Source organism: Myodes glareolus, chromosome 6, assembly GCF_982192425.1.
Source record: "Myodes glareolus chromosome 6, mMyoGla1.1, whole genome shotgun sequence".
Taxonomy (NCBI): domain Eukaryota; kingdom Metazoa; phylum Chordata; class Mammalia; order Rodentia; family Cricetidae; genus Myodes; species Myodes glareolus.
The window spans coordinates 112,240,212-112,384,390 of record NC_142031.1 but is presented as its reverse complement, the minus strand read 5'-3'; the positions used below and the strand labels follow the sequence as shown (position 1 = coordinate 112,384,390).

General features: G+C 41.3%; 1 protein-coding gene across 3 annotated transcripts; it reads right to left on the bottom strand.

Moving 5' to 3' along the window:
• Positions 1-29,337: 29,337 nt before the first annotated feature.
• On the bottom strand, positions 29,338-101,359 carry Hycc1 (hyccin PI4KA lipid kinase complex subunit 1). Of its 3 annotated transcripts, none has more exons than XM_085691169.2 (12): positions 101,148-101,355; positions 90,822-90,893; positions 72,062-72,140; positions 64,602-64,703; positions 57,106-57,285; positions 55,811-55,891; positions 55,229-55,344; positions 54,838-54,933; positions 52,797-52,913; positions 48,975-49,062; positions 48,319-48,478; positions 29,338-33,816 (listed from the first exon to the last, which is right to left on the bottom strand). In XM_085691169.2, exons 3-12 carry the CDS (start codon positions 72,110-72,112, stop codon positions 33,242-33,244), a joined length of 1,566 nt encoding a protein of 521 aa, XP_085547295.1. In that variant the 5' UTR covers positions 72,113-72,140; positions 90,822-90,893; positions 101,148-101,355; the 3' UTR covers positions 29,338-33,241. The 3 variants fall into 3 exon arrangements, with proteins under 3 accessions (XP_085547295.1, XP_085547294.1, XP_085547296.1); XM_085691170.2 differs by lacking the exon at positions 90,822-90,893 and adding an exon at positions 34,593-34,887 and having other exon boundaries at positions 33,675-33,816; positions 101,148-101,359; XM_085691168.2 differs by lacking the exon at positions 90,822-90,893.
• Between the last annotated feature and the right edge of the window lie 42,820 nt (positions 101,360-144,179).

Here is a 144,179-nt window from a genome sequence, read left to right as displayed (position 1 = left end):
ATCAGCCACCCAAGTACCCAGAGAACCCTGCAGACACTGCCCAAAGGAGCCCAACAACTGCTCGTGCGGATGGCAGAACTTGGCATCCAAGTGCTGCTGGTTTTATACTCATGGAGGCTTCTCTCAGATTTAAAAAGGAAGTCCCTAGAGGGGGTGTGTGACTGGGTCCGGAGCTCTTGAGGGAGCCCTTGAGAAGTGACACATGAAAGAGAAGCCACAGTGTCAACCTTAGAGGCCTGGAAAGTGGGATATCTGCCAGGCAATGAACAAATGTGAGGCTCGCTGGGGAACTGCCCGCCCTGCCCCTCACACTCATGTCATGCCACTGAGGTCAATGTCAGACACCTGTCCTGCCCAGTCCACCCTAGCCTTGGTCCAGTCTCAACTTCCTATGCCCCCACCTCTCCATTTTAGAATGGGGATGCTTACTTTGAGACACGGTATGTTAGAAGTATGTAACTTTCTTATTTCATAGGTGTCAAGGGTAAGCATTTGCCTTGAGCCTCAGAGGACACTTTGAACTTGAACTTTTGAAGTGTTGGAACTGTTAAGTTACGGGGCCTCTTGGAGTCAGACAGAATGTATTTTGCATTACAAGACAGACACGAATCTTTGAGGTGTCAGGGTACAACGTTATGGTTTAAAGAGATGGTTTGTGCATCATGTTGACACAAGACAGGTGTGATGATTTACCTTGATAGTCACCTTGATTGGGCTGAAAAGGGCCTGGGGGTCAGAAATGCACAACTTTGGGTGCTTCTGAGTTTCAAGAGAGAATAAATTCATGTGAGATTCACCTTAAATGTGAGCAAAACCATCTCCTTGGTAAGGGCCCAGATGGAGTGAGAAGGAGAAGATGGAGTGAGAAGGAGAAGACCTTCCAGCTCAGGAGTCTCTCTGCTTCCTGGCCACTGTGATGTGGGTCACTGGGCTCTGCCATACAGGGGTCTCTCTGCTTCCTGGCCACTGTGATGCAGGTCGCTTGGCTCTGCCATACTCTCCCCAACATGTTAGACTGAGACCCCTGAAGCCATGAACTAATTATTTCTCCAGGAAGTGGTTTCTGTCAGGTATTTTGTTACAATAACAAGTGTACACAGTGGCCAAGACCGTTCTTAGAAATGGCAGAGAGATGGACCAAGGAAGGTGTAATTTTCTTTCTTCCTAATTTTCAGGCAGGATCAGGCTTTCTTAATATTTAGTTCTGTTTCAGGCACTTATATACAAATGTTATCCCTGTCCCCCCCCAATATGTCCACATGGATAAGCGGAAGTTCCAGAGCTGAGACTATTACACACCAGTCCTGGGGAGGGACCAACATGTACTGAGAACTTGGACGGCCCTACAGATTTCACAGCAGGATTCCAAGCCACTACGTGCTAAAAGCTTAGTGATCTGCGATTCTTACACCCTACATGGCTGTCAGCTTCTCCTGATTTTTTTCCCTTACATAAACCTTACTTTGCCCCAGGAGTGAGCAAACAGCCTTGAGGTTTTAGAAGCATGGTTTTCAGACAAAATCTCATTCTTCCAGCTACTGAAGCCCTCATGGCTGCCTGGCTATTTGTCATAACTTAATTTCTCCTCTTTAGAACTCTCACGGATCATGCCCACAACATGCAAAACCTAGTATAGGTTACACACAGCACTAAACACTGGCGAGGTGGGGAAGCCATTTTTATTACCATTTCCTTCTGTCATGCACACTGTGAGATCCAGCTAGATGAGCCCCAAGGTTTATATTAATGCAAAATGAAGATATTCCAAGTTCTTCAAATTTGGCATTCTCAGAGCTGTCATCTTGCCTTTCTATATTTTAGAAACAGACTTCTGGATGCTATGCTCATATTTAAATCGGCTTTGCAAATTCCAGCAGGAGATTGTGTCCGAATCGATGTTGGCTCGACTCTGCCGACTTCCCTTGCTTCCTCCTAGTCAAAAGATAAGTCATTTTTTTTTATAATCATAACTTTCCTTGTAAAGCATACAGCTAGCTAGGTTCCTTGGGAACCACAGCACAGAAGGGAAAAGGACAGACAATATGATGTCAGGCAGAGTTCAAGAGAGACTAGTAAGACTCTAAAGCAATGGAGCAAAGCATGCTTTAACGGGTGGGCCGGGACTCTGGCTACTCTAGTGGCTTTGGTTCTTTCTCAGCTAACCTTGGGTGGTTAGGCTGTTGAACATCACAGGGCTATGGAAGTCAGCAGGGCACACCTGGCGGCACGAAGCCCTTTCCTGCGGCATCGGGCAGCAAGGTCTGCCCTGCAGAGCTGGTTGGCAACTACAAAGCCCTGGAGAGAAGCAGACTCTAGACCCCATTTCCTCACAGTCTCCCACCCTATCCAGGCTTCTGTGTCGTAGAGTCTTCTACAAACAACCATCTGTGGGAATATTGTACAGAACAGCAGGAACCCAATGGGAGTAGGGAGGGAAGGGGAGAGTGAGAAGAAGAGGGGAACGGGGGGGAAAGGAGGTCTACTGGACATTTCCCAGCACAGAAAAAGGGCCTTAGCCTTTTCTTATGTTTTCTTTCTGTTTTTTAATTTTTCTTTTCCTAAAGGGGAGCCTTCTCTATCAGGCTGGGAGCTCCGAGTATAATTCACGCCTCGTTAGCTCTGAACTCTGGGCAGAAGTCCCACTCCTCTAAGCCACGTGTGTTCAGTCAATACTTATCAAGCTTGTGTCTGCCAAGCAGTTTGCCCAGCTCCTCTATGCGCTGACTTCTCGCCAGAGAGAAACAAAATGCAGCGTGGTGAAATGGCCCCTGTTACAGTGGGCGGCACCAAGGGCTGTGGCAGGGAAGAGGATGGGGAGGAAGGCTTCCGCTTCGTTTGGTGGGAAAGGCTGATCTCTCTAGGAGAATAGGTTCAGTCAGACACCAGATGAAGAGAGAGAGCTGTGTCTGAGGGAGGGGCAGCAACTGCAGTCTTCCAGGTGAGAGCAAGCTTGGCTTGTCCCCATGAAGACACGGGACAGCGTGGCTGGTGTGACACGCACAGGCACAGTTGATGAGGTCAGATGTGTCTACAGGTCCATGACCTACTGTGCCGTGGGCCTACAGAGTATATTTAAGGAGAGGGAGCAATGAGAGAGTGTTACATTTGTTTGTTTGTTTGTTTACATTTAGCGTGTGTGACCCATGTGCCAATGTCTGAGGAGGCCAAAAGGTGTGGGATCCCCTGGAGCTGGAGTCACAGGTGGTTGTGAGCTGCCAACTATGGGTGCTGGGAAATTAACTCAGGTCTTCTGGAAGAGGACATGTAATAGTAAATACTGAGTCCTCGCTCCAGGCCCGGACAACGGGAGAATTTTTTTTTTAAAGATTTATTTATTTAAATGGACACAGACACTGGTGTTTTGCCTGTATATATCCTGTGTGAGGGTACCAAATCCTCTGGACATGTGGGTGCTAGGAATTGAGCCCGAGTCCCCTGGAAGAACAGTCGGTGCTCTTAACTGTTGAGCCACCTCTGACAACAGTAGAATTTTAGTGGAGGAAGGGCATGGTGCCTTTGTGGAGCTGGATACAATGACAGAGAGGCCTGTTCTGTCTAGCAAGGACTCTGGGACGTTTTCACCCTCAGGGTCATTATTTGAAGACGATTCTTTTGCCCTGGTCTTTGCCATTCCCATTGTCCAGAGTGACATGCAGCAGCAGAGGCTCATTATGGGAACACTCGCCAAGAAGATGAAATTTCTGACCTTGGTGGAGACCTAAGTAAACAGAATAAATCCAGCTGGGTGGGCCAGTCACCTGGCCAAGGGACCACTCATCAGGAAGGCTGTCTCACCTTGAGCCTCGGTAGAGACAGGCAGGATAACTATCCCTCCAGTGAGATTCTGTACTCTTCCTGCCCAGCATTCCCATCCCAGTGCAGTCCCTACAAGCTGCCAAGAGAGTCTCTGGGCTCTGCCCACCTTTCTAAGTCTTGGCTCAGAAAAGCACAACTGTTTCTCTGTTTCTTTCACATGATGATGGGCAGAAGCTAAGTGCGCTTTTCCTGGTACTTTGGGCTTCTTCATTCTTCCCTACAGGTCCCCTCTACTTCATGTGGGTGCAGCTCTGCCATGTGGCTGGCCTCCATGCCAGCATAACTCAAAAAGCATGTCTGTCTGTTTTTGGTTTTTTGTTCTCTTCTCCATCCTTCTCCTTCAGGCAGCTGCTGGGATTGACAGCTTGGCTTGCCTGGAGTGTTCAATAAAACTGTCACCTTTGAGTAAACTTAGGCCTGGCTTGACTTTCAAACTTTTCCTGCCTTTTAATTCTCTAATGGGTAGAAAAAAGGAGCCTGTCCCTGCCTGCACTCCACATGTGTCAACAGGATTCCAAAAGCTCCTCCCTGACCTCCAAACATTTCCTCAAGGGCCTCAGAGCACCCTTACATAAGGGAGGTTGTTTGGTCAAGAATGCAGAGAATACGCTGAGCAACAGCATAGGGATGCACAGCTGTAATCCTAATACTTGGGAGACGGAGACAGGAGGATTGGGAGTTGGAGGCCTTCTTGGACTATGTCGGTCAATTCCAATCCAGGCCAGCTTGGAACCACATGGGGAAACCTCATCCTAAGCAATCAAAAAGCAAAGCAGCACAATGTCCCAAGCACATCGTGAAGACTGTCGTCCTGAAGCTGTAAATCCTGCCTTCGAGAACACGGAAGCAGCGTGGTGGCACGGTTTCAGCCCCGCCTCCAGGGGGCGTCTGACAACAGAAAGGGGAATATCTGGACCACGTGCAGGATGGGGATCCTGCTGGTACTCAGTGGTTGAGAGCTGGAGTTGCTCAATGAGATAGCCCTGAGCAGTGTAGAAACTGAGGGCGTGGCTGCTCCGTGGCGTGGTTAAGGAGAAGGTTTTTAACTATAGATGTGAGGGGAGTACAGCTGGAGGCACCTGGGGGAATTCTGAGCAGAGTGAGAAAGCAATAAAGTAATAGACTGGATATGGCCAGCAGAAAGAGGGGGCAAAGGTGGGGATGGAGGGACAGGAACCAAGAAAGGGCAAAAGAGAGAGACCAAGAGAGCTCATAGCCAAAACAGCAGGGTTCTAAGGAGAAAGGAGTCGCTGGGGAACCGGGGTGGGAAGCCCATGAGCTGGAGAAGTTTAGGGGAGGGGAGGGCCAGGATGTCAGCATGTGCTCTGAAATGTGTACTTGGATACTGAGGAAGCCTGGAGGCCAGTGCGCACTTGGGTACTTAATAGGCATTGCAGGTAGCCATTTCTCCCTTCTGCCAGCGATAAAGAGAAATGGCTTCTTTGATAGAGGAACACTGACTTCACTAATTCCCAAGAAATGCTGACTTTTGTGTAACTGTTGGGATTTGGGGAACGGGAGTCTCCCTTGGAACTGACACAAAATAAATGATTTTCCTACCCCAGCTTCCCATATCTTCCCTCTGAGAAATACACAGGCGGTAGGAAGTCCTGCATGAGGAAGTCTACATGTTGTCCAGCTCTAGAGAATCCACGAAGCCTGGGCCCCGGGGAAACAGCACGGAGTCCCAGACTCAACCGTAACAGTAACAGTATTGGGGACCTGAGCTATTTCACTGTAGCTATTATTTTGTCTTCTTTACCCATAAAACAGGAAACCCTTTCTCTCACCAGCTCCTTGGAAAGCTAGAGAAATAGATTAAGATGTGGACTGTGTATGCTTTTATTACGTTGTAAATCATCGGGCTAAACAGCTTACCCCTCTGCACACACAAGCTGTTAACAAGATAAAAATGCAGCCTATGCCCCAGAGAATTTGTAATTCAATCAGCAGAATTAAAGAGCTACAAGCCTTTATTAGATGACAGCGTAGGAAATATGCTTTCAAAATTACAGGACTGTTTTCGCAGACCAAACATCTTATATTTAATTAAATTTACTAATGTCAATTCTATTTTTTTTTCTGGCAACGGATATTTTCCAAAGCATATCCATTCTAGACTAACACGCATTAGCTCAAAGATGCCTAAGATACTACTTGGTTTTTAGGTATTATTGTTCATGTCGCTTACTTCCCTTTATGTCTCTGCTTTTGTTGAGAACACTACTATTTCTTCTACAGCAAATTAGTTTCATTGAGAAAAATTCTGATCTGTTGAAACAAAACTGAACCGATTCCTAACAAAATATCATGGGAAAACATTTTTAGGCTTATTTATTTTATTTTATGGAAATGATTGTTTTGCCAGCATGCATGCATGTATGTATGTGTACCACATGCTGCCTGAGGGGAGACAGGAGGAGGTGTTAGAGCCCCTCAACCTGGAGTTACAGATGGTTGTAGGCTGCCATGTGGGTGCTGGGAACCAAACCTAGGTCTTCTGCAAGAACAGCAAGCCCTCTGGTCCCCAAAATTCATTTGTTTACAGAAAATAATGGCGTCTGGGTAGATGTCTCGGGCAGTAAAGGCTGTGTGGGGACTGTGCTCAATATCCCCCACTCTCACGCCACCCCACCCCCACACTCGTGAAAAAGGTTAACATGATAGCACATGTCAGTAACCCCAGTGCTGGGAGGCTGAGACAGGGAGGGCCCCAGGGCTTGCTGGATAGCCTGTCTGGTTGAAATGGTGAGCTAGGAGTCCAGTAAGAAACTGTCTCAGCTTCCGGTGTGGGTGTGCATGGGGAAAGACTCAGTTTTCCTTAAGGGGCTGGCCACTGGGCGTTTAACCATGCTGCAGTGAGAACATGGGCAACATAAATTGGATTCTCTTTGGGTTTTTTTTTGTGCAGGGAGGTCATAGTTGTTGGGGGTGGGGGACCTGGGAAGGAAATGCGATCAGAGTTCATCATCTGAAATTCCCAAATAAACAACAAAAATATTACATAAAAAAAGCAAGAAAAAAAAGAGAGAAATGGTGGCTCCCACCTTTAATCCCAGCGCTGGGGTGGGGGGGCGGGCAAAGGCAAGGAGATCTCTGAGAGTTCAAGGTCATTGACACACGGACACATGGATTTCCTGTCTCAACAATAACACTCCTCCAGAAAAAAAATAAGGTGGAGTAAGATTAAGAAAGATACCCAACATTGCTCTCTGACCTCCACACACATGGGACACTACACGTACACATACACACAAAGCCTCTCTCTCTCTCTCTCTCTCTCTCTCTCTCTCTCTCACACACACACACACACACACACACACACACACACACTCCTTGTCCCTCATATATACACACACAATCTCTCCCACAATCACATACATATACAAGTACACACACATGTGGGCAGGCACACATAAATTTTAAAAATTTAAAATGATACTCTACCACAAATAAAAAATGATGTAATTTGGGAGCATCTGAGCAAAATATACTAAAGTCTGGACTCTAATTCTTCGAGGAAGATAGTACTCTTAGTTAATAAAACAAATAATAAAAGTGAAATATAGACGCGGTGGTGGAGCGTCTGACAAAGTCATTGCCCACGCGGGCCACAGCACCTGCAGCAGTCTGGACACGGCCAGGTCAGTCGGCACAGCAGCATAAATACAGGAGGGGCTTGTGAGGCAGAAAGCTCTCAGGAAAGATGGAGGACTTGAATAATACTAAAAACTACACTAAGATAATCAATAGTTAGTATTACATCCAGCACATTCAGCAACCACATAGGCAAAAATTTAAATTAAAAATCAATTTTTAAAATGCTATCCAGAAAATCTCAAATATTTAGAAATTAAGGAGAAATCAGAAGAAGCTGAAAAACAGTGAATCATCTGACACATAAGCATATATCGATGCTGACCAGGCAATGTTTGGAGAGCACTGGAAAGTGTCCCAGTCAGGGTCACTACTGCTGGGATGGAGTACCATGACCAAAAGCAACTTGGGGGAGGAATGGGCTTATTTCCCTCACCGTTCCACAATTCATCATCAAAGGGCGGGAACTCAAACAGGTCAGGAACCAGGGGGCAGGAATTGATGAAAAACTCATGGGAGGGAGCTGCTTATTGGTTTGCTCCTCATGACTTGCTCAGCCTGCTTTCTTATAGAACTCCAGGAGCACCAGCCCAGGAATGGTACCACCCACACTGGGCTAGGCCCTCCCCTGTCAATCACAAGTCAAGAAAATGCACTATCCATGCCTGCCTACAGCCCAATCTGATGGGGGCATTTTCTCAACTGAGGAGCCCTTCTCTCAGATGATCCTAGCTTGGGTCAAGTTGACATAAAGCTAGCCAGGGCAGAGAGTTTCAGATGCTCACAATAGGGAAGCTCTAAGGTCAAGCATTCTACTGTAAGCTTAAAAAGTATCAGGAAAGTAAATCCAAAGCAAGCAGAAGGAAGCGGATAAAATCAACTAGAACAGAGGTCAGCAAAACAGCAAAGAGACAGAATGAGACAAAACCAACACAGCAATCACCAAGGATTACTGGAGCCAAAACTTTAAATAGAGCCAAAGCTGAGACTCCCTGAGCATCAGTAACAAAGACAGGTTAGTATTGGCAAAAGATCGATCCACAGACCACTAGAGCAAAGAGCCCAGAAACAGGCCATACATACAGTCAATTAAAAACGTTTTATTCCCAAGCCACTTAAAAGTCAGGAGATAAAGTAACCTTTTTGTTTGTTTGTTCTTTTGAGACAGGGTTTCTCTGTGTAACAGTCCTGGAACTTGTTCTGTAGACCATGATGGCCTCAAACTCACAGATCTGCCTGCCTCTGCCTTCAGAGGGCTGGGATTAAAATAACCTTTCTAACAGACAGTTCTGGTTATTTATGGGGGAAAGGAATCATTGATTTCTCAAGTCATCTACAAAACTAAGTTGAATTTTATACAACAGACAACTGTAGAACCTTAACTATAAATCCCCAGGGGACAATACAGTTGCCGCAGAATAAACATGTTTTGAGATAAGAACACAAAAATATGTAAAATGAATGGGAAAAATACAATGTTGGGTTTTTCAGCCAAAGGACGGTCAGTATGTAAGGACTGAAAGATGTTCGGGGCAATGGCCATGAGGCACAGATACAAACCACAGTAAGATCCCACTCCCAATATGCTGGGGCAGCAGGGGCAGAAAGGTCAGGGTTGGCAAGTTAGCAAGCAGGTGGAGGGACAGCCATGATGACACTGGGGCCAGAGCGGAGTTCATGGACTCTAGAGAGCGGCCTGCAGCTCCTGGCAGGAAAAGCACAGTCTTACCACAGACACCGGCAGTCCACTCCCAGGCGTGTGCTAAGGATGAATGAAATGCATATCCATGTTTTAAAAAACGGCGCAGAAATGCCCGTAGCATTTGTAGCTGCCCCCAACTGGAAACAACTCAGAATGGACAAACTCATGGCAGGGTAATTAAGAAAATGTGATTTCTTGATATCAGATATGATAGGGCAAGAAAACATGAATAACTGATACTGAGAGTAAAAAAGACCCGGGTTAAAGCTACATGCAACAAAAATTATGGAGAACTTTATGAAAATGCCAGAAAAAAAGGCAAAAGGAAACTGGACAGTTGAGATGAACTGACCAAATTCCTGGAAAACCCACAATTTACCGAAACTCATAGAAGAATCAGAATATCCAAGTGCCTGCAAGAGAGTTCACAGAACTGACTGTTCTATCTTATCTGCTGTCCTGCAGAATGAACTCAAGGCCACATGGTTTCAGCCCTGAGTTCGCCAATCAAGGGACAAAGAACACTGATTGCTTGTCAGATTTTTCAGAAAGTAAACGTGGAAATTCCAATCCTTAGTACTTGAGAGCCTGTAACTCCAGCGGGTTCTTACAAGGCAGCCATAGTGACATCCTCCACGAACTTCCACCTCCACCGCCACCACAGAGGAGGATGCTTTGCGGTGTGGGAAGGGATTTTTATTATCATGACTGGACAGGGAGGGAACCAGACTGAGTGAAGGTACAGCCACTAGGGACCACATTTCTGCAGTGTTTTAAAGGTTTTACTTTATTATAAAATGCTGAAGGAAAACAAGTAGAGGATTACACTTTTCTTAGATTCTAATAGATTTATCTATCTATCTATCTATCTATCTATCTATCTATCTATCTATCTATTCATTTAGTTAGTTAGTTATCTTTTTGCTTTTTGGAGCCAGGGTTCTTCTGTTTAACAGCCCTGGATATCGTGGAACTCACGCTGTAAACCAGGCTGGCCTCGAACTCACAGAGATCCACCTGCATCTGCCTCCCGAGCGCTAGGATTAAAGGTGTGTACCACCATCACTCAGTCCTAACAATTTTTTAAAAAAATATTAATCTATTTTTATTTAATTTGCATTGGTGTTTTGCCTGCATATATGTCTGAGGCATTGGATCCCCTGGAACTAGAATTACAGACAGTTGTGAGCTGCCATGTGGGTGCTGGGAGCTGAATCTGAGCCCTTGGGAAGAGCAGTCGATGCTCTTAATCTCTGAGCCATCTCTCTAGCCACTAGATTTTTAATCTTGATGTAGACAGCTATAAAAACACCATGAGCATAATATTAAAGCTGACAAAATGAATAAGGCCAGGAAGATAGGATGTATAGAAACTGTCACATCTAGTGGAAAGGTAGTGGTTACCACCTTAAAGTTCTCCTTCAAGAGCCTATGTCTGAAAAGCAAAGGGGAAGCGCACACTGCAGTTTCAGGTGGAAAAGGCCTCATTTTAAAAAGCATTTTTTGTCACCATCATTACCGTGTTCTCCTCTTCATTTACTTGTCATTTGCTTGCTTATGTTGAAGCAAGGTTTCATCCGTAGCCTACCCTGACCCTGAATTCATGCTCTTCCTTCTGCAGGCTCCACAGTGGGAAATCACAGGTCTGTGTTGTCCTAGAGTTCCATTGCTGGGAAGACACCATGACCACAGCATCCCTTCTAAAGGGAACATTTAGCTGGGGCTGGCTTACAGTCAGAGGTTTAGTCCACTGTCATCCTGGTGGGAAACATGGTGGCACTCAGGCAGACATGGCGGTGGAGAAGAGCTGAGAGTTCTACATCTGGGTCTTTAATCCCCAGGCAGCAGGAAGACAGAGAAGAGACACTGGGCCCAGCTTGAGCATTTGAAAACTCAAAGCCCACTCCCAGGGGCACACTTCCTCCAACAAAACCACACTCACTCCAACAAGAACACAACCCCAATTGTGCCATTCCCTACAAGCCTATGAGGCCATTTTCTTTCAAGCCACCACATTCCACTCCCTGGCTCCTATGGGCTTGTAGCCATATCATAATGCAGAACTGCATTTAGTTCAGCTTCCAACGTAACCACAGCCCGTCAAAGTCTCAATGATGTTTAAAGTTCAAGGTCTCTTTGGAAACTCACGGCAGTCTCTTAACTGTAACCCTCTGTAAAACAAGATAAAAAAGCAGATCACATACTTCTAAAATACAATGGCACAGGATTTACATTACCATTCCACAAGGGAGGAAAGGGAGCACAGTGAGGAAATACTGGACCAAAGCAGGACCAAAACCCAGCTGGGCGAACTCCAAACTCTGCACCTCTACGTTTGATGTCAAAGCGCTCTTCAGATCTCCAGTTCCTTTCAACTTTTTTGACTGCATCACACTTCCTTCTCTTGTGCTGGGGCCTCCATGGCAATCCAGAGTTCACCTTCACAGCTTCGCACAGTGGCCTCTCTGGGTCTCCATTCAGGGACACCCCTGGCACATTCTTGGTCTCAGTGGCTTTCCTTAGTTACAGAGGGATTTGTATCTTTGTCTTGTATACTTGACTCTAAAGCCAGAACCATGAGGCTAAAGCTCTCAAGTTCCACTGCTTGCTGAGGCTGGTACATACCTCCTTGTTCAAATACATTGTGACCAGCTTGCTATTTTTGATGGTGTCCTTCACTGCCTAAGCTTGGCTGTCCTGGAACAGGCAGTATAGACAAGGCTGGCTCAGATTCAGAGATCCACTTGCCTTTGCCTCCAGAGTGCGGAGTGCTGGAATTAAGGGTGTGAGCCACCATATCTGGCCCTAAATGTTTCATTAATTCCTTTTCACAAGTTGGAAGCTTAGTTGGGTGGGGTCTTGACCTGCGGTCACTTTTCCTTTTATTCCATTTAGCAGCAGGTTTTTCTTTAAACTTTTTATCTCCTTGAGCACTGAACTTGACTCCATTAAACCCCCAGGGCTCTTTTTCTCCTCTTCTGTACGTTTTCATGTTTCCTGTTCAGTTTGCACCTTTTCATTACAGATCTGCATAGGACTGGCCACTGTTAGCCACAGAACACAGTCAACACCAGACTGCTCAGAAATCTCCTCTGCCAAAGATGTTAATCTCTAATTCTTCAATTCAGCCTCAGGCAGGTTTTTTGACAAGGACAGAAGTAGCTACATTCTTCACCAACCTATCACAAGAATGTTTTTTTAGGTCACAAACTAATATGCGTCTCCTCGGAAACATCCTAGCCAGGCCTCCACAGTTTAAATCACCCTCAGCACCGCCGTCTTCCATATTCTGACTAGTATGGCCCATAAGCCCTGCTTAAAGCATTCAACTTTAATCCCAAATCCCAAAGTCCACATTCTTATAAAAAAAAAGATCATATGGTCAGGCCTGTCACATCACCACCTCAGTCCTGGCACCAACTTCAGTCATTGCTAGGGTTTCTACTGATGGACAGACACTATGCGCACAGTAACTCCTACAAAGGGAAACATTTAAATAGTCTATTTTCATTTTATGTGCGTCGGTGCTTTGCTGGCATTACATCTGTCTGTGTGAGGGTGACTGTGTGAGGTGACTGTGTGAGGGTGTCTGTGTGAGGGTGTCTGTGTGAGGGTGACTGTGTGAGGGTGTCTGTGTGAGGGTGTCTGTGTGAGGGTGTCTGTGTGAGGGTGTCTGTGTGAGGGTGTCTGTGTGAGGGTGACTGTGTGAGGGTGTCTGTGTGAGGGTGTCTGTGTGAGGGTGACTGTGTGAGGGTGTCTGTGTGAGGGTGTCTGTGTGAGGGTGTCTGTGTGAGGGTGACTGTGTGAGGGTGACTGTGTGAGGGTGACTGTGTGAGGGTGTCTGTGTGAGGGTGTCTGTGTGAGGGTGTCTGTGTGAGGTGACTGTGTGAGGTGACTGTGTGAGGTGACTGTGTGAGGGTGTCTGTGTGAGGGTGACTGTGTGAGGGTGTCTGTGTGAGGGTGTCTGTGTGAGGGTGTCTGTGTGAGGGTGTCTGTGTGAGGGTGTCTGTGTGAGGGTGTCTGTGTGAGGGTGTCTGTGTGAGGGTGTCTGTGTGAGGGTGTCTGTGTGAGGGTGACTGTGTGAGGGTGTCTGTGTGAGGTGACTGTGTGAGGTGACTGTGTGAGGGTGTCTGTGTGAGGGTGACTGTGTGAGGGTGTCTGTGTGAGGGTGTCTGTGTGAGGGTGTCTGTGTGAGGGTGTCTGTGTGAGGGTGACTGTGTGAGGGTGACTGTGTGAGGGTGTCTGTGTGAGGTGACTGTGTGAGGTGACTGTGTGAGGTGACTGTGTGAGGGTGTCTGTGTGAGGGTGACTGTGTGAGGTAACTGTGTGATGGTGACTGTGTGAGGGTGTCTGTGTGAGGGTGACTGTGTGAGGTAACTGTGTGAGGGTGTCTGTGTGAGGGTGTCTGTGTGAGGGTGACTGTGTGAGGGTGTCAAATCTTGGAGTTACAGGCAGTTGTGAGCTGCCATGTTGGAGATACGAACTGAACCCAGGTCTTCTGGAAGAGCAGTCAGTGCTCTTAACCTCTAAGCCATCTCTCCAGCCCAAGGAAAACATTTAATTGAGGCTGACTTACAGGTTCAAAGTTTAGTCCGTTATCATCATGACTGGAAACATGGCAACATGCAGGCAGACATGATGTTGAAGAATAGCTGAGAGTTCTACATCTGGATTGACAGGAGAGAGAGAGAGAGAGAGAGAGAGAGAGAGAGAGAGAACAGTGGCCTGGCTTGAGCATTTGAAACCTCAAAGTGACACACTTTCTCCAACAAAGTCACACCTACTCCAACAAGGCCACACTTTCTAACAGTGCCACTCCTATGGGCCTATGGGGATCATTTTCATTCAAATCACCACATACGCCTTTATATGGGGTTCATTTCTTAAAATATTATCTTTGGTCCTGGGGACTGAGTCTTCCACATGTGAGGCAAGTGCGCCACCACTGAGCTACATTTCCACCCCAAGGTTAACAACATCAGTGAAATCATCAGAAAGTGGGTGGCTAGTTTTTTTTTTTTTTTGTCAGCTTGACACACACTAGACACCTGGGAAGAGGAAACCTCGACTCAGGGATTGGATTGCCCTGTGGGTATGTCTGTGGGAGGGCCCAGCCCACTGTGCAGGGTACTACTCCTGGGCAAGTCGTCCAGGGTTGTATAGGAGAGAAGGCTGAGCAAGCCGGGAAAGCAAGCAGTAAGTGGCATTCCTCCATGGCCTCCGCTTTGGTTGTTGCCGCAAAGTGCTGCCTGCCTTTGCTTCCCTTGCTGGTGAGGAGAAAGCAGGATGTGTTCAAGAGGAAGGATGGAGTATGTGCTAATGAATCAAAATCCGGTGGGTTAAGCCAGGCACGCGGTTCACGCCTGCAGTCTTGGTTCTTGGGAGGTTGGGGAGGAAAGATTGCTGAAAACTTAAGGTCAACTTGAGCTACATAGTGAAGGTCCAGGCCAGTCTGGACTACCCTATGAGATACTGCTCAAAAAAAGAAAAAGAAAGAAAGAAAGAAAGAAAGAAAGAAAGAAAGAAAGAAAGAAAGAAAGAAAGAAAGAGACAGAAAGAAAAGAAAGAGAGAGAGAGAGAAATCAAAATCAAGGAAGGAAAGAAGGAAGAAAGATTCTCAAAGAGCCTTAAACATTAAAATTATTCTTATAAAACTAGGGAAAATAGAGTGGTATGTATTTATTTCAGCTATGGAACAATGATACATTGTTGTTGGTAGCAGTTTTGCTATGTATCCTATAGCCTATGGTCTCAAACCTGGAATCCTCCTGTCTTAGTCTCCTGAGTGCTAGGATTACAGGAATGTACCACAACTCTTGGCTCTGTAGGTTTATTGAGACCCCCACTTCCTTTATTTCTTCAACTTAAGAAATATTCCTTGGTTAGCTTCTCTGGCCCGGCACCGGTGTGACACGCTCAGCCTCCCGTTCCCCACACAGTACAGCTAGGTTGAGCCTTTCTGCTCCTCCTTCAGCCCCACCAACTCTTAGGATTCTAGTTGAAGGAACAGCATAGAGAGAGAACCTCAAGACCAGCTTGTGTTGTCGGTTACAACTGTGAAAACAACATGGCCCCCATCCACCTGCTAATTCCATGCATGCCTTTGAGAATGTCTTCTCTAGGTGGCATTTATCCGCTTCTCATTTGCCCTCCCATGAGTGTTTCCATCCGGCCCTCCCCACTTCCCTACCCCCTCCCCAGCCTCTACTACACTACACTCCCGCTAGTGAGAGCCTCTGGATACAGGTGTGCTCTGGACACAGGTGTGGACAGTTCATTAGTCACCCCCAAAGAGAGGTCAGGGCCTTGTCTTTAGCCCCTGAAAGGTGACCCCTAAGCCATAGACTGTGTGGTTTATAGTGGGGCCTTAGACCACACAGTGACAGCTTACCCTCCAGACATGCCAGGGGCACGCTATCTAGGGTCAGCTAGGCAGGCAGTCAACTATAGTCATGCAACTGACTTGGATGGAAACTGTATACACCGTTGGGTGAGCTGCTAGACAATTCCTCATCTTGTTTTACGTCATTGCCAGGAGAGGTCAGCAGTGTGCTGAGTCCACCAGAAGAGAGGAGGCTACACAAGGACTCCTGGACTCTGTACTCTGCACCCCTCCTGCCTTCTGCAGGAATAACCCACAACTGCGAGTGTGACCCGCTTCCTGTGAGTACCGTGTCTCCTAGCGAATTACTGAACCTGAAGCTGGTCTTGAGGCTCTCTCCCCGTGCACCGAGACACTAATGTCAAGGTCTTCCTTCACTCCTACAGCTCCTCCATCCCCAGTGGCTCCGTGATGCTCCTGTCTCTTACCCCAGGTCTTTTTTATCACTACTCAAGGCCGGCCTGATCTACATAGCAAGTTCAAGGCTCGCCAAAACAATATAGAGAGGGGCTGGAGAGATGGCTCAGAGGTTAAGAGCATTGCCTGCTCTACCAAAGGTCCTGAGTTCAATTCCTGGCAACCACATGGTGGCTCACAACCATCTGTAATGAGGTCTGGTGCCCTCTTCTGGCCTGCAGACATACACACAGACAGAATATTGTATACATAATAAATAAATATATTTAAAAAAAGAAAAAGAAAAAAATTATATAAAAAACAATATAGAGAGATGCTGTCTCAAAACAGCAACAAAAACAAAACCCACCAACAAAAAAATACCCAGTTAGTGTTGCTTTCTGAAAAAGTAAGCTTTCTTTTTATATGAAATATCTGAACAGACACGTACTAAAAATTAATTACCAGAGAGTCACATTTGTAACTGCAAGGTTAGGAATTTAAACACGTGATGTGAAAAGTGTAACTGAAATGAGTTAAATTTCCATATTTAAATTCATATGCAGATTTCTTGGAGCAATCTAATTTTAGCAAGAAAATATACCATTACAGTTTCCCTTTTCTTCTCAGCCAATTAATTTTAGTTAACTTCTAGTTATGAGTTATTGTAAAACATACTTCATGACTAGGCTTCTCTCTCTTTCCCTTTTTTCCTTCTGAGACAATCGCACACTGTAGCCTAGGCTGGCCTGGAACTTACCATGTAGCACAGGCTGGCCTCAGACTCATGTCGCCACTCCTTACCCAGCATTTTTTTTTAACCCAGCATTTTAAATGTTGAAGTTACACATAAGAATGTCCCTTGACTGACTTAAATGTCCTTTTTTCTTTCTAAAGCACTGGCCACCAACCAACAGACAAAATTTACAGAAATGATGATGCTTTTGTTCTTTTCATGCAAATGTGTATGTTTATTGTGTTGATGTAGCTACATAGCTGGGGTTTGTCTTTTTGGACGTTTATTCTAATGATGCCCACAGCCGACAACATTTCATGACAGGGGTAAAGTGACTAGTTAGAAAGTGTCTATTTATTTGATCTCGAGAGCAGAGAAGACATCCATGACACACTCCTAGATAACAGCCTTCATAAGCAATTACAGAGCCAGATCTTAGTGATCACTAACAAACTGCCGGCTGCTCAGAGGCCTTAGCCCTAGAAGGCATCTAGAGATCTCATAATAGGAAGCATTGCTAAGTGAGCAGGGTTTTATTTATGTTACGGCTCAATTGTTTACTGTTAGTTATGAGTCGTTATGCTGGGACTAGTTTTGTTTTGTTTTTATTCTAAGGTCTCTGCACTTTAGACATAAACTTTAGCAGTGTCTTTGGCAGCAAGACAGTTCACCATAAAAACCATTCACGAGCCCATGTACTGCTGTTCTTATGTCTGCCTTCAAGTCCATGTTCCTGTAATGTTTCTGGTTTCAACTCTGTACCCCTAAGTCTATCCTAACTAATGTTTCTGGCTCCACAGCCCCATCTCAGCAGAGCAGTCACATCTCCGTCATTTTTGTTTTGTTTGTTTTTTCCAAAAAGGATGTTCAGATGCTCAACATTTGAGAACTGGCCAGTGACAGTGTCACAAAAGTGTGTCCATTGGTCTCATGGGAGGCCACCAGCCACCGGCCACTTTCAAACCCAAGAGATGATGCCAGTTCTTCTTCTAAACTCAAACAAATGACGCTTCTTCTTCTAGGGTGACAGCATGGAGAACTCTGAGGTTCCCTCCTCAGAAAACAAGCGCAACTAATAAAAATGCAAAGCACACCATTTAGACCAATGGTTCTCAACATGTGGGTCGTGACCCACAGGGCCACATATCAGATATTTACATTATGATTTAGACCAATGGTTCTCAACATGTGGGTCATTACCCACAGGATCACATATCAGATGTTTACATTATGATTCATAACTAACAAAAGTAGCAATAATTTTGTGGTTGGGGTCACCACAACATGAGGGATTATATTAAAGGGTTGCAGCACTAGGAGGGTTGAGAGCCACTGATTTGGACGCTCTGTGAGCTGTCCCGAGCATTCAGCAAATGGGTGGCTATTGCGAGCATCTACAAGAGTCAGAAAGAACAGTGGCAGGCTTTCACCGCTCTGTGTAGCTGTCTTTGCTTGAAACATAGTGTAAGGGAGCACAAGCCTATAAGAGCAGCGGCAGACCAGTGACTAGGTGGCTCACCAAGAGAATCAAGCAAAGTGAGAGTTAAAAACTGCCCCCTGGTTGGGACTTGAGAGACGGCTCAGCAGTTAAGAGCCCATACTGCTTTCGCAGAGACACAGAGTTTGGTTCCCATAACCCACACTGGACAGCTCACAACAGCCTATAACTCCAGCTCCGGGGGATCCAACACCTCTGGCTTTCACGAGCTACACATGCTCACACACTGTGGTGGTTTGAATGAAAGTGACCCCTATCAGCTCATAGGAAGTGACATTATTTGAAAGGATTAGGAAGTATGGCCTTATTGGAGAAAGCGTGTCATTGGGGGTGAAGTTTTTGGTTTCAAATGCTCAATCCAGGCCCTGTCTTTCTCTCTTCCTGCTGTCCGCTGATCTGGATGTAGAACTCTTGGCTTTGGCTACCTCTCCGGCACCATGACTACCTGCCTGCTGCCTTGCTTCCCACCATGATGATTAATGGACTCTACCTCTGAACCTGTAAGCCAGACCCTATTAAATGCTCTTATAAATCCTCTTTATAAGAGTTGCTGTGGTCATGGGTCTCTTCACAGCCAAAAAGCTCTTACTAAGATACACAAAATGAAAAATAAAATAAATGGTTTTTAAAAAGCACTCTCACTATTGGGGCAGAGGGTGTAGCGAGGGTGGATCTTGGGGGAGTTAAAGGAAGGAATAGAGGATGAGTATGATCAAAATATGTTGTGTTGTTATATGGAATTCTCAAAGAATTAAGAGAGAGCAAGCAGAAAAATATTAAATAGACATCATCAGGCTCAAATAAAATAAACTCAGATTAAATTTGAATGTATCTGAAAGCAAATAAAGTGTGGGTAAAATTAGAACTATCTTCCTGTGTAGATATAGAACTCTCCTTTGTTCTTTCATCTGACTTACCAAGGGTACAAAGCTTTCTACAGGTACGGATGTACATGTTTCTGAGCCTGTAACATTGAGCAATGCAATGTGCACAAAGAGGACATCTTGGGCTAGAGTATGGCCACAAAGAAGTGACACAGTGAGCCGGGCAGTGGTGGCACACACTTTTAACCTCAGCACTCGGGAGGCAGAGGCAGGTGGATCTCTGTGAGTTCTGGGCTACAATTGCAAGGCCCAAGACAGGTACGATTACTACACAGAGAAACTCTGTCTCAAAAAACAAAACAAAAAAAAGAAAGTAAAAAGAAAAAGAAACTCAAACTCATGAGAACAAGCAAAAAGCTCAAAACTGAAAAACAGGAGAGCTAAATATAAGACGCATAAGTGTAAATACCTACCTTATAGACATTATTTTTTTATCAGTAACACATATACAGCTACATAACTAACAATTATGACAATGTTTTTGTGACCTTGTAGAGCATAAAAGGCATAGTATATATAACAGCAACAGCATGGAGAAGACAAAATAAGGGAGCAGTTTTCCCTTCCCATGGGGTTAGGCTGGTACATATCTGATGGTGGCTCTGACAGGTTAAAATGTTTAAGATGAACCATAAGGCAGCCATTGAGACAAAGACAGAAGCCACAGTGGAAACAATCATTAAGTTTAGACACAATAATAGGCTATGTTTTTTTTCTTTCCCCTTTTTTTGAGATTTATTATTTTTCTGTTATGTGTATGGGTGTTTTGCTGGCATGTGTGTCTGTGTGCCATGTGGTTGTAGTGCCCACAGAGGCTAGAAGAGAACACTGGATCTCCTGGAACTAGAATTACACAGTTGTGAGCTTCCATGTGGGTGCTGGGAATTGAACTCAGGTCCTCTGGAAGAGCAAGGCCCTCTCTCCAGTCATAGAGAACGTTCATTTGAACATAGACGTAGTAAGAGACAAATAAAACAAAAAGACAGAGGCAGAGACTCAGCCTGGCAATGGTAAGTCTAACTATTAATATAACATTAAATATGAATTATTAATTCACCCAGAGGCAGAGACTGGCAGTCTAGAATTGTAGCAACATCCAACTACATAATCTCGATGTGTTGTGCATTTCAGATTGAAAGACAAAAAAAAAATCAAGTTGAAAGCAGAGGGATAGGAAAAGAAATGTCACATAGACAGCAAGCAAGGGAACCTGCAGCGCTACACCAACGGCAAACCAAACAGCCTTTAAAACAAAGGAGCACTAGAGGCAGCAACAGTTGGCCACGAGAAGCAACAAGCTGGGTGGTGGTGGCGCACGCCTTTAATCCCAGTACTCGGGAGGCAGAGGCAGGTGGATCTCTGTGAGTTCGAGGCCAGCCTGGTCTACAATAGCTAGTTCCAGGATAGGCTGCAAAGCTACAGAGAGACACTATCTCAACAAGCAAACAAACAAACAAGAGCACCATGCCAATGCCACTAGATATCAAGAATTAAGAAAGGATTTTAGAGCCTTCCTCAGACACACGGTGCTCATCACACTCAGATTTCAGGCTGCAGGACCTGTGAGAACACACCAGCTTGTTTTAAGTCAAAGAGTTGTGAGGCTTGCTACAAGCGCTCCAGGGAACTAAAGCCCCACTTTCTGGACTCGGAGGGAACGTTTGTCTCCTGCGGAACCTCTTGACGTCTGTTACTGTTACTACAGAGTTGTCACATCCTCCCTTCAGCGCCATCAGCCTTTCCTCATATACTCTGAGACTTTTCTGCTAGGTCACCTGTTTTATAATTGTCCTTTCTTCAGAACAGATTCACCTTGATCTTTATCATTATAAAATGCCTTTCTCTGTAATAAAATTTCACGTTGCAGTGTGTGTGTGTGTGTGTGTGTGTGTGTGCGCGCGCATGTGTCTGTGCGCGTATGCACACACCATGGTGTATGTGGAGAGCAGAGGACAGTCTGGCAGTCGGTTCTCTCCTTCTGTCATGTGGGGCTCAGGAATCAGAATCAAGATTGGCTGGCAACAGGAGCTTTTAGCTTCTGTGCCATCTCACTGGCCCCTACAGTAACACTCTTGCTTGCTTTAAAGTACCATAGTCAGTATAACTCACTGACTCCTTTATGATTTCTATTTGCATAGTGTATTTCCTGGCAGATATAGTGTGGGGTATGGGTGGTAGGATAAAGGGAGACTGGAGGCTGCTGGCCAGTTAGTCTAGCCAATTCGTGAGCTCTAGGTTCAGTGAGAGACTCTGCTTCAAAACATAAGTTGGAGAGTAACAAAAGACTCCAGAAACACCTGATGCTAACCTCTGGTCTCCATAGTACACATGCATACACGTGAATATGCATGCATGCATAACACACATGTATGATTCTGAGTCTCATGACTCACTAATCAAACCCAGTTTTAAGTCTATCTCTGATAGCACTAACGATTGGCTTATCTGTGGATCCAATTTTTTGTTTTTATATTTGCAATAAATGTATAAAATAGTATGTTTCTGTATGGCTTCCCCACATATTCTTTTTTTTCCTTCCAAGGTAGGCTTTCTCTGTATAACAGTCCTGGCTGCCCTGGAATTCACTCTGTAGATCAGGCTGGCCTCAGACTCACAGGGATCCTCCTGCCTCTGCCTCCCGAGTGCTGAAATTAAAGGCGTGCACTACCACTGCCTTTCCACATAGTCTTAGTTAGTTACCATTCCGTCCTTCCTGTCCTCCCTCTCCTTCCCTACTTAGACCCTTCTGCCTGAAGCGTTCTACCCCATCTCATGTCTTATGCACTCTACGATATCCCTCCCCCTCTACTGGCTCCATCTATCTTTCTGGTGTTATTCAGTGTTATTCACTACTCTAAAACCTGCAGCTAGGCTCTGCCTGTGAAGGAGAACAGGCAGCATTTGTCTTTCTGGAGCTGGGTTACTACATTCAGTATAATGTTTTCCAGACCCATCTATTTTCCTTCAAATTTCAGTTTTATTCTTGTTTATTGAAAACAATTCCACGGTACATATTTCAATATCAGTTGATGGACAACTAGGCTAACTCCACTTCCTAGGCTGTGAACAGAGCCGCAGGGAACATGTATACGCAGGCATCTCTGAAGTAGGGCGATGGAAATCTGCCCAGGAGTGGAAGCCCATGTGGCTGTTTTAGCGTTTTAAGGAGCCATCGAACTGATCTCCATTGTGGTTTTACCAGTTTTGTTTTGATTTTGTGACAGAGTCCCCACATATAATCCAGGCTGAAATGGAGCTAGGCCAGCCTCAGCCCTATATCCACCAAGTGCTGGGGTTACAGCTGTGCGCCAGCACACCAGCTCCAAATGGCTTATTTCCTTAAGGTGTGTGCACGCCCATGCATTCGCCGGTCTAGAATTCTTGATTCTCCTGCCTCAACTTCCCTAATCCTAGGATTACAGGCATGTATCATCATGCCCGGCTTTGTGAATCTGTTTTAGTTCCGTTTTCCCCTCAACAATTCTCAGAATTTGTAATTCTCACGTAAGTTATTCTCATGTAATTCTAGAATTGCGTGCGACACATTTTACACCAGTTTTCTACATAGAGGGATCATGGTATTTCCTAATGGGAGGAGAGTGAGGATGTAGATCACATTCACCTAATCAATAATTCAGTTGACTTGATCCAGGTTGTGACTTTATAAGGCTTAATTTACTCTGACCCATCTGTTTCTAGGGTAAAGCTCTTTGGTGTTCTATGGGCTTTTCTGTTGTTTTGTTGTGTTCTCTTGGTGCTGGGCATCAAACCTAGGGCTGTACACATGCAGAACCTATGCCTAAGCACCATGCTACATCCCCAGGTCCAATCATGAGTCAGCTTCTGAGATGTAACTTGCATTTTCCTCTTAAATACTTTTCTTTTCTGCTTGTTCAATATTACAATGAAAATATCAAAACCACAACTTGGCTCTGGTTTTCAGCCTCTCTTCCTCTGTATCTCCCTGTATGTCTCTCATCAGTCTTTCTGCTCTGAGCAGTTGATGAATACAGCAACCCGTCCCCTCAAGCGGCCAGCCATCAGGGCCAGACTTGCTTCTCTGAGGCTCCCTCTTACCGGGCTCTGCTCTCTCGAATGCTGGCTGGTCTGACGGCCTTCCATTGGTTTCTAGTTCTGTGTGCTGATGCCATAGTATGTTTGCTTCTCTGATACCTAGTAGTGACTTTTTCAGGGGTCTGTTGCCCTAATTTGTGTCAAAAATTAGCAAATTCCAAATGGAAGTAATAGCTGTGGAATATAGTCCCTTTCTCAGACTACACAGGGTGACCCCACATCTCACCCCTGCTCCCCAGTCAGTGACTCACAGAAGGATTCCAAGGGCTCACCGTACAATTGTGTTCATGGCTACGGTTTATTACAGCAAAACACTGGGAAGCCAAGTCAATAAAGGGAAGAAAACTGCACAGGATGAGATCTGGAGGAAACAAGGTCTGAGCTTCCTTACTCCAGGGGGTGACACCTGCTGTGCTTGATTCAGCCAGGTCTCAACTGTGCCCAGTTACGGGTGCTCATTAGATACTTACTGACCAAAGTTTGTGTTACGGAATTGTGCACATATCACAATTCCATACTCCCCAAAGAAGGCATTCAGCATAAACCGCATTGCTGAGAATAAGCAGTTTCCAGAGTAAGGAAGGTGGAGCGTTTTAGAAAGTTAAGTTCCCAGACCAGCGCCAAAGCCCAACTTAAAGTTCTTCAATAGCTTCAGACTTGGCTTCCAAGCAATTTTATCCAGTGTTGTTTATATTTCTAAGGGTTGCATTGTTACAAAATTTCAGGTTGTTTATGCATTGACTTTGAAATATCGTAAAGCTGTAAGTTCAAGATGATGGGCTGTTTGTTCCTCTGGAGTAGATGCTTTTTGTCAGGTAGACAGACGAGTACTTGAACATGGATGGCTTCAGGAATTGACATGCTCTGGGGAGGGGGTTGAGACAGTCCTGCTATGCGGACATGGCTGATTCTGAGCTCACCATTCCCCTGCCTCAGCCTCTCAAGTGCTGAGCTCTCTGCCCATGTGTCTGTGGGAGAGCTATTCCTTCACTTCACTTCCTCTCCTGTGGTAGAGATTTAACCCAAGGCATGGACGCTGTCGCAGCCCTCTCTCATGACTTGGCAGTCGCTGACATTTTTAGCTTCCTGAAGCAGTAAGATGAGCAGAAAGTAAGCTCATGTCTTAAGTGTTTCTTCTTGTTTCTTCTATAGTCAGCCAGCACCCCCAGGAAATGAGCTGTTTTTAAAAGTTTTTGTTGGGCCAGTGGGATGTTAGTGGGACAAGGCACCTGCTGCCAGGTCTTAACTGGATTTGATCCTCAGGACTCACATGGTAGAAGAGAAGCAACTCCTGAATGCTGTCCTCTGACCTCCACAGGAATGTGCAACACGCATGGGTGTGCATGCACACACACACACACACACACACACACACACACACGCACACACACATACTCACTAAATTAATAAATAAATGTAGGAAGCTTTTCCTGAGTTCTTTTTTTATTATATAATGGGGGATTTGATGTTAATTATTCTGATTTCCACTGTCAACTTGATGGGATTAAGGATCACCATGGAAACACATTTCTGAGTGTGTCTGTGAAGGTGTTTCTATAAAGATGTAATGGATGAGGAAAGGCCCACCCTGCATGTGTGTAGCACCGTGCCTTTGGCTGGGGTGCCAGACTGAATAAAAGAGAGAAGTGAGCGGAGCACCAGCACTCCCCTTTCTCCTTCCTGACTGCAGATGCTGCCGTGTGACCGCACATTCGGGCTGCACAGCTTCTCTGCCTTGATGGCTGCCTAGGCTTTCACTCTGGAGCCAACACAAGCCCTGCTTCCCTCATGTTGCTTTGGCCGGGCATTTTGTCCAGCACTGAGAGTGTAAATCCTGTTGTGCTGTTGCTAGAAAGAGAACTCCAATGCTCTCTTTGGACGTTTTAAGGTGAGGCTCTTCAGGAACCTTGGAGAGAATTAAGATGGTAAACAGGGCATCTAGTATTGTACATAGAATCCATGGTACTTGGGGAAGGCAAAGCTGAATCCAGACTCAGGTACTTGGGTTCTGGGAAGACAGACAGCTAGCTGCCTTTCCTTGAGAGTGTGGTATTGAGGTCCAGCTTGCTGACATCTCTGCACAGCCTTGATCCAGTATAGCCAGTAGCCTTCCTCACAGTCACCTGCTGACTGAACAGGGACCCCCCCACACACACACCCTCATCTTGATTATGTGCTTATTAAGGGCCTCCTTCACAGTGGAGCCTGTGACTAGCATTTATGTGGCAAACAACTACTCTTATAATATGAGCCCATTTTAAGAAGTCCAATCATACCTGTAGCTCTAAAATTTACATCACTGTTATATCCATGTCCCCAAGCACCTGGATGGGTGTAAAGGGTGCCGAGCTGCACCTCGGGATGGCTTCCTGAGCAGAGAAGAGCACAGCCTGTATTCTTCATCCAGCCCTGCTGGCCTCTAGCGCCACCTCTACAGAGGATTCAATACCACAGCTCCAACCTACTCCGGCACATCCTGCAGTATTGCTTGAGTGGTTTTTCCTCTTCGGTGAACTCAAAGTGTATTATTTCCCATTGCAGGTGGTTCGTGGCTTTCTTTCTGGCTGATTTTCTCCTTTTGAAGGTCTTATAAATTTCAGCTTGATTGATGTAAATAAATTAAAAGGCTTAGGGAAAGAAGTAATTATTGAGCCAGGTGTTGGTGGTGCACACCTATAATCCTACCACTTGGGAGGCAGAGATTCCAAAACTACACAGAGAAATCTGTCTCTAAAACAAATAAACAAACACCAAAAAAGAAATAATTATTGCAAGAGGATTCTGAACCAGCGAGGAATTGCAATAAAAGAGGGGAGGGTAGTTTTAAAGGAGAGAAGAAACTGTAACTGGCAATCATGTGGAGGTCAGGAGTAGAAAGGTGCAGGTTAAACAATGAGCAAGGGTTCAGATGAGCACCCGATGGCTCGGCATTCCACAGCAGTGCACCCAGCCCAGCCACAGCTAGTGCGACAAGGACAATGTGAAATACAAAAGACAGGTCTTGTCTATTTTGTCATGGTTTGAGTCTCATCATCACTCAAGTGCAGCAGCAGATACACAGGAGAGAATCATGTGGCAGAAAATGACAACAACAAAGTTAATGTCAAACACTAGCATAGAAATATCGTTCCGTTCCATTATTGCTCTGAGGAAAAGAAAACATGATGTCTATATTTGCAACATATTTATGTAGATCCATGCCTAAGAATCACAGTAATCACACTTTACTCTCTGCTCCATGCAGGGGAATGGGAGGGAACAGGCTTCCCAACCTCCCTTGAGTGCATGAGAAAGCAATACAGTCTGCTGTGGTTTTGCTGCCTTCCTGGACTAGAGTCAGAGTCCATCTAGTAGAACACATCTTACTCTATCGTGCAGAACGTACTAAAGCCTCACTAGGGAAAACACAAACACAGCACAATGTAGTGACTGTCCTAGAGCACACAGTTAGGCCCAAGGGCTGTCAGGGTCAAGGTGCTTCAGAAGAAACTGTGGGAATCTTCAGTGTAGCCCTGAGAAGTCAGTAAACACACCTGGATACACTCTGCCTACACACTGACTTCCTACCCTTGTAAAAGGGCAATAATTCAAGCCCATGAAACCCAGCTAATGGGCAATGTCAGAATGACTTAGAGAGGACAGGCCTGCCCATATCAGGCTGGCTCAGTTACCGATTCCACGAACTCTGTGTCCAGAAGAGAGTAAAATGTAAACGAATGAAATGAACGCACGAAGCATCTCCATTTCTCTTTCTTTGCACTAAACAAATTGAAAATAATAATCTGCAATCCTAGCAGTTGCTTCTCAGTGGTTGACTTAGCAAGGCTCTTTATGACCCCCTTCCTGCCTCTCCCTCCCACTGCCACCATGAATCCTAACTATTAACTCTTCCAAACCCAATCCCTCCCTCATGACAGAGATGCTCATTTGCACATAGATCACAAGTTCTCCAAGTACCTTACTCCTTGCTGCAGCCAGATATGCCAAGGTGACCCTTCACGAAGTGAGTTCTATTTAATTTTGCTTTGTTGACAAGTCATCTGAAGTTAAATAGTAGCAAAGATGTTTTAAAAGAGACTGTTGACGTAATGGGTATGTACTTGCATACAGGAAATAGTCTATTTTTTTTTAATGTCAGAACAGTTTGTCTTTCATTACAGGTCTCTGTCAGGAACGCCACTGACAACCGAGAAGCCCCACTGAAAATACCAGATCTCTTTGAGAAGTCTTTTCTAACAACAACCCACCACGGAATACCTAATCCACTGCTGGTAGTTACTGGGCCAAACTTTATGTTAAATTGAGGAACTTACTAGAAATACAGGTTTCCAAGTTTCACACACAGTGATTTTGATTCTTGGGAATTAGCACAAACCCAAGAATCTCCATTTTCAAAGCACTGGTTTTTCGCAACATAGGTTGTTGTTAAGACTTATTTATTTATATGTGGTGTATGTATGTGTGTGTGCGTGCGTGCATGTTTGTATGTGTGGTCTTCTGTATAAGTCTATGCTGTATGTGTCTGGGTGTCCACCGAGGCCAGAAGAGGGCACTGGGTCCTCTGGAACTGGAGTTGGCTAGGCCACTGGATGTAGGCGCTGGCAACCGAACTCAAGTCTCTTGAAGACCAGCAAGCACTCTTAGCTGCTGGTCCATTTCTTGAATCCCAAGCCTGTCTTTAGACCACATTTTGAGAAAGTGTTCTTCCTTGGTATCAAAAACCACACATGAATGTTGTGTGTATGTGTATATTATATATAATATACATAATATGTAATATTTTCACAGACATTCAACATAAAATGAAATGGGCTCACACTATATACCAACATATACAGATTCACCTTTTTTAATGGCTATATCATAACCCACTATATGTACTAACTGAGACATTTAAAGTCCTGACTTTTTTTCCTATTACAAACAACAAAATTTAATGCAAAACAGAGTAGAACAGTTATAGAGTAGGATTACCAAGTCAAAGGGCATGGGTAAAGAGTCTGCTGAATTAATTAATCCATTTGTAGCAACTTACATTACCACCAATTGTCTCAGGCACTAAGGATAAATTTTTCTCCAGATAAATACAAATACCAGTTCCAATCTTTACCAATCTAAAAACCTAAGGAACCATTTACTTTAATTTGAATTAGTATATTTTAAATACAGCAATAACTACCATTCTAATTACCAATAAAGCACAATTATCTCACATGCTACAAAATATGGCATCCCTTAGTTTCATTAAAATTTTACTTTAAGATGGACTAAATGAGTTTAAATACATGTCCATTTGACAGGACTTAGGATCCTTTTACTGAACAACAACAAAGAACAACTGAACAAAGAGCTGTAAGGCCAGCCTATGTTCAAGGTTGGGTGTGGCCACCCAGCACTTGGTGACCTTGAGCAAGGTACCTGCTCCCTGAAAACTTCAGTTTCCTCTTTTGTAAAATGGGGTGCTGCTCATTTTTAAAGGCAGTTTTGAGTAAGTACTTAAATGATGAATCAGCTATTACAGCCACAATCACCCAAGAGAAATTATGGAATGATTTCAGTCCTTACGAATGACTATAGAGTAGGCATGCAGGTATTAACAAAGTCCGACTCTACTAGGGGAGCCGGCTGCGTGCCAGGGACTCTGCGGTCATTAGAAGACTGTTCATGTCACAAGATCCAGTTACAAGTCTTTAAACTATCAGGCCATCTCCTAAGAGTAGCTAAGGAAGTATTTGCTTAGGTTAGCAGGAATTAGTCACATACATAAGCAACTGCTCACTAGAATGGTTTCTTTTTAATGGGGTTTGTTTCAATATACACAATGCAGATCAGGAATGCCACTGGGATCTCCTGCCACCAACAAATGAAATACTGTGATGTATCTTACCATCCAGAAGCCAGCAGCAGCCCAATTCTGTTCTGCCCACCACACCTAAAGGCCTGTGCTCAGGTCTCGAGGCAACCCTCTGCACTCAGAGATAAACTCATTGAAGTTAAAGGCAATCTTATTCACTTCGGCCATGCTTCAAGACCCCACTCCCCCATCACACATACACAGCTCCTCCTTAGATGGACACTAATAAGGTTCCCTGGTTCCTCATCCTGAGCTATAAAGCCAGGAGTGGAAGTCATTGGTGGGCTAACGGCAGCAGCTCCCAGCAGCTGGGCTCCCCCATGTTGACTTCTGTCCCTCCCACTGCGAAGCTCACAAACTCTTATGGCAGCTTTTAATTAATAAAATGATCTGGAAAATTACTTTTCAGTTTTATTTCAATGAAACAAGAGGAAACACAATGTATAAAGTACTGCATATGGAGAACATGTATACAAACGTACAAAACTTCAAAAAAACTCAACTCCAGTTTATTTCAACACCTTAAAATTGTAGAGAGCACATAAAAATATCCAAAGTCACGTTTATTCTTAGGAATGTAAACTCTAGAAAAACAATGACAAGTTTATCTGTGAGAAGAGTTTAGCATTACCACATGATCAGAAGTGAAGGTCAGAGGCACACAGGCAGCTCCAACAAGAGACAGTATGGGGGACAGGAGAGGAAAAAAAAACCCACAATTGAGACCCGTGTCTGCTAGCACTCCACTGTAAGTCACAAAACCATCTTCAAAGTCTTTTTGGATATGTGCAAGTTACAGCATATGGAAGCTAGCACACTGGAGCACTCTGGTACCAAGCACACATCTCAGCGACCCACTGTGTCAGCACTCAGCAGCAAGCCTACGAGTGTAAACATATGCTCACTAGAGGACAAGGGTGTTAGTCTTCACTCAGGGACTGGGAAGACACTATTGTACATTAGTTTCTATCTCCAACGTCTTAGTACCCAACATCGTGTTTTTCTATTTTTCTGCTATAATACTTAACATATGCTTCCTTAATGTGCTTTCCTTATATGTTTAATGTGCCTTTAGACCTAGACATTAAGCTACCTAACTTCAGCTCTTGCTTAAAATCATGTTTCAGAGTAAATATTTACTCCGTAATTTACTGTTCAACATTTTAGTTATGATTTTCCAAAATGGGCAAAAATCCCTTTAACCTGGGATCCTTTTCATCTGTTCTGTTTTAAAGAAATACTTCCCTTTAATTCAACTTTTAACAACTGAGTATTATTTGCAGAGTGGTTGCTTTACAATTGAATGGGCAATGAAACATTGCTTTTTCCAAAAACAAATAAGTTGTTAGGGAACCCTTGCTCTCGGTGTTACAGAGATGGACAGTTCAGGAAGCCTCCCAGGGACCCCAAGGTGCTCTCTGGATCAAGGCTCCAGGGAGGAAGGGACCACCCAGACAGAGGGACCCCTGGAAAGTCTGCTTTGTTTCTTTCCTGACCTGCACTTCAGAGGTTAGTGCTGGGCACAGCTTCACAGGGGTGCCCAGGCAGCGTGGCTCTAAGAATGCAAGGCTCAGGTCATGGCTGAACTATGGAGTGCCAGACCGCAGTTCTGTGTGGAATCCTCTGGATCCACGAGGTGTCTACACTTAACAACTTTATAGAAAAGTGACCCACAAATCCACCCAACCTTTCACATTTGAAAGATGAGTAGGGAAAGAGTTTTAAGTATAATAACAATTGTTACCGCAGTTAATATCATCCGACTTTTACAACTGTTATAAAAAGCCTTCAATGTACACAATCCGTGTTTAAAATAGTATCAAAAGTAGTATAAAAGAATCTATTGTTAATGTAATTCCACATTCCAGAGAATCAATTGTTGTAAATCATTTGGAGCCCAAATTCAGACTCACTCCATGGTGTAAGCTGTTACAGATGCCGTAAAAGAGCATGAACACATGCAAACAAGCTGTGCATCATGGAACAGTTCAAAAAACAAAGGCAGCGCCTTTCCTTTTAAAAGCTGCAGCATCCGAGGCTCTGGTTTCATTCACAATCAACAAGAGAAGCAGACAATGCCTCATTTTTACTACAGAAATAAGTGAGAACTAGGAACCTAAAATGAGAGGGTGTAACAAGTCATGTGTCTATGTTATTAAAAAGTTAATGAGCTGTCAAAACCAATGATGGAATGATGATCTAGTATCTAATATCTGTGCTTGCAGGCTGTGAGACCACTGAGACTCCTACATATTAGACAAGTAATTAGCACTCTGAAACTGCCTGCACAAAGATGAATGCACACGAGCATCATTGGGGACCTTGTTAAAATGCCAGTTTTGATTTACTAGGTCTGCCCCTAAAACTGTGAAGTTCTATTAAGATAACTGGCCACACCAATGGTCTTTGAACCACATGAGTAGCAAATGTCTTGAACAATATCAAAGTGATATAGTAGTTGAACATTATCCTGATCTCTCATTTATGCCAGATAATGTTGCTTTAAACTTATTCTATGCTTAAGCAAGCACCTTAACTTGCCTAATGACAATCTTTTCTATTTCTTCTTAATATTTATCAATACTGTTAGTGACTACCTGAAGAAAAGCTCTTTGTTAAAGAATTACAAAAAGACAACAGGAAATTCACAGTGACATTTTACAAACATTTTCAATGGTACACAAGATTACTATTAAATCATTCCAATATCAATCTTACTCTCTAGTTACCTTATAACTTTTGAGGACAATTTAAGCCAACAGTTCATTCATTACTGAAACTAAAATGTTAAACTCATTGATGCTGAGACGCACAGGTAAGCATTTAGGACTAGATCTCAGCTGTCAATGTTTTGCACTCTACCATATATGCAGTTTTGTCATCAATATGAGCTGGACCCACGTGGGTTCAAAACAGAAATACAAGCATGTTCTTGGGACCACAGCTAGGGACCATGAATAAGGAGACCTTGGGGTACTAAGAGTCAAGGAAACCAGGAAGTGGTCAGCTTCCTAGTTCTTCCCCACTGAGCTTGCTTCCTCACTCCAATCACTACTAGAACACACCGGCTTCCTCGGTGCTTCAGCCAACTGAGCAGATCAGCAAAGGCACCGAGCCTGTGAGTCCACCAAGAAGTTACAGAGTTCCCCAGAGCTACAGACACAGCTGTTTAGCTTCTGCCTTACCACCTTTCTTAGTTTAAGTGTTTGATTGGCAGGGGTGAGTGTGTAACTGAATTATTCTTTCTACATCATAACAAGAACACTTAAAGCTCACAAACGAGAAGTACATTCTTCTTTTCCTATATTAAATTGAAGAAGACAAACACAAGCAGTCCTAAGATAATGTGCAGTGTCCTTTGTCCATAGTCACTGGTTTCATTTTCTTTTATCACATTTTATAGATGAAAAATTATCTATTTCCTTCATTTGCAGACAGTTCACTATTAAATGCTTGATACTGGTATCTTGGGAGCTACATTGCAAGATTTACAGTGGTTTCCAGGAAGTCTTCTGTGATGCGAGCTCTGAACTCTAAAATATAATCTAACTAGGATTTCCAGAGTTGAGCAGCAGAGTCATTCAGCTTTATGGCTGGTTACACTTTAGAAACCGAAAGGGACTTTCGCCTGTGGAATCCAGATCAAACACTTGAAAATGTTATCTACCAGAAATCTCAGTTTTGCAATTTAATATTCCAAGGACACCAACAGAAATCCTCCCGCCTTCCCTTTGCAACTGTCCTGCCAGGCAACTTGCAGTGTGTGAGCAAACTGTCCTCATCTTAAGGATGACGCGGTCACAGAGCTTTGACGGCACTTGGCATCCTCACTGCTCTCTTCTTTTTCACAGGCCTGTTTGGCGTCATGGCTTCACGGACTCGCTCCTCTGTCCAGGTCCACAGCCAAGTCCTCTCATACAGAGACTCTCTTTGACTTCTCAGGGGAAACACATAGACACTACGAGGTATTAAAGACAACCTCACTGAGGATGTAACCAACTCAGACAACTGCAAAACTTTATTGTCATGTTGACAATCTTAGAGCAACAATAACAAGGGAGGGGAAGGAGGAAGAAAAGAGTGAAGAACTCAAGCCAAGGGGAGAAGGATACCCAAGAAATTACAAGCTCATATCTCACTTTTCTGCGAACTACTCATTCTTCCCTTCATAGTCAAAGGAGCCTTCCAAATTCAAGACATAGGCCTCCTGCCAGGACCAGGCATGAAGGACTTGGTACTTTCATATAGGAGCAAAGTCATCTTTCCAGCCTCACTGATTATAAGAGAAAAATAAGTTACAAGTTAATCTGCGGACAAAGTGATGCTAATACTGGGAGGTCCCTGTGGACTTGCTTGATACTTCATGGCAAGCTCAGTCCTTTCTGACACATAAGCAAGCTTCTCTTCTTGGAGACTACAAGCAGAAAACCTATGGGCATCTGCCCCAGCAACACAGCCAACGGCAGGAGAGGGGCTGCGTGGGACTGGGACACCACTGACCTGTTCAAAGGATTTACTAAACACAGTGGCCGCAGTCTTAGCCAAGCCTTGGCTGCTGGGCTTGGGCAGGGACTGGCTGGAGGTCAAGGTCAGTCTCTTCAGAGAGAGAAGCTCAAGGTTCTCACTCTGGGCTCTCTGGGTCTGTTTGCGAGCAAAGTGATCTCTGCAAGATTCCCCTGCAGGTTCTCTCTCTTTTGCCCCAGCTCTGCTTCCTCCTGACCGTCTCTGGCTCTTTCCTACACCTGTCTTGTTACTACAATTGTGACTACTGTTTGAGAGGCCCGACTGGCTGGTGCTAGACGCAGCCCTGGAATAAAATCCCTCGTCAACTTCAGTTATCTCCATCAGTTCTTCTTGACCTGTTAATTCTGTATCTCCTAAACAAAGAAATGACAAAGATTAATTAACATTAAGTATCTGAAGCAACATTTAAAAGAGTAATACCAAATCAATTATATTCAAATCAATACCTTAGCAGAATTTCTTAAAGCAATAGATTATAAAATGAAATCAGAGGATAAATTGAAACATTTTATAAATGTCAAAAAAGTTCATTGTAATTAAATGACAGTGATTTAGAGTATATTAATCCAACAGCATGCTGTAAACTATCCCCCACTACGTTTTTAGAAAGAGTTCTCCTATTATGCATGCAAAGAGCAGAAGCAATTAGAAAAACCAACAGACATTATACACTGGGGGGTGACCTCTCTATCATAGCTCCTACCAAGGAACTTAAAACAGAAGAGTATTTAAAGAGTTTTCTTTTTAAAAGAAGGTTGTATTCTCTATTCCAAATATACAAAGAATTATATATATATACACATATATATATATATATATACATACATATGCTGTAAATATTACAAGTTCAAAACTTGTTAAATTCTATATACATTACCCTTTATATATAAGATGGGAAAATCATTTTAGTTCCAAAACTTAAGCAGAAAATTACTTCAGAAGCAGTTTTCTGCCTCAGTTTCTCTAACAGGTTCCTCAAAGACCATCTAAGGGTGATCATTCCAAAGGGCATTAAAAGTCATTGAGAAATTACGATGCATAATTCATGCACTTTATTAGATGACATGCAAATTATCTGTGGTTGTGCAACTGTGGCATAGCATGCACCAGTGCCCTTGCCTCAGGATACCTTGGGTGCGGCTATAAAGTGCTCTGCTAAAACTGCACTCTGCCAGCTGTGGCCAATCCATCCTCCATCATTTTTCTTACAGATTTCTGCCTCCTGAGCTCAGGCAAGCCTTTGCTCTCACTCCTAGGGTCTGTGGCTGTCTCCTGCACGCCCTGCATATGCTGGGCATCAATGTCTCCTAGTGCTCTGCCTTTTTCCCCATTCCCGGTTCTCTCTCCGGACACACTTGTGACACTAATCTCAGGAATGACAAGGATGCCCACTTCAGTAGCATCATTATTGCTGTCAGGTTGCTCTAGAATTGAAGATGATAAGACAAAATGATGGCTGAAGACAGAACAAAAGAAAATGCAAAACAAAACCCACAAAACAGGATGATTGAATGCTATGACGTAAGCCAAACACTGACACTGTGATTCCATGATTTACAATCCCGTGACAGCACAGAAGACAACAGGTTCAGGCTCTTTAAAAGTCTGCAGAGCATCAGTTCATTGCCTGTATTTTTCGCACATATGTCACATAAATTACAAAACACGGTTTTTAATAAACAAAAATAGAATTCCTTGAAAAGGAAACATTGTGACCAACTGAACATATGCAAATTTTAGGTAAATGTCCCAAATTATACAGGCAATAACTCTGACTCTTGTCACCAATGGTAACCAAAGCACACAGAAAGTCCCCTTTGTACATGTCACATCTTATTTTTTAATTAGACTACATTAAGCGTGACTTAACCATGGTACTTAGTGAAATGCTTATTCAATCACAACATCATGATCAGTAATCCTACAGCTCTAGCTGTTGTCTCCCGCACTCAGTATCTTATACATCAGCAAACATTCATGTGCATAAGGTAGAATTAAACAGTCTATTTCTTCCGGTTCAAACTGAGTCCACGCATTTTGATCAGCTTGTAACAGTCCACTACTACAATGGAGAAAAATGAAAATAGATAGGGAAAAACAAATTGGTTCTCAATACTTTATTCTGAAAATAGCCCTGTAATTCAAACAAATGATCAAAACTCACACCTATAAAGATGACTTTATTTTGTGCCTTAAATCCAAAAGGTTTAAAGCTCAAGGAAATATCTGCGATAAGTGGTAAAAATAATGTGTAAAACATTGGACAAGTGGTGAAATTTAAACTCCATAGAAACAAAAGACAACACAATCAAAACCAAAAACAGAAACAGTTTATACTCTTAAAAAAATGTAGCACACAAATCTGTTTGAGAAAAATGACTTTGTGCTTTCAAAATGTTTTCAGAGACAGACTTATCAACCCCTTACTACTGTGTAAAGTCTGAAGCAGAATAGATAGTAAAGGAACAGAGGCCACAGCTGCACATGCCTGAGGCCTAGCTTTGCTGTGTCAAGAACACCCGGGCATCTTTGAGCATTCCCAGTGCCCGTTTCCACACCGAGTGGCCTGATTCACAGTAGGATGAGGAAGGACGGGCACTACACGTCTCCAGCTCTGAGGGGATAAATGTGCAGCTGAGTTTGGAAATCAATGCTCTGTTTCCTTTGTATTTGGAAAAGGATTTTGACTACCACATCTCACACAGGGAACACTTCTGCACGTCTCCTCAAAGCGCCTGCTGTCCTGCGGCCAAGAGCATGAGTTGATACAATTATTTCTCCTCACTGTTGCTTACACACCTGTAGCCACAGCTTCTCCACACTAAGTTTCTCATTCTCGGGCAGGCTGAAGGATGTGACGCTCTAGGGCCCTGCTGCTCCTGTGTGTAAATTCTCTAACCAAGCCTGTCCCCAGTTGCTAATAGCTATAATCAAAAGTAAGGGCAAATCAATTCCTATTGAAGTACATGCCAGAGGTCATGGCAACACAGAGTAAAATCACCATGGCACTGCTGGGTGGCAGCCAAGACTTGTTCTTTTGCGTTTGTAGAACCCACTTCAAAAGGAAACATTACAGACACTTCCACTCCAAAAAGTAAAGCAAAAATGTTGGCAGTTACCCAGTTATAAAAAAACAACAACAAGTAGTATTTAAGTTTTATAAAACTTTAAAAGTTATACATAGACATTCTTATAGAATAAGGGACACTCAATGGTACTATTTTTTTTAGCACATTCTCAGATATTACTCTATATTTTCAAAACAATATGGCACTGAGACTCTGAAGTAGGCCTTCTAATCCCCATTTGCATAAGAGGAAACTGAAGTTTAGAAAGTTTAAACAACTGTTTAAAGAGAGAGGCTAAGAAATGAGACTTCCGTTTTCAATCGTCTGTTCACACATATGGTGAATTCTAACTCAATTTGTTAGATGAACTTGATTGAATGTTCTCTGCCATCTCCCAACAATGTTTAATTTATTTGTTTAGAATCTTGGTCATTTCAAAGAAGGCAAATAATTTACTTTGGCTGAACAAAGAGCCACAGCAAATACACTCTAGATGAATACACAAGGAATTAATAAACTCAAGGTCAGTTTACTTTTGTTTTTAATTGGTTTTACTTGTGAAAATATGCTGATGGAAGTTAAAGTTTAATAATGGCGATTCACTGGTGGGAGTCTACAGGGAAACTGAGCGTGGTGAGAAGAGCGTGTATAAAGTAGCACTGGCAACTGAGCCATTAGTCACTATCAGGACAGCAGTCAGGGGCTGAGCAGATGTAAAATCATGAAATTAAATGGCACTGAAAAGGGGGTCAAGCGCTTTCCTGTAATGACAAACTCTGGTTGCTCTAAAGGTAACCAGAATGTCTTAACTACTCATTAAATCCATAAAAAGAAGAGCCTGTTATTCTGGAAGAAGCAAGAAAGGCAAGATTATTTTTAGGGAAATTAGATAGAAAAGAAAGATGATGAAAGGCCCAAGCATTTATTACATGGTCCCTTCCTTAATGTCTTTGGCATTTTCCGCTGTACAACTCTGTGACTGAGTCCCTCGTTCCCCAGAGCTGTTGGACTGGCCCTGGATTTCCCCAACAGTTGAGGGGCACACCTTACTTCTTCAGAAGACTTTCAAATGCAGACTTCCCTGTCTCATCATCCCCATATTCCGTAAGGGATTCTGTTTCTTTTAGAAAACTACTTATAACAAGCTACAATCACCTTGTCTACCTAGTTGTATATTCCACAGTGACACTGATTTTTGTCTGGCCACTGCTAAATTCCTAATACTGGGAAAGTAACTTGTATATAGTAGACAATAAATCTTTTTGGTTATTTTTTTCTTTAATTTTTTTTAAAAAATGCTTTTCTATATGTGTAGTTATTTTGCCTGCATGTGTGCATATGCACTACTTTTTTGCATAGTGCTCTGTGGACTAGAAGAAGGCTTCCAGTTCACTGAAACTGGAGTTAGGAAAGGTTGTGAGCATCCATGTGGATGCTGGGAATTGAACCTGGGTCTTCTGGAAGAGCAGCCAGTGCTCCCAACCACTGATTCATCTCCCGAGAGCCTGAAAATTTATTTTTTAAATGAACTGAATAAGTCTCTATTACAAGATAAAATTATTATTTAAATACGTAAAGATGAAAATGCAGAAGATATGAAAAAGGTAAGCTTGGAAAATGTTATTTTTTCTTTTATTCAGTCAAGTAATACACAGCTTAAGATAATAACATTTTTTAGATGGCAAAAGAGCAAAAGTTCTTTGTTTGAGAAAAATGAAGTAGGAATTTCTAAATGTAGGTTTATTATAATGCTTAATAACACCAAAAATATTTTACAAGCCAGCTCATTTTTATTGTTATCCAAAAAATGACATATATAACTAAAGAGATGTAATTAAATCTTTCTGTAAGAAAATTATATAGAAGATGTTTAAGGGAATAATAATTAGATAACAAAAGAGTTGCTTTTCTTTGGAATTTAAAAATGTACGCAAAAGGAATTACAATTAATTTAAACCCTTGTTGGGTATAAATTTTTGAAATATTTAATTTGACTTCAAATAATTAAAAAAATTGAAATAACCAAAAAGAAAATTCTCTGGGACTATTTCATAACTTTTAGGTACATAGCACTTCTCACCTACGGAGATGAAGAGTTAAAGAGTACTTACTCAGGGTTACAAGATGCAGCGGGTAAAGGTACTCACCATGTAAACGTGACAACCTGAATTTGAAACTCCAAACCCATGTGAGGGTGGAAGGGAGAGCTAAATCCACAAAGTTGTTCTCAGATCCCCTCATGTGCATGCAAGTCTCTACTTCCCTCCACACACGTGTATATGCATACACACACACACACACACACACACACACACACACACACATTTACATCCACACAAACATACACGCTTTATAATCATTTAAAATTTAAGAATATCTAGGCTGTCGTTAGTCAGTGTCTACTGTAATATAGATTCTTGTTGGATAACCCAGTCTGGGCTCAAACTTCTGATTCTCCCACCTCAGCCTCTTGAGCAGCTGGAGCTACAGACCATGCCTGGCCATGTACACTTTTAATAGACAATTCCAATTTTCTCCTCAAATGTAACTCAAATAATTTCACCCTAAATATTTCTTCTGATTTTGAGGGGGGGAAGGTGAAGTGAATTACGAACATTACTAAATGATTTCTCACAAACATAATTTCGTAAATCCAAATATCTATTCTATCTGCACTCATGAAATCATCTAGGTTCTGTTCTTACTTGCCTTCTCATTGTTTTGTTTACTAAAGGTGACAATTTTAAGAAAAACAATTTAACTATTAAGAGAATTTACATATCTTTGTACTCAAACTACCTTATCAGCTAAAGTACGGTATGAAGCTCCTGAAACCTCTCTGTGAAATACCAGACTACAGCTGAAAACAGCTGACGGGCTGCACCACACAGCTCTGGCAGTCACTGTGGAAAGAGCTTTACACTCCAAAGACAGTCACACGCATCCTCTACAAGTTACCACAGTGCAGCTCCTTCTGCCTATGTATACAGAAATGGTAAAAGGTGCCTGAGCACCTTTAATACTGCCCTTTCATGATCATATTTTATTCTATCAAATGAGAAACATCCTCTGTGTATTTACTAGGTTGTACCTTAAAGGATTATTTATAACAGGGGAAATAAGAAGCAGCTTATTCAATATATGGACACAGGTGAGTAAATGACAAGTGAACAACTCAATGCGGAATATATATTATGTAGCCATTAAAATAACTGTAATAAAGTTACCAGGAGAATTTGGACAAACATTTGAAATGTTAATTAAACAAAACCAAAATGCTAAACATTTAAGTAAGGTAAATTATGAAAACTATATGCACATGTGAGAAAATACAGTGAAAACTCTAACAACTGACAGCATTACAGATGAACAAACACCACCCCACACATCAGCTTTCATACAGCAATAAAACAATTAAAAAAAAGGACAAATTGCTCGCCCTAAAACTTTTCAAGTCATCCGTTCATTCACCCATGAAAGTAACCACAATGTATCTAGAACCTATAATGTGCAAGCCATCATTTTAGGCACTGAGAGATCAATGGCAAACATAATAGATACTGGTCCTTCCTTCTACGTAGAAAAGTAAATTTGAAATAGCAGGAAAATGCAAATAAAAATAGTGGAGCCAGTAAGCAGGCTAAAGTGTGGGGGGGGCAAGGCTACTTCAGAGTGCTTTGGGAGACTTCTTTGTAGAATCACTTGAGATCTGAATGATGAAAAGGTACCAGCTACAAAACAATCTGGAAGAAGAAGGGTGCAAATGGCTACCTTCTTGCTAGTCAAATTTCAGCCAAACATCCCAAAGAACTAGTCAAAAGTCCTAAGGCAGAAATGACTCTCGAATGTTTGAGGGTTAGGAGGAAAGACCCTAGGGAGTCAGAGTGGAAATGCTCTAAAGTGAGGTGGAAGCAGTAGGGAACTTATACTTCCGACTGCAAAGGCAGCCACCAACAGGCACATGGACCAACCAGCTGCATACTTTACTAGCATTTTAATGCAACAGAAGTTACACTGCTTAATATAAAACATTGAACTTACAAGTATATCCCAAGTTACAAAGAGGAAGTTCTGTGGCAAGGTTTAGCCTGGGCCAGTAATCTTAGGAAGAGATCAAAGCTTCACTGAAGCACCAAACCAGGACTGAGACTGAAAGGGCTGCTCCCTGAGCAAGGCAAGATTGAAGATGGACAAGAGCAGAAAGCCACACCTGAAAGTCAGAAGCAGACTCTGTGTAGCAAGGGAGCTTCTGAATTTACTGTGCAGAGCAGGCTGGTCCTGACCACCATGATGCTCCATCTCAGTTCGTGGTGCTTAGGTTACAGCTGAAAGTTCCAGGCCTGGCTTAGAATTGTGAAATTCTAATTGGAGATGTAGAAGGGATTCTCATAACCAATTACTAAAGTTTGCCATCAAAGTTTAGAATTATCACTATTTCTCAAAATGTTTTAAAAACTCTTACCAACTTTCATTCCCTCAGTTTAAGCCCTTTTCTCATTAAATCATAAAATCAGACTCAAAATAAATATTCCATCTCAAGATTTATGAGTTTCTCTTCTTCACTATCTAGAAAGACAGTCTTAAGTGATCTGAGATGCTTATAAACAATTATTTTAAAGACATTTTTCTAGAAATGCATTTATGACTTTTTATCTTTTCAACAGTTACAAAGTAACTACTGTCTTGCTTCGTCAATGATATACACAACAGAAACTTACCTGTCTACAGCACTAGCCAGTTTAAACTAAATGATTTTATATACAAATTATATCTTTGCATTTGTGTGTCTGTGTGTTTATGTGTGTGCACATGTACATGTGTGTGGAAGCCAGAGTTTAGGAATGTATCTCCTCCAGTTGCTTCTTCACCTTGTTTTTTAAGGGGTCTCTCAATGAACCTGCAACTCACTGACACAGTTAGATGGGCTGATCAGCGAGTGCCAAGAAGCCTACCATTTTCAATACCCAGCTCCCAGGGCTGGAATTATGGACCTGCAACACCACACCTTGCGCCTGTATGGGTGCTGGGATCTAAACTCTGATCCTAAGACTTGTCTGGCAAGTATTTTATCTACTGAACTATATCCCAGCCTCTGAATCCTTTTATCATTTCTTTTTTTATTCATCTAGTAAGAGAATACTTAATCACTGAGCAAATTATGACACAGACTACTTTTCTGGTATTTTATAACATTAGAAGTCTCTTTGAACTATATTATCTCACTTAGTTTTAAGTGCCATGGTATCCATTAAATAGAAACAATTTTATAAACCAAAACTGCAATCAAATTGCTTTACATAGTAACTTTCAACAGCTCTTTTTGGGGGCTTAATATATTTAAATTGTATTAATCTGATTTTTTTCTTTCTTTTTTAAAAAATCCTTCTCATTCTAACTGTTTGGATAGGAATGTATTATATATTTTCCCCACTCTCCTTCCACCCTCTACCCTTCCCTTCCACACTCTGATTCTTCCATATAGTAAAATAATCTAAAATTCTCAAGGTACTTGCTTTTGATCACCATGTCAGAAAATATAAAAATACATATTACCTCTTATTTAAAATTCTTTTTCACCACTTAAAAGGTTGTATTCTTGGAAATTCTAAGTCAAAATACTTAAAAAGTAGCCCTAATTAAAATATCTACTAATTAAAAGGTACATGAGAGGCTAAAGGATGGGGCCTCTGTGTTTAAGGCCAACCTGGGCTACATACTGAGATCCTACCTCAAAAACTCAAAGGTTAGGGATAGAGCACACGGGAGTCCTGGATTCAATCCCTACCACCACTAAAAAAAAACTGAAAATGTTTTTAAATTAAGCACTTAGCATATGCTAGGACCAAAAGTAGGGTGAAGTTCAAAGGATCTAGTTTAGAAATATTATTTTCATTATTCTTTATTATTGACACTTTTCTGTTGCAGACAGTTCTGTGTTAACTGAGAAATCCAAGTGAGATCTAGTTCCTATTTGGACATTAACAAGATGAAGTAAGAGACTAGGTATGAAACAACATTTTAAAAATACTGGTTCTAATAACAATATGTCAGGTACTAGAGGGCACGTCCACAACAATACTGGACACACTGTTGGTGTTATATAACATGCATGCTTTGTGCTTGATAGCACTCGCAAACTGAGCACATTTATTTCAAATTAAGAAAACTCAGAATTTAAGTTTTAAAAGGAGAATATATCATTTGAATGTCAAATTAGTTAGTAAAAACTTATCAAGAACACAATTACTGGATAGCTAACAAAACAATTCTTAAAGAACTTGTCAGCCTTTGGCTGGTTAAAGCCAGCCTTTATGTGGCACTTCAAAGAACACAAATGCTTTGTACTTGCTGCTCCCATCACTCGGCAAATACACAAGGAAAGGGTACAGAGATGAAGACTGGGGAGTTCAGTGGATTACTAGGTACTAGTTGGCAGAGATGAAGACTGGGGAGTTCCGTGGATTACTAGGTACTAGTTGGCAGAGATGAAGACTGGGGAGTTCCGTGGATTACTAGGTACTAGTTGGCAGAGATGAAGACTGGGGAGTTCCGTGGATTACTAGGTACTAGTTGGCAGAGATGAAGACTGGGGAGTTCCGTGGATTACTAGGTACTAGTTGGCAGAGATGAAGACTGGGGAGTTCCGTGGATTACTAGGTACTAGTTGGCAAAGTTGCCCGTGCTCATTATTTACAGCCATATGTCAGTCCCTAACTTAATCAGGGGACTTATATAAAATGGCAATGTTATTTCAGTAACCATTCTGAGAAAAGGGAAAATAGCTTATGTTGTTCCCATGTAGGTATTTTTTTTTTTAAGTGAAGAAGAATGAGTCATAATATTGGTAGTTGTGGGAAACAAACAAAAAAGAGCAGCTAAATTTTCTCTGGAAGAGGGATAAGAAGGGAAAGTCTGGGGTGGCACTACAGGGCCAGAAACTCTGGGAGGACAGGGTCCCACAGTTGCAAAGGCAGAAGCAGCTGGTGCTTTACAGAAACTCTCAAGACCACAGAATAAAGCACAAAGAAATGCTTTGTCTTCCTTTTCTCTCTATCTTACTTAACTTTTTACAGAAAATATTTAGGTAAAATCGCCCTTTTTTGGTTTTAAAAATAATGCTATTGCTTTATCAAAATTTAGCTTGTTTTTCTTACCAGAATTTTCATTTTTAGCTCTTTTTATCATTACAACCTATTTATCCTTAACTTTTTAAAGTGTAATCTCATCTTTCTTCCTCTACTTGCCTTTTACTTTCTATATAGCCTCAACATATAAGTGACTTTAAAATCTTTATTTGAAAAATATACCTTTGCCTTGAATTATTTACCACCACAGAACAAATGAAATACAACAGTGTTGAAAATTAAATTACTGCCATGTAAATAAAGACATTAACCATGAAAACATGAAAAGTCAAAGCAACAACTGTGCACTATCACTTCCATTTTCAAACCTAAGCACAGACATAGGCTGAATCATTAAAACTTGCTCAAGACTTAAATACAAAACTTGAGGAATTTGAAAGACACAATACTGAATGAAGCCACTATAATATTCAAACAGTCAAGAGAAAAAATGTGGGGATCAGGTCAACATACAGTGAATTGTCGAATAGCTTTCTCTAAAATAATACCTACCTCTGGGAATTAGCCTTCTGTTGTTACTCTATGGAGTTGAAATAGGATGTAAACCCAGAGCTTCCAAGCACACAATGGCGCTGCTGATTAACAGCAGGACAGTGGTGCCAGTGAGTAAGAACAGACAAGAAAATTTACATCCTATAAACGCACTTTTGCTGTAAACTTAAACTTGCCCTGAAAAAACTATTCTGTTAATTAAAAAGTAAAACACAGGGCCAAGCAAAAGACAAAACTGGTCACAATACAACCAGATACATAGGCTTGTGATGGCTAGTGTCAACTGTCAATCTCCCAGGACCTTGGTTCTGACTTCCTCATAGGGATTATCTTCATTAAGCTAACCAAGGTAGGGGAAACCCACACACTCTGGGTAGCAGCATTCCCTGGACTGGGATTCCAGACTATAAAAAAAGGGAAAAACAAGCGAGCATGCTTCACCTGACTTCTTCCTGACTGGGGAACACAGTGTGAGCAGCTGCCTCACATCCTGCTGCCTTGACTACCACAATAGTCTGCACCCTCAGACTGTGAGCCAAACAAACCATTTCCCCTTAAGTTTCTTTTTTTTCAGGGTATTTTGCCACAGCAACTGTTGTGTTCTGAATAAGAATGGCCCCAATAGGTTCATATATTTGAATGCTTGGTCCCTAGTTGGCGAACAGTTTGGGATTAGGAGGTGTGGCCTTGTTGGAGGAGATGAGTCACTAGAGGAAGGCTTTGAAGTTTTAAAAACCCTGCACCATTCCCAGTTAGAGTTCTTTCTTTCTATCTTCCTCCCCGCTGCTAGTGAAGCAGATGTGAGCTCTCAGCTACTGTTCCTGCATCATGCCTGCCTACATGATGCAATGTTTGTCTTTGTTTAGAGTGTTGGTTATAAATTGGTATGGATAATGGTCAGGAAAAAAGCTAAACAAAAGAGACTAGATTCAGAGTTCTTGTTTTGAAAAGAAAAAAAGGGGAAGTGCTGTGGGATAATGCACTTGTACCTTATAAAGATTTGTCACTTGTATTAGTTTAATAAAACACTGATAGGTCAGAAGCTAGGCAGGAAATATAGGCGGGACAACCAGACTAAAATTCTGGGGAGAAAAAAGGCTCTGTCTGCAGTCACCAGTCAGATGCAGAGGAAGCAAGATGAGAATGCCTCACTGAGTAAGGTACCAAGCCATGTGGCTAAACATGGATAAGAATTATGGGTTAATTTAAGTTGTAAAAGCTAGTTAATAATAAGCCTGAGCTAATAGGTCAACCAGTTTATAATTAATATAAGCCTCTGTGTGTTTTGTTGAGACTGAACGGCTGTGAGATTGGGCAGGACAGAAACTTCTGTCAACATTACCTTAATCATAGTGTTTCTTCACAGCAAAACAAAAAAGCAATTAAGACAAAGTTCAACAGAAAATAAGTGCCATAGTCTTTCTCACAAGTGGAAAAACAGAGGACTCAAGAAGAAAAAAGAGAATACTCCTTAAAATTGATTTTGTTTTTCTTGCCTTCTTCCCCAGGCTCCATTGCCACTTGTGTGGGGTTACAGTTGTGTGTCTGAGGATGGCTGTGGTAAGAATGGGGAGAGGAGCTGAATAGAAGGCATATCTAGGGTTCCATCAAACACAGGAACTCTCAATGTCTTCACAGTCATATCCTGCAGTGACTCCACAGTACCATGCTTCAGAAACATGGGCATATAGGAAGGCCACTGGAGGCCACCCTGGAGTCTTCAGGTCCATATTATGTCCCCTTTGTACTATTTCTAAAGAAATGTTTTACTTATACATTGTTGCAATTTTTACCTAAATATAATAATATAATCATATAAAGAAAATTTTAAATCTATTTTCAATTTGAAAATTGTCTACATATTTAGAAGTATACAATGATAACCATCCTTTCCATGAGAATCCAGTGCTGGTTAGAGAGCCAGAACAAGAGTATGTCCAGGCAGAAATCACAGGAAAGGGCTGAACAGAGCAGAATGTGGTAACTCCATGAACAGTGCTTTGCCAGGAGGGTGTGGTTCCTATGTGGTTCAGGGCTGGATGCTAGGCTAGCATGAAGGTGTGAGAGGTAGTGCAGACTTTCAGCACGGGGCCTGGAGGAGGCGTTTAGAACTTTTTGTTATAATGACAGAAACTCACTAAGGAGAACCAAGACTAACTACCCTTAGAAAGGACACTGCTGCCCCCCTGCAGAAACACATCAGACTAAACAAGTGTTATTTCACTGTAGGCCAGTAGGTAACTGAAACTCACACTGTGTAAAGTGACAAATAAAGCTAATCCATATTCAGTGTCTGCTCATGGCTGTGTCTTCTTCTCTTTCTATAGTTCATTCTCTTCTATTTCCTCATCTATGACATTTGTGCTATCATAAACAAGAGGTGCTCAAGTGACGTGAAGGCTAACATAAAAACAGGCAATAAAAAGGCTACTTTAATAAGGTCGTAGCCTGAGACAGAGCACAAACCCTTCAAGGAGCAGTCAAAATTGAACCCAGATCCATAAGAGCATATCAGAAACAATATACGCAAGAAGTCTTTGATCTTGTTTTGGCATTTTTTTCCTAGAAAATGTTTCTAAAAATTAACTTCCATCTTATTGCAGGATATGTATCTCTTTCTTTTAAATCCATATCTGGTCATGTTCACACATATATGCACGTGTGTGAACACACACACACACACACACACACACACACACACACACGAGCGCGCACACAAACTAGGGAGCATCAATATTTCTCTCATGTTTGAACTGTATGATTCCCCCTTCCCAATATGTCCATCTAAACAGTAAGAAGGGAAAGTAGAAATTAGAATTCATTCTTGCATTTTTTGGAAGCAGTAGTTCGATAGTGATTATGTCCACAGAGGCCAATACAATCCAGTTTGTTCTATCTGCACCTACTTTCATACAACGAAGCTGGACAGAATTACTAATCTTTAGTGTATCACATATCCATTAGATTACTTTCTGTAATGTATTGTATTCTCATTTAACAATATAGCTTTGCTGAAGTACACTTGGGGTTCACAAGTTTAAATGAATTTTGTATGCCTATTTGCCTAATAGCAAACACCACCACCTCTTTTATGCCTCCCTGTTGGACCTTTAGGACTGCTGCCATTACTTTAAAAGGGAGTAGGACCAAAAGTGATCATTGGTTAAATCGTGTAACTTCACTCTTGTTCTTTTCTGACATATTCTCTCTTAGCATGTCTGAGGGGGAAATGGCAAGCCTGCTCAGTCAGGATTAGCTTTCTGCATTATGATCTATTCTTTTTAAATGTCTTCTTCCTCTTTTATCCATCCTCTCTCCAAGGAACACTGATATGAGTTATAGTCTACCAAGCTGAGCCGCCATTTTCATCAGTGCAGAGGAGGAGGAAGACAGAGTAGAGTCCCCCCCTTACCACACATCCCCCATGCTCTCTCGAGGTAAGGACACAGTTTCCTGCCTCCCATTGCAAAGGTGAGGAGGGTGACAGTGATCCTCTGGTTCTTGCTACCATGACTGCCAGATAGGAGAGAAGTCATGAAAGGAAGAAGGAGTTAAACAAGGAGTAGATTAAGAGAAGAGACGGAAGTGGGAAAGCATGGAGGTGGCATGGTGAATGAAATTAACTTCCAGCAACATTTTACAATAGTAAAATGAAATGATAAAAAGGAATACTGAAATGTCCTGAATGAAAATAAATTTGTAAAATAGAAACACCTGGTGTTGTATTGACAGTATGGCATTCTTTACCCGGGAGTCCAGACAGAACGTAAGATCACTGGTCATTTTACTCCAATGTGAAAAAACTCGCATGGTAAATGCCTGACTGAGGCGTAAGAACATTCATTAAGGAATATGCACAACTACTCAAGAATAGAAACTTAAAGTATATGAGTAGCTAAAATGCATTTTCCTATTCTCCTACACTGCTGCAGCTAGTACAATTTTACATAATTCTTCATTCATATATTTAACATAAGAACGTCCACTCCCCTCATTGTCTATTGCCCTGGATAAAAGTCAAAGGTGATGAGCTAGCACTTCCTTTCCCAGGCTACAATGGTGCTGTTTCCTAAAGTTACAAGTTCTAGTACCACAACTGCAGAGAGAATTGTGAAAGAGCCGCTAATACTCAAATGTGAAGAGTTCTTACCATGCCTTTTCCACCTGTGACCTCTTATTGACATGCTGGTAACTGCATTTCTTGATATTCTAGAGGATGTTGGTGTGATTTCAACTTGAATACATCTTGTACCTTCCTTACTAGATTTCATGGCACCATGAGGCAATGAAGCCTTTATTGCATTAGCAACCTAAAAGGAAAAATAAAGTCTAAGATCAATAAATAGATGTAGTATTTACTTTTAGATAAAATATAAGACTAAGTGTTAATAGATTTATAAAAAAGAATACTTTCTTCAAGGTATTACATGGTGATCAACATACCCACCAATAAGGAGTGGGAGGATCAGAGGGATACTTGTATTTTAAAACAGTATAAATGGAATGAAGTTTGTGATTGTTAAATAATAAATTAGGCTTCTTTCTCAATATCAAATGCTAATTGACAAATGAATCTAGATGTTGAAATTCTTATAAGCAGAAGAGAATGCTATCAGTGAAATATCTTAAACCAGTCTAACTAAATCTCCAAATTTATGCAAGTAATTTAAATGTAACATTTCCCAGTACAACAAAGCATGAAGCACTGAGTAATAATGACATTTTAATATGCTATGTATCACTTCTCAATGCATAGTTCTGAAAAATTGTAAGGTAAGAATTTGCATAATTAAGCAAAGAACCTACCAGCAGTGGCTCTGGATATAATTCTAGCTGGGCTCTGTATATAATATCATCCAATGCTCTCTGAGCTAGATCCCATTCTCCATTGTATCTATAAAATCATGGGAGTTAAACAAAAAGAGTATTATTTTTAATTTATCCTATATAACAGAAAAAAAGCATAATTAGGTACTATTTATCTCTACTAAAGAAAGCAACAGACCACATCAGCACACCACTTCCCCATCCTATTCTCCTTAAGAATGTACTTAAAGTCATTGAGTTCCTATTATCGGAAAGCTATTAATAACAAAAGAATATTTTATACATGTACATTTTTTTCTCTAAGGAACATGACTATTTATAGAACAGAAATCAAAGAGCTAAGGCAATTTCAAAGCATCTTACCCTGTCAAAGTAACTCAGAACATAATAAATTATAGACTTTAGAATAATGTTCCGAACAATTTATGGCCAAATTACTCTGTAGTTTCCATGGTTTTAGTGAGAACCCAACCCTACGCACTTTCCTAAGTAGCTATTCCTTTGCATTCTGATGGCCATTTAGAAGAGAACATAATACATGTTGTGAACATAAGAGAGAAGTAAAGAAAATCAGCATGTGTGTATTATATATGTGTAACTTTCAACAATATAGCAAATTCTTCCTACAAATCAATCAAGTGATAAAAGTCAACAGAGACATACTGGTTTGGTCATCTGAGTTACAACAAAAGCACAAGTGAGGCCTGATAGGCAAGGCCTTTAAAATCGTAATTCTAACAAATCCATCAAAGAGAGCTAAGGGCACTGGGCAACCAACTAGCCCGAACCCGAAAGAGGGAGGGTCACAAGGCATCAACTAGGGAGAATTCAACTAAGTTTTCTAACGAGTTCAAGAACACTACAAAGCTGGGAATGGAGATACAACACATATAAAAATTCTGGAGCATATACACGGACAGTGTACATCACCACACAGGCTTCCCACAAACCTCCTGTAGGTATGCACAGGAAACACAAGAAGCAGGACTGGAGACCAGAAAAGGTGGCTTGAAGAAACTAAGTGGTCACTGCCATGGAAAAAGCACAAGAACCCTGCCAGACATTTTTCCCTTTTCCTTTTCTTTTTTCATTTTTTAATACATGGCTGATCTGGAACTCAATCTGTAGACCAGGCTGGCCTCAAACTCATAGAGATCCGCCTGCCTCTGCCTCCCAAGTGCTGGGATTCAAGGTGTGCACCACCGCCGCCGCCGCCACCACCACTACTGGGCCAGACACGTTTTTCATATGAACAAAAGTTCTACAGCTTTTGAGGATAGAATAGCCAATCCTATTACCCTATAAATACCCCCAGGGCATAACTGGTGAGGAACTGTGGCTCTGAGAGGGAGAAAAGGAATACAATCCCCCTTCCATGCTGAGATAACTAAGGGTTTTCTACTTCTGAAGGGGAAGCAAGAGCACTGAGGACCACTCTGACACACCCCTGCATACACATCATTCAGGAACAGGGAGTCTTCCTAGAACACTGGTTGACATTCCAGCCCCATCACTGCCTGGCTAGTATACACTGAGAAAAAGGAATAACAATCTATTGCTGAAGGGGGGCTAGAAAACAGAGGGTGAAACCCTCTTTGAAGTGCAGGCATACAGAGAGAGCTGAAGGAGGGAAACTCTTCAGCAATCCAGCTCCCACTGAAATACTAGGTAAGAGTAGGGGGATTTGTAGTATGGATGTAAGTGTGGCAGCAGTAACACAATACCTGCAGAAACCATCCTGGCAGGAGCAAAGAGAGACACTTGTGCCCTTTCCTTTGACTATCAGCCCATTGAAACTGGAGACCCCAAGGAACTGGAGTTTCCCCAAGAGTCTCATGCTGGGATAAGAAAAAGACTGGGGCTATAGTACCTGCTGGAGAGAGAGCGAATCTCCCAGGAATATGAGTCAACAGTCTGATAACTTGTCACCACATCTTGCAAGCGAGACTGGAGCAGACGATGGATCCACAGGGGTGGATGGCAATTATGTATTCCTCTGTCTTCTATAATTTGCTTCTCTCCCTATTGGCTACATTGAGTAGAACTCCTTTTTCTGCTTTTCACTGTTTTTTGTTAAGGCTGCCAAGGCCCTGGGTTCTGACTCTAACCACTTCATAGCACTACCTACAAAATTTCATTAGTATCCTCCAAGAAGAATCATTCCTATTTTCAGGCATAAATCATATTTCCATCAGTTTCTACTGACCTACTACTAATTGAAATCATGAACAAGCAAAAATTACAAGGCATATTATAAGCAAGAGAAAAGAACCCTATCAATAAATGAGGTAATTAATTAATTTAAATTCATGGCCAGAGAATCAGGTAAGCTGTAGAGTACTTATATGAGACAATAGGTTCAATCCCCATCACCACTAAGTAAATAAACAAACAAGCAAAATAAATAAATAAATGAACTAAATCCAGAGGTGACCCAAATGTTGAGGCTATCAGGGTAACTTGGGTAACTTAAATTGCTATGATCATTATTTTAAATACTCTTGTGGAAAAGATTGGCAACATTCACAAATAAGTTGAGATTTCAGAAGAGATATGCTTCATAAGGAAGAGTAGAACAAAAAGAGTAGAAGCAAAACACAGTAAAAAATAAAAAACCTTCAATGGCCTTGGAGTAGACTACAGATCAAGTCTACTAAGTTATGGAAAAGTTAAACATGGAGACAGATCAACAGAAGACACTCAAAATAAAATGAGAAGAAAAACAGAGTATCCAGGCCCTGTGGGGGCAATCCTAATGATCTAGCATAAAGTTTAGAAAATCTCTTTTAAGGGCCAGTAAACAAGTATTTCAGAGCTAGGTATGGACATCTATAATCCCCAGGACTTGGGAGGAGGAAATAGCAGCATCAGGAGTTCAAGTCCATGCTGTCTCTAACAACAAAAACAACAATGAAAGCACCCAAATTCAATGTTCTAAATTGTGGAATGCTTTCTCTATCAAAACAACCCAACTCTGCCATTGTAAAGGTCAGTGTGCAAACACATGAACACAGATATGCCTCAGTAAAACTTTACAAGGTGCAAGCCAGATTTGGCCTCTAAGTCATAAAGTCTTCCCTGAGTCAAGAAGCTTATTTAATTTACCACAGTAAATTAAAGTATCAAGCGAATACAAAGCAAAGTGCCTTATCATCTGTGTAACAGAGAATCACAAAGTACGAGACAGAACTCAGTCTAGTAACTGGTGCCTACGTTACTACCTAAGGCTAAGCACCAATGATAGTTATTTCTGATTGAAGATTCTCTAAAGTGCTTTTGAAGAGCTAAAAGTTCAAGAAACAGAAAAAAAATTCATTGGGAGTCTAAAAATCCAATTTGAAAATCATAGCAAAAAAAGTCATATACAGAAGAACTGAGCATATTCACATTTTAACCATTGCATTCTGACCCTGTTTTTAAAAAATGAAGTGTTTTAGTCTGTTTGAAATTCTGCACAACTTTAAAATAAGTGTTTTAAATGATAAACTATTAAGAACTTGATTCCTATTCTTTCTAAAAATATGATGATTGGCCAGGTGGTGGTGACACATACCTTTATCCCCAGCACTCAGAAGGCAGAGGTAGTCAGATTTCTATGAGTTCGAAGGCCAACCTGGTCTACAAATCGAGTTTCCAGGACAGCCAGGACTGTTACACAGAAAAACTTTGTCTCAAAATAAAAGAAGAGAAAAAAGATGATTTTTTTTTTACTTAATGAGATTACACTGCTATAGAAACAGACTGGCAAGTTATAATATGCCAAAGAACCAACAGTATGCTTTGTATATGAGACACACTTACAAGGCAAAATAGACTCCTGTTAGCATCTGCACCATGAATCCGGATGAAATTGGTATTCTGTTACTTACACCTTTGTATTTTCTTACATGTTGTCGAGGATATCCACAGACACAGATTCTGGAAAGACCAAAATAAACATATTTTTACTATGATTTTCTAATATTTATGAGCCAATAATAAAATTAACAAATCTAGTATCTAGATAATCTCCCAAACAGAACATTTTCCTATAACATTTCCCTGACTATGTTAGACTGGGAAAAGCTTGTAAAGACAAGGGTAGGTGATATATAAAGCTGGCGAATCACACTCTCGTTGGTTTACTAACTTTGATTAATTCAATTATCAAAAATTGTGGGAACATTACATGGATATTATCACTAATATCTTTAGAATAATCTTTAATTCCTAATTAAGCTATTGGTGCAAACTGCAGGATCAGAAAAATTACTACAATCCAGATTCTACTTTCATGAAATATCCATAATATATTTCAGACAGATAAAAAAATTTTAGTGCTCCTGCTAGACATAGTGACGCACACCTTTAATCCCAGCAAGTGGAAGGCGAAGGCAGGTGGATCTCTAGACTCCAGTGAGTGTGGTCCATCCTATCTCTGCTCTCTCTCTCACTTCTCACACTAAGTGCCCAAAGTTGGGGGTAGGGAGCAAAGGGACTCTGGGAAGCTTGACCCTCCCTTCAGAGGAATTCGATTCCCAGCATCCTCTTTTATTCTTCTGACATCTGTTACTAAATTAAGAAGTAATGAACTGACTCCTTTGCCCAAGGTGGAAGCAGTGTAAGGTCAGAGAGCTCCTGACTTTACACTGTGCTTGAGGATTTAAAGTCACCCAGGAAACGGTGTTCTGGGTGCTTCTGTGAGGGTGCTTTCAGAGAGATTTAACTCTGGGAGGGAACACCAGCCCCCAACGTGGGCAGTACTCTCCCATGGGCAGGGCTCCGCAGTGAAAAGGAGTCAGTACACAAGAAGCAGCCTTCACCTCTCTATGCTTCCTCATTTGGCAGCCAGCCCACAGCAATTCTCTCAATGCCAGGCCTTTGGTCATGAGGGAGTGTATTCTGAGAGTGCGAGGAGTATATTCTGAGTGTGTGTGTGAGCCAAAACACCAGGCCTTCAGTCAGGAGGGAGTGTATTGTGAGTGTGAGCCGAAATAAACTCTTCTCTGCTTCGTTGCTTTTGTCAGTATTTTGTCAGGGCGATGAGAAAAGGTATATCCTTCTGGCTAGGGTTTTTTTTTTTTTTTTTAACTAAACACATTACTCAAATATGAATCTCCATCTAACTTCCTTAACTATATAATTTGTCTTATTTACTTGACCTTTAAAAGGTTAAAAAAAAACTCAGTCTTTTCTGTTTTGTTTATTGTTTTAAAATGTTAATCATAGAAAACTAGAAAATTGTGGAATATCACAAAGGAAAATAAAAATTATTTCATAATGCTCCCAATAAAGTGAAGTATTATTATCATTCAAATCATATTTAGCAAATATAAGAGCTGTAACATACCATACAACATATGCTATTTAATGTTCAAATGCTTAAAAAGCTCTTAAATTAAGATTTTTAATGTTTGTATAATATACCCCAAATTTTATAATTTATTCAACAAAAAATTAGCTCTATTTTTTAAAGGAAGAGAAAGATAATGCCATGTTTCTTATTTTTTGAACCAAACTAGAACACAACAAACAACAACAAAAAATAAGATGAAAAGGATTACCCAATGACATTCCATAAATTAAAAGGTTATGACCATGCCATCATTTTAAATGTAATGTAAGTAATATAACCCCTCTGATTTAATATTCCATCCAAACATTACTCAGTTGGATATTCATCATTGTGATTTTTTGGTAGCTAAGCCACCTTCTATGTGTTGAATGGACTGAACTGTGTATTGAATTATATAATGTTTTAAACAAACAATTACACAAAACAAAAATAACTTAGGCTTGCAACAAACCTAAGAAGTCTTACATTCATATACTCTAGTATTAGAAAAATAGGAATTTAAATTACCTTGAACAAATCTGACACAGTGATTGAAGAGAAACACTGGGCATGTAGGTTAAGGCAGCATTGTAACACAACAAAAGGAATGTCAACACTTCGAACCTGAAGACAAGCCAAAAGAATGTTAACAGATATTATGCAACAGAACCAGACTTACATATCACTAGCATAGTAAAGAAAACTCAAAGGAAAAAGAAATCTTTGCAAGTAACAATTATACACCATAAAAACTTTAGTGTTCCAGATAATCTGGAGCAAAGTACAAGGACAAATCTAGATATGTGTGGTTCTTTTATAAAATGATTCAATATCCACATAATAGTTACATATAACTCATTAAACACTATAAATGTATTTAATTTATACAAGTAAGTGTGGCAGAATAGCTGGCTCTTACCTGTTCTGTGCTGTCAGCATCTCCCTCTGAGGATGGGGCCCACTGTACACGACTTTTGACAAGCCATGCTGGGACAGCGCACTCTCAGTCAGGGCCATAGACCCAATGCTGGAAGGCTAAAGAAAAGATGCTGTTCTGTTAAATGTGACATTCAGAATACCCAAAGCATGGAGAGTGCCTACTAGGGGCACTATATAGTTTAGGAATATTCAGACTGCCATCACATTTCCACCCCAAGATTTAATAAAAATTAAAAACACTTTGACATTTTCATTTATTAAAAATAAAATTAAAAACAGGAGCACACACAACTGTCTACCCACCTCCACATGCACACAAACTAAGATGAGTCTTTCACGTCACACGAAGATAAAATAGTATTTTCAGTAAGACTCTCATGATCCGATCTTAGTTCACCACTTAGTAATTTTGACTGTTATTTTTGGGACAGTATACATCCTGTGTGGTGCTAATTAATACCTTCTGAATTACTAACAATTCACCTTTATGCACAGGTAACCCTATCTTATGGGACTGTCAGAGTAGGACCCAATAAATATACTTTGATAAAAAGCTACTTACTTCATGATATACAGATGGTTTGGATAAAGATGGAATTGTAAAACTCAGTACTTTACTATGTCCCTGTTTGTCAACTATTTCCTACAAAAGTAAAAGAAAATATCTTAAAATAGTCACCTTTAACACATAACATCTTAAAAATAAAATTAAGTTATTAGGACTTATTTTTTCAGGTTTATTTTTTTGAGATTATAATATTAATTTGAGATTATAATATTAATTACATTTCCCCCTTCCCTTTCTTCCCTCTAAGACAATTTTTAAAACACCAGAATAAAAGGTATTTTAGAGACAGTTAAATCTTTAACATTGGTGATCCACGTATTAAGTAACCACTAGCATCAGCAACTACATGTTCACTGCTGCAGTTTAAAAACAAAAACAGAGCAGAGCCTTGTAGTTCAGCATAGACAAAACCCAAATAAATTAAAGCTCTGTTGTTTTCAGAATGGCTGTGGCATGGATAGCATAGTGATTGTTCTTTACCAGCAAGTTCTATTCTCTAAGCTAATTAAACATGAGGTGTACCTCCAGAAGGACCTCACCCTTCTTAAAGAACACAAACAGTAAAGAACCCAGCATGTCATCTCATAATGAATGCTCAAACTAGGAAACAGTTACAAACGTGTAAACAGAATACATGTGCTCAGGAGACAGTAGAGACTTACAGAGTGTGACCAGCGAGTCTCAGGTCTTGCTACTCACTTTTTTGTGAAGGTAAAAAAACAAACCACTTACAGATAAACTTAAACACGCCATAAATAAGAAACTTAGCTAGGCATGACAACGCAGGCCTTTAATCCCATCTCTGACTTGAAAATCAGAGACAGGTAGATCTCTGTGAGTTTAAGGTCAGTCTGTTCTACGTAGCAAGTTCCAGGTCAGTCAGGGATATACTGTGAGATGATGCCTCAAAACAAAATGAAATAAAACCCCAGTGGTGGTACTGTTGCTGTTGCTGTTGCTATACTATCTCTCTGTAAGAGAACGCAATGTTCTGAGTTTCAGCCTTCATTCAACCCATACAAGTTTATTTAGATATTTATATGGGTGCACCAATACTATTAGGTTCTTTTGTCTTTTCTTTTTCTTTCTTTCTCTCTTTTTTTTCTGTACTGAAACTCACTCTATAGACTAGACTGATCTCGAACTCAGGTAGATCTGTTTCCCAAGAATTAGAACGAAAGGCATGCATCACCATACCCCACTAGTCTTTTTTTTTTTAATGGTTTTACTAAAATGAAAATCAGTTTTTCAAAAAGCATTTTGTTAATTCACCAATCACCAATACAAACCAGGTTGTAAACCCCTAGAAGAAGGGCCTCGATGCAGCCACTGCTGTGCACATTTCTGCTGGCTGACACGGCGAGGTAGCACCAGATCAGCTCTGGGAGGAACTGCAGGGTGAACCGCAGTAGCTGCTCCTCCCCACTGCGGTAGAACTCAAAGAGCTGGTGACACACAGGCTCTAGCAACTGGAAGAGATGACATGTAAGTGTGAATGACAACACTGTATGAATTATAGAAGGTTTCTCAGAATGGTTAATTCTGAAATACACAAATATTTTAATTTTCCTGAAGCAAAGCTAGTCACTGCCCAGCTATTTCAGAAAGCTTTAAATTCTAGTGGAGGGACAGTGGGACACATCAACAAGATGCTCTACAGCTCTCAGCAAGTCCTCTTACTCAAGTCATGGCACTTTACCTCTCAGCTAAGCTCTAGGGAGTCTCTTCCTTGATGCCTTTCTTAGTAAATGGAAAGCCAACCCATAAGGGATTATCTACAGGGCAGAAGAAACAAAGACAGGAATCCTAGACACTGCTTATTCCCATGTGTACAATGGCTGTTGTGTAGAGCAGTTATAGAGCCAGGCCACCCAAATCCCTGTGGAAGTCATGGTTACTGCCCCTGGCTTTTATAAGTAAGTTAGAATCGTCTACAGCTTTTTTCTTTCCCACTATACTCCCAATTACATTATGTTAGCAGAGCTAACTATACCTTTATTAAAGACTCTTAAAAATCAGAAAAGCAAGTTAAGAGACTCATGACTCTCAAGTGTTACTTTAAGTTATACACTCGATCAAGTACAAATCATGATCAAATGTGTCAGAAAATTCACAAGGTACTGTTTTTCAAGGAAACTTGAACAAACTATGTATTTCATTAGCAGACAACAAATTAAAACAAGCTATCAAGGATATTTCTATTACTAATAATTACAACAAAGAGAAACCAATGAACAGTATAAATTTTGATTCCAAATAGACTAAATAAGTAAACGAAGTACTAAGTCAAACACATGACAGCCACTCTTACATAAGGGATATTTTTTTTTCCCATATCACAATGGTGGTTAGAAAGTAAAAGGTAAGATTGCCTAAAACAAAACAAAAGCCCTAAGTGACTCTGCGCTGTGGCCCAACACTCATATTTCCAAATCCCTAAGCAAGTTTTAATTGAATCAATTCATGAAGCTTGGTTAAGTTTAGCAAGTATTTGCAATTATGAACCTTGCTAGAAAATTCATTCAAGATACTCTGTAAGAACACATAATCAATTTTAATCAAAACACACTCAAAGTCTTTTAACTAGTTTCAAATTCCAAATTGAAAGGATTTTTGCTTGATGAAAGTAGAATTAAATGAAGACAGATTTAAAGTGAAGGAAAAAAATCATGCTGCAAAAAGATTAAATAAAATTATGCATTTGAAGCCAATACAGATAAATACCAACATCTGTTTGATGTTTTACAGCTTGCAAAATACTATTCATACAGAAACATCAATTTCCATTACACTGTAAGTAGAATATGATTAGCCACATTGTTCATATAAGGAAATGGAGACAGAAAGGCTATCTACCATGACAGACAGCACATATTCACAAGACCCAGAAAGGAGCCAGATCGTCTGACTCTTACAAATGTTAAAAAATAATAATATATAATGTGAGAAATATAGGAATATCTAACTTGAATATATTTTAGGCATGCAACTGAACATGTTGGATTGCTAATGGCTCAGGTACATTTTGGAAAATATTTCTCCATGGAACTGTCACATATGGTCATTAGGCTATTAAAGAACTGTTAAGATGAGCCTGTAACTCAAGTACATGTATTCAATAACTTGTGCACGTACATGCATGTAGGGCAAAGGCGAACCTCAACTGTTGTTCTTTAGGTGGCATCTACCTTGGGTTTTGAGAAAGGGTTTCTTACTAACCCACAGCTTGCAAATTAGGCTGAGCTGGATGGCCAAATCCCAGGGATCCACCTGTCTCTACCTACCAAGCACTGGGATTACAAGCATGTACCACCATTCCAAGGTTTTCCATAGGTTCTAGGGGGCATGCTCAGGTACTCATGCTTGCATGGGGAGCACTTTACAAACTATCTCCTCAGCCTCCTAAATGACCTAATCATCATATATCCCCTATCTGTTTTAAAATACACCCTGAGTTAGAACTGTATATCTTAGTGGTAATACACTTATCATGAACAAGGACCTGGGTTATTAAGAAAAAAAAGAAAACCTCAACTTTTCCAAATACTAAAAACAGAAGTATGATATAGTCCAGTTCTATCACTTCTGGGTATATATCAGAAGGAATGCGAGTCAGCTTATGATAAAGACACCTGAAGACCCATGTTTACCACAGCACTATTCACAATTATGGACTCAGTCTAGGTGCTGCAGCATCAATAGAAAAGGCTAAAGCAGTGTGATGTGTATAGAAAATGGAGCTTTATTCAAGCACAAAGAACAACATTAAGGAAATAAGCAGATGGACTGTAGATCACTGTCACGGCAAAGTGAGTGTCTCAGAAAGTCAGGCAGGAACTGCTTGCTTCCTTTCACATGTGGGATTTGGGAGAAACAAAGCACTTGAAAGTAAGGGGGATGGGCTTTGGGGCAATAGATGAGGGAAAGAGAGGGGAGAAGAGATTCAAAAAAGCAATAGAAAGGGTGGCTAGGATGAGCATACTTTACACATATATGGAAACGTCATCATAGAACTCATTACTGTGGGAACAATGATGATACAGTAGGAAAAGGACACAGAAAGTTGGAAGCTCATTACTCAGGTGCTGGCAGTCAGCAGTACCTATCTTTCTTGCTCAAGTCAATACTTGAGCAGGGTTAGCCTCTGATTATATACTTGGAACTATAGAATACTTTTAAGCCATTGTATATGTTAAAGTTAATGAAAAGCACCATTTGAGCAAATGGCACTACATGTAAGCTGCTAATTGTAAGTTCTTGAATATAAATGTGTACACGCTTTAGGGCCTTTGCACCTACTGTTCCTGTCCCTGGTTCTCCCCCTGCCCCCGTTTCTCTCTGTGTGTCTCTTTGTACGTGTGTCTTTCTCTGTCTTTGTTTCCAACTCTGTCACTTCCTTAGTCTCACTGTACACTTCCCTCCTCTGCTTTACTAATATCACCAAACATTCAGGTATCCACTTCATTTCTATCTCACCTACTGAAACATAAATTCTGTTCTATAAGATCAGGAATTTGATCTACTTTTTCTTGCCTATCAGTGTGCCCATTCAATAAATAATTGCTAACTAAATAATGAAAAAATTTCATTCATAAAATCCAAACGAAAATCCAAACGATAAACCTGCCAGGCCTCAAATACCAACAGATTCAATGTCTGTCCTGAATTTCAGAATTACCAAAAGACAATATCAACTCCTTGGGAATATTTCCAAATAAAGACAAACTACTCCAAAAAGCAAGCAAGAAGTAACACTATTAAAGTCAATTACTGTTACGTTTCAGAAGCACTTCAAAATGCATTTGAAGGACTAAGTTATAAATGTAAGAATACAAGACACATGCCATCTTCACCCACATTAATGAGAATCAAAGCAAAACAAGCTTATGTGAAGAGTGTCCTACAGAGGTGCTTCTGAGGGCCATGGGCCGAGGAGCAGCCTCATACTGTTTCTAGTGCCCAGCAACATGATCAGAAACCAAGAGGGAACATTTTAAAACTGTCATAGCAAGCAGGGGTGGGGGGTGGTAGGCAGCTGCCCTGAGCAGACTGCAGGCCGGGTTATGTGGCACCTCATAAGCGCCGTGCAATGTACGCCATCCATGAAGCAGACCAGGTGACTATTAATAGCCTGAATGATCTGAAAAGTCCTCGGTCCTCTGACCTGTTGGAGCTGAATCCCTTACAGTTACTTGAATAAAAGGGATGCTCTAGACTAAAACAGCTAAACGGAAACTGGCCCTACAAACTCTTTCCACAGCAGCTGGTCAAAACCCAAGGGGCAGAAACGTATTTCAAGCCTTTTAAAATGTCAAAGAGTAAATGATCAGTAATGTCTAATTGTTCAAAAACATATATAGTTATATTTATTTTATTTGTTGAAATTATTCTAAATCAAAGACAAAGAGAACTTACAAGTTTTCACTTTATTTTTTTTTTTTTAAAGTCTGGCTATGTAGCTCAGGTTTTGAACTCAATACTTCTACCTCAGTCTCCCAAGTGCTGAGCTAACAGCCTAAGTCACCACTCCCAGCTTGTACCCAGACCTCAGTTATGTACGGCTGGGGTTTCCCAGGGTTTCCCCTTCCACCCTAGCACGTCTATCAGTGCCCTTGTTCTGCTCATGTTTGTAGGCAGTTATATTGGTGAGACTCATGGCTGTAGCTTCAACATCACTAGGAGATGCAACCTCACAACAAACACCTATTCCTTGTTCTGCCCCCTCTTCCACAATGTCCCCTAAGCCTTAGTTCAGGAGTGTTTTATAGTTGTAGCCACCAGGACTGTGCTCCACAATTCTGCATTTTGATTGGTTGTGGGTTTCTGACAGTCCTCAGGAAAGAACACACAAATTAGTTATTCAATACCAAACAGTCAGTCCCCAAAACATGCATGCCAGTAACATTATAAAGATCGAGCAGGTTGTACTTATGTATTTAGGGGAAAATACGTGACACACACATACACACACACACACACACACACGTTGTAACAATTAACAAGAAGAGGCTACACGTTTGAAAAGGAGCAAGGAGGTGTATATGGGAAGGTTTAGAGGGAGGATGGGGAAAGGGAAATGATGTAATTGTATTATAATATAAAAATAAAAGAAATATATTTTTTAAAAGCAAAATACTTCAAGAAAATGGGCAATCCAGACATGGTAGCAACCCAGCCTGAGTTCTTTGAAGGCTGAGGACTGTAGTCAAGGATCCCTAGGCAACATGAAACCCCACCTCAGGAAAGAAGAGGAAAGACACTGGGGCAAAGAGAAGACAAGGTGAACGTAGTTGTTGGATTACATTATTCCAGATGAAGTCTGTGGCTTGCAGGAAATCCCTATACCCACTAGCATCTCATTTACAGTGCATTTCACAGCATAATAACTAGAATCTGGGCTATTCTACACTCCCTCCATCCAACATGACTGTATAGTCTTGTTTTAAAGGTCCACGGATCCATGAAGAACTGAACTCTGTAGTATGTTACACAACTCAATATTAAGGTCCCTTTGTGGGAATTTTTTTTGTTTTTTCCAAATAATGGGAATAATTTATACCAAGGTCCCCAAACTTAATTTACATGTCTGACTAAAGGAGGGCATCACATGCCCCCACGACTCTAGTCCTTATTATGTATCATTTGCAATACACAATAATACAAGAGCCTTGTGTGTGCCTGAGGCATCTTGTGACCAAAGTCATGGGATGACTACAGGGCCCCTTCAGTGAAACAAACCTAGAGATCACAGAAAACAATCACTGCTTTCCACAAGGATTCTCAAGGTCAAAGGACTTCTAGAAAACAGCTGTTCACTCTAATGTCTACCCCCAGATACAGTGACTCCGCTAAATTCCTACATTTCCCCCTTTTGTTTAAGCTATATTAATTATGTTAACGATTATGCAGCCACGTAGTGAAGACAGCCTTTCCTCTTTTGTGCTGTCTCATAGTCTTATGTACTATGTCATATGTACATAGTAATATGTATGTATGTATTCAAAAGCCAGTAAAACTATTATAGTAAAAACAAGTATAATAATGACTAGAATAAGAAACTTATTAAAATTATTTACAGGGTTAAATGAAGCTATGGTATCTGCAAGGCTTTCCATAGCATTCATCCCTTTAGAGGAGCTCTCTGAGTTTTTAAAGGCCTTGTGGCTTTTTGACATTCTGTATCTGTACTTTCAAAAGCCAAAGTCTCAACCAAAACCTTCCTAAAATCAGGGTCAGTCACTGCTCTATGCACTGCTGAAGTCAATATTTGTAGAAAATCAGTGTAAGCTTCTCCTTAGTAACCATTTTATTTGATAAGTTAACAACCTGATCTTTCAGGTGTTACATTTTTATAGAATTTAACCAAGCATTTCCAGAAAGCAACTCGAGCAGAGCCAAATTCTCAGTAATGATAAACAGACAAGAGCAAACACAATAATATAGTTTAAAATCATAAATTTTGTTTTTAGTTCATTTATTAGGAATATTAAACATTCAATTAAAGATTAATTAGACAATGAAGAGAAGAGAACATCCTCCAAATGATGAATGACTAATACCTCTGGAAATCCAAACAGCATCGGCTTAGTGATTTATGTCATGACTGTAATTGTTTTCTATTAGAAGTTGGGTTTATTTTAAATTTTTTTTCCCTTGAAGGGACCATTGATGTAAATAGATTAGAAGTAGGCCAGCAATGCCAATGCTCGGGAGGCAAAGGCAGCTGGATCTCCATGAGTTTGAGGCCAGCCTCATCTACATAGTAAGTTCCCAGACAGTCGGAGCTACAAAGTAAGACCCTGCCCAAGGGAGAGGCAGACAGACACAGAGGGAGAGAGAGAGAGACAGAGACACTGAAATTTATTTTCAACCTATTAGAATCTTTCACAAACTTAAAAACAAGAGGTATCACGCAACTCATCCACATCCATGTCCCCCAGTGCTCTGACTCTCTAGCCAGACTTAACTGCCATCCACAGCACTTCCCCAGCCTCCTGATCCTTCACTGCTACTAGGTTTGTTTGATTTGCCACATAGAAAACCTGTATTTGTCCATGGCCTATTTTTTGTTTTGTTTTGTTGTTGTTGCTATGACACCAGGTAATTTATAAAGAATGCACTCCTTCACAGCTCTGCAGACTGGGCAGTCCAAGTCCAAGAGACTCTTTTCTGTATGTGTCACTTCACAACAGAAGACAGAAGGGCAAAAAAGCTAAGAAGGCCCAACTCACCTTAAGAATAGCACCAACCCCAAAACTGTTCCAGTCTTTCCTCCCATCTTTATGCTGAGAACTGAACCCAGAACCTAGTGTATGCTAGGCAAGTCTCTACCATTGAACCATATCCCACGCCCATTTTGTAAATATTTGTTATGACAGCAAGCTTTCAGATGAGTTTTAGAGGGAACCAGCATATAAACCACAGTATCAAGAGACTCAGTTAAGAATGGTTGCTTAGTCTCTTCTGCTTATCTCCCCATCATGGATCTTAGAGTTTTAATATCCAACACGGAAATGGCTCATAGTAGATAAAAAAATACTTGCTGAATAAAAAAAAAATTAATGCAGTGACCTAGACTTCTCAAGACTATGGAGAGTCAGAGACACACAGGGAGAAGGAAGTGCTGAGAAAGATGGATTGGGGGATATAGTAAGGATTCTAGTTTTGGGTATTTTATTCTTGTTTTGAAAACATATACATTTTCTTACTTTACATAATATATGCTATATTTCATAATTAAATAAAATAATCAATTGAATATTAATACAAACTGTAAAGTACTTACCTCACTTTGTGGCTCCTGGATAACTTTGTAGAGAGATGAAACTAAAGAACTCTTGTCTTTCAGATTTGTGGCATAATTTGGCAAAGATGTTTCTGGGAGTGTCTAAACAAATTTAAAAAAACAGCTTTTATTTTTGTAAAGTTCTAAAGCAGACAAATTCATAAAAAGAAAATATTATCTATTGGTTATTACCCAGACTAGAGGTGGGAGAGGGAGACTGAGAAAGAGTGTCTAACAGGCATGGAGTTTCTGGAATCCCATGCTGGTGTTTGGTGCAATCTTATAAATATATCAAAAGAAGAAGATCAAAAATAAATAAATAAATCCAATCCTTCATTCTCATTTAAGATAGTAGATTTTATGTGATATGAATTATAACTCAACAACAACAACAAATTCCAAAAAAATATACTTTATTCTCTTATTACCAACAAGATGAATCACTATCGGAACTTCACCACCGGGACTAGGGTAATGGCTCAATGCACAAATAAAGGGCTGCAAAATGTGAAAAGCAGAAGTAGGATCCCCAGAACCCACTTAAAAGCAAGGGTCATCATGGCAACCCCAGTACTCTGGAGGCAGAGACAGGGCATCACCAGGGAAAGCTGGCTTGCTAGACTAGACAACTGGTGGGCTCTGTGTTCCACTGAGCGACCCTGTGTCAATAGGTTAAGTGCAGAGTAATCAAGGAGGACACTCAATGTCAACTTTGGGCCTACACATGCACGCACACATGTGCAAGTGAACCCACACACATGCAAACACATGAATGCAGCCCACACACTTAAAAACATACAAACAAAAAAAAACTTCACTTTAATTATATTATTTTTAGATTAGAAACAATACTGAAAAACACGTAAAACTAGAGCTCTGTCTTCGAAGCTTCAGGAGTGATGGATCTCCTTAGACCTATGTATGACCTTGCTTCTTGTTACAAGAGGATCTAATGTCACTAACCTGCAAACCATAGGCCACCTAATCCAAATATTCCATGCGACTCTCAGTGGTGAGTCTACACTATGGGTTGGGCAGACGACCTAGACACCAGGAACTGGAGACCACAGAACTGTACCACCACAAATTAGTTTTCCTAATGCCACTGAAAATACAGTCACAGACCGCTAGCATCACTGCTCCAGACGTGGAGCCTACAGAGAAGAGAGAGGACTAGAAAGAGAGACACTCTTAGCAGTAACTCATATAACTGTGGGTGAAAAGCAGCATATATATTCTAACAATACTAAAAACTTATCTTTCATAGCATAGCTCATTAGCAGTATCTGTCTCCCAATCATTGCTTCCATCCAAACTCCTTCCTTCACTCACTCACTCACTCACTCACTCACTCACTCAATCAGTTGGTGCTAATCCCTCAGCAGACTTAACATCAAGATATTCCTAATAGCCATCTTAGACATAAACTATTTCTCACATATCCCATAACCAAATTAAATCATGATTTAATGTGGGCTGTGGCTAGGATACATAGCTTTACTGGGCAACAGTGTACATAGAAAACTAAACTGCACCATTTTTTATAGCAGTGTTATTTGATTCGTTCCTATTTTACTGCGGTCTTCTTGAGGGAAAAAGCTGTCCTATCCTCTCTCTGCCCCCATCACTCAGCACAAGCCTCATACTCAGACCTCTGCTGAGAGAACACAGAGAGACCGAATAAGAAATAAAACTATCACAGCTGCACTCGGACAGAGTCTTTAAAAACAGGTCATATTTTGCCTGAAGACAAATAAGTGAACAGGCTTTTCTAATTTAACAGGAGAGTTCTGTTTACCAGCATGGCACGAAGCGTGAACCATTTGGGAACTTTCCACCATTTCCCAGAACAATAGCAGCCACCACCACAACAAACAGTGTCACCACACTGCTTACATAAGGCAGAGATTAGGGCATTCTTTAATATTTTAAAAGCGAGTAACAAAAGGCCTCCAGGCAACATTCCATTCCTGTCATTTAATCAAAAGCAACCCAGTACTGGAGAAATTTATATAAAAGGGAATGGTAATCAAGTAAGCATCAGATTTCTATTCTCCTAAGTAAAACAAGCCTGAAGATACGCATAAAGCATACTGTGTAGTCTACATGAACACACGTTTTTTTTTTTTCTGTGAAACACTCAGAGGCTTTTAGTGTTAATTATCCTTCCCCTTACTGCCGTCCAATCCCCTCTGCCTCATTTAATCCTAACACTAAAGACTTTTGAAATGTCTTATGGAAACCTACTACGGTAGAGGCTTTCTAAAAGGCATATGTATATATACATATACAAAATGAGCTATCTTATAATGGGGGGCAATGACACTCCTAGAGATATCAACTATCAAATAAAAAGCCCAATATTGGGTATGCCTTACCTCTTTCTGAGTTGTTATTCAGTAAGATTCCCCTCTCAAAATTCCTTCTTCCAAATTATAAGGATTTTGGTTTTTGTTTTGCCATTGCTCTTGGTTACTGTAATGGTTTAAATAAAAATGGTCCCCATAGGCTCAAAGGAAGTGGCACTATTGTGTGTGGCCTTGTTGGAGAAAGTGTACCACTGTGGGGGTGGATTTTGGGATCTCAGAAGCTCATGTTAGGCCTAGTATGGCTTTCACTTTTGGATCGAAACGTAGAACTCTCAGCTCCTTCTCCAGCACCATGTCTGCCTGTGCATCACCATGCTTCCTGCCATGATGATAATGGTCTAAACCTCTGAAATGGAAGGCAACACCAATTAAATGTTTTCTTTTATAGGAATTGCCATGGTCATGGTGTCTCTTCACAGCAAAAGGAACCCTAACTAAGACAGTCACTCTCCAGAACTTGGAGTAAAAACCTACTGCTAAAGATACTACACATCTAGACAACAAGATATGAGAAATCAAGCTGGTACCACCCTGGAAGGTTCTTCTTTGCATCCTAACTTTCACAGGGCTGGAATGTTCTATGCATGCAACTGAGGGAAAGTCATCAATAGTCCTACTTGTGAGCACTGCAAGCTACAATAATGACTATAAGAGCCAGAGGGAGTAGATGTCTGCAGTGAAACAGTATTTGTCAGACACGACAGCTCAGCTGCACACATGAACTCAGAGCAGCTGGGACTGCCCAAGATTTGCCCAAGATCAAGCAGTCTGAATCCCAGCAGAGAGAGGGGAAGGGCTGGTGATGTCCTACCACTGTCTGGGGAGCTATTAGCAATTGATGGCTGCTAGGGTATGGGAAAGCCAGTTTTCTTCAGAAATGCAGCTCCAGTGGATGGTCGGTCCCACATCCATACACATACCGGCAGTACTAAATGGATCCAGCAGGTATTAAAATTTTTAAAGAAAAAGCATATGAAATTAGGAAAGAATGAGGGAGGGATAGGGAAGGAATGGAGGGAAGAGAAAAGAGGATTTGATCAAAATACATATGCATATATGAATATTAAATAAAATATTTTAAAAGAGAAAAAGAAACAGCCAGAGACAAAAGAACATTTCTTTTCTGAAAAGTCAAACTCTGTAAAGCAGGGTGTCCTGGGGCTGCTTCTGACAAAAGAGAAAAGAATGCCTTTAAATTCAGTGAGGCAACTCACACTCGGCTCAAAACTCCATTACTACCTCATGGCATGGAAGGACGAAAACCGCTTTTCTAAGAAGGAAGGGTATAACCACTGTGCTTATGTGTCTGGAGAGATGGCTCAGCACTAAGAGCACTGCCTGCTCTTCCACAGGACCTGGGATGGATTCCCACAGTTGTCTGCACCTCCAGTCCCAGGGATCCCACTTCCTCTTTTGGCCTCTGTGGGTACCAGACACAAACATGATACATGACATACATGCAGATAAAACAAGCATATGCATAAAATAAACACATAAAAATTCAAACAAAACAAATGGTGCTTTGAAAAATGAATTTTAAGGATGAACTTAAGAACTGTTGGCCTTCTCAACTACCAGCTAAGGTTCCTCATGCTTCAGAAGGCAGAAATGGTGATGAAAATTTAAAAAAAAATTATGTTGAAATTATTGTTGGCATTTTTTTAAGAAAACAGATGCCTCACACTAAAGTATTGTTCAGCAGATGGCTTTAAAATGTAAGGAGGGGAGTGGATTGGGTAAAAGAATTAACAAAACTGTGCGGATGGGTGAAGAATCAATAAACAGAACAATCCTCCTCATCGGCTTCACAGATGAAAATGGATTGAGCCACATACTGAGATTCAGTGACTATGAGAAAACTGAAAATAGTAAATAGTCATGAAATTCTAGTTTACTGTGTTGGTCTATCAAGGAAATACTACTAGAGATTACCTACTGCAGACACTGGGATGCTTTTCTACAAGCAAAATATTTCTTTTAAAAACTTTTACATTTACTTATTTTCATTTATTTACTGTGTGTGTATGTGTGGTGCAGTGGACAACTTATGGAAGTTGGTCCTCTCTATGGGTCCCAGGGATCTAACGCAGGTCATCAAATTCCATGGCAAGTTCCTTTACTCCCCACCCCAACCCTACCCCGAACTATCTTCCCAGCTCACTAGAAAAAATTTTACATGTGTTTATTTTGCTTGTAAATTTTTAGCTAAAGCTTTACAGGGGCAAATAGTCTCTGTGGGTTTCAGAGGCTGCTGAGTCAGACCGTGGAAGAATGAGCAGGGCACATCATCGAGCTGAAGTCACCTCTACAGACCACCTACTTTAACTTTTCTGATGCTACTCACTGAACTGTAATGATTTATCCAAGAAAACCACCTACTAGAATTCAACAGGTTGCTGACTCTCAGTCCAGTCAGTCAAGTACAGTAATGTTGCCATAGTTGTGCTACTCAAAAAACAGAGGATTTTCTTTAAAAATGAACAAACAAAAAACAAAAGCAGAGGTTGGAGAGATAGTTCAGTTGTAAAGAGCACTTGCTAATCTTCCAGGGGACCTAAGTTCAATTCCCAGAACGCACCTTGGGAGGCTCACAACCATTTCCAAGGTATCAGAAGCCTTTTACACGTACGTATGTCTTCCAATTCTGGTCTAACTCCACTCCTTGATTTCCTATCAACAAGCCCCATTCCAGGTTTGCAATGCCTTTCTCAGACAGAGCAAAATCTAACCTCCATATTCTTAATACATGTACTTATTTACTCAATGGCACTAATCTACTAACACAGCCTTTCCAGTTAGCTCTTGTAAAAGTCACCTTTGCAACCCTTCTTCCTAATCAGGTAAGTACTCTATTTCCTCAGACACCAGGACACACTGCTGCCAATACTGCTGCCCTGCCCCGTCTGTCCTCCCTACTGCATTTCCTAGGTATCTGAACACTGTGGCAAGAAGGGAAAGAATTAACAGATAGGGGTTGTCCCAGGATTTCTATCGCTGCAATAAAACACCAGGACAAAAACATGTTAGGAAGAAAGGTTTATTTGGCTGACACTTTCACATTGTTCATCACCAAAGTAAGTCAGGGCAGGAACTCAAACAGGGCAGGAACCTGAAGGCAGGCTTGCTCCACATGGCTTGCTCAGCCTCCTTTCTTATAAAACTCAGGACCACCAGCCCAGGGGTGGCACCACCCACAATGAACTGGCCCGTCCCCCAATAGTGACTAATTAAGAAAGTGCTCTACAGGCTTGCCTGCAGCACAGTCTTATGGAGGCATGTTCTCAATGAGGTTTCTTCCTCTCAGATGACTATAGTTTGTGTCAAGTTGGCATAAATCTAGCCAGCTTAAGGATCATGATTTTCAAACTTTTGTTACAATCATTATTCCTCCCCCATGACTGCTACTTAACATGTCTTCTGTGTATAGCTCCCTCTTAAGGAATCAGTAACTGGCTTTCCACATTTGACATAAGAATAATCTACAAGAAATGGTACTCAACAGTTAAATCTGAAAAGTTCCATCAGCTGGCCCTCACTCCAAAATCATAACAGTGTGAGGCAAAATATTATAAAGACTTCTGAAGCAGAAGAAAAGCTTAAAAACTCCTTGGCTGATCATTTACAAAGCTAACATGAGACAAGTACATACAAAATTTAATTCAAACATTAAAATTTGCAAAAAGTGCTGTATAGTGTACTTTCATAGTATCCCACACTGCTCCGTGATGAATTAGGAAATCCAAAGAAGGATACTCAATTTGTGACAATAAAACTAAAAAAGTAGCCAGGTGGTGGTGCACACCTTTAGTTCCAGCACTCAGAGGTAGAGGCAGGCAGATCTCTGTGAGTTCAAAGCCAGTTTGATCTACAAGACCTAGTTCCAGGACAGCCAACGATACACAGAGAAACTGTCTGGGGGCAGGGGGCTAAGAAAGTAACAAAGTCTATCCAGCATTCACGAGAATTGGATAACAGAAGTAGATAAAGCCAGCATAGGGTTAACAGGTCACTTAACAACTGGAGTGTAGTAACACCTTCTTTTTTGAGCAACTATTGTGTTCTTGCTCATAAAAAAGCCCTGTCTAAAATCACAGATAATCCAAACTTTGTCACTTGAACACATATCAGTAAGAATGACACATGTGCTTCTTGCCTGGAGAGTCTAACTCACTGACACGGAGAAGCAGCCTTGGTTTCCATCATAGATAAAAGGCTTCAGACCAGGAAGTTTGAACACGTTACAAATCATAGTTTTCAAGATGACAGGATCCTGAGTTCACTTTAAAGTCTAGACTAGACGGTAACCCCATTACACACAGCCCTACCATTGTCTGAGCCTATTAAAACATGGCTTCCTCTAAATGTCACTCAAAACACCTTCCCTCCAAATGCTCCCTCTGTTTGGTGATGTCACTGTTGAGCCTGCTGTGCAGTCTCCTTCCCTGCAGCGAGCCACAAAATCTGGCACTATGACATTGTAAATTTGTCTCTAATCAGCTGGACAAAATCAAAATGACATTTGCTGCTCAATCTCTTCAAGTCTATTTAGATCACGAAGAGTCCCACAAGGTCAGAAGGAACTAGCTGGTTTAAAGACCACAGTGTTAGCCACCACAGAGAAGAGCTCACGGGGCAGCCCAGACCAAGCTTTATCTTCTTCATCAGTGAATCAAAGATTGCACTCTCCTAACACAGCTCCCAGGTCTCCATCTAGAGACAGAGTCCTTGGTGAAGATTAAGTCAGTATCTTGCTGTCCTCTGCTTTCTGCCAAGCATGCCCAGTTCCACCATTTCCCACCCCATTTCTGACGATGCATCACTGATGAACACTGGAGGTGACATCAACACTCATGACCATGGCAATGTCACACGGAAGGAAGAGAATACAAAAATAATAAGTTCTTTGAGCCACCTGGGGGAAAGGAATTCATTCTTCACAAAAGATCACGGTGCATTAATTGCTCCTATTATGATACAGTAAAGCATTCCTTTTCCACAATGCTTTAGCATGCTAGTCACATAAAATATAAAAAAAAAAACACTAAAATTCTGTCTAGAATAAAACTGCTGTATTAGAAGAGTTACTATTACCTTAAATTCTGACAGCCATTCTTCCACAATCCCTATCTCTGAGGTGAACATCTTTCCACATTTGTTCCAAACCTTCAACCTGAAAATGAATATAGAAAATGTGAAATATTTGAACTAATTTTATTTCATTTTAAATACTATGTATGTATAGAGGTGTTCCTGTAGTAACTCTTACTTGGTAAATTAGTTGCAAATACAAATACTACATTCATTTAAAAATCAATGCCCACAAACAAACCTTAATGCAAAATTCTAACAAAAGCATAAATATCATAAAATAATAAAGCTGCCTCTACAATTTCCACTCATCTTTCAGGAGTGCCAGCTTGAAACAGAGAATTGGAGGGGCTTTGAGGGTGGGACACTCCATTTTCTGGCTTCTTTTGATAGCTTTGTATCAAGAGAATTTTTAGGCAAAAGTGACAATATCCACCATAAAGCAACTTAATAATGGTTACTCCGAAGAATGACTTTACTTAAGTATAAATACAGCAAACACGCCAAAGGAAATGTAAATTTCAATTGCATGCAAAATCAATGCACAATCTCCTTTTTTCTTCACCTATCCATCTAAGTCTGCATATCAGACTTAGACATGTGTTTCCTGAGGGAAAACACTTACTCTAGTTAAACTCCAAGCTGCTTGATTCCAGCATAAATCTGACCTACTGTAGATTCTTCTCAGTGATGTAAATGTAGCAGGAAGTGAGGCCTAATGATCAGAAACAGAATCCCGAGTCCACTGCTTACTTGTAGTATGACTTTGGCAAGACATTTCCCTCACTTTTGTATTCATGAAGAAATGGTAACCACAAATCTTATTCCAAGGGACTGTTCTGAGAACTAAGTTTCATAATGCAAATAAAAGCATTTATCACAGTGCCTGGCAATAAGGATTACTATTCAGTAATAAAGAATACCACAAACTCAAGGAACCTCTACTCCATGTCTACCCAAGTATGCAGGCATACCTAAGTAAAAAACAAAGGTTCTTGCCAGCAAATAAGTTAATTCACGGCGACTTGAGTAGTAAATATCTAATTTTTTATATAAAAAGGAGCCCATTATCCTTGGATCAAGTCAAGACTATCAGAAAAATAAATATACTGTGTGCACTGTGTCACTGATTCAATAGAACTGTCTAGATAAACAGGGTTTTGAAATTATGTTCAAATATTTTCCATAGTACTGTTGGATCAGGTTATCACCCTTAAAATTCAACAGGGGGGAAAAAATCACATTTTCAGCTCTCAGTATTAGGAAAACTCTCCTGTAAAGCAAATGTTGTTTTTATATTGACCGCTGTGAATTATAACTTGTTTGACTCTAAAAAAGTTGAAAGCAACAGTTTCAACCCCAACTCTATCAAAAAGGCAAAGCTCCATGAATTTCATCTATCATTTTAATTTAGGTTCTGTCATATTGCTATTGGCTGCTCTGTTTTGTCTTGTTTGGTTGGCTACTTGGATGGTTTCTGAGACAGGGTCTTACTTTAGCACAGCTGCCCTCAATGCATAGCCCTCCCGGTTCAGCAGTAACCCACATGCTCAGTTACTTCACGTTCTTACTTTCTTTCCACCTCTACCTACTGACATTATATTTCCTTTTGTATATATTTGCAAAGCAAAGCAAATACAGACACATGTGTTGTCTTTTATATTCTATTTCTGAATAAATGATAAAAAGTTATCATGAACAGGCCATAATAAATCATTACAAATAATAGTGGTGGTGAAATTTTCATAAAAATTCAAAACAATTGCTATTAAAATTAAGACTTATTTTTATACTATTAAGATTCAATAGAATGTGCAAAAGGCACAAGATAGTCAAGGCCATCTTGAAAACAACTGAGCTGGAAGACCTGAACTTCCAGATAGCAGAGTTTACTATAAAACTTAACAAACCTTACAGCTAACTCAACATGGTATTCTCAGAGGGACAGAAAAATAAGTCAACAGACCGAACAGTGGTCAGAAGTGGACCTACATGGCCACTGATTTACTGCAATTTTGTGAGGGAAGGACACAATAAATGTGGCTAGGCCAACTGAACAGCTGTGTGGGCAGCAATAAACAAATAGTCATGATGACCTAGATCACATAACATGCAAAACCCATTTCTAGTCAAATTATAGGTCTAATTAAAAAAAAATGAAAGAAAGGACTTTCATAACCTGGGGTAGGGACAGATTTCTTAAAAGGCACAAAAGCACTAATCATAGGAGGGAGAAGTACACTGGATGTCATTAAATGTAAGAATTGTTTATTCATCGAAAGATAACACTTAAAGACTAAGAGGGCAAAGTTACAGAGTAGAAGAATTTTTTTTCAACTCAGCATATATGTACACAACCCAAAGTCTCATATCCAGAATACATAAAGATTATTTAAGAAGGCAGAAGACCCAATAGAAAACCCAAGACCACCACTTAGCCAAGCAGAAACCTAACAAAAGAGAAAGAAGTACTCAACTTCATTAGTTATCAAAGAAGAGTCAGTAAAAATGTACAACAAAACATCCCTTTTCACCTCCCTACTGCCAACACACACACACTAAATATGGCCAAAATGAAAGACAGATGATACCATGTGTGGCATTTTCCAATTGGCGGCTGTGCAGGGAGGAGGAGGACAAGAGGTGTGACTTGTTAAAGGAAGTATATTATTGGGGGAAGGCTTTGAGTTTCAAAAACTCCTGCCATTTAAATTAACTCTCTCTGCTTCCTGTTTGTGGATTAAGATGTGAGCTCTCAGCTGTTGATCCAGCTCCATGTCTGCTGCTTGCTGCCGTGCTTCTCATCATGATGGTGATAGACTTCTGTATCTCTGGAACCATAAGCCCAAATGACTCTTCCATTTATAAATGTTTTTCCCCTTGCTGTTTATTTCCTTGATACAGGGTCTTGATGTAGCTCAGACTAGATTTGAACTCGTTATGTAACCCACACTGGCATCAAACATAGCCATTCTCTTACCTTGGTTTTCCAAGTATTGAAATTACAGGTGTGCACCATAACACTCAGAACCTATAATAGTTTCAAACTATGATCCAGGTCCTGGAGGATACTGTTAAGAAATAAGCCATGTATAGAAAAGCAAATAAGCCAACCTCAAAAGCAGAAACAGAATAGAATGATAATGATCAATGTGTGGGAATGTCAGGGGAGACGTTGGACAGGGTGAATAGAGTCTACCTTTCTAATATGCGTACACAAAAACTATCACGATGGTAGATCTTTTCTGTTTGTTTGTTTTTTGTTTTTTTGGAGTTAGGGTTTCTCTGTAGTTTTGGAACCTGTCCTGGAACTACCTCTTGTAGACCAGGTGGGCCTCGAACTCACAGAGATCCACTGTGAGGCACAGAGATGCCTCTGCCTCCTGAGTGCTGGAATTAAAGGCGTGTACCACCACCTCCCAGCACGATGATAGATCTTAAAGGTTCTCACCACACACAAAAGAAAGTAAGAATAAAGAGGGCTGGGCCTGTTAATCTGTTAATCACAGTGTGAACATATATCAAGACATTATTTTGGCCAGGCCTGTAATACCAGCTCTTGGGGAGGCTAAGACTGGAGAATGGCCATAAAGTCAAGGCCAGCCTGGGTTGCATAGTGAATTCAAAGCAAGCCTGAGCTACAGAAAGACCTTTTCTCAAAAATAAAATAAAATAAAATAAAAAATAAAACAAAAAAATCAGAAACATGGCATATATAATAAACATATATCTATTTTTGAGACAGGGTCTGGCCCAGACTGGCCTCAAACTCATAATCCTGCTGCCTCTGCCTCCTGAGTGTAATGTACATAATTTTTATTTGTCAATTATAATTTAGTAAAGCTTAGAAGAAACCAAATCCATACATGATAAAATAATAATAATAATAATAATCCTTTTAAGGTGATTTTTTTTAACTTTTAAAAAATTTTGACATTATAATTGCAACATTTCTTCTTTTACTTTCTTCCCTCCAAACCTTCCATGTGCCCCTCCCCACTATACCTAAAACTCATGGCCTTTGCTTTCTTTCATCAGTTGCTAGTGCATGCATATCTGTATGTGGATATACAGATATATTCCTAAATATGACCTTAATATTCCTAAATATGCTTAATCTGTCTAATGTTACTTGCATGTATGTCTTCAAGCCTGACCATTCTGCACTGGACAGCCAACTGGTATGCTCTTCCCTGGAAAGATATCTCTCCCGTTTTCAGCTTTCCTTGGTTGCCTATAGTCCTTTGTAAGGTTGAGGTCTCATGGGCTTTTCCTTCTCTACTTCAGCATGTCCATTGGGGTTGTCTTTGTTCAGCTTACATTTGGGCAGTCATGTTGGTGAGACATTATGGGTATAACTTCTGTCATCACTACGAGACACAGTCTCACAGAAAGCCCCCTAATCCTCTGGCTCTTACACTATGTCCACCCCTTTTGCAAGTTCCCTAAACTCTGGGTGTGGGAGTGTTTTGTACTGTATCCATTGGGAATGGGTTCTACAATTCTGTATATTGATTAGTTGTGGTTTTCTTTTTTAAATTGTTTTTATTGAGCTAAACATTTTTTCACTCCCCTTCCTTCTTTCATTGTGGTTTTCTATAATGGTATATCTGTTGCAAAGAGAAATTTCCTTGATGAGGATTTAAGACTACACTTATCTGTGATGATTAAGGACAGATAGATTGTTGGTAGGGATTATGCTGGTTTAGTAAAGTAGTAGTTGTAGATTTTCCTCTAATAGCCGTGATTTACCAGCACTTAGTAGTTAGCCAGGTTTCCAGTACCAGGCATGGGTTCTCTCTTGTTGAGCAGGGCTTAAGTCTAATCAGAGAGCTGTTGGTTACCACCAAGGTATGTGTGCCACCACTGAACTCTTAGAGTTATTGTGCCATGCTGGTTGTTGATGTAGTTCATAGGTGTTATAGCCGAGTAGGGCTGTTGGTTGCCCTCCTCATTTAGAAGCTTGCATGATGCCTATTGGTTCCATGAAAGCTAGGTCTCAGGAAGGAGGTAGCCAGGTTAGTTCCAGCTCAGGGGTCTCTGGGTCCTGTTTCTGAAATGCATGGTATCTGCAGCAACAGGGACTTACCTTTCACCTCTGGGGAGCAATCAAGGGCAACAGCAATAGGCTGTATATTTTGGGAGTGTCTTGGACAGCTCTGGCCAACAACTCAAAAGAGGATTTCTCATGCTTAGTATTTTTTAGGTGGCCTTTGACTCTTTGACCCATATGAGGGAAGTTCATTAAAGTTATAAATGGTATTTATACACAGAATTACATGTATTATTTTTCAGGTAAATAATTAATATGATTCCACATGGCCTTTTCAGACATCCTTATTGCTATTTTACCCACTTCTTCTACATTTACTTCCCTCCCCCCACTTAAAGAGTTCTTCCTCTCCCATGCCCCTATCAGATCACTCATATCCTGGTATTTCACTTTACCCTACCCCACTTCTGTATTTACCCTTCCCTCTCTCTCCCTAAGCAGCTCCCTTTCCCATTTCCCCAATCAGATGACTTGTACCCTGTTATTTTCCTCTCTATTGTACCCAACTCCTTATCCTGGCAATGATTCCATTTTACTTCCCTGGTTATACAGGTTATGTATCACTTCTGAAGATTTAGAGCTAGTAACCTCCAATGAAAGAAGGTGCATATTTCCGGGTTTAAGCTGCCTCATTCAATATGATCTTTTCTAGTTCTATCCATTTATCTAAAAAGCTCATGATTTCATTTTTCTTTCAGCTGAATAATAGTCCATAGAATGTATGTAGCACATTTTCATTATCCATTTGTTAACTGAAGGACATTTAGGCTGGCTGAGCAAGTGTATGTGAAATTGGATGTCTAGTCCTTTGGGTATATCCCAAGAGTGGTGCTGCTGGATCTCAAGGTAGATCTGATCCCAGCTTCCCAAGGCACCACCATGCTGATTTCCATAGTGACTTTACAAGTTTGCAATCCCACCAGCAATAAATAAATGTTTCCCTTTTGCTACATCCTCACCGGCAGGAGCTGTCATTTGTTTTACTGATTATGGTCATTGATTTGGATATTCAATTAAAAGTAGTTTTAATTTGTATTTCCCTAATAAGTAAGGATGTTAAATATTTCTTCATTTCTCAACTACTTGTGTTTCTTCTTTTGAGAACTCTCTCTGCTTAGCTCTGTACCCCATTTTAAAATTGAATTACTTGTTCTCTTGATGTCCAGGGTTTTTTTGTTTTTTGTTTTTTAGTTCTTTATATATTTTATATACTAACTATCTATTGCGGTGGTTCTCAACTTTTCCAAGCTGTGACCCTTTAATATAGTTCCTCATGTTGTGGTGGCCCCCAACCATAAAGTTACTTTGTTGATACCTAATAACTATACTTGATACTGTCATGAACTGTAACATAAATAACTGATATGCAGGATTGTCTTAGGCAAAAGGGTCATTCAACCCCCAAAGGGGTCCCCACAGGTTGAGAACTGCTGCTCTACTGGATGTGTAATTAGTAGAGTTTGTTTCCCATTCTGTAGCTTGCTGCTTTGCCCAAAAGATGGTGCCCTTTACCAAACTGAGTACTTTCACTTTCACGAGGTCCCATTTATTAAATGTTGTTCTAGTGTCTGTGCCATCGGTGTCTTATACAGAAAGTCTTTTCCCATACCAATGAGTTCAGGGTTGTCCTCTGATTTTTCTTCTTATGATAAGGTCCTTAACTCATTTGAAATTGAGATTTGCGAAAGGTGATAAATATGGATCTATTTGCATTCTTCTACAGAAAACATCTAATCCAGTTAGACCAGCACCATTCACTGAAGAGGTTTTTCTTTCCAGTGTGTATTTTTTGCTTATTTGTCAACAAAAAAAAATTAGGTGTCCATAGATGTAAAGCCTTCTGTCTGGGTCTGCAATTTGATTCCATTGATCAACATGTCTGTTTTTGTGCCAATACACGCTGTTTTTATTACTGTAGCTCTGTAGTACAATCTGAGATCAGGAATGGTGACACCTTCAGCAGTTCTTTTATCATTTAGGAGGGTTTTTAGCTATCCTGTATTGTTTGTGTGTGTGCGTGCGTGTGTGTTTCTACATGAAGCTGAAAATTGTCCTTTCAAGTCCTGTGAAGAATTGTGTTAGAATTTTGATGGGGATTGCATTAAATCTGTAGATTGCTTTTGGTGAGGCAGCCATTTTCACCACATTAACCCTACTAATCCACAAATCATGGGAGATTTTTCTATCTCTTAATGTCTTCTTCAATTTCTTTCTTTAATGTCTTAAGCTTTTTATTATACAAGCCTCTTACTTGGTTGGTTAGAGTTATCCCAGGATATTTTTTTTCAGGCTGTTGTGAAAGGTACTGTTTCCCTGATTTCTTTCTCAGTCTGTCTGTCAACAGCATATAAGAAGGTTGATGACTTTTGTGTTAATTTACATCCTGTTACTTTGCTGAAAATGTTTATCAGTTGTAGAATTTTCCCGGTGAATTTTTTAAGGATATTTTACATAAAAATCTTATCTGCAAATAAAGATACTTTGACTTCTTCCTCCCCTATTTGTAACAAGTTCATCTTTTAAAATATCTCATCACAACAGTGATACACACCTTTAACCCCAGCACTGAGGAGGCAGAGGCAGGGGATCTCTGAATTCAAAGCCAGCCTGGTCTACAGAGCAAGTTCCAGGACAGTTAGGGCTACACAGGAAAACCCTGTCTTGAAAAAAAATAAAAGAAAATTTTATTATAACAAGAAGAGGTATATGAATAATAAAAATTAGGTCTGCATAATTAGTGCATTTTACAGGAAAGAGATTAATGTAATTCTATACAGAATAGGATACATAGTTTAAAGAAACAGAGGAAGAAAAGTCACCAGTAATGGCAGGCTGGCTGAAGCTTTTCTTTGTCCTTACCCCACGTTCATAACATGTTTTTAACAGTTCTTTCCAATAGGCCCAAGCTCCAAGATGAGCCACAGTTACAATTAAAGGCATCACTAAAGACTAGGTAGGGCAAAATGGAAAGTGACCACATAATAAAACAGTGACTTAGAGACTTTCTGTCTACCAAGAGACTTTGCAGTTGCTACTCCATCCCTGCATTGCCTGCTGAATATGGAACCTATTAACACCACAGCAAAGCCTTGATTATGCAACAGTCAGCTCTCCACAAAGCTGGATATATCAAGCACTATTCAAAATATACTCTTACATTTTTAAAATGCTTTATTCTTTCCCAAGGTGAAGGGAACAAAATCAAAATGCAAGTTTCCCACTGGGTAACTAACTTCTTATTTTTCTTCAAATAGTTCAGTAAGATTCTAAGCAGCATTTGACAAGTATAGTTTATGAAAGTAATTGCTATATTTCTGACATAATAAAACTTTCCCAAATCTATCACTGTATTCAATTCCCATATTATATTTTTGTTTTAACCCTAATAATGAGCAAAATTCATCATTTAAAAGTATTGTCATCAGGGACATTATAATTGTTTTTTGTTAATCCCAAAGATCCAAGAGACCACTGGCCAATCATCATGGCCAAAATTAATTAAAACAAGCTAATTAATTAAAGCAAGTCTTTTTATTTGTGTACATGGGCTGCCTCCCCCTAAGGCAGGGTTCAAGAGGTCAGCATTGGACATGGGCAAGGTAACAGTTTTTATAGTTCAGGGGTAGGGACTCCAAAATGGGGTATTTGTGAGGGCTATACGAGCAGCATTAACAAGGTGGTCATGACAAGATGGCCATACCAAGACAGCCATAATAAGGTGGTCATGACAAGATAGTTATAACAAAACAGCTATAACAAGGTGGTCCTGACAACCTTTTCAAACAAAGGTATGGTTGCAAGATGGTCCTAAAAACTTTTTTAAACAAATACATAGTTATTGTTTCCTAGAACAGGTAGTAGAGAACCATTTGTAGTTAAGGTTATAGGTGGGGCATGGCCCAATCCTTGAGAAACAGAGGCTTAATAATAAATAGGAATAAACCTAGTTTCTTTTTCTATAAGATGACTTTCAAGCCTAAGATGGAGGTAGGCTAGTTCATCAGTTTTATCATCAGCTTACTCAAGAATATAAAAAACTTGAACTATAAATCTAATATTTTCCTCATTCTTATTATAATTTCATATAATCTCCTTCATCATGAGGCATTCATTATAAAGTACAACAAAATGTTTATATATATTTATTTTATTATTTTAAAAATCAAGTTTCTATTCAAGGAGAGTGATATATCATTTCCTAAATATGTATGTATTTATTTATTTGGGGGTTACATATCAAACTCAGAGGACAACCTGCAGGAATCAGATCTCTCAATCAGCCTTGTAACCAGGTTCCAGGGATTAAACTCAAGTTGTCAGGCTTGGAAACAAGTGCCTTTACCCACTGAGCCATCTTACCAGCTCCCATCATTAAACTTTAAACCTCTCCCCCATGTGAAGAGCCCACCGTGACAGCTAATTAAGTGCTGTCAGAATGTTCTCACAGTTACCAGGTGAAACTCCGGAAAACAGAGTAGAGGTAACTTTTCAAATTATGTCACAGAACAAAAATGACTCCATCTCTGGATTTTACTGTTAAGTCTGATTATGAAGAAGCAGAGGATGAGGTGCTGCTGGCTACCCCATGAAACCACTGCTCAGCACGTAAGGAAGAAAGGGTAGAAGTGTGGGAATCTTTTAAAATACCCATTGTTTAAGCCTGTTTTCCCTATAAATCACAAATCACCTATCTGGTTACTGAAAATTGAGCATTTTTTTTTAACTCAAGGAAGTATTTTTTGAATAAAACATCATTTGCCTAGTCCACAGACAAATAAGAACATGCTGGGGATGTCAGTGTGCTATGGCAACCAGCCCTGAGGGTGCCTGTTGGGAAAGCTAGGACAATAGAAAAAGAGATGACAATCACTCCTCTCATTTCCATCTCCTATTCTTCTCAAATTCTCCAGAACTTCACAAAATACCTTGTGCAGGAAGAGGATGTCTGCCATGAACTCTAAAAGAAGTTAGAAAGCAGTATTTCAACAACCATGTTGATGTGGGAACTAGTCCTACAGCTGCTTTGACCAAACCCACACAACAAACACAATACCCAGAGCCCTGAGGCCAGGCTTGATGACTTCTGTCTCTTCATTCCCTATACAGGGGTCCCTTCTTCTGTAACTCAGGCGGCACAGTTAATGAAGCCCAAGCCATCATGAAGGGGGAGTTTTGCTGGGCTAAGCCATTAAATTTGATAATGGTTTGACAGGGAACAATCAATACACAAAACATTAACCCCTCTCTGTCTCTGTCTCTCTCTGCCACTACCCCTTCCTCTCCAACCCTCACTCCTCTCTTCTTTCCCTCTGTGTCTTACTATGCAACTCATACTGGCCTCAAATTGGCAGTTCTTCTGTTCCTACCTCCCAAAAGCTGAGATCACAGGTGTGAGCCCACCATGTTCAGCCAAAACACTTCGAACATACCATCTCTATGCAAGGTATCATTGCAGAGCCCCCATAACAGACTGTCCATAAAGGTCAATACAATAAGGAATTTAGAGTTGATAAAATAAGAAACAATCATTATTACTGGGTATGTCAGTATGAAATGGGCATTGAGGGGCTGGAGATGGCTCAGCAGTTGAGAGTACTTGCCTTCCAGAGGACCCAAGTTCAGTTCCTAGTTGTGAGACAGCTCACAACTGCCTGTAACTCCAGTTTGCAGGCAACAAGCAAATACATCTCATACACACATACACACACACACACACACACACACACACACACACACACTCCCCACAGAGAGAGATAATAATAAAAATAAATATTTTAAATCATCATTTAGAGAAAAAAGTTTTCAAAGATCTTTAATAATACAGTGATAGATTTGTCATCTGTCTAGGCTTACTAAGTATAACTCATTAAAATAGGAAATAAACTAGAAGGTTCTTAGTATCTTCATAGTCTTATGTAAATCATTAAAATGAGTTGCATAAAATATACAATACAAAAATTCATTACTTTGTTAGACATTCTCAGACAATTTTAACACCTAAACATTTCAGAAAAAAAAAACATGCAAAAGATCATGATCCATATACTCAACCCATAATGCCTAAAAATATGAATACACAGATAGTTTTCAAATGTTAATATTTTTCCAAGGGATAATTTTTTATTTTGATAACAAAATCCAGAACATAATTTTATACACAATACTTTTAAATTAAAACTCTAAATTTTGAGATTTAAAACCTCTTCCAAAATATAGAAAGAGGAGCTAATCACAAAAGATTTGGAAACTATATCATAAAACTACCAAAAAATAGTTTCATACCACCAGGAAACCACAAATCATCAAATCCATAGTATGAAAGAGTTGCTTGGGATTTTGTTGTTGAGACAGGGCTTCATGTGGCTCAAGCTGTCCTCAAACTCCTCTGTACGGAGAATGAACCTCCCATCTCCACCTCCCAAGTGTGCAGGCTACAGATGTGCACCACCACGCCAGCTTCCATGTAGTGCTGGGGATCGGCCCCAGCACATGTAATGCAGGCATTCCAGCGTCAGAACTATGTTCCCAGCCCTAGAATACTTCCTAAAACAAATGCTATACCCAGGAGGCATGTGTTATTCTCATATCAATAAGAAGTGTCATTTCAACATCTATATGTCTCTGACTAAAAGAAATTGGTCAAGAAATTGAAGGTAGTTCCAGAAAGGCTGAATGAATGCTCACTTAGAAGCTGCAAAGAATCTTGCAGCTTCCAAAGAACAGAAATGTAGTATAGACCTCTTGAGAAAACTGGGCATAAAAGTTAGAGATCAAAACATAGGTCTCCATGTTCTAAAGGCCATTCATCACCTTGTTCAGATGGAAGCTGCATCCCAAGTTCCACTCTCTTGGAGTTGCCTCAGTGCAGACTTCACCCCTGAGAAAGCTCACCAAATGATGACCCCTCCCCAGAGATGCTCAAGACCACTCCCACAGGGTATTTAAACTGCCCTGCAGAGAACACTGGTTTTCCAGTCTTCCTTTCCCATCTCCTCTGTAGGGGGCTAGAAAGCCATTCAGGAGTGTTTGTATCCATTAAACCTGGGCTTTTTCTAACTCAGGCCAATTTGGTCTGATTTGGATTAATGCCTCAGCGGAGAGGCTTATGGGGTGCAGAAACTTTTCACATCTACGTCTACTTCATATGCTGTGCTATTTGCTCACTGGCTTCCTAACTAAGGTGCTGTAGTCCACAATGGTTATTGTATCATCACATTTCTGCTCCAGACTCATGAGCATTTTCATGCCATGTGTCTCTGGCTGGGCCCTAATTTCTTTATTTTAGGCCTGAATACAACTGCTTGCCATCCTGGAGGTCAGAGTTGAGGCCAAGGTAAAGACTTGGGTAGATAAGTTTAGAAGGGTTTTTAAAGGACAAATATGGCAAACATACCTAGTAGCTATGTAAATATAACAATCCCAGAGAAATCTAATAGGAATAAACACTTTTATCAGAAAAACCTAAAATTTTATAACTTTCCTTAGCAATGAAGTTCCTCAGAAAGAGTTCATATCAGGTGTTGTAGTTTGAATAAGAATGGCTCCCACAGACTCATGTGTTTAAATGCCTGGCCCATAGGGAGTGGCACTATTGGGGAGTATGGGCTTATTGCAATAGGTGTGGCCTTGTTGAAGGAAGTATGGCACTGTGGAGGCAAGTTTTGAGGTCTCATATGCTCAAGCTGCACCCAGTGTGGTACATAGTCCTCCTGCTGCCGTGTGTGGATCAAGCAGCTCAGCTCCTTCTCTAGCACCATGCCGCCTGCATGCCACCATGATAATGGACTAAACCTCTGAAACTGTAATCCCACCCCAATTAAATATTTTCCTTTATAAGAGTTGTCTTGGTCTTCACAACAATAGAAACCCTAACTAAGACATCAAGCTTGGAATCAGTAAAACCTTGATGTCTTTCAAAAGCAAAACAAAACAGCTTCCAAACAGTTCACTCTTACCTTGTATTTACTTAGTTACACATATGTATTTTATTTGTTTGCTTTTTCAAGACAGGGTTTCTCTGTAGACCAAGCTGGCCTCAAACTCACAGATCTCTGCCTGCCTCTGCTTCCTGAGTGCTGGGTTTAAAGGCATGTGCCACCACTGCCTGGCACTTAGTCGTATTTTTAACATTTAAGTTACAGTATGGCCTTGCTTCATTGGATCACACATAACAGGTACATAAATACTTATTTTATGGATGAATACATGAAAAAACATAAAATTTTGCTAGTTTGGACCTTGGATTCTGTTCTCTAAGTTGATTCTCAGAATCAACTTCTGATCTTTCTGTCTCTACCTCCCAAGTGGTGGAATTACAGGCTTCTGCAACCACACCTGGTTTATGCTGAACTAGGGATCAAGCCCAGGGCTTCATGAATACTAGGCAAACACTCTTCCAACTGAACTCTATTCCAAGCCCCATTCTCCCTTTTTAATAGTACATTCACATCATTAGCTAACCATTCCTAGGTAGGTGACATCGTAGCATGCAATAAGAGTCATCCTAAAGGAAGAAAGTGTGTGTATGTGTGTGTGTGTGTGTGTATACATGCCTGCAATGTAAGTATGTGATAGTCATAGGACAACTTGCTAGCGTCAGTTCTCTCCTTCTAACATGTAGGTTTAGGGGATCTAACAGGTCATTAGGCTTAATGGCAAGTGTTTTTAACCTTACTGAGTCATATCACCAGTACAGGAATTTTATACTAAAGAAAATGTAAGGATCAGAGCCAGAGACATGTAAAGTCATTCTAACAATAACTGTTAAGATTTTACCAAAACTGAGTGTAGTCTGAATATAGGAAGTATCAAACTAAGTAAATATTTGTGTTAAAAATTCATACCTTAATATAGTTAATATAGGAAAGGAACAGGGTTCTATGCTGAGGAGAGATACAAAAAAGACAATAAAATAGAAATCTCTGAATGAAATTGGCAGGAGAAATGCCAAGAGAGAAAACATGAACTATAAGGATCAAAAGAAAGTCTGATAGCCCAAGAGCATAAAACAAAGCAAAAACAATGGAATGAACTCAATGGAAGTCAGGTTTTCACTAAACTCTAATGGAGGGAAAATTTAAAGCAAATATATTGGCAATAAATTTACAGTTAGGAAAGCTAGCTGCTTTTCTATTGCTGTGACAAAACACCATGACTAAAGCAACTTACAGAAGGAAGGCTTTATTTGGGTCTTTCAGTTTCAGAGGGATAGGAGTCCAACACTATCATGACAGGGAACATGGCAGCAAGTAGGCAGTCATGGCACTGGAGCAATAGCTGAATGCTTACATCTTGATCCACAAGCAGGAAGCAGAGGGTGGACACATTGAGAACAGCTCCAGTCTTTTGAAACTCAAAAGCTGGACCCCAGTGACACACCTCCTTCAATAAGGCCACACCTACCAACCCTTCCCAAACAGTTCCGTCAACTAGGGACCAAGTATCCAAACACATGAGCCTATGGGGGCCATTCTCATTCAAACCAGCACAGAAGGTAAGAATGGACTCTATTTGTCTACTGTAAACAAAGACATTCACTATTCACTGTGAAATGCTCATGTTTAACTTGCTTGTCAATAAGCTAACATAAAAATGATTTCTAACATAATGATTTCTAACTCCTTGGTCTCATTCTGCCCTTATTTTTAAATCCCAACATGTCAATGATTAAATATTAATCAACATTTACTTACAGAAAACATTATTTTATAAGAATGGTTAATGCCATTAAGTGGATTCATACATATTTTATACCACTTATTTCTCTAAGAAGAGAAAATGACTTTGAACTTAAAAGGACTTTTCAGTTTCTTTTAAACTATCTAAAAAAAAGGATTGCTTGAGGTAAAAATCAAGTTTATAACATGTTTTTAAAAACAAACAAACAAACAAACCTGTTACACAAAGTGATAGATGCATTGCAAAACTACAAAGAACTTCTCTCTCTCTCTCTCTCTCTCTCTCTCTCTCTCTCTCTCTCTCTCTCTCTCTCTCTCTCTTTTGGTAGCCCTGGCTGTCAGGGAACTCAGAGATCCACCTGCCTCTGCCTCTCAAGTGCCGGGATTAAAGACATGTGCCACTAAAACCGGCCCAAAGAACAACTCTTTGTGTACTAGAATATTCATAACACAAATGTTAAGTTCCCCTTAAAAAGAAATACAAAGCCGCCCAGGTGGCTGGGGTGTAGGTCAGCAGCAGGCACTTATCTACACCACAAGGCCTGAGTCTGGGCAGCAATGTGGGGGCGGAAAGTCAAGCTCTCCAGTCAGAAACTTCCTTCCTTTTTTCTTTTCTTCGTTTTTTGTTCTTGCCAGAAGACATTTTATCTGTGTGATTAAGTAGCTGATGTCCCATTTTCTAATCAAATAAACTATAAAATGTTTGGAGAAAAATGTTTTTCTTTCCTTTTTAATTTTTTATTCCTGTGTATGTTGTGTGTGTACAGCTGGGGGAGCTCTCAGTGCCAGAGAGGACATCAGATCCCTTGAGCTGGAGTTAGAGGTGGCTGTGAGAAACCCAGTGCTGGTGCTGGCTACCAAACTAAGATCCTCCGGAAGAGCAGCAAGCATTCTCAATTTCTGAGTCATTTCTCCAACCACTGCTTTTCATTTTTGAAGGACCTATAGCATTCATCTAAAAGCACAAACCTCCAGAAAAAAAAAAATCGAGAATTCTACTACCAGCACACATTATTGTCATTTTACTTTATTTATTATTTATTTACTTTCAAGCTTTTTGAGATAGGGTCTCATGTAGCCCAGACTGACTGAAGCTCATGGTAATTATGCTGCCTCAGCCTTCCAAGTGCTGGTATTACAGTATTACACATTCAGTTCATAATTTTATTTTTTTTAGAAATATGTCTGGTTGTTGTTGCTTGCTTGTATAGTCTCACTATGTAGCCCCAGGTGCCCTGGAACTTGTTATGGTAGGCCAGGATGGCATCAAACTCACAGACATTAATCTGCCTCTACATCCCAAGTATAGGGATCAAAGACAAGTACCACTACACCTAGCTAATGTAATAGTTTTTCAAATGCAAATATAAACATCTTCGGCTTGAGGTGCAGCTCAGTTTAGGAGACTGCTTGCTTAACATGCACAAGGCCCTGGGTTCTGTCTCCAGCACCACAATAAATTAAAAATTTAAATAAAAGAATAAAATTATGTAACAGTTTTAGAGTTTAAAATTGTGTTAGTAATTATAGGCAAAATTAGGCTCAGATATTATTAGAATAATGCATACAGTATCTAATAACTATTTGCTGAATAAAGGAGTAAATTTCGCCTGTCAAATTTGCCATCTGCTCTCCATCTCGTCAGCAACTCCGAGAGCCTGGCTTCATTGTCTCTGCACAGTGCTCATGCAGCCTTCCTCCTCTGGACTCCTCCCTTCCGCAGTGCGCCAGGCACATTACTGCTATACTCATCCTCCTGAAACACCATGCTTTCCCTGAATATACGCACCATCCTATCTCAGTCTCCCACATCAAACCACCCTACAAACGGGTATAGTTCACTAATATCAACTTCCCTCGTCCTGTCTCAAACACCCCAAACCACTCCGGCCCGTGTGACCACTTCTCTCTGCTCTGTATTCTTCTTGCTTGTCAGCGTTTTACAATCTGCCCAGAAAGAACTCCAGGTTCCTGCTGATGAGGGGTGTGTTTGTCAAGGGAAAATGTTCAGGGAGAGCCATGGCACTGTATCTGTGAGCCACCAAAGTCTCGCCAATTGGCAGAGAGACGGATTAATATATGTAACCACTTAAAAAAAATCTCTTATTAGAAATAAAAATGATGTATTTTATTAAATATAAGAACACCATAAAATGAAATTTTCAAATATACTATTAGGTAGAAACCTGCAAGAGCAATTATTTGCTGAACTAAGATTTTTTTCCCAAAATATTTGTATCATCTTTCACAAAATATAATTTTAGTACATTTTAGGTGATTCAAGTATTGTCTCAGTCAATCAAACTTCATTTTGCTCTGATGACTAAGACAAAATTCTTAAAGTCTTCTGACAGATTTTAAGGTTGCCGTAAAAATTTCGAACTACAAATTATCTGAAGAGTATTCATTGACAGATTGTTATGTAAATGCATAGAAAGTAGCAGAGTGATTAAGAATGCTTCTCATATGTTCACTAGACCAGAACAGCAGACTGACAGTTTAGTCTTTCAAGCCCTGTCAACCTCATACAATTTATACAGACTATAGGCTTGCAGCATCAGAGTGGGAACAAAGAGGCTATGAATAGGCAAAAACAGGCATACGAGGAGATCACGCTAAGGGTTAATGCATTCAACATTTTTGTGTTTGCAAAATCAATATTACTATGTATTCAAATTGTAACATTAATATTTTAACAAGCCCTTGATTGCTTACTGAGTATAATGCAAGGTTTTCCTATTACTTTGCGCTATTGGTGAAAAGACAATAAGGCCTGCCCTCTGTCCTGAAGGGACACACAATGCAGGTGGCTAAGAAAGGGGGTGGGGGAGTGAGAAGAAAAATCAATTGATGCAGTACCAGATATTTTGTGGCTGGTTAATTACAAGTGCTTAGTTAGCATCATGATCGAATTAGCATCCTGGTAAAGTTCATAGTTTAAAACAAGGTTTCTGCTGATTATGCCACCCAAGATAGTTAAGAAGAGCTAAGAAAGGAAATCTCACACACATACTCACACACATACAAATACTGTGAACATTTTAGTCAAGCATCTACTATCTTCACTATTACTTTTCTTAAATGGAAATTATTTTTAATTGCTATCCTTGTCTTTTATAAGTAAACTAAAACTTTACTATTAAAAATTATTGTGCCCGACATGCAGGTACACACTTACAATCTTATCGCTTGGCAAGAGAACCTTATCTAAAACACACAAAAAACTGGCCTTCACCAATTCCTTTCTTAAAGTTTATTGAAGACTCCATAGTGGTTATACTTATTTTTATATTAATTTTTATGATATTTAGAATTTTAACAATATATTTTAAGTGTCCATTTAAAAATAAAATGTTAAGCCTATTTCATGTCAATATAAAAGAAAAATATTAAGATGAGTGTCATTGTTTCATATTTTTGCAAACTTCTTTAATGTCTTGGCTTAACAGAAGACAGGTGGATCCTCATAAACACTTCTGATTGTTGTGTAGCCCAGCTGGCCTCTGATTCTCTATGAAGTTCAGGCTGGCCTCAAACTTACATCAAGCCTCTTGCCTCAGCCTTCCAAGAGCTGAGATTTAGAGGCATAAGCATCTATGCCCAGCTTTATTTTATTTATTTATCCTTTAGTAAGTGTGTTTACATGGGCCAGGCTAAACTAAAATTCACATTTCTCTTGCCTGAGCGTCCCAAGAGCTGAAATTACAGGTATAGTAAACACGCTTATTCTGTTTCTACTGAGGGCAGGGAGGAAGATGAAAGAGAGGGTGGAGAGATGTGCTAATAGCAGCCAAGTTGAAAATAAGAGGGCCACAGAAAGGACACAGTAGAGTACTGGAGGGAAGGTCTTCAGTTAAGACTTAGATCTAGCCGGGTGGTGGTGGCGCTTGCCTTTAATCCCAGCCTAAGTTCAAGGTCAGCCTGGTCTACAGAGAGAATTCCAAGACGACCAGGGAAACAGAGAAACCCTGTCTTAAAAAACAAAACAGAAACATAAAACAAACAAAAAAAACCCCTAAGATTTGCCACTTACCTATCTCCATGATTTGGGGGAAAGTCTTGGTTTCAGTATTTTCTTCAATTGTAACAAAAGAAAGGAAAATGCCTAAAGAAAGTGCATCATCACAGAGTTAGGGTATTGCTCATTGGTAGCACATGTGCTTGCATGTAGTAGGTATGCAGTTGTAGTTTCAATTCTTACCCTCAAAATATAAATAATAAAATAGCTCAATAGTGTTTACCAGTGTGCTCATATATTCATAATAAGGATGCTCCAAAAATGCATGAGTTATGACCCAAGTTTTATGCCAAAATCAAGTGAGACATCTTAACTTTCTCACAAGTCAAAGTCGTCACTTTTTCTTTGCTGGGTGACAAACCAAGTTTGTGGCTCCCCTCAGGGACCAGGGCTTTTATTCCATTCTGTTGTTCATCACATTTACTTTCAGAATTCTAGCAAGCTGCCTCCAAATGATGAAAGAACTCCTTTGTACATATTCAAAACTAGGTTTTCATCATAGAATCTCAAAAACACTATAAAATCTGACTAGCTAGAGCACTACTTGAATACGACTTTACTTCAAAACAATGAGAAAGGGGGCTGGAAAGATGGCTCAGAGGTTAAGAGCATTGCCTGCTCTTCCAAAGGTCCTGAGTTCAATTCCCAGTAACCACATGGTGGCTCACAACCATCTGAAATGGGGTCTGGTGCCCTCTTCAGGCCTGCAGACATACACACAGACAGAATATTGTATAGGTAATAAATAAATAAATATTTTTTAAAAAAAACAATGAGAAATAAATGACAAAAAATTTTACAGACTTATGAAGCATGTAATGAAAAACTGCTGGCAAGTCTGTGGCAACTCAGTAGGGCTGGTGACCAGAGGGCTCGCAAGCAACAAAGAAACAAGCAGGAGCCAAAAGACACTGTGCTACCTCTGCTGGATCTAACAAGGACAGAACAAGGCAGATGATACTGAGCTGCAGCTGTAATGCAATTAGCAGGAACTGACATCATACTAGAAAGCACTGCATCTGGCCTTCCATTTTCTACCTGAAAAGCCCAACCAGGACTGCTGTTAGTGGCTCCTTTATCCTTAAGAACATAAAAGTCGGGGGCTGGTGAGATGGCTCAGTGGTTAAGAGCACTGACTGCTCCTCCAGAGGACCCAGGTTCAATTCCCAGCACCCACATGGCAGCTCACAGTTGTCTGTAGCTCCAGTTCAAGAGAGTCTGACATCATTATACCAATGCGCATGAAATAAAGTTAAATAAAGTTAAAAAAAAAAGAACATAAAAGCCCATAAACACTTTCTCTTGGTCAAACTAAACAAACTCAGTTGAACTAAAAATTCAGTCACTTGCCACAGTAGTACTGGGGAGCTGGCCAAGGAGGCGAATATAGCTATTTCTTTATCCCATTTCTCTCTCATGTTTTGCCTAGAGGAAACATAAAATGTTTGGAGGTTTAGGCATTGAACTTGGAAATCTGTTTCTTGGGAATAGGCAAGTGAAGGGATTTGAGATACTGCTGCATACAAGCATATAATCCACCTGCATTATTTCCTAGGGCTGTAGTAACAAAGTAGCACAGGCTGGGTAAATTAAGCACAGAAATTTAAATTTATATTCTCCAGGTTCACAGGCTAGAGTTTGAGAGCAAGGAGGGTTCCTGCGAGGAGCCGAGAAAGGGGTCTCCCTCAGGCTTGTCTCTTTGGCATGTAGATGACTGCCATCTTTACATCCTCATCCCTCTTTAACTGTCATGTCCAAAGTTCTAGTTCTTTCAAAGACTCTGGTCATATTGGATTAGGATCTGTTGTGGGATAATGCTCTTGTACCTTGTAAAGATTTCTAACTTGTATTGGTTTAATAAAATGCTGACTGGACAGAAGCCAGGCAGGAAGTATAGGTGGGGCGACCAGACAAGAAGAATTCTGGGAAGATGAAAAGCTCAGTCTGCAGTCACTACCCAGAGGAAGTAAAATTAGAATGCTTCTTGAGTAAAGGTACCAAGATACATGGCTAATATAGACAAAAATTATGGGTTAATTTAAATTTTAAGACCTAATTAATAATAAGCCTAAGCTAATAGGCCAACCAGTTTTTAATTAATATAAGTCTCTGTGTGTTTTATTGGGACTGAATGACTGCAGGGCTGGGCAGGAAAGCAGGACAGAAACTTCTGTCTACAAGTATTCACCTTAATGGCCTCATTTTTCACTTAATTACCTCTTAAAGATTCTAGATGCTATCACCAGTTTCAGAGGACTTCCACATATATTTTGGAGGTGGACACATGTCAGCCTATAACAGCACTGAAGCCACAACTGACCTGGCTCTTTCTCTCTTGGACTAATGCCTAAATCCTATCCACTTAGTCATAATCTATTAAATGCCCACACTATGTCCTACTGACCACAAAAATGGATATGACATAGTAGCTGACTTAAGGGATTCACAGTCTGTTAGTGGAGACAAGTAAACCTAAAACAGCAGAATTGAGTGTTCTTTTGTCCATTTTGAAATAAGATAAATCAGGGAATAAGCAATGAAATAAAACAATAAAAATAAATGCTATTTATATAGGTTTAAGAATATAAACGAAAACACAAAGTAATATATTTCAATAATTTTGGTATTGCTCACTTCCCTCTTCTCTTTTCCAAACATAATAGCATACAAAAATACATTCTTCAAAGCACAGTTTTGCTTTAATTTCTTAAAGCTTTTTGCATTTTAAGTGGCAGTTTTCACTGCTAGAGTTAAAGTAAGATAGAAATGTCAAGAGAACCAAATTCCAATTAGCTTGTGGGTTGATGTTTTGGAGTGAGTCACTGCCCTTTAATAAGCTGGAATAGGATTCAACCATTGGAGAAGACAGCCAGTGGAGCCCCAGATGTTTAATGGAAAATGGTGAGCACTGGGGGGATACAAAGAGAAAATTGTAAGGAAACACTGTTAATGGCAGTAATGTTTACTAACAAGACATAATTAGAAAATGTGACAGATCTAGGCTGACAATGTAGTTTAGTGGTACAGCACCTGCCTAGCATGTGTAAGGCCCTGGTCCTAGGATCAGTCTCCACCACAGTCTTAGAAGACAGGACAGGAGACAATGGATCTTCCCAATCAGAAACTTGGTAGTGGGTCTCAGTAATACAGATGTTTGTCTTAAAAGTTATAGTAATCAAAGCATATAGTTTAGTATGACCACATTGGCTGGTAGAACAATCAAATTGGTTTAGTAGAAGCTGAAGTATAAAATAATTTAAAAAATAGTTTCCAAAAATATTAAGTCATATACTAAACATCAAAACGTACCCTAGATATTGCTTTATGGCTGACTAGGAAGTTAAAATTGGCACAACAAACGTTTTTTATCTTGGTTCCAGCCAAGGTACTTGAAAGTCCTAGAACAATTGTTTAATCTCTAAAGTATTTTAAGCATTTCTTTTTCAACTGTGTTGTTTCTGAAGAAAATGTTTTCTTTTCTTTTCTTTTCTTTTTTAAAGAAAGAACCTGGTTGGACTCTTTGTCAATAATTAATTCATGATTGATAGAATTCAAATTTCACAAATCACATTCTATTGTAATCAACTCCTGGAACTTTCTAACATGATGGAGTGAAGAGTATCTGCTCTGACTGCTGACTCACGGCCAGCTCAGTCTCATTTCCATGACAATGCTGGCCTTTCTAAGGAGTGACCTAATACTACAGAACTTATTTTAGCTCTCATAGTGAAAACAACAAATTCTACTCTTATCTTTCTTAGTCTTTGTTGGCAAATCCTTTTTTTTTATAATCTTCCCAACCTAGCATTATTATGGGAACATACATATACATGTACACCACACACAGAAATCCTTAAAATTAATAACAATACTAATAAACTGTAGATGATCAAGATGAGTCTACGAGATAACTAACAAGAATGTGCCTCAGCATTTTATAGTTTCCGAAAGAACAGCTCTTCCCATTCCACTGCCTTCGGGCTCCTACATTCTGTGCTGACTTTCTGATGCAGCAGCCTCATCTACGCCGCTGCCTCCAGCTGCCTGCCATGGGCTTCTCTCTTACCCAACCCCATACTGTCGACTTTGGTTCTCATCATAAACTCTCCACAGCCTTACAGACAGCAAATCAGCCAGCTCTTCCTCCAGTCTCATCCTTTACCTTTGCATCAAGTGTCTTTCTTCCATCCTGAACTTCTATGTCTTGATCTCACAGAAGACAACACTCTGGTTTTTATCGTTCATATGATTGTTCTCTGTATTTCCTAGATATGTCTAACAGTTTGTTAGACTTCCATGGCTTAGGGACTGCTTCTTGTTCCACCCATTTCTTAATCATTGTCACCTTCTTCTCCATTCCCTTAGCAAGACCAACTTCATGCTTCAGAATTTCCCAAAATGGTCTTCCCTCTTCTAATTACTGTGTATGCTTTAAGGACTATGCTGTCACTCTGCCTGCCACTATATCTGTAACATCTATCAACTAACAAATCACTGTGACCTTTGAAATTAGGTCAAAAGAATAAATAGTACATCTAGCAAGTTCAGAGATGTCAGAATGGCAACATTCTATGACCAATGGGAACAGACAGTCTGGATACTGACTGATGTTGGTTAGAACCAACCCTCTCAACTCTTCATTCATATTTCAAAGGGGGAAGTTCAGAAAGCTCATAATTGTTTGACCAATTTAAGCACTTTTAAAACTTACATTCTTCTCTTAAATTTCCTAGCTTACACACCATATCACTCTATTCTTTTTGTTTCAAGACAGGGTCTCAGTATGTTGCCCAGGCTGATCTCATTAGGCTCTGGTACTAGCTGTCTCCTCTGTGTCCAGCTAGGACTGACTACAGACATTTGTCACCATGCCTGGCCCTTACATAGACATAAGCAAAAATGAATACAAATCTTCCAGGAGCTGAAACCCAACATGATTCTCATAGCATAAGCTGAAGAACTCATACACACTGTGTTTATGAAGTCAAATACAAATGACTGAATGAATTCTTAAGCATTAGAACAAGAAACAAATAATGTTCATCAAGTAATCAAAAAACTCATTGTACATTTACTACTGAATGCTACCCTGATACAAAGCTCAAAGAGAACAGACATTCTGACTACAATGGAAAGTACTGTTTTCCAAACTCGTATAACAGTACTTTTACTGTAACAGTCTTTACAACATACAAACAGGACTTGGGAGTACAAATCAAGCTTGGAGACCCAACAAACCTAGGTCTTAAACTTTAATTTACATTTGGGCACAAGTTTTAAACTGTTAAGTATATTGTATATGTTTTATAAAAATTAATTTTAAGTTTCCCATCTTATCTCAACCTACTCCAGAGTCATCTACTAGTATCACCGTATTAAGTAATACTTATTAAAGTAACAGAAGATACAATATCAACATAGAAGAGATCAATAATAATTATGATGGGGCACCAAAATATAATTATGCAAAGAGGGAAAACAATAATACTTCAAATAAATGATTATATTTCTTTTTCAGAAATAAGGAAAGCAAAAAGTAGCAAACCAGAAAGAAGTTAAGGAACTGAAGTAAATACAGGGACTTGGGGAGAAGGCTTAGTTGGTCAAGGGCTTACTACACAAGCATGAGGACCGGAGTGTGTCTCCAGCAACCCAAGTAGAGGCTGGCATGCCTGCTAGCTCAGTGCTGGAGAGTGGAGGCAGGAGGATCTCCTGAACTTTGCTGGTCAGCTAGCTGGCCTAATTGTCTAGCTGAAGATTCAACAGGAGACTCTGATTCAGAAAATAAAGCAGAGAATGACTGAAGAAGCTAACCGATGTTGATGTCTAACCTACTGGAACATATGCAACATGCATGAACAGATAGTGGGAGCTGTGATTTTAGACACGGATTGGGTTTCAACTCCCTATACTTAACCTTAACTGACACTTAACATCTCAGTCTCAGTTTTTAAGTTGTAAAATAGGATTGATAATCTTTATTCACAAAATTGTACAATTAAATTATTTAAATTATAGAAAGGATCTAATCCCAATTTGAGATCTCAACAAATCGCAAGGAAGATATACATAATTTTACAGCTAAACTATTTCAAACCTGCCAAGGGAGAGATTACCAGAGCAGAGAGCGGAAGCCCCTTCACAACCTCTGTCCGGACTCTTTCCTTGTATTCAGAAAACAAAGTACTACAAAGTTTCTAATAGTGGAAAGGGTACACTATGAAGCCATTCTCATCCACTGCAGAAACGAAGCTCATCAAGATGCCTTAATCCCCAGAAGAAAACCCTTCGGTGAATCTACTAAGAAGTCTAAAACAACTCACCAACCAGCAGGTCAAAACGACACACTGTCATCTTAACACATTCCCAGGGCAAGTGATCGGATTTAATACCTCAACTCAAAAAAAGAAAAAGGACAAAAGATTTTTTTAACAGGTCATAATTGAAAATTTTGAATATTTGACTGTAAAACACTAAAGGCATTCTTCTTGGGATTAGCTATCCCTGGGGAAACTGATTCTCTCTCTCTCAAGCACCCATTAATTGCCTGTTTCTCCTCCTTGAGGGAGAAGCCTCATGAGAATTCCCCCAGCCACAGTGACATGCCAATTGGTATGATCAATTTTTGGTTTGACTTAAGAAACCAGATTGTTGCAATTTCCTGGTACACACATGAGATTCCCTTGTCATATACAGAAGACATCCCAGCTGTCCTCTGACTCTTAACAATCTTTCCAACCCCTCTTTCATGATGTTCTGAGCCAAAGGTGTAGAGGTTGTGTTGTAGATGTATTAATTGGGGCTCGGCATCCCATAGGCAGTTTAAACAGGATTTTCAACTGCTAAATGTCCTCTTTCCCCTGTTCAGATAGGCAGCCTAACTCTGAAAGGACCAAAACGATTGTCTGGCAGCACTTGGCTTTCAAACAGCAAGCAACAAACTGTTAATTCCCCACCTTCCTCCCACCTCTCCCCACCAAAAAAACTGACCAAGCATTCCATAGCAATGCTAAGGGTCCCAGGCTCCAGGAAACGTGTTCTGCTGAAGGACATCTGTTTTCACAATATTAGGATGTGCTCTTGCATTATTTTGAGACCCTTTAAAAGGCATTTCAGGAAACCAATCTTGGTACTATTGACAACATCGACAATTATTATTTTTAGATATTTATTTATTTATTATGTATACAGTGTTCTGCTTGCATGCCAGAAGAAGGCATCTGACCTTACTATAGATGGTTGTGAGTCACCATGTGGTTGCTGGGAATTAAACTCAGGACCTCTGAAAGAATAGCCAGTGTTCTTAACCGCTGAGCCATCTCTTTAGCCCATTAACACCAACAATTATAACAAAGAAATATGCTATCTTATTCTCTTGTTCCTTATTAAAGATATTGCTGCCAGAAATAATCTTATTTCTTATTGGTTGGCCTTCTCTTCAGCTCCTTAAGGACTATGTTTGAATAGTTATCTTATTTTTTTCCCCAAATCTCTTACCTTCAGTCTACATTTTTTCTTCATGAACTCATGCAAACAAATATTAAATTATTTCAAGTTATGCTCTTCTGTAGTGGGCTTTTTATAAAAGATTTATTTCTTTTTTTTAATGTGTCTGAATGTTTTACCTATATATATATATATATATATATATATATACATACATGTGTGTGAGAGAGAGAACTGAGTGTCTAGTGACTTTGAAGGTTAGAAGAGGGCATCAGATCTCCTGGAACTGGGGTTATGGATGATTGTGAACAACCAAGTGGGTGCTAGGAACCAAACCGGGGCCTTCTGCAAGAGCAACAAGTGTTCTTAATCAGTGAGCCAATCTCCAGCCCATAAAATGGGTTTTCAACCATGTTCACACAATGAAATTATCTAGGAGACCAATAAATTGTTTAAAGGTTTTAAGCTTTTTTTTCCCCTCATGTTTAAATGTTTATAGGCAAGCACCCTATACCAACAGAAAGTAGATGAGCGATCCCTGGGGATCAGAAGATTACAAAGGACACAAACAAACTCTAGGAGGTAATGTATGGGTTCATTACTTTCACAGTGGTAATGATTTTATAAATATAAACATTAAGCATTAAATGGCACAATTGAAATATGTATAGTTTATTACATGCCAATTATTCTTCAGAAAGCTCTTGTTTAAATAAATGCTGATGCATAGGTCCTATCCTGCCCTCATTGTTAAAAGGGCAGGCATTCCTTCTGAGAGTAAAAAATTTTAAGTTCCACAAAAAGATTATATATGTGTGGCCAAGATAGAGAAGTGCTATTCCACAGCCAGAATTTTCTTCCTTCCTTATTTCAGTTTTCTTGAAATGCCTCACGTACACATCACTGCTTTATTGCCACCAGTAATCTGATGACTGGCTTCTGAGCTACTCTTAAAAATCACCTATGAAGACCTTCTGGACTTGATTACAAAATAAATAACAGGCAACAGGATACTAAATAAGAGTGAACTAGAAGGGGCTGGTGAGATGGCTCAGTGGTTAAGAGCATTGCCTGTTCTTCCAAAGGTTCTGAGTTCAATCCCAGCAACCATATGGTGGCTCACAACCATCTGTAATGAGGTTTGGTGCCCTCTTCTGGCCTGCAGACATACACACAGACAAAATATTGTATACATAATGAATAAATAAATAATTTAAAAAAAAAAGAGTGAACTAGAAGATATATTTAAACGTACTGTCAAAATTGCACCATTCTTTAAAGATGCAAACAAAAGGAATTTTATAAGACAGAAGAATCAAAAACAAACAAAAAAAGCTAGACAGAGGATATGGCTCAGATGGTAAAGGCACTTGCCACCAAGCCTGACGACCGGATAAGATAGGCATCCACAAGGTGGAAGTAGAGAACAAACTGATCTCGGTGCCATTGCAATACCATGCACGCGTATACACACACACACACACACACACACACACACACACACACACTTTTTGAATTTTTCAAAAGGAAAGACAACAGGAATTATTCACTGGCCCAGCCCCTTCTCTACCTGGCGTTCATATCCAGAAGCTGTTAGTTCTGATTACTAACAGATTTGTAATCTCTTTCTGACAATAATGTTAATAAATCAAGTGACTTTAAAATGTGTCAATTGTAAAACCTGTTTCCTAAACGCATGTGGGGCTTCCTCTTGCCACTAAAGTGATAAGATTATCTGAATATTTGACTTCTATGCTACTCCTGACAAAGCATTCTTTTTTTCTTTCTTGTCCTTTCCTGTGCTTCAAAACGTGGCTCAAAGATTCATCCTGTAAATCTTAAAATGTATTCATCCAAAGGGAAAAGGTGTTCACAAATGATGGAGGGCTAGTGCTCTTGGCAGCAGAGCGGTCTTAGGAAAACACATCTCCCAGGACTATCTCTTTGCTTCAAGGTTACACTAATCTTTACGGCTTTATGTAGATAAAAGTTTAAAAACTGAAAACCTCAAACTGCAACGTGTTGCATGAACTATAGGGCTGGCACATCTCCAAAACTACTACTGTGTTACCCGAAGGACACCCACTTTGCAAAAAGCCAGTGTAGCCCTGCAGCCTGCAGCAGTCTTTCTGTAGTAGCAGCACTCCCCCTACCTGAGCTACGCAGCCGCTGCTAGCGTGCTATAGCGTTTTAACCCAGAACCAATTCTGTGCCGTGCAAAACCACTAGGGCCAAATTTAAATCCTTCAGGAACTCTAAAGATACAAAGCACACACAAGCACGCTGCAGGGCAGACACCCAGTTTCGCCGAAGCGTGCAAACTTGTTTTCGTGGCTCGGCGGAAGGTTTAGCGGAAACCCCGACGATTCTCTCGAGCGCGGTCACCGCAGCCTCGGAAAAGGCAGCACTCCAGGGTCCAGGGCCGCGCGGGCACAAGAGGAGCTCTCCGGGTGATGGAGAGACCAGCCTGGCACTCTGAATCCCGCAGCCCCTCGGAACCTGAGACCCGGGAGAGCACGGCTCTGAAGAGCACCGGGTCTGGGGAGCCCGCGTGGGCCGTGGGGCCGGACGCTGGGCGGCGGGGACGAGTGGGCAGCGGCCGTAGGCTACCGTGGGCTCCGCGCTAGGCCGACCCTGGGGCGCCAGGAGGTCGCCGCCCTAACCGGGAACCGAGCCTCGTCGACAGCAGGCAGCCGGAGCGACCAAGTTCTGCTTCCCGGGCCGCCCCGACCGCCCAGCCTCGCGCGGGAGCCGTTAGTCGCAACGGGCCGCCGCCCCAGGACGAAGTCCTCGCCGGCCGCCCCCAGCTGCCTCAACCCCGCTCCTCCCAGACCAAAGAAAGTTCTCGGTCTCCTAGCGCCCCGGGGGCCGGCGTGGGGCTCGCGGCGGACTCACCAGAGCAGCTCCGGGGCCCACCGGGGCCTCGCCTCGCGACCACCGCGACCACGGCGACCCGGCGACTGCGCTCCGTCCGCAGCCGCGCCACCTGCCCCTCTCCTCCTAGCAGCACCGGTCCGGGCGAGCCATCTTCCCTCCTCTCTCTGACTGACAATCCAGCCCCGACAGCCGCCACTGCCGCCAGCCTCTCTGACAGGCACCACCAGGGACCCGTCCCCAGACAGCCAACCACCACCGCCCCACGTCGGGGTAGCCTATCACTAGCCCCCGGGGTGGGACCAGAACAACTTCTCCACCAATGAGAATCTGCAGTTGCTAGAACTAGACTAAGGGGGCGACTTGAGTGGGCGTGGTCGAAAAAATGGGCGTGGTCGGGAACGCCCAGGGGAGACTAATGACTGTAGCGTTTGTGCTGGCCCCCAAGCGACGACCACCAGTCAAGGTCTCAGACTCTCTGAGCCCTTAGAGCTTATGGGCTTCTCAGAAGAAATTAAGCCTTACCACATGCTGTAAAGCAAACGATATTCTATTACTCAAGTAAATCATTTCATGAGAGTGTATCAAAATTTGATCAGATCCTCTGAGGGAGAAAAAGTACGTTTTCAGAAATAGCAATGAAAATTCTTCCCTTTTGTTATATTCATTGTTTTTTTACCTTAGTCCTGAAAATTTCAAATATGGGGTTTAAGAGGTGACTTAAGAGTTAAAAGTACTGACTGCTCTTGCACCCAAGGGGTGGTGGTGTTCACACCCTCTATAACTCCAGTTTCAGGGGATCAGTTGCCTTCTTCTGGCGCCTGCAGTCATCCGTGCACAGGTGCACATAACACACACACACACACACACACACACACACACACAAATTTAAAATTTTTAACAGGCAAAAAGGGAATGGAGAAATGTCTCAGCTTAAGCACACTCGCAGCTCTTCCAGATGAATTGGGTTCAGTTCCTAACACCCACGGCAAGGCTCATGGCACCCGTAACTACAGTTCCAGGGAATATGGCCTCAGAAGGCACCTGCACAGACATGGTACACATACATACACTCAGGCACATACATATATACATTATAAATAAATAAATCTTTTTCTCATGAAAAAGAAATTCAAATATATTTCTCCACTTTTTCCATAAGCCATTTTCCATCTTCCCTGCCCACTTTTCTCCTTAAGATAATATTATGTGTAAGGACCTACACCCTGTTAGCTGGCTGCTGCATGTGTTCCACCATGTCATCTGACCTTATAAACTTCCCCTATTTACAGTCCTCTCAACTCTGATCTGATTAAGTTGAAGAAGAAAAAAAAAGAAGAAGAAAAGAAAGGAAAGAAAGAAAAAGAAAAAAAGAACAAAAAGGCACCCTCCAACCAGGAAGAAAGGAAGTCATTGTAGCTTATGGCTATATATGAAAAAATTTCTTCCAAAGCACTAAGCAACTTTTTTAAACACGCCAAAGAAAACAACCAATCGACCCATTTTAAGTTTCATTAAGCATATTGCTAAAACAGGATTATCCTTCCAAAGACATAGCTGAGTATATAAGATATGGTGTTAAAGTCAATAGAACCATGTTCAGTGGGGGGGGGGGGACAAAACAAGAAAAATCAAAGAACTCCACAGAGAAGATGTTTGAGTTGATTCTGAGAGGATGAGTAGATCCGAGGTGATGACACACACCTATACCCCCCACTACTGAAGAAGGAGTGGCAGAAGGAGCACACATCTGAGGCCATCCTGCACAACTTAGTAAGACCCTCGTCAAGGCAAACGTTTCAAAGGGCAGAGGGCATGGTTCTGCAGTAGGACACCTGCTAGTTTGTGATAGCCACAAGTTCAGTACTTGGTACCAAAGAAAGTTTTGAGCCAAGGGTCTTTTCAAAAAGAGAACAACACACCCCAAGTCCCAGAGTGGGGGAAGAGCACAGAGTGGTCAGGGAACACAACAAAAAGAATGGGGTGAAGAGGCGAGAAGTCACAAACTAGCCTACAGCAAAAAGTTGAGACGGAACTATGAAAAAAACCAAAGGCCTCATCTAAGATATTCACAGCAGCACCGTTCACAGTGGGGTCTGCAAGGCTGGAAGAAGTCTCTGTTGTACTGTCCAAAATGGTGCAACCCACTAAATGTGGCTGTTGACCCCTTGGGATATGGCATGATTGGGGATCATGAGTTTTGTGTTGTTTCTTCAATTTATTGTAAGGACTTTTTGTGTGTGATGCATGTGTGTGTGTGCTGTAGCATGTATGTGAAGATCATTTTTTATAGAATCGTTTCTCTCCTTCCATCTCTATGTGAGTTCCAGGCATTAAGCCCAGGTGGTCAGGCTTGTGTGGTGAGTGCCGTTAACCAGTAAGCCATCGTGTCAATTCAGGAACTCCGGTATTAAACACCTCAGGTTTATAGTTCAGTCTATAGGCAATGAGCAACCCTCAGAAGTGTGAGGTAGGGGTATTTGGGGGGTTTTATGAGACATGATCTCACTGTGTAGCCTTGAGCTTGCCTCCGTCCCTGCTTCCAGGGGTCAACTCCCATGTTCAGCTCAACAGAACTTTTAAATTACATGGTCAATAAAATGTTGTTTCATTTAGAGGGTCAGAATTCAAAAACAGAATAGAGTATCTAGTCCCTTTGGCCATGTGGTGGTTTGAATGTAATTGTCCCCCATAATCTCATAGGGGGTAGCACTATTAGGAGGTGTGGCCTTGTTGGAGTAGGTGTGGTCTTGTTGGAGCAAGTGTGCCACTGTGGATGTGGGTTTTGAAGTCTTACATATCTCAAGATGCTGCCCAGTTTCTCAGACTACTTCCTGTTGCCTGCAATAAATAAGACTCTCAGTTACTTCTCCTGTACCATGTCTACCTGCATGCCTCCATGTTTCACCATAATGATAATGGCCTGAACCTCTGTACTGTAAGCAAGTGAGCCCCATTAAATGTTTTCCTTTATAAGAGCTGCCATGGTCATGGTGTCTCATCACAGCAATAAAAACCCCAAGACAGGCAGGAATCTTAACAGGTCAGCCCAGATCTGTTAATGGCAGAGAACTGACTTGATCATTTCCGTCTCCTGGGATAAGGTGAGTGGGAGTGTGTAGCCCCAAGGCACAGGAACAGGAAGCCCAAAAAGTTAAATTCTGCTTTCAAGCCCTGGGGAATAGGGGAGTGAAGGTCCTGAGAAAGACGGAAATCTGAAGACTCAACTAGGTCATAAACAAGATAATAAGATACGCACGCACGAGAAGACACACCCATACAGTTTCACTGGCTATAGGCCATGCAAGTCACTGATGTGTTAGCCTGGTTTAAAGAGCCAGGGTGTCTAGTGGTGGGAAGGACAGGACCACGGAAGATCCCAAAAGCTGAAGACCTAAGCCACACCAGTGGAATCAGGGCTGGAAGGTGGGAGGAAATACCAGCTTCCTGGATTGTACAGGCTCTTGACTCATCACACATACAATCCAACGGTGGAAAAGCACAGCACAGAGAGCTGCGTAACAAACGTGAAATGGTAACCGTTAATCTTTTGATGCAACCATAAGTGAGATGACTGAGACCGTACACAATTAATGCATCGTTGCAGCAGAGGAACAAGCCCAACAGTCAAGCATGCTGAGGGAGGCTTCGTGGAGGAGGTGACAGCTGAACTGCGTCTTGAATAAATAGGAGGAATTTAAATCAGGAAAAAGGTCTGGGGCGGAAAGTCTTGGCACGCCTGGGAAAACAACAGAAGTGGGCCAGCACACGCAATGTTCAGAGGGCATCGAACGCATCACAGCTGGCCACAGGCTGGCATCTTGGCTGTGAACAGAGTGTCCGGACTACTAGCACAGGAGAGCATGAAGACAATGTTCCTTCTCTGTTCTCTGTTTACTCACTAGAATCACTTAGGTTGTTTTCCAAAATTACTAACACTCAACCTACCCAATCATTCAAAAAATCAGGGGATGACATTGGAACATTTAGAATAATGCTAAATTCAGACTCTGTGGATGGATTGACTGAAGAGACACTGAAGTTGAAGTATACTTTATGTAAATTTGTTTTCTTCCTTCAGGAAGACAGGAAATAGTTTACTGCCAGGCTTCACTTTCTGTTCTACTGTCGTAAGCTAATACAAAATCTACCTAAGTCTTCCTCTAAGTCAAAATCAAACCAACGAACAAATTTCTGGTTGTCAACTACTTTCCATCACAAGTTGTACACATTGATTTCTAATAATAGGAATCTAATAATAAGTTAACTGCTACACAAAACCATTTATATTTTAGTAGCAAAACAATGGTGTGGGAATAAGAGAACATTCTGTTTTAAAGGGGAAATTCTTTTAATCTACTTTATAAAAGTCATTATATTCCAGGCCCTTCCTGTCTGTCTTTGCTGTCTGTGAGCACAAGTTCACATAAACTGTTAAGATGGCTTCACCATCCTGAAAGTAGGTCTACAAGAAGGCCAGTTGGACATTTTCCCTATGATACTAAATCCCAGGAATTTTAAGAAAAGGGGTATCTAAAATGGATTTCTACTGAAGTTGTGTGGAAACAAGAAAATAACATGACTTTTTAGTGAAATGAAAGGATTTTATTTTGAAAAATGTAGGAAAGTCAGGCATGGTGGTATCCACCTGTAACCTCAGCATAGGGGACGCTGAAACAGGAGATGCCGCAGTTCAAAGCCACTGTGAGCACCAGGTCAGCAGGGGCCACAAAGTGAAATAGTGTCTAAAACCACCAAACAAACAAGAAACAGTAAGATTATGTCCAAGTTTTACTTCAATAGTATGCTAGACATATACAATCTAAAATCTTCGTGTGACTAACGGGCCATTGAGAGGTTTTGCAGTACAAGATGCAGTACGAGATGCTGGGCCCGAGTTCCACACAGCCCACTTCATAGAACTGTATAACTTGGGGCAGCAAAGCTTACGAGGTGGCTGAAGGAGTACTACAAAACAACAGGAACGGTGATGGCTGCGTATACCTTTGAAGAACTTGAACTGACCACTGGAAGAAAAAAATCAATCACACAGCATGGGATGAAGCTAAAACATCAGGGAGGCTTCAGAAGCCAGCAGAGGGAGAAGTTAACGAGCAAAGTGAAGCTGGGAGGGAGAGAATGGACATACAGCGCAGAGGGCAGAGAAGACAGTGGCAGAGCAAGTCACCATCCTAAAGTCCTGTCTGGGTCACCTCAGACCTTTCTCCAGGGACAATGACACAGTCTGTTTCTTACAGCTGCACTGGATCACTCTGCACACACACCCCATGTTTGCATGCCACCTCTGCGAGGGCCAGCTGCAGCTGGTCACACAGCCCCGTAGGATTTCCAGCTCCATCATCTACAGCCTCATCTTGTTTTCACTTTTTTCCGTAGAAACCACTAAGAAGACTTGCAGAATTGTGAACTGTGATGTGAGACACATTTGGAGTTTTGTCCTCATTCCTGGCTCGTAGTTCTCACAACCCTAGTTATTCTCTAAATGATCAAGACAAAAAAAAATTAAGGTATATGGCCTGTTGTTTAGTTTCTAACACAACTTTGAAAGGGCGTGAGAGGGATAAAGGAGAATGCCAATCTCCTGCTATACTGTTGGGATACTCTAGGACTCATGCGGGCTTCAGCAAAATCTTTCTTTCTGACCTCTCTCTAGCTTTCTTTCACCTGCTCTCTTTTCTTCAAAAGGCAGGCTATACAAGTTAGAAACTATCACGAATCTCCCCCAGTCTCGGTCTTAGGGGCCATAGGGAAATGCTCTCACATTCCCCAACTGATAGCAGATCCTTCTTAGAACTCCCCCCCCCATTTCAGCAGGCTGCTGCCCTACACCCAGAAGAAAAGAATGCTGCACAGAGAAGCCAAGAAGAATCTGATCAGACAGGCTTTGCTGGGTTTCCCCTCTCAGTCTGTTAGCATTAGGTCATGCCTTCCTGTCTAATCACACTTCTCCATGACTGTCCATGCTTCAACCATGCTTATGCAACAGTTCTCATGAAAAGGGGCAGGCTTCAGAAAAGTCTGGACAGCTAAACATGTGAAGGCTTGCAGAAGTCAGCAAGAACTTATGCACATGCAGAAGGGCAACACACTCAACTGCATGGGGGCAGAGGCACCTGCCTGGAGATTCCTCCATTCCTTGCTCATGCATCTCTTTGTCTATCTGGTTATCTATATGCTTTTAGATATCCTCAGAAAGCTAGTAGGCATAGCGATATTAATGTTTCCCTGAGTTCTGTGAGACGTTTTTAAGCAAATTAATCAAACCTAAAGAAGAGGTTATGAGAGCTCCAAATTTAAGTCCGATAATCAGAAATTTTGGAGGCCTGGATTTTTTTTTACCAGTATCTGAGTCCCACAGCCTTTGGGATCAAATACTATGTTCATATAGAAAAAATAGTCAGAACTGAGGTGTATTAGAAAATACTCAGCTGGTGTTTGCTGCACAGCTGCTTGCTGGCTTGCCGGTAGGGAGAAATCCCCACACACATTTGGGAATCATGGGAATGATGTGTAGTAGGCTTTCTCGGATTGCCAGCCCTCAGGACATGGAGACATTATTAGTAATGAATGCCCGGCCTTATCTTATGCTTGTTCCACTAGCTCTTATAAATTAACTGGGCTCTCATCATCTATGTTTGGCCTCAGGGCTTTTTACCTTTCTTTCTTTCTTTCTTTCTGTATGTCACACTCTCTCTGCTTCTGTGACTGACTGGCTGGCTTCTGCCCGCTGTCCCTCTCTTTCTCCCTCATTCTCTCTCCTCTCCTTCTCTTTGGGAGCCTAGATTCTCTCTGCCCCCAGGCCCACCTATCCCTCTACTTCCTAGCTAACGACCATTCGGCTTTTTATTAGACCAATCAGGTGCCTTAGGTGGCAAAGGAACACACCTTTACATCATTAAACAAATGTAGCATAAACAAATGCAACACTCCTTTACATAGTTAAAGTAATATTCCACAACATGGTCTGTATCGTGGGTGTGGAGGAGAAGAAACTGAGTTGATTCTTGCTATGTCTTCAGATAAAGTGAAAGATGCTAGGAGGATACCATTTTGCAAAGGGAATTTATCCTTCAAGGTTGGTCATACATTTTTCTGGAAATAATGTCTCTGGAAAATAGAGACCATCAGCCCAGTGGTTTGGCATGTGTAAAGCCCTAGGTTAAATGCCCAGAGCATATGCACTCATATGTTAAATCATCATTATGGGAATTGAAGGGAAACGGTGCTTTTCTCTCATCTGTTAGCAGTGGAAACCTGGGTGGCACTAACTGGCAAGCCATAAAGACAAGGCGAAATTCAATGACCAGCTCCTCCTCTTAAGGAACTGAAACCGAAAGTCACAAGTTGTCTCCTAAGATATCATATTAGCCGAGGTCTTCTGAAGGAATTATTACTAGGGAAGAGTTACCATGTCTCTTTCATAAATCATATTTTTGAAAATAATTTGTGATCTGGTAAAAAAGACATTTCCTTCACAATGTTCGACAGCTCGGAAGCTATTTAAAGACGCAGGAGGTTTCACAAGAAGACAAGCCAGCTTTGCAGAATCGTGGAGAAATCAGAACCTTTGTTTTCTTCTGTGTGTGCTTTCATGTGGCTAAACTAAATGTTCTATCATACACTAAGTTTTTCTTAAGGTTTCTTTTATTTTTAATTATATGTATACATGTATGTGTGTGTCTCTGTGTGTGGGTATGTACGTGTGTGTGCAGGTGCCCGTGGGGACATGGGTATCCCTGAAGCTGGAGTTAACAGGTTGCTGTGAGCCATCTATGGGTACAGAAAACAGAACTCAGGTCCTCTGCAAGAGCAGTATGCATTCTTAACCACCGAGCCATCTCTCCAGCCCTCAGTGTTAAGTTTTATTATCAAATAAGAGGAAGTGCAAATTATTTTTTACGATGAGGCAAAATCAGACTGTGCGTGCTGGCTGTTTGTGCTTCCTAAGTGAACTTCCGTGCCACATCCTTCCTTTTACTCCTAGAATGTGTATTTACCCTTCAGACTTCTCTAAAATGTATTCCTGTGTCGTGCAGAGAAGCTCCCATTGGTGCAGACAGGCAAAAGACCTCACTAGAGAATGTTCAGTGTAGAACCATAAAACGGTGTATCAGTTTGCACTGCCAGACAGGAACCCAGAGAACAGAAGTTATGTTGGTAAATGTGATGAACAATGACGGCCCCAGGGGAAGCTGAGCTGTGGTTTGCCATCTTTGGGTCCCCTGCAGTAGCAAGATGGTTGGTCACAGGGGAAGTTCAGACACACAATAAAGGAGTGCATGAAATGATGACAGCTTCCTTTATTTGTCTCAGTTTGGTTTATAGCTTCTGCTCAGGTTCACACACTTACCTCTGCATGCACAGGGGAAGTGCTGGGTCATGGGAGGTACCCCCTCCCCGCTCTGTCCCACCCACTCTGTTCAGGAGACCAGTGCAGTGTAATTATGTTCAATTTCATATCTCACTTGTGTCACTCTCATCTCGGGAAATCATTTCCTATGTGTTGGTCCGTCTGTCGGGAAACGGAGGCAGGAAGGAACCACATCTTTGGTTGCCTCACTGCATGCTGTGCAATTCCCAAAGCAACTGGACGAGCACAGACACCGGAGGAAGCCAATGGCTCTGAGGCCACAAGTCAAGCTGCACAGAAAGGGATGAGCAGGGGAGCAAGGAGAGGCACACCCTCGGCAGCTCCGGCAGCCCACTCTCTCTGACTTCTAAAGGCCCAGGGAGCCCACCAGATGAACAATACTTCCATGTTTTAATGTTGTTCTCATCTGCTTAGTCATCATCACCACACCCTAATATTTATGCCAGAGAATTGTCCAGCACAGAGCAGAACATCGCCACACGTTCAGTTAGAACAAGCCAGCTTCCGTTTCTTCATCCACCTGTAAAGTGACGCAGTTCCTCACGCGGTCCCCCTCAGCCTCCTGTGCTGACAAAGCCAAAGCACTTAATCTTTCGCTTTCTTTTCTTACCCCAGCACAGACACGGTCTGGCCAGCTATGCTGTGTCATTTGCAGGGTGTTGTTCTCAAGACCCCTATAGGCTAGACCATGAATCTAAGCCTTAAAGTGACTCAGGGATTTTTTTTTCAGTGTTGGATTTATCAGCAAGATGAGCTGTCAAAAATTTATCAGAGATTCAGTGGCTCTCCTTAAGAAGGAAAAGGCTATTAGAAAGAAAATGGGGAGGTAGAGAGAAGGAGTGCAGAGATCTACCATGAGGCCAGTCTTAGAGAGCTCTGGAGACCATGGACAAGAAGACGTGGCCTGAGGCTGTGCAGAACCAGGGTGACGGTTGAAGGAACCCAGATGAAAGGAAAGGATCAAGGAGAGGCGGGCCGTACAGAACTGGGTCCGGCCCACCAGTTCTGCTCTTGTGACATTTTAAAATTGAAATGCAAGGCCTGGAGAGATGGCTTAGCGGTCAAGAGCATTGACTGCTCTTTCAGGGGACTCAGGTTAGCTTCTCAGTGCCCACACGGCTGCTCACAACCTTCTGTAACTCAAGTTCTGGGGGATTTGACGCCCTCTTCTGGCCTCTGTGAGCCCTGTATGCATGTGGTACAGAGACAAGCATGCAAGTGAAACAACCATACACATTAAAAAAAAAAAAACTTATAAAAAATTGAAGTACAGTAATCCTTTGCTTCCTGACAGAGGATGTTTTCCAAGACACCCCCACTCCCAGAGGATGCCTGGATATATGAGCATGGTATCAAACCCTATACATACTGTGGGTTTCTTTCTCTCAATACATGTTTACTTATGATAAAGTCTAATTTATAAATTGGGGAAACTAAGAGATGAACAGCAATAATCTAATATTATTAGAATGATTATAACAATTATGCTGCAATAAAATTGCCAACGTCACTATGTTTATACATTGTGGGTTATTATTAAATAAAGTGAAGGTTGCTTGAACACAAGTCTGTGATACTGAGACTGTCCAGGTTTTGACTAACACAGCTACTAAGGGGCAAGTGGGCAGGTGCCATATATGGAGCTGGGCAAAGAGATGTCTCATGTTCTGCGTGGCAACAAGTAGATCAGCCTATGATTCCATTGTGCTGTTCAGAATGGCTCAAAATTTAAAACTTATAGTTACTTATCTCTAGAATTTTCCATTTAATATTTTCAGGCTACCATAGAGTACAGGTAACTGAAAGCTTAGAAAACAAAACCTTGGATGAGGCAGTGGGACTCCTGTACAATATCTACAATAAAAAAGTAAAAAGTCAAAAATACAATTAATTCAATATTGTTGCAGGGGACAGTCGGCAACCAGGTCAGGAAATCAGCACTGGGCATCTAAGATCTCGGCTGGGCCTATTCCCAACCGTTATTCCCATCCTCCTCCCTAACGGGTGGCTTTAGTTTATTTATGCCTGTTAAGTTCCGTGACGTGGAATCACATGGAATTTAGACGTGCAGCTCTAGCTTCGACTCTCAGTGTTGTATTTGGAGAGTCCATGTTTTCGTAGTTCTAGTTTGCTCATCTTCATGACTGCCCGATGTTTTCCTATAGGAATATGCTTTGCCTTAGCAGACCATTTGGGAGCCATCTGAGTGGTTTCTAATCACTGGGGAGGGGACTGTAACAAAGAGCATGTTTGGGAGTGTGCATGCCTCTGGTACACGTGTGCACTCATTTCCTCGGTACACAGCCAAGAGTGGAAACGCTGGGTGTAGGATCAGCACATTCTCTCCTTTTCATGACTCTGCCAAATGGCTTTCCAAAGTACTTATACCCCTTCCACACCCACAGTGGAGCAGGAGAATTCCAGTTGCTCCACATTCTTGCCAATATTTGAATTATCACTCTTTTAAATGCTGGCTGTCTGGGTGGGTGTGTAGTACTATCTCATTGTGGGCTTTACTTGCATTTCCTTGATGACTAATTCATTTTTTCAGGCTATGCTGTTTGAAGGCATCTCCGTATGTCCTCTTTTATTGCAAATTACTGTTCGGCAACATTTAGATTCAGAAGCAAAAATCATTTATTAAGTCCCAATGGTGAGTCACAGTCTACATGCATTTGATAGCTGCCATACTCAACTCCTCCGGGTACTTCTCTTCTGGATTGGGTGGTTCCTCTTCATCAGTCCTAGTTAAGCTTTCCGATCCGTAGCCATGAACATTGCGTAGAAAGCAATTCTGAGTGGAGGGTGCCCTAGTAGGGGTGAAGGCAGCGGGACAGAGATGGGATGGAGTATGAAAAGTGGAAAACAGGTGGATTTTCAAACCTTACAGTTCTAAAAGAGTGGACAACAGTTTGAAAAACTTCAAATATCAGTCATGAAAATAGGATGGTGATTAATAGTGCTACCGATAACATCAGTTCTCATAAGCAAGAGAAAGGTGAGCTGGTTTGGGGTGGTACTGTGAATAAGAGTGGCCCAAGAAGATTTTGAGAACAAGCTCTCTCAAAGTGTGGGTAACCCTCTGGTAACATGACGTACTTTGAGAGTCAAACACAGGTTTACTTGACCTTGACCACCTGATAGCTTTGTGTAGAAGTGATGGGGAAGCCAATGAGAGAAAGGCTTGGGATATTTTTTTAAACATTTATTTATTTATTATGTATACAGTATTCTGTCTACATGCATGCCTAAAGAGGGCACCAGGCCTCATTACAGATGGTTGTGAGCCACCATGTGGTTGCTGGGAATTGAACTCAGGACCTTTGGAAGAGCAGGCAATGCTCTTAACCACTGAGCCATCTCTCCAGCCCCGGCTTGGGATATTTTTAGATGAGGCTCTGAATTTCCTTCCCGTGCATCTCAGCAGAGAGGCAATACTGGCAGGACCTCTCTATGCTGCTTCTGTTACAGGCTGAGTGTAGTGTTTGAATAATCCATCTAAGGTCAACTGGTCAGACAGAGATGAGATCAGTGTGGAAAGGGTAGCTAGGAATGAGAATGGAGGACACCAACCAAAGGTGAACAGTTCTGTGCCTCTGTTTAGTAGATCCACTGCTGAAATCTCATGAAAAGGAAAACCCTAAGACAGAAAGATCTTGACAGAGTAGAGGGTCAAGGACAGACTAAGATGTGGAACCTGTGAAGGGGGAAGGAGAGTGGCTCCACGCGGAGGGAGGATGCACTAAAAGAGAGAAAGAGGACTTGGAAAGAGATGAGCATGAATCACCCACAGAAGTCATCCATTTCCCAGTTCCCCTAAAGCCAGCCTTTCAACCCAAAGATCCTTTATCCTTGGGCGGTCTGAGCCATGACCAGTCCTAATTAAGCTAATATTTTGGCTTTCTTAAGCACCCACTCAAATTGCCACACAGCACGCCTGGGAGCATTTAGATGAATCAAACAGATAGCTAGCTCTTGGTGAGCCAGTTCTTCAGATTCCCTCAAGCAGGACCAAAGAGTGAGATCTACGCTCGTGTTGGTCAGATTTGCAGCACCAAGTTGAATACCTGACAAGGCTACTTCAGAAGTCAGGGTTTGTTTGTTCACAGATGTGGAAACTTGAGATACAAATAGCATTGTGAGAGTTTTCCTGCTGCAGCTGACCCCTGGCTGCACTACCTCGTGGCACAGATAGCGATGACAAGGGCAGATGGGAGGGAGCAAGCACTTCACCAGAACAGGAGCAAAGGCGATGGGCGAGCAGTGGCAGCTGTGTTCCTTTTCAAAGCTGTCTGGTGACAACTGCCAGAACTCCCTCACAGCGTGATGACCTCAGCTCCTCCTGCTAAGCCCCACACCAATGGCCCCAGTCGCTCTTCCTAGGACCACCCTGGAAACCAAGACATTAACACATAAGCATTTGGAGGAACACAACTAGGTCATATCCAGTGAAAGCAGGTACATTGCGATTCCTGTGGAATTTGTGCCCTGTGGCATTTGCAGGAACCGAGGAAGCTGCCTTGCTCAGATGAATCAACCAGTGATGGTGGCGTGTCTGCTTGGAGAGAAAATCTTTGTCTCTTTTTTCCTTCTGTAGGAAACAGGGGATCTAGGGGACTGGACTTAGAGGACAAGAGCATGGGGAGACCTCAAAGGAGTGAAGGCAAAGAAAGGGAGTGGAATAAGCTAAGGTCAAGGCATCACGTTCCCCTGGTAACACGTGCGACCTTGGACACAGCACTCACGCTGCTGATCTCAGCCTTCTCGGCTATACATTGAGGGACTGGACTCTCGTCTAAGAGGGAGATAGTTCCTTAGTTGACACATAGGGGTTTTGCTCAGAATTTCTCCAAGAGGTTATAAGAGCGGCAAAGAGGAGGCCAGTGAAGCTCCATGGCCTCTCAATGCTCCTCCCTCACCCCTGCAAGGCTCTTGGGTTCCATCCGGCTTTGGTCAGTGATTGACCCTTGCGGGAGAACTGACGCCTGCAGCATAGGAAGGAAAAACAGGTAAACTTTGATGTGAATGTTCAAGTCTATTTCCTAATAAGATAGGAATGAGGCAGGTAGACCTTCGGAGGTAATTAAGTCATAAGACACTCTTGCCCCTCAGTCCTTCCACCTCCTGCCGTGTGAAAACACATCATTCTAGGCATTATCTTGGAACCTAAATCACCAATCTGTCTGACCTTGACATTGAACTTCCCAGTCTCCACCAATATGAGCCAATAAATTTCTATCATAAATTACACAATCTGTGGTGTTTTATTATAGGAGAACAGTGAATCATGGTATTTGGCTTCTGCCTTCCTGCATTGGTGCCTTGCATCTCCAAGGCCAGTTTCCATGCCGCAGCCCTCTCCCGTCCTGTCGCCTCTTTCCTCCCCTTGACACGGCAGCCTCCTAGCTTGTCCTCGGGCATCTTACTAGCATTGTAACTATCTCCCTGAACTATGCCCTAACCTACCAGCAGTCAACTAGTGGGATCTACTTAAATGTCTATCCATAGATGAAAGGGTTAAAATTGTGACCAAGAGAGAATAGAGAAACAGTGTGCAGGTCCGCCTTTATAAAGTCTGCAATTCTGTCATTCTCAACAGTACAGACGAACTCAGACCATCATATATGACAGTATATGACATAAATACAACATAGGAAGACAAATACTGTGTGGTTTCCCTTGTGTGTATGATCTAAAGAATTAATTTCACAGACCTTGAGAGCACTCGGGTTGGCTGCTGATTACCAGACAGTGACAAGGAGAAATGTGGAAACCCTGGGGGGAGGGGTGCAACGTTGGGTGGGGATGAGCTCTGATGCTCCAGGATGCAACAGAGTGGCTATAGCACAGAGTCTGTTTATTTCAAAATAATTAGATTTTGAGCATTCAACTGAAAAGAAATGATAAATGTTTAATGATAGATAACTTGATTTAGTCATTATACACTGTGTACATGTGCCGTGGTGTCACCCTGGGCTGGCAATTAATGCAACCAAGTGGGGAACTTTGTTTCCTATCAGGACTCTTATTGATGCAAAAAGTCCCTTTTCAAAAAGAAAACTACAAATTGTTAAGCTCCATAGTCACCCACTGTATACTTGTGTGTGTGTGTATGTGTGTCTGTGTGTGTGTGTGCATGCACGTGTACACATGCGCACACACATATTCGTGCATTTTTGGATTTACAAACAGACACACACACACACACAAAAACTTGATAATGCTTCTTATTTCTAGAGAGCAAGGAGATCTGGACAATTTTAATTACTTGGAAGAAGAAGATGCACAGATTAAAATTTCCTCTTTCTATCCCTTACAGTACTGCTGCCTGCCTTAGATACCCAGGGCAGCAACTGAGGATGGCACAGCTTCACGCTTACACAAAAGAAATCCAGGAAAGGAAATGGCTGAGTTATTTGACTAACATGAATGGCCAAACGACAGGGTGCAGCTTCCAAAGGCCATTCTCTCCCTTCTCACACCTCCTCTGAGCAGAATTATTGGATGTGATTACAAAGTGAAACCAGATTAAGCCAGCCTTTTCCAAGCTCTCCCTCCCCTTTGCATCCCAAGATAGATGAGATCCATTACTTTAATCTAAATACATTTGGGGTTCAGTCAGGAGTTGGCAGGTTTTCAGAAGGGCTGTGCCAAGTTTTCATTTCTCTACTAAAATTTACATTTTCCATTTCTGGCCCTAACCTTCCTCCTCATGCCCTCTACTTCTCCCCACCCCCTCCCAGCTAACCGCTGCAGATGGAGGGCTCTTAATCGTCTGGGAACCGAGGGATTCGAGAAGCTAAGTGTCAATCACCTACATCCCAGATGCGACCAGAAACTCCTGTGATGGTTGCAACTAGAAATGCTGAAGCTGCAGGAGGTTTGTGGAGAGTTTGCAAGTGTGGAAAGTAAAACTGGGAGCTTTCAGGGCATTAACAACCTTAAAAGGAAAAGGAGAAACAGCAAATGAAAAGCTATCAAAGCAGACACCGCGATTCATGCCTGTAATCTCATGACTTCAGATGCTGTGGCAAGAGAATTTTCACAAGTCTGAGCCTAGTTTGGGCTACCTAGAGAGTCCCGGTTGACTTGAGCTACAGGCTAAAACTTTGCCTCAAACATACTTGTCTCTCCCAACTCCATATACCCAAAAATTTTTTGAAGAAAAATAGCTTGTATTAGACTTCTCTAGTGTTTGTGCCTTGGTACCCCAATAGCCTAGAAGCCCCCTGGTGAAAAGAGAAGTTATAGACAAATTTGGGAAATAGCATAAAATGTGACTCCTAGATAGTCCCAAAGTATGGTAAAGACACTGAGAATCCGGTAGAAAGATTCTTTATACTGATTTGATGGCACACAATTGCAATGCCAGCACTCGAGAGGTGAAGGCAAAAATGATTGGAAGTTCAAGGTCAGTTCCTCAGTTACATAGGGATCTCAATGCCAGGCTGAGCTACATGAGGCCTTGCTTTAAGCTGTGGGGTCTGCATGAGACCGAACTAGGCTTTCTGAATGTGGGTGTCAGTTATGTCGCTTGGACAGTTGTGGGGACACTAGCAGTGAAACCAGTATTTATCCCTAGTGCATGAACTGGCTCTTTGGAGCCCATTCCCTTTGAAGGGATACCTTGCTCAGGAAGAGGGCCTTGGTCCTGCCTTGGAATGTGACAAACTCTGTTGACTCCCCATAGGAGGCCTCACCCTCTAAGGAATAGATGGGGGCTGGGGTGGGGAGAAGATGTGGGGAGCAGGAGGATGGGAGGGAGAGGGAACTAGGATTGGTATGTAATAAGATTGTTTTAAAAATAAAATAAAGAAAAACAAACAAACAAACAAACAAATGTGCCCCTCCCCATTTATCTGTTTATCTGTGAGGTGGGGCTTTACCACAGCATTCATGTGGGGGTCAGAGGACAGCATGAAGTAATGGGCGCTCTCATCCCACCATATTAGTCCTGGGAACATCAGGGCTGGCAGCGGGCGTCTTAACTAGCTGAGCCATCTCTTAGACACCCCCAAATCCTCCTTAATGATTGAACTATTGCATTCTTCCATTTTCTAGCCATGAAACTTTGCAAATGGCTCCTGTTTTGTCACTACAGGGTTAACATATGTATCACAGCAGGAGCAGAGACTCAGGACACGTGATTTTTAGCCGCTCCATTGTCTGTCTCTGGCAATGGCACTCTTGCCCTAGAATCCCAAATAGGCAATATTTCTTTCCATCTAGTGGAACATTCTAGCAGATTTCACAAATGCCACGCTAATAAGTGGACTGAATGAATTAATGACCAAACTAAATCAAAAAGCATTGCGAAATACTTAACCCAGTGCCTGAAAATGGAGCAAGGTTTCCATGAATGCTACTATTTCTACCACTTATCGGGGACTATAGTTTAGAATAAATAGGAAGACTTAAAACTTGTTGGGCCCCTTGTAAATAACTTAAAGGCTGCCAATCTAGAGTTTCCAGAAAGATCCAAATGCTTACAACTCAACAAGTGACCTTTCACACAGAGAAATCGTATATGACAATGTACCAGAATCACAGGGAAAAAAATGTTTGCTCACAACCATAAACAATGAACAGCAGGTTTCTACAAGAAAGAAGTAAATATATCCTGATCAGTCTGGTGCTGGTTCCTGGTTAAAAGGCAGAGCTAACATGGTATGTGAGTCTGCCCTGGTTCTTAATAACCTTGCCATAGATGAAGGTATTTACGGTAAACAGTATAAAAATATGAGAAGTGTCTTTTTTTTCACTTCTGATCTTCCTAGGACTTACAAAACAGAAGAGTCGTGCGAATAAACTGGCAATAGTTAGCACAGTGCAAATTGACTTCCTTGGAAGGATAGATCTTGTCTGAGAATTTCAAGTGTTTCCTAATTTAGTAATGTGCTGGGCTAAGTTTCTCACTGACATATAACTAATCACACTGAATCTTTTCAAAGAGAATTGTTTTTCCTGCCCAGCGCATATCACAGCAGCATTAAGAATAGGGTCGTACCTTTACTGAACATCGTTTATAATTTATAGCACAGAAATAGATTGCTCATATACATTAGCTCATTAGTGAGAGGTGGAGTTGCCGGTGATTTCAAGAGCAAAGGCTGTGATCTATTAAAACAATCCTTATTTTCAATACATGCTCCTTCCTCTGGTTGAGTCTTAGAAGTTTACCTGACTCTATGTAGTTACGTTTGGCCGAAATCACAGAAATTCTTGTTTGTACTAGTTAGACAGCAAGGCACATGGCGAGTTGTGCAAGGTAATCAAGTCTTTCTCAGGGGCTACTGCTGTTAAGAACAATGTGGGCTCCATCCATTTTCCTGCTCTGTCATCAATAGCAGCAGTCTCTCTAAGGTGGCTGGCTCTTTCCTCACACCATAAGATGGCCACCAGCAAACCCTAAAACAGTGGTTCTCAACCTTCCTAATGCTGTGACCCTTTAAAACAGTGCCTCATACTGTGGGGACCCCCAACCATAAGATTGTTTCATTGCTACTTCATAACTGTAATTTTGCTACTGTTATGAATCATAATGTAAATATCTGATATTCAGGGTATCTGATATGAGATGCCAAAGGGGTCGTGACCCACGGGTTGAGAACCACTCCTCTAGAACAGTATTGTGCAGTACTTGACCACAGCAGGACAGAGCAGATCCTCCCATCAAGAAATAGGTATCTTGATGGCAGGTTCCCAGCCATGCCTGGACTACATATATCCAGAGTAAGACATTTCTTTAAAATGTAAGTTTTAAAATATAGGTTTATGCATAAACCTAGGGTTCTGTGCATGCTAAGCAGGCAGTCTACCAACTGAGCTCTGTTCCTAGCCTGCTTGCTGTTTTCCTTTGAGCAATGGAGAGCAGTCACTGAATTATGATCTGTTCTGTAGATGGTAATGTGTCCTTCTTAGGAAACTTAGAAGGCGTGGGTCATAGAGAAGAAAATCTTTAAGTGAAAAAACACTGACGCTCAAACCCAGGTCCTAGATCATTCCTGACCAGCACTCTACCACCCCAGCCACATTCCCAGTCTCTGGAACTTATTTTTAAAATTAGAAATTGACTTTCAAGAGGCTCAAAAGTGGTGAAAATCACTGAACATACTTTTCCCAAACAAAAGAAAACACGAAAGAGACTAGTTGGAGCCCGCTAGAGCCAGAAAGACCCGAGGACTTTACCTTCTAACTCAGGCCAGCTAAAGCAGCAACTCCAAAATTATTCTGTTTCTTTTCTTCTTTTATTTAGGGAGCTGAGCTGGACTCTCAGGGTTTATCCTTATATTCTAAAAAGAAAAACATAGACAGCATTTATCACGCAATTATTGTATACGTGAGTCAGCAGGAGTTTGCTTACCACAACACCATTTGATTAGCCTCTAGGAAGTGTGTAAGTCACCCACACTCAGTGAATGAAATTCAGGTGCAGAGCTGTGCTCCACTTTCGCTCAGCTCCTATTAAACTGACTCTTCGCAGTTCTACAATTCATGTAGTTTTAGTTTACTATGTATTTTGGCATGAGGCAGTGTGTTTTAATGAAAAGAATGTAGACTTTGAATTTAGATTGTAACTTGAATCTTGAATTAATCACTGGTGCGTGATTTTGGACACATTAACTAGCTCCTCTGCAAATTTAATTTTTAATCTGTGAACTAACATCTTGCATAGCATCTGTAAGAGTTAAAATATGTAAAAGTTAAAGGAAATGATACACATAAAAGTATTTCCCACAATGCCTTGACGATAACAGATATTCAATTGCTGTTCATTTCCTCCTTGTCTGTTGCCCCGTGGAAAATATTATCTGTTAAATTAAGGTGAAATATTTTGGGACATTTATTTCCTCAAATAAATATTTCTATTCATAAGTGACCTTGTGAAGTACTGTCAGGAATGGAAAGGGGGGAAAGGCCGCTTGTGATCTGTAGGCTGGACATTCTTCAGACCTGAAAACCCAGACAGAAGACTTTATCCAGAAAAAGACAACCCTGGAAACTTCCATTCTTCTCCCCATGTCTGTCTCTCTCACCTGTTTCATCCCACAGTCTTCATATGGGAGCTTAAAGATCCACCTTTAAATCTGGGATGCCATTTTCAAACTTCCAAAGTCTCTCTGGTGTTGATCTGACCTAACACAGTCTCTAAGGGATAAAACACACATACCACACACACACACACACACACACACACACACACACACATACACACACACACCATGCAATGGAGGGGCAACAGCACCCACCCACCGTTTTCAGGAAAAGTATTTTGCTCTTGATGACAATGGCTGTGGTTTCCACAGATGCTGCTCCCACTGAGCCACTCCGTCAAGAAGGAAGGCCCCTGACCTCTGCGCTCAGAAGGGTGTGAGCTGTACTCACCATGATTCACTTCCAGGCTTCTGAAGAACAGTTTAGGACACTTTTCCCCAACTCTCTCATCATCTCACCTTTAATGGTGAGAAATAATAGGTTTAGGAAGCACCCACTTCAAACTCTCGGAAAGGAAGCCATCCCTCTGTTTGCTTTGAGTTTTAATGTTACAGTTGATGGCAGATTGTTGAATTTTGTCATCTTCAAGAATAGCAGACACCTTGAGGAAAGTTTATAGTAAATAGCTTCTGAAGTTATATGATGCTTCCGTTTTTTTAACTTTATTTGAGCACAGTGGATGTTTATGGTTTTATGTTTTAAAAGGTCAAGACTAACAGCCCTTACAGTCAGTTTTTGAAGCAAATATTTGACATCCAACTAGAGAACAACTCTATAAAATGTTCTGTATTGTAATTGAGGTGCTATACCAATCATTATCTCTCTGGTTCATAGAGAAAATGCAAAATAATAACATCAGAGAGGTTTGTTCCCTCTCTAACACAATGTTGGGAACGCCCGTGAAATTTGTATTGTTCTTCAGAAGCAAAGGAAATTGTAAAATTGAGAAAAACATCCCAAAATGTCCTTATTTGTGGTCATTCTTAATCACTCAAATTTGTAATTGGGCTGCTATACATAATTATAATGTATAATTATTGTAATACTAGTGCATGAATAAATTTTTGGTTACTAGAACCGAAGCTGGCTTAATACCCAGGACCTTGAGACTCCGTGGGCTGAAGGCCAAGAACACCAGTGTCTTGTTTTGTTTTGTTTTTTCAAGATTTCCCAGGTGACTACAGTGTACGATATTAGCAACCACAAGTGAATACTATATTTTTAACCTCACTGGGAAGATACGAATACTTCTAGTAACAGAGTGTCAGATTACAGACAAGCTCAAGGGCCTTGCTGGCGGTCCCATGATCTTTCCTTAGCTTTCCCTTGAACACATGTTTGCTCTGTGCATGCATGTGTGTGGATGTGTGTGTCGCAACATTCTTTGTTCTTTTTATTCATAAAATCAATTTCATAAGCTAAGGATATGGAGCAAAGGAGAGATATCAGGGCTGAATCGTGAGGAGAACTCAAGCCTGGCCTAGAACTTGTTTCTTTTCCATCTTCACCCAAACCCAGGGCTTCCCAAAGCACGCTTTAAAAGATGTGATTCTCAGACACCGAAGAGCTTCATTCCATCCCTTGCTGCTAAAAGAAGGCTCATTTCAAAGGCGGCAGGAAACCAGAGCTGTCTGCTGAAGTCATCCAATAATCGGCCCCACCCAGGAAGCCGGGATCCACCCACGACTGGAAATCCAGAAAAATGTTTTTAGCTCTTGTATAGACAGGGCTTTCTGTCGCTGTTGGGTTGGGACTCGATTTGTTCTGCTTATTGTTCTGATTTCTTAGTAATTCTAGGAATTGAGCCTAGGGTCTTCCTCGGGCAGGAAAGTGCTCTTCCACTAAGATTCATTCACAGTTCTGGATAATTTTGTTTTGGTTTGAAACAGGGTCCTGTTATGTATCCCAAGCTGACATTGAACATAGAATCTTCCCACAGTAGCCTCCCAAGTGTTGTGGTTACAGGTGTGTGCCAGCACATTTGGCCTTACTGGTAAGCACAAGCTTTTCTAGTGGGTCAAAGAATGAAGCAAGCTGCCCAGCGTGCTCTGTTCTCTCTCATGTATTGTCCTGCTGCTTCCAAATCAGGTCTCCAAAGCATCCTAAAGGACCTAGAAAAGGAAGCCCAAGGTAGCTCATCATATAGATCGAGGTTGGAGGAGGAAACTGGCTAAAAATGTAGAATGCAGAAATGCACTCATGGCATTCAATAGCTCATAACTATTCAGTAAGTTAATGCCCAGAGAAGTTAAGCAACTTAACTAGGGTCACCCAGTATGCACTTGACACTTGACCCATAATTTTCTGAAAGGATTTCTCACTCCAGAAGCCAACAGCTTCTACTACATTAGTTTGATTTATGGGAAAAGGCTTCAGTTCAGATAATGAGCAAAACATGAACAATTTTGGACAGATGAAATTGGGAACAGACTATGCCTAAATAAATACTAAGGTTATCTAGAAAGACAAAAAGAAACAAGGCCACCACCCACCAATGAGCTAGGAAGGAAGACCTGAGACAGCAGCATCACCAGCTTCAAAACTTTGAACATCTTCACAATCGAGTGTGATATTCAGGCATGTACCTGGCTCTATAGGGAGATGAAATATGTGCAACATTTACATTTCTTATTCTGTAACATTTTAATTATACAGTCTGCATTCAAATTCTGTATTCGTTTGGTTCTTCAACTTGTTTTTTAAGCAATGAGCAAAGGGAACCGAGCAGATCCGATTTGCCGTGGGTGGACTGTGACCTTTGCTGCTGTTTAAAGTTATGCCATTGAGACTGACACTTGCCATGGTGCCCTGGTCTGTCTCAGACACAGACGCAAAGTCACACACTGATTCATTAGTTTATTTGCAGTTTATCACCAAGTGTTCCTAGCTCTGTGGATGTGAGTGTAATTATAGATGTTACCAGTGAAACTTGCCCCTTGTTCTCGTCTTCTCAAAGGAGAGAACTCAGCTAAGAAACACAGTTTAAATGGAGTTTACTTAGCAATGCAGAGGATAATTAGCTCTGGAGAGAGAGACTGGAGCAGGTAGACCCAAAGGGGGCAGTCAGCAACCCTCTGAGTTCTGTGAGATGGATTTTTAAGATGTCATTGTTAATATTCATGAGATGTACAGAGTTATTTATGAGGCAAAATGATCCTTTCCCTTCCCCACATTATGAGGGACCAGATCTCTCTATTAGGATATTTCTTACTATGATTTTCTTAGAAAGCCCAAAAGGGATGAAGCCAAAACATCGATGTAAATATGTAAATTGTATAATTGTATTGTAATTAATCCTGGATCTTTTGCTAGTGTATGTGTGTGCCAATTTCTGAGTTTCTAATACGATGGAAAGAATGTGCCAGGTAGTGGTGGTGCACGCCTTTAATTCCAGCACTCTGGAGGCAGAGGCAGGCGGAACCTCTAAGTTCTCGGCCAGCCTGGTCAACAGAGTGAGTTCCTGGATGGCCAGGACTATATGCACAATGAAACCCTTCTCAAAAAAACAAAACAAAACAGAAATAACCGTTTAACTGTCAAAGGGCACGCTGAGGATTCAGAGACAGTTACCAACATACAGCTGCAGTTTTCTTAGTTCCCTCAAATTTAATTCCCTGATTATCTAGTTGCAGATAAACTAGATAATTCCCTGATTACCTAGTCCAAGATAAACCAAAATGAAGTGAGATTTTTAAATAATTTAAACAACAAGCAAAACAGCAAGAAAATCAGTTCCGATCATCATTATTCAAACACCTAACTGAAGAAAACAATGTGTAAGACAAGGGACTCAGAAGACAGCTCCATCTGTAAAGTGCCTGTCTTATAAACACAAAGACCTCAGTTTAAACCCCAGAAAAAAAAACACATTAAACCCATATTAAAAAGCAAAGCCAGGTATGGTGGTGTGCATTTGCAATTCCGGAGTTGGGGAGGCAGAGACAGGTGATCCCAGGGGCTTGCTGTTCAGCCAGCCTGGCCTTCTTGGAGAGTCCAAACCAGTGAGAGACTCTGTCTGGAAAACAAGGTGATGGCACCAGAGGAATGATGCCCAGGATTGTCTTCTGGTCTCCGTGTACACACACTGGCACACCCACGAACACATGCTCACCTGCACATACATATACATCACACTCAAATACATGGAGAAAATAAAATACGAACACTGACGGAATAGTTAATGTGAAGGAACGAGTTGCCTGCCTCCTCGGTTATAACAGTACTGTAGTTAGTGTGTTAGAACGTTAGAGTGCTGTGACAGGAAGGCCTGATAGCTTGAGGGAGAAAAGATGTATTTTAGTAAGAGCTGCAGGGGTTTTCATCTGTGACCATGTGGCATCATTGTTTCTAGATCTGAGCTGAGGCAGGACCTCATGATGAAAGCAGCATGAACTCCCCAGGATGGTCAGAAAGCAGAAGAGACACAGCCCTGAAGAAGGGACCAGGGAAAAACACACATTTCAAAGACCCTTAAATGACCTGTTTTCTCCAAACAGGTTGTATCTAATTTTCATTACTTCCCATCAAATTATGACTCTGCCAATAATAAGTTCATTAATGAAGTTATACCCAATGTGAGCCAATCATTTGCCAAAGCCCACTTCTGAACACTGCTTCATGGGTACCAAGGTTTCAACATACGAGTCTTTGGAGAAACATTTTCATACCCAGTTGTGATGATTAACTTCGATTTTCACTTGACATTACCTAGAAATCACCCTGAAAGAGAGTCTTAAGGAGGAATGATCTATGCTGGTTGGCGTGTGGCCATGTCTGTGGGGGCTGCCTTAACTCAGCTAATTGATAAGGAAAAATCCAGCCTGGGCAAGGGATTCTAAACCATCTAAGAGTGAAGAAACTGAGCTGAGACTAGATGAGCATGTACACACTGACTTCTCTTTGCTCTTGACTGTAATGTCATGTGACTGCTTCAGGTTCCTCTTGTCTTAACTTCCTTGTAATGAAAGTCTGTAACCTGGAATTGGGCTCTAAAAACCTTTTCTCCCTTGTTTTTTAGACTTATCTATTTTAGTTTACATGTATGAATGTTTTGCCCATCTGTATGTATATATGTATGTATGTGAACCATGTGCATGTCTAGTGCCCCAGAAGGTCAGAAGAGGGTGTTAGGACTCTTGGAACTAAAGTTATGGATTGTTGTGAGCCACCATGTAGGTGCTGGGAATTGAATCCAACTCTTTTAGAAAAAAATACTCCATGTTCCAGTGAATATATGGGAGATACAAATTAGACTTGGTTTTATTTTTTTCTTCTTCATTTTTTGGGGGGAGTCACAGGGAGTGGGGGAAGTGAATACGATTAGAGAGCATTATGTGAAACTCCCAAAGAATCAATAAAAACATTATTGGGAAAAAATAAATGGAAAACTCATCTTTAGATCAGAGTATTTTATAACAGTAAAAGAAATGAAACTAGAATGCCAACGATGGCAAATATTTTTTGTTTGTCTGGAACAGTTATCTTTTAAAACTATATATTAAATTTTTTTCGAGACAGGGTCTCTCTGGGTAACCCTGGCTGTCCTGGAACTCAGAGATCTACCTGCCTCTGCCTCTCAAGTGCTGGGATTGAAGGCGTGTGCCATCACAGCCTGGCTTAAATTGTTTTTCAAATGAAATGACATAATATCTACAATCTACCACAAAATAAGTGACTAGAAGGCGGAGAGATTAGAGAAATAACAAGCCAGTAAAGATGAAATAAGATTGAATAAATTGGTAACTGAAGATAAATGAGGGATATATGGGCTCATATTCAATTCCTTCCCCTTTCGTTTATGTTTAAAATTTCCATATGCTGCTTTTTTTTTTTTCTCTGTATGTCTTTAGCCAGTGTGGCGAATGGAAATTCCCAAGGGCCAGGTGAAACAACGACAAAAACGTATTCGCTTCACTAATTAGTTCAGAAAAGTATCACCTGAGGAAAGATTTACATTTTTCTCCTTCATCATCGAAGTGATAATACTGGGGCTGGAGAGGTGGCTCAGAGGTTAAGAGCACTGACTGTTCTTCCAGATGACCTGGGTTCAATTCCCAGCATCCTAATGGTGGCTTACAATGTTTGTAACTCCAGTTCCAGGGCACTGAATACCCTCACACACAGACAGACAGACATGCAGACAAAATACCAATGCACATAAAATCAAAATGAATGAATTATTTAAAGTGATGGTATTGACTTATGCCTCATAGTTATCATGGAAGTTAGAAGAAATTGCATCTGTTCATCCTTGATATACCACCTCGTGTAGAGCAGATGGAGAACCAGCCTGCCTCCATTTTAGACTTAAAAGCCATCCCATAGTAAAGACAAACTAGGTTTATTCCTGCATTTAGGATTAAACCTCTGTTTTTCAAGGATTGGGCAATGACCCACCTGTAACTGTAACCACAATTGTTCTGTACTGCCCGCTCCAGGAATGGCTATCGTCTTTGTTTCAGGAGGTCGATGTGATTAACTTGTTAGGCTTTGTTCTGCTCCCAGAACCACGCCTATTCTGCCTGCTAAATCCCGCATTTGGAAACCCCTACCCCTGAGCTATATAAAAAACTTGTCTTCCTCACATCCGGGACTGCTCTCTAAAATCCGGACAAGGTGAGACAGCTGGCCAATCCCGGGAGCGCCTCTAAAATAAAGCTTGCTTTATAAGGCAGCCATGGATTTGGTCTTTCTCTTCACAATTTTCCGGTTTAGCACAGACACCCAGTAACTGCTGTCACAATTGGAGAAGCTACTGGAGATGTGGACTTTTTTATATTTACTTATTTTTACTTTATGTGTATGGGTGTTGTGCCTGCCTGTATGTGAGAGATCCCTGGGTACATACACTGCTCAAAGAGGCCAGAAGAAGGTGTCTGATCCCCTGGAACTGGAGTTAGAGACAGGTGTAAGCCACCACGTGGGTGCTGGGAATCAGAGGAACAGTCGGTGCTCTCAACCTCTGAGCCATCTCTCCAACCCCAGATGTGGACTTTTAAAATAAACCTGAAACACCTTGGTTTAAGATTGCAATGAAAACCTCAAAGCAGAGAAAAATAAACCTAAAAGAAGAGTTGGCACCCTTTCACTGAGAGCCTGAGGTTAGGATTTTTTTTTTTTTTTTTTTTTTTTTTTTTTTTTTTTTTTTTTTGCCTAGGCAACAAGACAATTACTCACACAAAAGGAGACTACTCTGCATTTATCTCATTCCTAAGGAAACCACTGCAGCACTAGGGAGACATTTCAAGCAAGAATTGGTCATGGTCTGCAATATCTCCGGTCTCATCTTTTGAATGAAAGCAGCAAAGAAACGTGTCCTTGGCAAGGAAGGACAACAGGATGCAGAGATTCGGGGATTTTATTGACATGTTTCTCTAGTTTTCATCTGCTCGGTTTTTAGTCTTTGGTGAGAAGAGTGGATTCTTATTGGAGAGCTGTGTTTGAATCTTTTCCTTTCCATAACTGAATACGTCAGAGCATCACCACCCATCTATCCAGACCAGAGCTCCCTGCGCAGTTCTGCCCTACAATCTCGGCTGCTCACCCCCTTGCACTTTCATGTCTCAGGTATGTCTTGAAAAGGCCTTAATCTATATTCTCATCCTTACGCCAGACGCTCAACACACCACATGTCAATTTCCACAGCAAGGATCAGTTTTCCTCTGTATTGTCTCCTCCTTTAACCAATGTTACAGAAATGCAGGCAAATTAGCCATTTCAACATGCAAATCTAATCACATCTTTACTCTAAATAAAATACCCACAGCAACTCCCTCCTGTCTGCAGAAAAGATTCCAAGGCAGTCATGCAAAAGCTTTATGGTTTTCTCTTTTCTACCCATGCCTCCTTGTCTTTCTCTCTACAGCCATACTAAGCAACTGGTTTTCTCCAATGACTTCTGATATTCACAAGCTATACACCAGGATCTCACAGAGTTGAGGTTTTAGGCATTAAAAAAAAATGTTTATATAGGCCTCCAGATTTCTTCTCAATAAAATTCCTGGTCAGGTGTGGTGGTACACACCTTTAAACCAAGTACTAGGGAGGCATGGGCAAGCAGAGCTTTGTGAGTTCAAGGTTAGCCTGGGCTACACCTTGAGACCCTTCACCAAAACAAAAACAACCCGTAGCTCCCCAAAATATCTCCATCTGCCCAGCAAGCACAAGACAAAACAAAACTGGCACCGTAATGTAAGTTTCCCACATCAACCTTCCCAGTATAAACCACAGCTTTCCAGTTCTGCGCAGTTACTTGATGAACCTTTACAAGCAAATTCCTCTCCAGGGTGACTGAATGAAGGGGTCTGCACTGTGAAGACTCGGTGGGCTGTGCATGCCAAGTAGTGAGCTAGGCATCCTAAAACTAGTGACCAGGTCCAGAGCAACAGCTCTTTAGGACCAAGGGAAGCCTTCTCAGCCTCAGTGTGATATAGCTCAGGATAGCTCATTAGCTTATTGGTGTCTTGGGAATCAAGAAAAAATCCAGATTAAATCCAAGTGAGTCTGGTTCTATCTGTGGAATTGTTACTCGGTGTTGTTTCAGAAAATCCACTATCACTGAAATATGACCTCATGGTGAATAGGATATTAGCACAAATCATGGAGACTTTGGAGCATTAGTCATTATAATTTAGTGATTGCATAGGCCCTTTAAAATGAAAGCAAAGTTCTTCATTTTTGGTTCAATTTTTCCTGCACCAAATTATTCTTATGATGAAATAAAATATTCTCTAAAATACTTTGTGTTATAAAGGTCAAAATTTAAATCTTCCACTGTTGGTAAAAGTTTTCCATTTATTGTTAGATATTAAAATGGGGGACCAAGGAGAGACTTTATCAAACATAAGTAATGGTTGGCTTAGAAATTTCCCCAGTCCTCAATGTCTATGAAGCTATAAAGCCTCTTGCTGCCAGCTATACCAATACATTAGTTTAAAATGTTGAGGTATATTCATATTCCCTTAGCAGACATACTTTTAGTTAGTCTTCAAAAAGCTCCTTAAACTTTTCAAATAAGCACATTTTTATGTCCATAGCTGTTCTGAATCTGTCAGTAAGAAAAACATCCGCATCAGCCCATTTTAATAAATCTATCATGTAGTGCAAGGGAGAGAAGCCAGGGGGAGAGTTCCAGACTCATTAAGCAGGTGATCTGAGCCGGTTAGCTGGCTGCCACCACAATGACGCCTGCTGGCATAACCAGCACTGAGCCCACAGAGGGAACCTGCACAACGGCAGAGCAGCCTTGGCGTCCGGCCCTTTGCCTGCAGCCTGACTATGGGAAGCAGGGGGCCGGACTTCTTGAGAGCAGAGACTGCGTGTTGTTAAGTTGTGCATCTCCAAGCCCTCATATTTTGCTTGTCCCATGACAGATGCTCCAAAATCTTATTGGATGGTTAAAAATGGAACTATTTTTTATTTAAGCTCTTTAGAGGCATGGATTCTAAATCAGAAGACTTTGGTTCAAAGTCTGATTATTGAATTTTGTACTTTCTAAGAAGGTGATTTTCCCCCTTCCATTGCCCCCATTCCCAGAACAAAACATGTTGATTATGTGGAGTATTTCTTACCATGCCAAGAAGCAATGACCAAAATTAAAGCTGTTTAACACAAAAAAGTTATTGAATTTTGAAAATATTATTTAAACCTTCTAAAACATAGATCTTTTGCCTTTGTAGCTGACAATCACCTTTTAAATTCTAATAGCAAGCTGGGGGCAGTGGTGCATGTCTGTAATCTTGGCGCTTGGGAGCCTGAAGCAGGTTCAAGGCTAGCCTCAGCTACGTAGCAAGTTTGAAGCCAGTCTGGGTATCTTAGTTAGCTTGACTGTCAACATGACACATCCTAGGGACCTCTGAGAAGGAAATCTTTGATTGAGGAATTTTCTAGAACAGATTGACCTGTTCTAGGTACTCTTGGTTATTAATTGTTATAGGAGGCCCAGCCCACAGTAAGCACCATCCCTAGGCAGGTTAGCAGTATAAGAAAACTAAGCACGAGCAAGTCAGAAAGCAAGCTAAAACAGAATCCCATCAAGGTTCCTGCCTCCAAGTTCTGCTCCAAGTTCCTGCCCCAACTTCCGCGGTGATGGATTGTGGAATAAAATAAATGTGTAAGCCGAGTAAATCCTCTCCTCCCCTAAATTGCTTTGGTCAGAGTATTTTAATCACAGCAACAGAAGGCAAACTAAAACACTAAACTATATGAAGCTCTGTCTCAAAAAAAATCAAAACAAAGTTCTAATAATAAAAATAATTTCCATTTCCCAGAAGATATGATGCAATCTTACAATTTTATGAAGGTTCTAAATCTCATCTTCCAAATACAAAGCTAGAAACTGTAGAGCCAGGAGAAAGAAACACATTTTTAAGAAACTCTGAAATGCATTTGAACAATAATACTAAGAACCCAGTGAAGACTCCACAGGATGCTAACGTCCAGAACACCAACAGTAAGTACCAAATGCTGGGGCAGGAGCTGAGCAGTCAGAAGGTTTACACAGAGCTCATGGAAAGGAAGATGGTACAGGTACTGGAAAGACAGTCTGCTAGCTTCCCACAAAATCAAACACATCTTACCAAGTGATCAAATCATCATGCCCATGATATTACCCTACTACATTTAAAGCATTTGTCCACACAAAAATACACAGAAATATTTACATCTGTTTTATTCATAATCACCAATATCTGAAATAATCAATAAGCCTTCAAATGGGAAAATGAAAACAAAAACTGTGGGATATATATCTAATATGTTACTAAACAATGCAAAGAGACAAAGTGTTGGATGAGCTGGTCTGGAAAGGTGCACATTGCATGATTCTGGCTATCACACATTCTGAAAAAGAAAACACCAGGGAGGCAAAAGAAAGCCAGTAGCTGCCAGGAGCTAGCGGAGAAGGGGCTGACTAGGTGAGCATAGGGGTGTATAAGGCAGCAAAAGTGAGCTGTGATACCCTGATGTGAGTGCATGTCTTCATACATTTCCAATACCCAGTGTACCTGCGACACAGTCTGTGCCCTAAAACAGCGCTGTTAATAGCAGTGTTAAGGTATCCAGATTGGCTCGTCCACTGTGACAGATGCACTGCGCTGATGCAAGTTGTCAACAGTGGGGAAAACTGAGGAGTCGGAGAAATGAGGATTTATGTAAACCACCCTTTCTTCTCAACTTTTCTGCATCCAAATCTGCTCTAAATTAATCCACTAACCTAAAAATAAAAGAAACTAATTCTTTTGTATTGGATGTATTTTAGGGTCTATTTGTTACATTTCTTCAAAAACTCCTGTCGGCCCATGAGTAATGAACTCAACAGGTTTATAGCCAAATGCTTTCCCCTGTAACAATTTCAATGGCACATCATCTATTACAGGAATTTATTGGGGTAATCCTTGTAATCAAGCCTCTAACAGAAGGCTGTTTTTCCTGAAGGAGCCTCAAGGATGAAAAACTTGTACTTAATTCTTGAGTTGATAAAATTAAACACTTCATTTGGTTAGCTTTTCATTGTGGTGTCCCTTAGGAGTGGGACCATTACCAGAAAGTGCTATAAATCAACTGTGAATTGCTAGGGTGATAGAGGAGGACTATTCCCGTCCAGCTCCTGCCAAGACCTGTCAGGAGCAGCTAGCAAGTCACTGCCAAGAAATGCTTAATGATGTGGTGGAAAGTTCTACTCCCTAGACATTGGTGAAAAACCAAAAACTGTTTCAGTTGTAAAAAGTCTCCGGCTTGAAACTTGTTACCATTTCAATCTGTGGAGCCCAGTGGCAGCTTACTTAGCAAGTCATGGTTCCCGTAAGTCTTTATGGGGAACGCTGGTGCCTCCTGTCTCAGTCACTGCTCTATCACCACGGCCAAGGTGAAGCTTAAGAAAGAAATCGTTTCACTGGGGGCTTGAGTACAGTTTCAGAGGTTTAGTCCGTTATCCTCACAGTTGGGAGCATGGGACCACGCACGGCGCTGAAGCAGTAGCTGAGAGCTGCATCCTGATCTGCAGGCTGAGAGAGAAAGACTGGGCCTGGCATGAGCTCTTGAAACCTCAAAGCCCATCCCAGTGACATATTTCCTCCAACAAAACCACACCTCCTAATCCTTGTAATCCTTTCAGTCGGTTCTACTCCCTGGTAAATAAACAGTCAAATGTATGAGCCTATGGAGGCCATTCTTATTCAAACCACCATGTCTTCTAATATTGTTAGGCCATCTTAAGCTCAAATAAAGTTCAAATGTCTACATTTGGGTGATGGCTTATGCCATCTCGGGGTAGCAATCTGCCCTTCTGCCTGAGCTATTGTCATGATAAAAATTTCACAAAATGGCAACTTTGTGCCTTCACTCTTGAGCACTCCTGAGGAAGTCTAACCTTAGCTATCACGAAAAAAAAATCATTATAAAATAAGATTATAAACCAAAGGATGCAAATCTTGGCATCCTCGTCACAGTCCTACCCCGTGCTTTGCTGGCTCAGCTCCAACCACCAGAGTGTCTGGTAACTTTCTACCCAAAGAGCAAGAAGTATAAGTCGTGGAAGGCCTTAAGAGACTCTCCCAACCTAAAATCTCTATGAGTCTAACTCTTATTATAAACACATTTCTTCATCTTATTTTGAATGTTGCAAATATTTTTAGATATTTGCTATAAATAGCAATTATAGAGATCACTAATGATTTGGAGTGAAGCCTTTGTCAGAGTTTCCTCTTTTGTGACATCTGGTTAAGAAGAGGACCCTAGGGAACCCAGTAGCACGTGTTTATATTCCCAGCTACATTAGAGTCTGAGATGTGAGGATCATTTCAGCCCAGGAGTTAGGTGATTAGCTGGGGCAACACAGGGATCCCATATCAAACACAAGAGGACAGGAGGTTTGCAAGATAGCTTAGCCCATAAAAGAACTTGTCCTCAGGAACCATGTGGTAGAAGAATACCTGACTCCACAAGTTGGTCTCTGACTTTCACACAGGCATTCACACAAGCACATGTACACACACACACACACACACACACACACACACACGCATGCACACACACCAAATAAATAAGTATACAAAAATCCATTTAACCTAAAAGTCATACATTGTTAAATTAAAAGCCTAGTGGTCAGCGTGGAATCTCTGCCCTTGTGTTGTTGGTCAGGGTGTTCTAGACACCCTCAAAACACTATGGATTATTGCCATGGCTCTTGGTTACCTATCAGATCTTGATGTTAAGTCCCTAAAGACATCGCACAGCTAGTCACAGGACATGGAAAGATCAAGTTGCTGCTGACTGGGAAGCTGCCTCCCACCTAGTTTTCACAGCAGCAGAAGATACTATGCAGGTAGCTGAAGGGGAATGTCATCACAACAGAAATCTGATTGTTCTTATACCATAAAAAAAAAGAGCCTCTGGGGAGACATGAGAACACAGGAAAGCTACAGATGTGAAATGACAGATTTAACTTTATTTTATTAAAAAGAAAGATTGGCAAAAATAAGAAATAAAAAAATAAAACAAAACAAAAAAAACCCAACCAAACATTTAAAACTATAACTAAAGGAGCAGTTAAGAACACTAGCTATTATTCCAGAGGACCAAAGTTCAATTCCCAGCACCAACATGGAGGCTTACAACCATCTGTAGATCCCTTGCCCTCTTCTGACCTCCCCTGGAACCAGACACTCATGTGGAGTACAGACATACATGCAGGCAAAACCCATACACATAAAATCATGAGATAGTTTTAAATGCTTAAATATAACTCAGAATTTATCTTTATAGAAATGAATTTGAGGTTATTATCCCATAGAAATCAGCTTTAACCATTAGAAATCTCTCTATTCCTATAGCTTGTCTCCCCCTAGTTCAGAATCTGAAGCAAGCGAGGTCATGAGTCATGAAAGCACCAGCCATTCCGGCCTTGATGAGTGAGGAACAGGATACAAAGTCCAGCACCCACCTGGGTAGAATCTGGCCAGGCTATGACATCACTAACTTGCAGCTCCCTCCTCTGTGAAAAGGGAATATTCACATCACATGGTAAGATTTAAAGACTTACGTGTTTGTAAATACTAAATGTTCTTAGCCGAGGAGCTGGTAGCATTCGCTATATTAGCCATTATTGCTGGCATCACTGCTGTTATTCTATTACTGTGACAAACCAGAAGCTTGGGGCATGATGGTAAGAGTGCTTGCTATCTGAGTTCATATTTTGTGGTTGTTTGAATAAAAATGACCCCCACAGACCCATAGGGAGTGGTACTACTAAGGAGCTGTGGCCTTGGAGTTGTGGGGGCGGGGGAGCTTTATTGTAGGAAGAGTGTCACTGAGGGTGGGCTTTGAGGTCTCAGATGCTCAAGCCACACCCAGTGTGGCTTTCTCTTCCTGCTGTCTGTAATCCAGATATAGAACTCTCAGCTACCTCTCCAAGCAACATGTCTTCCTGTGTGCCACCTCACTTCCCACCATGATGACAATGGACTGACCCTCTGAATTGTAAGCCAGCCCCAATTAAATATTTTCCCTTATAAGAGTTGCTGTGGGCTGGATGGTGCATGCCTTTAATCCCAGCACTTGGGAAGCAGAAGCAGGCAGATCTCTGTGAGTTCAAAGCCAGCCTGGTCTACAGAGTGAGTTCCAGAACAGCCAGGTTGTTGCACAGGAAATCCTGTCTTGAAAAAACAAAAACAAACAAGCAAAAACCAAAAAGAGCTTGGTGGTCATGGTGTCTCTTCACTGCAATGAAACCCTACCCAAGACATATTTGTATGTCTTTTTTTTTAAGGGAGATACAATTCTAGACCCATGAAAGAAGACTTCTACTGTTCTGCCTTCAACAACTTTTGAAACTGAACCGTATGACTGTGGAAGAATAGCATGTTTTGTGCTAAAACGCCATGAACCAAAGAATGACAGATATTTCTCACAAGTGAAAAGACAAAAATCTTTTGAACCTAACCTTTTGCATGAAGCCTTGGGGCAGGATGACAGGGACATTGCTTACTAAAGCAATTTCTCTTCAAGAACAGTGACTCAGTGCCATGATGGGCCCACACAGGCCCACAGCAGGCCTCCTGGGGCTCAGGCTCCTGCTGTAGATGCTGTGGCTACAGTTCCACCACCGATTCCCAGGACCATCGCAAAGCCAAATCTGTTCAATGAGCGGGCAGCAGTTTATGCGGGGAAGGAAGAGACTGCCTCAGGAATGAATCACGGTTGGCTGTCTTGACATGGTGTGACCACACAGCCAAAGCTTTTGGAGAAAAAACATAAGGGGACAGGAATGCAGCTTTGTGGTGGAGCATGCGCCCAGCCTGTGTGAGGCCCCCTGAGTTCCACCCCAGCATCTTTAAATAGAAAGAAAGTGAGTTTCAAGTTAAGACGAATTCGAGAACTGCTGCTTAACCAGCAATGTTGGTGCTGACTAAGCAAATGATTTGACCCTGAGTCTCGATTCTCTATTTTTCAGATGGGATAAGCAGTACTATTGAGTAGCATTTGTGGCGGGGATCAAGTATGTACATAAAATACATCCCCGTTCCTGATTCTCCTTCAGCTATGCAGACTCAGGGCACATAGGAAAGGTTCGTTCAGTGACTATATTACTTGTAATACATAATTGAGATAGAACTGGGTTATAAAGGTTACCTTGGACATGGTAAATGAAGTCTCCTCCCTATTACCTTCTCCTCCTCCTCTTCTTCCTCTTCCCTCTCCCTCTCTCCCTTCTCCCCACTTCACTCCCCAATTTAGAAATAATCTTGTTCAAATCTCCTCCTTTACCTGCACCCCAGCACACCTGGAGGCTCTCCCAGTCCTTCTAATCTCTGGCTGCTCCCATGGGTAAGAAAAAGTCAAGAGCCTAAGATTTTGGTGAATTGTGGCCACCAGGTGCCCTCAGTTCATGTGTCCTCAGAAGTTACTTCTACCCCACACCGCTTCTTTCGTGTCAATCTTAGGACCTTCAAATGAGTTCCCACAGCATCAAAGGCAAATTCCTGCACTTCCACCATTCCTGATTGTGGCAGATCTCCTTCAGCTCTCAAGTAGACAGGGAGGCTTATGCTGGCTCAGTTGGCACGCATGGTCATTCCCAGGGGACCCACTGACTGAACCATAGGGTTTTCACTGACTTTGCTTAATTACTGTCTTGCTTTTTTTAACTTTTGTCTGTTTGGCTTTGCATTTATTTTAAATTTTATTACATGTATGTGTGTATATGTGAGTGTGTGCGTATGCATATGTTGGGGTCATATGACAACTTTTAGGAGCCTGTTTTCTTCTACCGTGTGGGTCCTGAGGACTGAACTCAGGCAGTCATGTTTGGCAAGGGCCTTTCTCAATGGCTCCAGCCTTGTTTTATCTCCTTTGTTCCTTTCTCCCACCACTACCTCCTTTTTTTTCCTCCCTCTCTTTTATTTCTTAGACTTTTTCAAGCATGTTGCATTATTCCTACTCCAGCTCCAGACTTCGATCAGATCCAACACTCAAGCTCCCAGCAAAGCCTTTCTTCCTCCCCACGTGTGACAGTCTGTAAGACGACTCTGAAGGGCTACATCTCAGTATGTGTGCCTTTTCTCATGCATGTGAATAAAATCCGAGGCCTGGTCCTAATGAACAACAGAAGGTAAAGGTGATGAGATGCTCCTTCTGTGGTTACAGTGGATTATACATGACCTGTCTTGCTGGCAGACTCACTGAAGAGACTCTCCTTGTTGACCTGATGAAATAAGTAATCAGTCCCACTGGGAGTCCCACATGCCAAGAAACGGGTGGGGAACTGGTTCACCACCAGGAACTGAGGGTAGCTTGTTTCCATGCAGCAGGAAGCCTGGGTCCTCGGTCTTATCACTGCAAGGAAATGCATCCTGCCAACAATCTTCGTCAGTTTGGAAATGTCATCCCCGGTCAAGCTTTCAGATGAAACCACCCCTGTCAGTCTGCAACCAAGGGAGACTCTGAGGAAAGAAGCCAACTAAAGGACTCCCGACCGACAGGAAGTGTGAGATAATAGGTGGATGTTACTTCCAGCTGCTAAGTTTGTGGTGTTTTTTTTAATGCAATAATAGCTAGCTCATACTTTCTGTTTATTTAGCAAGATTTTTTTTTGCCAAATAAGAACATTTTTCTCCATAAGAAAAGCAAACAATGACAAAAAATACCTAAAATGTATTGTGACTTCACAATAATAATAACTTACCTACTATGTAATATGCAGATTTAGAACGTGGAGCTGAGGAGAATTCAGTGACTATGCACTCAGGTGATAATGAAAACATGGCCACAGTGTAGGGAAGACGACAGAGCAGGAGAAGTGGGGAAGGCTGAGCCTTCCAGAGCCTAGGGCAAGAGAAAGTAAGTCAGGAAATGTGTGTGTGAAGGGGGTCCTGGCAGGTGGGCCCGGACACCCTGTGGCCGCCTGGGAAGGAGCAGAGAAGAGGGACAATCATGCCACAGTCACCATCTTCCTGTCTCCTCCCAGGGCCCTGCTTTTGCTAAATCCCTCTGGGGACCCTGATGTAGGTCACCCAGGGGCCTTCCAGGCCACAGAGCCAGGTGGAAGTAGACAGAGAGTAGTCTTGCTGGGCTCTTCAAAGAAATTAGCCCAAGCTTATTGACATCTCCCAGGGAGTTGGGAACCAAATGGCACTAGAAAGGATGGCTAATTGAGGCAAATTGACCTTAGCCTAGAGTCATCTGTCCGAGGCTCCTTAGGGACAACAGGGCCGGTAGAGTGACAGGGTTTGGAGACACACATGTTGCTTGAAGAACTTCTCCTTTTAAGTAGTACCTAGTATGTATTACACCATCAATCTAATTTTACCAAATAAAGAAAATGAGTCAATAACGAGAGAAGCCTGGTTGATTCACTAACCACAGTGACTCAGCCATGCAGACTCACAGGCCCACTGCTCTCCGCAGTGGCAGGGACGCTAGGGCTGAAGGAAGTAGGAAACTGTTTCTAGACATTGACGATTAGGAAGACCATGAGACAAAAAGCAAGTTGATCTGACTCCCAGCATCTTTTCTGCCCTATTTTCTACATCTCCAAAATTCATTCAACAAACCTTTATGGAGTCTCTCTTTATCAAACAGAGTCCCATGGGTGCTATTACATCATTAGGACCTATATCTACCCTCAAGGGCTTTATACAAACCTTACTGATAAGCTCCAGCAATTTATTCACTGTAGCTTCCTTATCTAAATACATAAAAAATGCCTATTGCGTTTCCCTTTCAATTTTATTTTTTTCAGATTACACAACTTATTATTTATGACTTATTCAATAACATAGACCACCAATTAAAATTAAACTGTCAGCAAAACAGACACATGCATTTTTTTATTTTTTTAATATATTGATTTTTATTGAGCTCTACATTTTTCTCTGCTCCCCTCCCTGCCTCTCTCCTCCCCACTTCAACCCTCCCCAAAGGTCCCTATGCTCCCAATTTACTCAGGAGATCTTGTCTTTTTATACTTCCCATGTAGATTAGATCTATGTGAGTCTCTCTTAGTGTCCTCATTGATGTCTAAGTTCTCTGGGATTGTGGTTTGTAGGCTGGCTTTCTTTACTTTATGTTTCAAAACCACCTATGAGTGAGTGCATGTGATAATTGTTTTTCTCAGTCTGGGTTACCTCACTCAAAATAATGTTTTCTAGCTCCATCCATTTTCCTGCAAAATTCAAGCTGTCGTTATTTTTTTCTGCTGTGTAGTACTCCATTATACAATTGCACCACATTTTCCTTATCCACTCTTTGGTCGAGGTGCATTTAGGTTGTTTCCAGGTTCTTGCTATGACAAACAAAGCTGCTATGAACATAGTTGAGCACATATCCTTGTGGCACGATTGAGCATCCTTTGGATATATACCCAAAAGTGGTATTACTGGGCCTTGAGGAAGGCTGTTCCCCAATTTTCTGAGAAATCGCCACACTGACATCCAAAGGGGTTGTACCAGCTTGCATTCCCACCAGCAATGCAGAAGTGTTCCCTTTTCCCCACAGCCTCTCCAGCATAAGTTGTCATCAGTGTTTTTGATCTTGGCCATTCTTACAGGTGAAAGATGGAATCTCAGAGTTGTTTTGATTTGCATTTCTCTGATGACTAAGGATGTTGAACATTTCCTTAAGTGTCTTTCAGACATTTTAGATTCCTCTGTTGAGAGTTCTCTATTTAGATCTATACTCCATTTTTTTTTATTGATTTATGTGTTCTTTCGGTGACCAATTTCTTGAGTTCTTTGTATGTTTTGGAGATTAGACCTCTTTCTGATGTGGGGTTAGTAAAGATCTTTTCCCATTCTGTAGACTCAATTTTATTTTTATATTATGTGTATGGGTGTTTTGCTTGCATGTATGTCTGTGCACCATATGTGTACACGGTGCCAACAGAAGCCAGGAGAGTGTACCAGAGGCCCTAGAACTGGAGTTACAGATGATTGTGAACCCCCATGTGAGCACTGGGAACGGAGCTCCAGCCCTGTGGAAGAGCAGGTAGCACTCTTAACCACTGAGGTAGCTCTTCAGTCCCCTTTCTTTTTAATAGCATTAGTTTATAGGTAGATTTTTACATGGTTGCTATGAAGCAAATAAAATGAGCTATAGGGAAGTGTTCTGGAAAGAAGATAAAATTCCATACACATGTAAAAGAAGTCCAACAGCAATAAGGAAGCACCACATATCTACCTAAATATCTAAAATCCCAAACAGCAGACACTGCTAAGACATAGAGGAAAGAGATGTTTATTCATTATTGGTGGGGCTACAAAATTGTATAGCACTTCAGAGGGATGCTGGAATTTCTTACAAAATCGAAGGTGTCTGCCATATGATTTTACCAGGCAAAGAGAGCTAAAGAATTTTTCCTTTGTCCGACTGTCTGCCCGCCTGCAAAACAGCCTTGACTTGGTGTCTTAGGTTTCCTGGGGAAGGAAAGGGTTTATTTCATCTCACACTTCCAGGTAACTAACTGTCCCTCACTGAAGGACGTCAGGCAGGAGCTGGAGGAGCGCTGCTTACTGGCTTGCTCACCAAGGCTTGCTTACACATTCCAGGCTCACCTGCCCAGGGGTGGCAGCACCCAAAATGGCTGGGCCCTCCTACATCAATCACTAATTAAGAAAATGTGCCACAGGCTTGCCTACCGACCGCTCCAGTGGAGCATTTTCTCCCCAGAGTTTCCCTCCTTCCAAAGGACCCTAGCTTGTGCCAAGTTGACATAAATTAGCTAGCACAACTGGGGAAATAACAGAGCAAAATAGTTGGAGTTCACTAGAATCAGTCTTTCAGAGACCTATAGGGACCTTTGTCCAGGCATAACAAAACATTTAAATTTGACGAATTGCAACTGATGACGAATTATGGCTTAAGCAAAACCAAACACAAAACAGAAAGAGTTGAATCTTGAAGGTCATGATACCATTAGCGGCTCCTAGGCTTATAATCCCAGGAAGGATCTAATGCACCAGTTGACCTGAGCTATGGCGATTTCGTGCCAGTTAGTCATTTGCTTTCCTTGTAACCAGGAGCCACACATTAGGGACTGAGCAGCAAGGTGTCCGCACTGTGGGTGCCTGAATACACAGTCTCAGCTTCTTAGGGCTCGTGTGGAGGTCAATGAGATCAAGGCTGCAGAGAATCACGTGTCGCACAATACAGTTCACAGAATGTTAGCTCTCTCTTTCAGTAGGGCGGCTCAAAAATAAGCGCACTGCTCCTCCTGTCTGGATAACCATTCAAAGAGTCTGGACTTCCTCATAAGGTTTGCATCAGGACACTTGTACCACTGAAGGCACAATACTGTCAAAGTGTTAGTAAAGGCATACTAGCCCACTCAAGCACGTGGCTCTGACAGGCCTTGACCTTGTTTGGTTGGAAGTGTCACCCCAGCCCCTGGCATCCATATACCCGAAGAGTCTGTAATGCTTGGGTGGAGGTTCCATCCCAAGCTCCCTCCCCCAGAAGTTGCCTCAGTCCAGACTGCCCCTCCAAGAAAGCTGCCAAATGGTGAAATGGTGACTCCTCTCCAGAGTTGTTCAAGATCACTCCCACAGGCTATTTAAACTGCCCACCCCCCAGAGAACAAACGTGGTTTTTTGTCTTCTTTCCCCATCTTCTCTCTGGGGGGCTGAAAAGCCATCTAGAGGCATTGGTATCCATTAAACATGGGCTTTTTCTAATTAGGTGTGATTTGGCTTCATTTGGATTATTGTGTTGGTGGAGAGGCTTATCGGGGTGCAGAAACTTTTCATTTGGAGGGTCCGCCGGGGGGGGGTTGTTTTCTCACCAGGCCAGGGCCACGTGGTAAGAAAACACCCTCCTTTGCACCTGCTGTCCACCAGGCTAAGATCGACTTCATCAGGGTAAGTTCCAAGTTCCAAGTCATTGCCTTAAGCCCAGGGCCTTGTGATTTTTGGACTGCAGAAGATGTGGCCGTGCCAGGCACCCGACCTGACCGGGACCAGGACCTGCCTTGTCCTGTGAGATTCATTTCTCAGGAGACATCCTGTTCAAGGTATTTCTCACACCTCTCTGTTTTTTTGACCCAACATTTACCACAGTGGACGCATTGTGCTAGGCTTTGGGTTTGGCATAAACTTTCAAAACAAGCACCTACAATGCAAGGCCTGAACCCGAAACACCCTTGGGTTGCCTTTTACAAAATCTTTATAAATTGAGGTATCTGACACCGTACATCCTTAATGCCCAAAATTTTTGCCAGAGTGTAAACAAGTAAACAAACCCCCCATATGCTCATGGTTTCTGGATGTGTTCTTCCATTTCCCTTCCCACTCCACTCCCAATATCTCTTGCTGTTTGCTGTTTGTCTGCATTCCTGGCATGTAATCTGGTCATGCTGGGATTCTCCCTGCAATGGATCCATTCCCTCTGTCTTCCCACTCTAAGCTGCATAGGTGTTCCATCCTTATGCTTCTGTTCTCCCTTACAGCATCTCTTGATCTGGTCCTTAATGAGACCACCTGTGTGCTCTCCTGGCCTCAGCAGCCTACTCCAGGATTTCTAAGTTGGTCAGATGACACAGTTTCCTGGGAGAAGTTTTGTTCATCTGTTTGTTAATGTGCTTGTTTTGAAATCTGTAAAACTTGTAACTCCAGATTATAATAGCTCTGGAAAAATACAAATACGTGGATTACTGCCATTTTTGGTTGAGGTCAAGACAGAAACCTCAGCGCCATCTTTGATAAGAGTACCCAAGTGCGCTGGACTCACCAAGGAGACATCCTGCTTCCAATATACCTTGGCTTACTAAATATCCCTTTTAATCTTCTTGCCTTTACTGACATTGGTAAATTGTAACTGATTGGGTAAACTCCATGTCTAAATTTAACTTATATGTCTAATTTAGATACATCTGTCAGGTAATTATACCCTGATTTTCAAGTGTCTTTACAGATCTGAGAGTATGGCATTTAGTAAAAGAGCTTCTCATGACAGAGAGACATGCCAGCTCCTGAAGCATGCTAAAGCTCCTCCAAAAATATGCATACCCTCTGCCTTGTTAAAAAATGTTAGATTACATTCCCAAAGCTGAACCAAGGTCTCTCCCATTATTTGGCCACTTGCTCATCCTGAGACCAACTACCAAGGTCCAGCTATCAAAGTATTGAAATCTAGCAATCAAAAACCTCCTTTGGCTCACCTAATTATCATGCCCAGTTAAAATTAAACGTCTCATTCTAACACGGGGTTTCCCCTTGTACCTTTTGAAATTGCCATTTTGCTATGTACACATCTGTCTCCTCTTCAGAGGCAGTCCTTTGTTCCTCTGGGACAAACTCCCTTGCCCCTTTTTCGTGGTTCCCTCTCCCTTCTCCCTCTTCCTTTTGTCCTCCATCTGTCTCCCTTATCCCTGCTCTCTGTCCCTCTGGGCCAAATAATTCTCCTTTGTGCTGAGAACTTGATCTTGGGGTTTCTGAGCTGATCCTTTTCCTTACCCTGAGGCCCTTGGGTCAGCACAAAGAACAGAAGCAGTGAGAACCACTTTCCCTTCTCTTTGTTGAAATCAGTTCCTCTCCCAGATTTTAGCAAGTACAGATGGATTTTCAGATCAGTTTGAACCCCTTCAATGCTCTATGCTGGGTAGGATTATATGAGCTGAACAGGATTGTGGAGTGCTTTCAAGTTTGTGTGAGCCCCAAAGAGCAAGTGGAGCATCAATTCTGCCGCTCTTAGGATAGTGCTGTCTTTTGTTGTCATTTGTTTGTTTGACCTAAGGTCTCATCACCAGGTGGTTCAAACTCATGATCTTCGTATCTGAGCCTCCCAAGCTTCCGGAATTGTCAGTGTGTACCTCTGTACTTTTACCCACAGCACCATCTCCCCAGGCCCACTTTGAGCTCTTTTTTAAAAAGGCATGTTTAAGAAAAAGCAAAGAATAAAGTGCCTGATGTTTTTTGAAACTGCCACTACTGTTACACTCTACATTTGCCGAGGCTCAAACCAAAGGGTATTTCTGAAAACCAGGCAGAGGTCTTCTTGTCTCAGTCCCTTAAGTGAAAAAAGTTGATCAGGGTTCAGATATGAAATGTCCCTCCCAGGCTCACTTGGCGAACACTTGGCTCCCCAGTTGGTGGCAACTATTTGTGGAGATTATGGAAATGGTGGGAAGTAGGACCAGCCTGAAGGAAATCAGTCCCAAGCCTGTGGTTTGAAGGTTAAAA

Bases quoted from the DNA above. Each gene is read 5' to 3' on its own strand.
- Hycc1 (XM_085691169.2), bottom strand. From the start codon at position 72,112: ATGTTCACCTCAGAGATAGGGATTGTGGAAGAATGGCTGTCAGAATTT. The intron at 57,286-64,601 runs GTAAGTACTTTA...CATCTCTTCCAG, and splicing joins TCCAGGAGCCACAAAGTGAG to TTGCTAGAGCCTGTGTGTCA. The intron at 33,817-48,318 runs GTAAGAACTCTT...TTCTTTGTTTAG, and splicing joins TCACAGGTGGAAAAGGCATG to GAGATACAGAATTAACAGGT.